A 144179-nucleotide genomic window follows, 5' to 3' on the forward strand; every position below is an offset into this window, starting at 1 on the left:
TGTGATGCTGGGCGAGCTAACGAGGCACTGACAGGAAACTCACTTGGCTGGAGAGCCACTTACAGTCTCTTCCTCCTGGACTTTGCTTCCGAGAGGCTCAATCAGAGCAGCGGAGAGCTCGGTACAATTCGATCTACCCCAGAGGCTATGCATTTCCTCCCTCTTCAGGTAGCTGCCTGTCGTTAGACAGACTTCCCCAGTAATGAGGAGAGAAAGCATCTGCTCTGGGCTTCTGTGCGAAAACGCACATGGAGGACGGAAAGAACACATGTGATAAAGGATCATGCAGAGCATATGTAGTCCAGCAAGCATCAAACCGTTGTATGCATCACATTACCCATGCATAAGCTACTGCTGTGTACACAGAAACATGTGTCTTCACTAGGAATAAAAGTGTGTTTTTAACCTGTTAACAAAGCTGTCTTCAAATCCTAGCGAAGGCAAGGCAGGTGTAGTTTTAACCCATGTTAACTGGTCAAGGTGAACCCTAGAGGGGAGGGTGCATAGGAGTTATCAAGATAGACCAGAGAGTGTATTTGAAAGCAGTGTCCCAGACGACTAAGAAGAACTGAATTGCTAGAGTGGAGCTTCCAATGTATCTCACAACCTTAGGGAGGTACGTGGCACCTATCACCAGAGCATTTAAGAACTATACAGTCTTTAATGTATTTAAATCCCCATTTTACAGATGGAAAACTGAGGCACAGAGAGACTAAGGCCCAGATCCTCAGAAGTATTTAAGTGCCTAATTCCCATTGATTTCAAAGGGAGTTAGGTACCTAGATGCCTGTGGGAATCTGAGCCTACATGACTTGCCCAAGGTGTCACAGGGGTAGAATAGGGACTTGAACCCAGGTCTTCCAGTGCATCACCCTAACCACTATGCCATGCTGCCTACTCTGTTTCTGACAATAAGCTGTCACTCTCTGATTAGCAGAACTAAGTGAATAATTATCTCAGAGAAATGTCACTGCTTTTTCAAATCACCAACATAGGATTTGCTCGCATTTGTTACTGGAAATGATTCCCAGAACAGCAGTATTTCTTGGTCTGCAGCTCAAATAGTGAGAATCCAAAACTCCAGCTGCATTGGGTGGTTTTCCAGAGGCATGAAGGGCTTATGGTAAGAACATAACATAAGAACATAAGAATGGCCCTACTGGGTCACACCAAAGGTCCATCTAGCCCAGTATCCTGTCTTTCGACAGTGGCCAATGCCAGGTGCCCCAGAGGGAATGAACAGAACAGGGAATCATCAAGTGATCCATCCCCTGTCGCCCATTCCCAGCTTCTGGCAAACAGAGGCTAGGGACACCATCCCTGCCCATCCTGGCTAATAGCCATTGATGGACCTATCCTACATGAATTTATCTAGTTCTTTTTTGAACCCTGTTATGGTCTTGGCCTTCACAACATCCTCTGGCAAGGAGTTCCACAGGTTGGCTGTGTGTTGTGTGAAGAAATACTTCCTTACTTGTTTTAAACCTGCTGCCTATTAATTTCATTTGTTGACCCCTAGTTATGAGAAGTAGTAAACAACTCTTCCTTATCTGCTTTCTCTACACTAGTCATGATTTTATAGACCTCCCCTTAGCCATCTCTTTTCCAAGCTGAAAAGTCCCAGTTTTATTAATCTCTTCTCATACGGAACCCGTTCCATACCCCGAATCAGTTTTGTTGCCCTTTTCTGAACCTTTTCCAATTCCAGTATATCTTTTTTGAGATGGGGCGACCACATCTGCACCCAGTATTCAAGATGTGGGAGTACCGTGGATTTATATAGAGGCAACATGATATTTTCTGCCCTATTATCTATCCCTTTCTTAATTATTCCCAGCATTCTGTTTGTTTTTTTGACTGCCGCTGCACACTGAGTGAATGTTTTCAGAGAACTATCCACAGAGACTCCAAGATCTCTTTCTCAAGTGGTAACAGCTAATTTAGACCCCATCATTTTATATGTATAGTTGGGATTATGTTTTCCAATGTGCATTACTTTGCATTTATCAACATTAAATTTCATCTGCCATTTTGTTGCCCAGTCACCCAGTTTTGAGAGATCCTTTTGTAGCGCTTCACAGTCTGCCTGGATCTTAACTATCTTTAGTAATTTTGTATCATCTGCAAATTTTGCCACCTCGCTATTACCTCTTTTTCCAGATCATTTCTGAATATGTTGAATAGGACTGGTCCCAAAACAGACCCCTGGGGGACATACTATTGACCTCTCTCCATTCTGAAAACGGACCATTTATACCTACCCTTTGTTTCCTGTCTTTTAACCAGTTACCAATCCATGAGAGACCTTTCCTCTTATTCCCTGGCAGCTTACTTTGCATAAGAGCCTTTAGTGAGGGACCTTGTCGAAGGCTTTCTGAAAATTTAAGTACACTATATCAACTGGATCCCCTTGGTCCACATGCTTGTTGACCCCCCTCAAAGAATTCTAGTAAATTGGTGAGGCATGATTTCCCTTTACTAAAACCATGTAGACTCTTCCTCAACAAATTATGTGCATCTATATGTCTGACAATATTGTTCTTTATTATAGTTTCAACCAGTTGGCCGGTACTGAAGTCAGGCTTATAGGCCTGTAATTGCCGGGATCACCTCTGGAGCCCTTTTTAAAAATTGGCATCCCATTAGCTATCCTCCAGTCATCTGGTACAGAAGCTGATTTAAATGATGGGTTACATACCACAGTTAGTAGTTCTGCAATTTTACATTTGAGTTCCTTCAGAACTCTTGGGCGAATCCCATCTGGTCCTGGTGACTTATTGTTGTTTAATTTATCAATTTGTTCCAAAACCTCCTCTAATGACACCTCAATCTGGGACAGCTCCTCAGATCTGTCACCTAAAAAGAATGGCTCAGGTTTGGGAATCTCCCTCACATCCTCAGCCGTGAAGACCAATGCAAAGAATTAATTTAGTTTCTCCGCAATGGCCATATAGTCCTTGAGTTCTTCTTTAGCACCTCGATCGTCCAGTGGCCCCACTGGTTGTTTAGCAAGCTTCCTGCTTCTGATGAACTTAAAAATAAATTGGCTATTACTTTTTGAGTCTTTGGCTAACTGTTCCTCAAATTCTTTTTTGGCCTTCCTAACTGTATTTTTACACTTCATTTGCCAGTATTTATGCTCCTTTCTATTTTCCTCACTAGGATTTAACTTCCACCATTTAAAGGATGCCTTTTTGTCTCTCACTGCTTCTTTTACTTAGTTGTTTAGCTACAGTGGCTCTTTTTTGGTTTTCTTACTATGTTTTTTAATTTGGGGTATAGATTTAAGTTGAGCCTCTATTATGGTATCATTAAAAAGTTTCCATGCAGCTTACAGAGTATTCACTTTTGGCACTTTTCCCTCTCATTTCAGTTTAACTAACCTCCTCATCTTGTGTACTTCCCCTTTCTGAAATTAAATGCTACAGTACCGCTCCGATTGGACACCATGGACAGGGTAATTCTTAGAATCAGGCTTCTGGGACGGGGGAGGACAACTTATGTCTAGGAAGTCCAAATTCCCCATTTCCACGGTTCTTTTTCGAAATTCACTTAGCAGTGCTGCATATATGAACATTCATGCCTGGAGACTCATTTGCCGGAGCATCTGTGGGAATCTAACACAACACATCAAGAAGGCTCTTTGAACACCCTTTACCGCATCCCTGGACCTTCAGAGCCCATGCCCCACGCTCTTCTCCCATCACCCCCTGTGACCCCAGGCAGTGTCACTGAACACTCTGCCAGGAGATGCCCCTTTGCACAGCACCACGCACCACACTGACCCATGTGCCTAGGAGAGAATTCAGGAGCTCTGCCTAACCTCTGCCTCGGGATGGCGTGCTGGGTTGCCTGGAGTTATGCTGCAAAAAGCAGCTCTGCGAGGTGGGTGGAGCTGGTCATTGACAAGGAAGGGGGACGTGGGCCAGGCTTTGGCGTGGTTTTCTGAAGGGCAGAGGAAGCGCAGTGCTGAGCCTGGGCCATTTGCCAGAAGGGCTCCTGCTCTTTTTGGTACATAGCGAAAAGCGCGGACACTCTTTCGTGCCCGGCCAAGATGTGTTTGCAAACTATCCAGTGGGTCCTGGTAGGCTGGGGCCTGCATCTCTGAGCTGCAATGGAGCTGGGAGAGCTGCCCTGATGCCGGCCCCGAGTTTTACCGTACAGCCTGGGGCCCGCTCCTGTCGTCTCCGCTCTGCCAGCGGAGTCCAACCCAGGGCCGTTTGGCCTGCGTAAAGACCAAGAGGAAACTGAGCAAGAGCTTTGAGCAATAAACCGGCCCACGTTGGGCTCGCTCCAATTCCCAGGGAACCCCACTGGCTTCACTGACAGCAGACTTTGTCCTGTTACCGCTTAGGGCTCATGGGAAGGGCGGGAGATGCTAACCCCTGCAGTTTCTGCTGCTGGTCCCTGAAGCAGGCTGATAAAGAAGGGATGTCCCTCTAGTGGCGGAACAGAGAAAGTGCTTCTAGTCCCTAACAGATGACACAGACCGGGGATGAATCCTCCCCAGCCGGGTACGGGGAAGGAGGTAGGAAAGACACCCCAGGATCAATACAGTCACTCCCACCAAGGAGTTCCACTTCCTGAGAAAAGCAGGGAAAGGGTTCTTTAGCAGAGAGCTCAAACCTCTCCCAAGGTCCGACCGTACCAAAGAAGGGGGTTGCCAACTGCTAATGCCTGGACTATTTCGTGTGTCTAGGATGCCTCGTGCACCCAGGCATTCGGAGATCAGGGCAGCCGGCATTGCTGCAGTGTGCCCTGATAGCACCCTGGTGGGGTGTCAGGGCCTTTCTGCTCAGGAGCCTCAAGCCTGCCTCTCCCTGAACAGAAATCACAAACCCAGGGCACGGCTGGAACACACGTTAGTATCATTTTCTCTTTCTTTTCATGCTGGCACCAGACTGGCAGCATTGGAGAGAGAAGCTCCCCAGTCACAGGAGAGCAAGGGGCAAGGTCCTCTCTGCTTGCTGACCCTCCCCGGGCACCTCAAGAGATGAGCGTGCCTCCAAGGCCTCTGTTGAGACCATCCACTAAGGGCCATCTGGTGCAATGTCAGGGTTTCCAGTGTGGACACCTGTAACCTGGATCCTGACGCAGGGAAGAAAGGTAAGCAGCAGGATACGGACCCTGGACTCCAGGAAAGCAGACTTCGACTCCCTCAGGGAACGGATGGCCAGGATCCCCTGGGGGACGAACTTGAAGGGGAAAGGAGTCCAGGAGAGCTGGCTGTATTTCAAGGAATCCCTGTAGAGGTTACAGGGACAAACCATCCCAATGAGTCGAAAGAATAGTAAATATGGCATGCGACCAGCTTGGCTTAATGGTGAAATCCTAGCGGATCTTAAACATAAAAAAGAAGCTTACAAGAAGTGGAAGGTTGGACATATGACCAGGGAAGAGTATAAAAATATTGCTCGGGCATGTAGGAATGTTATCAGGAGGGCCAAATCGCACCTGGAGCTGCAGCTAGCAAGAGATGTCAAGAGTAACAAGAAGGGTTTCTTCAGGTATGTTGCAACAAGAAGAAAGCCAAGGAATGTGTGGGCTCCTTACTGAATGAGGGAGGCAACCTAGTGACAGAGGATGTGGAAAAAGCTAATGTACTCAATGCTTTTTTTGCCTCTGTTTTCACTAACAAGGTCAGCTCCCAGACTGCTGCGCTGGGCATCACAAAATGGGGAAGAGATGGCCAGCCCTCTGTGGAGATAGAGGTGGTTAGGGACTATTTAGAAAAGCTGGACGTGCACAAGTCCATGGGGCCGGACGAGTTGCATCCGAGAGTGCTGAAGGAATTGGCGGCTGTGATTGCAGAGCCATTGACCATTACCTTTGAAAACTCGTGGCAAACCGGGGAAGTCCCGGATGACTGGAAAAAGGCTAATGTAGTGCCAATCTTTAAAAAAGGGAAGAAGGAGGATCCTGGGAACTACAGGCCAGTCAGCCTCACTTCAGTCCCTGGAAAAATCATGGAGCAGGTCCTCAAAGAATCAATCCTGAAGCACTTGCATGAGAGGAAAGTGATCAGGAACAGCCAGCATGGATTCACCAAGGGAAGGTCATGCCTGACTAATCTAATCGCCTTCTATGATGAGATTACTGGTTCTGTGGATGAAGGGAAAGCAGTGGATGTATTGTTTCTTGACTTTAGCAAAGCTTTTGACACGGTCTCCCACAGTATTCTTGTCAGCAAGTTAAGGAAGAATGGGCTGGATGAATGCACTACAAGGTGGGTAGAAAGCTGGCTAGATTGTTGGGCTCAACGGGTAGTGATCAATGGCTCCATATCTAGTTGGCAGCCGGTATCAAGTGGAGTACCCCAAGGGTCGGTCCTGGGGCCGGTTTTGTTCAATATCTTCATAAATGATCTGGAGGATGGTGTGGATTGCACTCTCAGCAAATTTGTGGATGATACTAAACTGGGAGGAGTGGTAGATACGCTGGAGGGCAGGGATAGGGAACAGAAAGACCTAGACAAATTGGAGGATTGGGCCAAAAGAAATCTGATGAGGTTCAATAAGGATAAGTGCAGGGTCCTGCACTTAGGACGGAAGAACCCAATGCACCGCTACAGACTAGGGACCGAATGGCTAGGCAGCAGTTCTGCGGAAAAGGACCTAGGCATTACAGTGGACGAGAAGCTGGATATGAGTCAGCAGTGTGCCCTTGTTGCCAAGAAGGCCAATGGCATTTTGGGATGTATAAGTAGGGGCATAGCGAGCAGATCGAGGGACGTGATCGTTCCCCTCTATTCGACATTGGTGAGGCCTCATCTGGAGTACTGTGTCCAGTTTTGGGCCCCACACTTCAAGAAGGATGTGGATAAATTGGAGAGAGTCCAGCGAAGGGCAACAAAAATTATTAGGGGACTGGAACACATGACTTATGAGGAGAGGCTGAGGGAGCTGGGATTGTTTAGCCTGCAGAAGAGAAGAATGAGGGGGGATTTGATAGCTGCTTTCAACTACCTGAAAGGGGGTTCCAAAGAGGATGGCTCTAGACTGTTCTCAATGGTAGCAGCTATCGAGGAGTAATGGTCTCAAGAACGAGAACGAGGAGTAATGGTCTCAAGTTGCAGTGGGGGAGGTTTAGGTTGGATATTAGGAAAAACTTTTTCACTAAGAGGGTGGTGAAACACTGGAATGCGTTACCTAGGGAGGTGGTAGAATCTCCTTCCTTAGAGGTTTTTAAGGTCAGGCTTGACAAAGCCCTGGCTGGGATGATTTAACTGGGAATTGGTCCTGCTTTGAGCAGGGTGTTGGACTAGATGACCTTCTGGGGTCCCTTCCAACCCTGATATTCTATGATTCTATGAACCTAGAAGCTGGACTGAGACCCACCCAACTCATTCCAACTGGCTGGATGCAAACTGACAGTCTATCCATCAAGGAGGCCCCAAAGCCCACTGCAAGTCCTCAGAGGTCTCCAGCTCCTTCCCAGCCCAAGGTGAAGTCCTGGCCCCATGGAATTTTTGCCATGGCCTTCAGCGAGGCCTGGATTTCAGCCACAGTTGGGACAGGAAGGAATAGTTAGCCAGCCACATGTTCACAGGGTGGTTCTGAATATAAATCTTTTCTGCTACGTCCGCACTGGCATTTCAAAAAGTCCCCTCCTGAATTGTGTCCCCGGAATGACAAGTCCTGTCCCCTGTCAAATCCCACTGCCTTGCTTTTCTGAGAACTGGGATTTCCCAGTCATTCACTCCGATCGCCCAACAAATAGTCATCGGTACAGACGAATGACAAAGCCCTGATGTGACGAACGTTCCCCCACCTCACCGCCCCGCTCCCCCCAGAAGCAGCAGAGACAGGATCTTGCGCACACAGGGCTCCCGAATGCTAACCTTCCCACTGATTCAGCGCTCCGTCAAACAACCAAGCTGAGCTCCAGCTGTTTGCAATTTGGAGACAGAGGAGACATGAATGAGAGCGCTCCTTGTGCAAGGCCGGGCGGCTTGTGACAGACGGAGGGGAATGTGATGCCAGGATCAGTCCTCAAAGCAGTTTGTCAGCTGGCAAGAAGATGTGCTCGAGGACAAACGTATAGCCAGCCCTCCCCTCCCCCCCGTACTCCCCCCTCACGCACACATATGCAGGGCATCACTGCTCCAGCTTCTTACGAGACAACGAGGGAAAGGGGAAAACTGAGGCCCTGGCCCACCACAGCCATTAAAGACCCCAAGGCAGATCCCCCCCCCCACCCTCCAAGATGAGAGGTGGTGGTGTTCCCAGTGCCCTAGCCAAACTAGAGGCAGAAAGGTCTGATAGGGAATTGGACTAGAACTCAGGGGCTTGAGTTGTATCCATAGCTCTCGTGAAGGTATTTATCTAGCCCCATGGCCATCCTATCTGGGCACTTCACTCTCTGTAATGCATTTATCCTCACCCACTGATTTCAGTGGGAGTTGGCAACCTAACTATTATTGCGGACAGGGGCACAAATGACTTTACCAAGGTGTCACAAAGTCTGTGGCAGAGCAGAGCATTGAACCCAGGTCTCTGATGTCTTATGTTAATGCCCTAACCACTAGGCCATCCTTCCTCTCAGTCACCGGCACTCATCCCCACTCTGCCACTTGTTCCCAGCACATTTAGCTGTCTCTAGAAAAGAGACAACTCAGGGGAGAGATGATAGAGATTGAAAACATTCTGAATGGTGTGGGGAAAGTGAACAGAGAATACACACAGCACAGAAACCAGGGGTCACCTCATGAAATTAATAGGCAGCAGGTTTGAGACAAACCAGAGGAAGTACTTCTTCATACAATGCACAGCTAACCTGTGGAACTCATTGTGATGGGATGGTGTAATGGCCAAAAAAGAACTGGATAATTTCATGCAGGATAGGCCTATCAATTGTTCTTAGCCAAGATAGTCAGGGATGCAACCCCAGGCTTGCCGGGACGGTGGGTCACTCCATACTTGTCATGTCCTGTACACCCCCCCGGTGCTCTGGAATGGGCCATTGCTAGAGATAGCAGATCCCATTGCAGCCACTCGTTGCTCCCGAATGGAGAGTGCTCAGGCCTGGGGCCCTGTGCCTCACCCGCAGAGCGGGGACAATACACGAAAACATCCCTCACCCCACTGCCCTGCCTCGCTCTGGGCTGAAGTTCATCTACCACTTGAATGTCAGACTAGAACATCTGAGGAGGATGTATATAGGCCTCAGTGCAACTTAGCCAGAATGACACTGCCCCGGCTTTCCTCCTGGCCTCTCCTAAGGAGAGGCAGCAGCCCCACCTGTCACATGGCTAGTATGTGGGCAATCAGGCCAAGTGGTTACAGCAGGAGTTGGTAGCCAGGAATCGGAGCCCAGGGTCAGAACCAGGTTTAACTGGCATGGGTGAAGGCTAGGAACAAACAGATGCAGCAGGTATCGCAGCTGTGGGTGAGTGCTTTGAGCAGCCACTGAACTGATGCTGCTGGGTTTAAGACCCAGTCTGCTGGCTCGTCTCAACAACCAGGCAGTGGAGCCAATCAGGGACCTGACTAGAAGTCAGCTGAGCTCATTAGGTCGCCCAGACACTGGCTCTGCTGCTGGCCCTGATTCCTGATACCACCAGCCTCTGCCATGGATGCTTCTGCCACTGCACTGCCTAATCTAGGTATTTACACTACCCATGGTGGCAGGTATCTGAATGGGCTTCTGATCTATTGCAGACTGCGGCATAACCTGGCCCTTTGTTAGCACAGAGCCTAACTGCCTTCAGCAATGGATCAGGGAGCTGAGGCTTGAGTGAGAAATAAATACACATACAAAGAGAAGGAAGTAAATGTTTGGGGAGTGCTCATGGTCACAGCTTGTCATTGACATAACTGAGACAATGTGGCAGCTGTTCAGCCCCCAGTATGCTTGTGCTGAGATGGGGTAAGAAGAATGGTAGAAAATTGATAAGGGACACAAGGAGAAATCTATGGCCAGTAGCGATAAGGACAATAAGGAGTTTTAAAGTATATTAGGGAAAAAAAGACTCATAAAAATGGTATTGTCCATTACTAGATGAACATGGTACAATAATAATGCAGAAAAGGCAGAAGTGTTCAAAAATATTTCTGTTCTGTATTTGAGCTAGAACCCTTTGTGTACTCATATCATACAACATTCCATTCCACGAGTATCCAGGGAGGATGTTAAAGAGCAGCTCTAAAAGATAGAAATTTTTCAGTTAGCAACTCCAGATAACTTACCTCCAAGAGTTTTAAAAGTGGAGGAACTCACTGCACCATTACTGCTGATGTACAATAAAAGTCTTGGAACACTGGGGAAGTTCTAGGAAACTGGAAGAAAGTTAATGTTATGCCAATATTTTAAAAGGGTAAATGGGATGACCCCGGCAATTATAGGCCTGCCAGCTTGATATTGATTCTGGGCAACATAATGGAGCAGCTGATAAAGAATTAATGATGGGGATATAATTAATGTCAATCAACATGGGATTATGGAAAATAGATCCTGTCTAACTTGATCTCTTTTTCTATGAGATTATACTTTTGGTTGCTAAAGGTAATAGTGCTGATGTAATGTACTTTCACTTCTGTAAGGCATTTGACTTTGTACTACACAGCCGTTTAATTAAAAACCAGAACAATATGAAATTAACATGGTACATATTAAATGGATGAAAAGCTGGTGAACTGAGAACTCAAAAACATAACAGTAAATTGTGTTTCCAGTGGAATTCCACAGGGATCTGTTCTTGGCTCTATGCTATTTTAATATTTTTATCAATGACGGAAGAATAAAGTCACTGATAGAGTGTACAGACAAAAATGTAGGGAATGGTAAATGAAGACAACAGGTCACTGATACAGAGTGATCTGGATCACTTGGTAAGATGGGTGCAAGAAAACAAGTGCATTTTTATATGGCTAACTGTAAGCATCTATGCACCTAACAGCTTTCTTTGACAGGATAACAAACCTTGTGGTATATCTTTAGTAAGGCTTTTGATACTGTGTTGCATGAATCTCTCAAACAAGCTAGGGGAATACAGCCTAAATGGAGCTACTATAAGATGAGTGTGACGGGTCCCCCTCGGGGTGCCATCTGGAACTGGGGTACAGCGAGCCCTCTGACTCACCAGCCTGGGCTCCCTCTCACACTGTGCTGTTGTTAAAAGCTGCAGACTGCTCCCAGTCCTACACTCCCATCATCATTCACACAGCGAGGGACACACCCAGCTGTAGTTACATGGAGGCTCTGACCAGCCACTGCATGAAACAATAGAGAGGCTACAGGCAAAAAACACACCCAGCTCTCCAGCCTAGGACCCCAGAACTGTACCATCCTGCCCTGGTCAAAAACCTGACCAGTATAAATTACCATTACCCAGTTCACCCCCCCTCGATGTGAAGAGGTATATGCATAGAACCTTTGTTAACTGAGCTGAGATTTTTCCCTCAAACACTTCACTCAAAAACACACTAGTTAAGATAAAACATAAAATAAGTTTATTAACTACAGAAAGATAGATTAAGTCACAACAGACAGATCAAAGCAGGTTACCTAGTACACAGGATTTGAATTAAACAGTGTCTCACCCTGTTAGATAGCACAAGCAGTTCACCAAGCTTCCATACACAGGCTAGAAATCCTGTTAGCCTGGGACCAGCACTTTCCCCCAGTTCAGTCTTTGTTCCTCAGGCGTTTCCAGGTGCTCTCATGTGTGGGGAGTGAGGCCAAGAAATGAGGTCACTCCCCATCTTTTATTGCCTTTCCATATGGCGGGAATTCCTTTGTTCTAAGCTAAATTCCCAACCCAGATTGTGGAAAAATACAGGTTCCAAAATGGAGTGTAGTATCATGTGATCTGGTCACATGACCTTGCATGCGCCTGATGAGTCATAGCAGCAATTCTGTATAGGCCATCTGAAGCATTCCCAGGTATGGACAAACCTTTTCCACGGCCACTGTCTTTGATGATGGGTCATTAGCACTGTCTAGCTTTTTCACTGTTGTACCTGAAAGGCTAGTTGTGGGTGTTATCCAGAGCAAGCACATTTGAAATACAGATACATAGTCAATATTTATGACTTCAGATACAAAAATGATACATGCACACAAATAGGATGATTGTATTCAGCAAACAATTTTTCCATGGACACCTCATGACACATTTTATACAATTTGCTTCATAATTCTATCATAATCATAATATCACTGTGATGAATATGGGGTGCAGTGTCACAATGGGTGTACAACTGGTTGGAAAACTGTTCCCAGAGAGTAGTTATCAGTGGTTCACAGTCAAGAAGGAAGGGCACATTGAGTGGGGTCCTGCAGGGATTGGTCCTGGGTCAAATTCTGTTCAATATCTTGAGAAGTGATTTAGATAATGGCATAGAGAGTACACTTATAAAGTTCGCAGAGGATACCAAGCTGGGGATGGGTTGCAAGTGCTTTGAAGGATAGGATTAAAATTCAAAATGATCTGGACAAACTGGAGAAACGGTATGAAGTAAATAGGATGAAATTCAATAAGGACAAATGCATAGTACTCTGCTTAGGAAGGATCAATCAATTACACACATACAAAATGGCAAATGACTACCTAGGAAGGAGTACTGTGGAAAGGGATTTAGGGGTCATAGTGGATCACAAGCTAACTATGAGTCAACAGTGTAACACTGTACAAAAAAAAGAAAAGAAAAAAGCTAACATCATTCTGGGATGTAATAGCAGAAGTGTTGTAAGGAAGACACAAGTAGTAATTTTTCTGCTTTACTCCAAGCTGATCAGGCCTCAGCTGGAGGATTGTGTCCAATTCTTGGCCCCACATTTCAGAAAAGATGTGGACAAATTGGAGAAAGTCCAGAGGAGAGCAACAAAAATGATTAAAGGTCTAGAAAACATGACCTGTGAGGGAAGATTGAAAAAACTGGGTTTGTTTAGTCTGGAGAAGAGAAGACTCAGAGGGGACATTATGACAGGTTTAAAGTATTTAAAATGTTGTTACAAGGATGAGGGTGAAAAATGTTGTCCTATCCTCAGAGGTTAATGAGAAGACGCAATGGGCTTAAATTGCAGCAAGGGTGGTTTTTTTGTTGGACAGTAGGAAAAACTTCTTAACTTGTCAGAGTGGTTGAGCACTGGAATAAATTGCCTAGGGAGGTTGTGGAATCTCCATCACTGGAGGTTTTTAAGAGCAGGTTAGACAGACACCTGTCAGGGATGGTCTAGATAATCCTTAGTCCTGCCATGAGTGCAGGGGACTGGACTAGATGACCTCTGAGGTCCTTTCCAGTCCCACACTTCTATAGTTCTATGAACAAAGAATGCAGGCCCTAGTTACAGGATGGGGTATTCTATCCTGGGAAGCAGAGAGTCTGAAAAATGTTTACCGGCTACTCCCTGATACTTGAAAAATGTTTGGGGATCATGGTGGATAATCCGCTGAACATGAGTTCCCTGATTGACGCTGTGGTCAAAGGAGATAATGCTGTCCTTGGATGCATAAATGGATATCTCAAGTAGAAATAGAGAGTTTATTTTAGCTCTGTATTTGGCACCAGTGTGATTGCTGCTGGAATAGTGTGTCCAGTTGTCATGTCCACGATTCAAGAAGGATGTTCATAAACTGGAGAGAACTCAAAGAAGAGCGAGGAGAATGATTAATGGGTTAGAAAGCATGCCTGATAGTGAGAGACTCAAGAAGCTCAATCTATTTACTTTAACAAAGAAAAGGTGACGGAGTGACTTGATCACAGTGGGTACCTACATGGGGAACAAATACTTGATAATGGGCTCTTCCATCTAGCAGAGAAAGGTCTAACATGATCCAATGCCTGGAAGTTGAAGCTAGACAAATTCAGACTGGAAATAAGGAGTAAATTTTTAACAGTGACAGTTAATGGACTTATCTCCATTAAAGGATGCTTAGACTGCTGATTGTCCACATGGCCACTGGAGCAAGGGGACAGCAGCACAATAGAGATCCAAGAGCCCAGACCTAAGTTTCCTCTAAGCTGCGCAGACACACAGCAGCCTACTAAGGGCCACGCAGACAAGGAGAGGTGCCTCTCCCCTGGCCCCAGCCCAGGGAGAGAGGGCCTGGGGGAGTCCTCTCTCCCTGCTGCAGTCCCGGGGCAACCTACACCCCAAACCCCTCATCCCGGGCCCCACCCCAGAGCCCTCACCCCCCTCAACATCCCAACCCTCTGCCCCAGCCCCAAGTCCCCTCCTGCACCCCAAACTCCTTGGCCCCACCCCTGCCACACATCACCTTCATATTGGTGCACATAACAAAATTCATTCCGCACAGGGATGGGAAAAATTAGAGGGAACACTGACCCTCTGAGAGGTGTCCGATTCACGACCTACCTCCTGCTCTCCACAACCTCACCAAATCAAAACACCGCATCTGCCCCAAAGAGTTTCATCTGAGGGTAGCAGTCAAGAGGCACCAGGTGGATATGCAGAGGGACATCCAAGGAAACACTGAGCCAATTCCCCTTCTACCTGTTGTCTGGTTAGATTGTAAATTCTTTGGAGCCAGGACTTGCCCTCGCCATGGGAGTGTATTGCATGCAGCACACTGGGGCCCTGATCTTGGTTTGGTTCCACTGTAATACAAATACATAACCATAACAGAGTAGTTTGAGTTTCAAGAAAGAGGACAAATCCCTAGTGGCTGAGAGAGACATTTCCCGTCTGAGCACAAAGACGATAGACATGGCTGGGCATGCCCATGCAGCTGGGGGTGACAAGTGGTACATAAAAACTCCCATGGCCTGCAGAGAAGTTTACCACAGAACCATGGGGTTAGACAGGACAGCAAGGGTCATCTAGGCCAACCCCCTGCCAAGATGCAGGACTGCTTGTGTCAAAATCATCCAAGCTTGTAACTGTGTGAATCTGAGCCTGGGAACCACTCTCCAAAGTTTCCCCTCACTCACATCCTTTGGTATATTATAACCGAGGAAATGTGTTCACCCCCAAAAATCCCTCTGCTGCAAAAAAAATCCCAGGCAGTGGTGACCTTACCATCCCAACTGCTGAGTGATCTACAGTTGATAAGATGACTCACAGGCTTCCTCTAAATGCAAAGAAAGGCAATGACACAATATTGAGGTCAAAAGGACACCGATTCTCTCTGAGAGCAGGACTTGGAGTAGTTATAAAACCTCTCATTTCCTTCCACAGCCTTAGAGATCACACTGGATTGTGCAAGACCAAGCTTAAGTCATGTTTGGGCATTTTTTTTTGCCCATTGAGTGAATTAAAACCACATTCACTGCACCCAGAATACTTCTGCCTACTGATTCTGCCTCCTATAGGTGCTGAGAGACAAGATAATGTCTTTTATTGGACTTGCTTCTGTTGGTGAAAGAGACAAGCTTCGGAGATTAGGCAGAGCTCTTCAGGCCTGTGTAAACTCAAAAGCAGGTCTCTTTCACCTCCCCCACACCTTGTCTCTCTAATAGACTGGGACCAACACAGCTACAACACTGCCAACAACAATGGATGCTGAGGACAGAGTAGTTACAAACATGATGTCATGGTGAAGACTCAAATGGCGCCACATTCTGATACCTGCCCTGCAACAAAGGTGGATTGAAATATCCTTTACAGAAAACGCTTATGATAAGCATTACCCCTGGCCGACCAATCCTGATGGTTTTCAAGCACATTCGTTATTCGCAAGCACTTGTCAAATAGTTTGGCTGAGGCACTGCCCAGCTTATGGCGCGTCCCTTAAGGGCTCACGTTGACTACACACTCACTAGTCATTGTCTGTGTTTTGTGATTGGTTGCCTGAGTCACATGGATTGTTTCTGTTCCCCTACTGGAGGACTGAAATTTATGAAAGAGGGATATAATGAAGGACCATTAATATGGCCATTAAAGTGTGTTCAGCTTTTGGGATGGGTGAACTTTTTCATGGCATGGTTACGTGAATGCTCTCAGACAACTAATCGCTGCTCACGCAGAACACCACTGAGTTCAGGGCCCTTACTCTAGACTTATGCTGTGTAAGTGCAAGGAGGGTCAAACTCCTTGGGCCTGGTTCTCATTGGCACTGAAACGCCTTTTCACCACTTTGGCAGTGTAAACCATTTACATCCCCTTTAAGGACTATACTACCAGAGCGGTGAAAAGGGGCCTCAGTGTAACAGATTTCAGGCCAGACTCCCTAAATCATCCCTAGTGGAAGGATGTCAAGTGATCTCCACAAAATCCCTTTGCCACTGTTTCCATTGCCCTCAATTCCTTACAGCATTTGTTCTTATACTAATTTATCCCTCCTTCCCTCCCTGCTTCTATCTGTGACTCACCTGCAGACAAAAGTTGTACGGCTTTAGCTACACCTGTATAGTTAAATGTATACAATCCCCCCGCATGTGGAAGAAGTTATACTGATAATAAAGGGGCTTATAGCAGTATAGCTATTCCCATATGGGAACATGCTGACTATATCAAGGATTCTTATGGCACATCTCCCCCAGCCAGTCTTCACCACGTTTCAAAGGGTAATACCAATAAATCAACCTATTGAGTTGGCAACAGCTGTCCTAATTCGATCTAGTGTTCTAGTCAGTTCCACTCTGCCAGAAGCTGCAAGAGATGTTTGATCTGTTCTTATTTAATATCTTTATTAAGGATTTAAAGCAAGAGAGGGAACTCTCATCAATGAAATTCATGGACAATTGGGCCAATAGCAATGAGGGAAGAAAAATGAGGTCTAAAATCAAAAACATAGGCAGGAAATAGAATCATAGAATCATAGAATATCAGGGTTGGAAGGGACCCCAGAAGGTCATCTAGTCCAACCCCCTGCTCAAAGCAGGACCAATAATAATAAATAAAAAAAATAACTCAATGATATCTTCCACTTGGAAAATGAAAGCTAACGCACCTGAAGAATTATCGGAAACAGCTATTCAGCACAGAACAGTAACCTGGAAAGCAATTCTGAAATTGCTTTAGGAATGGTAGTTGACAGCAGATTAGACAGGAGTTTGCAATGCAACATGTCATCCAAAAAAACCCCAATGCATCTTCAGCGGCACCACAGTATAGAAGAGGGTGATAATAATTAGGGTGGGTTTCCTTCCATTTGGACAGAAATGGATTTCCAACAAAAATAATATTTTTTGCAAAAAGCATCCACTTGCCCCAGAAAATATCGAGCTTTCATCAAAAAAGCCAAAAACTCACAACCCATTTTTTCCCCATAAATTCTAGATTTTAAAGATGGAAGAGGCAATTAGATCATCTCGTCTGACCTCTTCTATAACAGGCTGTAGAACATCAGCCATTTACCCCGGTATCGACCCCAGTAACTTCTGTTCGGCAAAATCCCCTTCCAGAAAGGGATCCAATCTTGATCTGAAGATGTCAAGAGATGGAGAATCCACCGCTCCCTTGGTTATTTGTTCCAATGAAAGAAAAGAACTTTTGGGCGTTTGGATGAAGGTTTTAATTTTTTGATTAAAAGTTGATATTTTCTGCAATAAACATTGCTGAAAAATTTTTTTTGGGGGGGGGGGGGGGGGTTTGACATTTTTTCTTTTTTACTTCTACCAATAATTTCTCCTTAGACAGCTCGGGTACAACAGCTTCTGGAACACTGCATTCCCTCTTCTAGCCAGACTTTGCCCAAGAGTAGACTTTTACGTCCCCACATTAGCATTCTGTTATTATTGATGCTAGTAGCTGTATCATCCGGTGCTGGCCACTGTCCTGTGTCCTTATATTGTAAAGGGAGATTGAGATATTAATTAAATCGTTCATTCATTGCTGGCCACCTAGGCTGTGAGTTGCTGGTTTAGATCTTCAGCCCATACTCTGCAGAAGTGAAGCATACAGCTGCTATGGCCAAAGTGATCTGCTGTCAATTTTAGAGCACTTAAAAAAAAAACCCATCACCTGTGAAACAGCAAACCAGTCTTCACCTTAATCATAGTTGTGCTATCATCCCATTACCATAGATGGATAAACAGTCTGTTTAAGAGTTATGTAGCAAGAGAAACTGTATTCTCCATTGACAGGTTTCAGAGTAACAGCCGTGTTAGTCTGTATTCGCAAAAAGAAAAGGAGGACTTGTGGCACTTTAGAGACTATCCAATTTATTTGAGCATGAGCTTTCTCCATTGCAATGCATTGGTTTTGTACTGGCTACGGTGACAGATAGAAAGACAGACATTATAGAGAAAGTGTGGTGGTGCAAAGATCATCGTCAGAGGCTGCCAATGATGCAAGAATCACTGAAATTCTCCGGCCTGTGCTATGGTCCCTCCTGGCCTCACACGCTATGAATCATTCTTCAAGTAAGAAAAACTCCATGTTGGATCAATTATATAATTATTATTACTTGTTTTACAGCGGTGCCTGAAGACCTCAACCAATATCAGAGCCCACTTGTGCTGCGTGCTGTGCACACAGAATATGAGACTGCTCCAGTCTCAAAGAGTTCACAATCCAAATAAACGAAAACAGGCCAAGGAAGTATTATGATCCCCATTTTACAGATAGGGAACTGAGGCAGAGACATTAAGTGAATAAATTTATCGATTCCAAGGCTAGAAGGGAACTATTCTGCCCAGCTCCACTCTGTCAGGGCCCTTAAAAAGACTTTTTTAGGGGGAGGTGCACTCAAACCAACTGAGGGATTCCTGGAAGAGGGGAAAGGGCATCAGGCCCCTGCTCTGCTCGAGGGACTTCATCCTTCGATGTGGATCCCAAAAGTCATTGCATCATGACGTGCAGTCCTCAGCACATCGGCAGGGACACCTGACCATCACCGCCCACATCAGCCGAGACTGCACCAGACACACGCAAGAGCCTGCTCTGTTTCCCCTGCCTTATGTGTTCCTTTCTGCCCGTCTTCCACACACCCATTTTTCCTCCTATCCTCTCTCTCTCAGCTTTTCATTTGAGCCTGAGGTCATCTGTACAATGACACAAGATGGCTCCTCCAGTGCCTCCGTGAGAGAGACCAGTAAAGGAGAGGGACCAGATCAAGTTGATCCCAGACCCCAGATCGAGAGATGAGCTACAGGCCAGGGGAACTGCTGACGTGACTGACCTGCCAACCCTAAGCACCTGGAACTGACCTGAGAATGTCAACCAAAGCTGCATTTCCCACACCTTTATGATCCCGTCCCTTCTCCCCCTTGCATCTGTCTGTCAAGAGCAGGCAAAGTGACCATCCTTCACATCTCAGACCTGAGCAACAAAACTAACCTCCTGCCCACCAAGAAGAGTTGTCCAACAAATAAGAAACTTGAACGGATATCCTTCCTCTCTTTCAAAGGGGAGTTTGACTGGGTTTGGATAGGATCATTTAACACCCATTTTAAATTGCTGTATAACTTGTTTTAGCTCTTGCATATCCTTAACCAATAAATTTCCAAACTTTGGCATGAATTTGCTCATGTTTGCCATGGAATTCAGCAAACCAATGTCTCTGTATACCGAACCTTGACCCATGTTTAAAGCAGTTTAATGTTGGACAGTGACAGGTCTTTGATTCTTTCGAATCATATAGTCCACTTAATTAATACAACACCAGCCTTAGGACTTCCTGGAATTAATTCCTGATTGAACTAGAGCATATCCTTTTATTAATAAACCCAACCTTGATTTTTTAAAAAAATATGTTGTTATTTGAGCAGTTCTTTGGCAAAGCCAAGACTGAACTCAGGTGTTCTGAGCCTAGAGTTTTTGTTTTTATTTGTTAAAACTTTTGATTATATATACACACACGCGCGCACCTTTGTGACTACAATGAAAAAATTCCACTTTTACTGAAAAGGTTCTGTTTTCAGTAGAAAACCGGAGTTCTGGTTTAAAAAAAAAAAAAAAAAAGTGGGATTCGGTTCAGTTTTTCAGTACCACTTTTCAAGTTTTGAATTTCAAAAAACCAAATTTTGACTGAAAACAAACCAAAAAAATTGCACTAAAATTTGTTTTCAAATACTGAACATTTTGGAGTTTTGACTTTGCTTTTTTCCATTAAAAAAGGAGTAAAAATCAGGGGAAATTAAAAAAAATTCAACTAAAGACAGCAAATTCTTGCTAAAATATCGGGTATTATCCAACCGACTTCACCTGAGTCTCAATCCAGTGCTTGAAGCCCCAAACCACCTAAGACCTTACGTGAATAAGAATGAAGAGCTCCCCCCCACACACACACGATATGCCACCTTTGGCTGTATCCTGCATGCAGTGCAGCCTTTGGAATAAAGCAGAGGAGTGCAAATCCGCCCCTTTCCTGCGCGTCTCTGATCCCAACCCCCACTCCAGGCACGCAGAAGGAAAGTAAATAAAGTTAGCTCTCTGGCTGCTGCCAAAAAATTCCAGTTTCTGAGTCGTTGCAACTGTATTCGTCAGGCAAAAAAAATGCCTTGGAAAGTGCACTTGGATGGTGATGGGCAGGGAGGAGGGAGGGTTGGGGAGCGGGTGGGGAAGTGTGTGCATATGTGCGGTCAAGGCCAGGGCAGAAGTTCATGCAGTTGGTTTGCAAAAAAATGTGTTTTGTTTGTTCTGGATTAGGCTGTGGAGTCTTAAAAGAAAACATGTTTTAGTAAGCTAATTTCAAATCAGGAGGGGAAAGAGCAAGGTCACGGGCAGAGCAAATTCGCATCTGGATGTCAGCGCAATGAAAGGTGGATTCAGCAGAGGGTGAAAGCGGGCAGGGGAAAGTCGAACCGGGTGCAGTGTGCCCCAGCAATAAATAAATACAAAATCAATCCATCAAGCCCAGCGGCTCAGGCCAAGCACCGCCATTAGCAACAGCTACTGGGCGGAAGTGCAAGTGTGGGTTGGTTTGAAATAAGCCGGCTCCCTCGGTGGAAGCTGGCTGGGATGCTGACAGGGCTGTCGTTAGGAATCAATCAGTTCACACTTGGGCTATCGATTAACACATCACAGAGGACGCAGGTAGTGGCTGCTGGTACTTTGGACGCAGTTGCTTGGGGAACCAAGGCCCCTTTCCAGTCAGACAGGCTTGCCTCAGATGTGGAGACAGATGCGGGCTGGATGGAACAGCATCAGCTGAAGTCAAATGCCTGGTTCCCTTTCATTTTGTTCATTGTGGTTCCTGAGAAGAGGAGGGTGGAAATTATTGCTGGTCCGAATGCATCTGAACACATCAAAAAGCACAAATGTAACATGCACATGGTATGGGACGCCCCTGGTCTCCCTGTGGATGGAAATGTGGCCCTGGTTCAAAGCCTGCTGCTTCCCTTCGAGAGGCTGAAACAGCTCAGCTGTGGATGAAACGAGAAGAGCTGTTTGTGTTCAGAACCCTGGCTGGAATTGCACCGAGTGCTCAGCAGCCAAGGCCTGGCTTGGAGGAGGAGGAGGATCGATTTGAAGTTGATTTCTTAGAGACAGATACTGTCCTTGGTGATGGACAAGCCAAACACCTTGGAGGAGCTAAGCGCTGAAGGGATCAATCCTGCCTGGGAGTTTAGCCACAGTCTGTAAAAGGAGCACATTCAGCTGCTTCTTGTGCATTCTGGTCCGGATTCTCTGCTGCACCCATGAGCCAGTGCAGAAGAGCTGGCTGCAGTTCCCTTATTCACCAGTCCCAGCACAGTTGTAGTTTAGAACAGGGTGCTGGTATCGGTCCTTAGGGTCCGGCCATCAGCTGAGAGTAGCTAGAGTGAAGTAACGTTCTGGCTTTGCCCTCAGATGCCTTTTCCTACTCTGGCTCTAGGTGAGGGAGGAGAGGGGCAGCATGGGAACTACACCAGCAGAAGACTCCTCCATGCCACAGAGGAGATCCAGCCCATTTTCGGTCTCTTTATACCCGCTAAGTGGCACAAAGTTAGCCGAGATTAATAGAGGATTATTATTAATTTATATAGCCTTATCACCTAGGGGCTCCAGTCATGGGTCCCACTGTGCTAAGCGTAACACAACCTCAGTACAACTGGTCGGTGGTGTTCCTCTTGGGTATTTCATGCTCCTGTTCCCAGATTTTTGATGATTTTTTCCAAAATGAACCATTTCCAGAGAACTGCAGGCAGATAAATACATTTGGCTTGTGGCAAAAACGCATGAAACCGTATCAAGGGAAACTGATTTTTTAAAAAGTGAACTGGTCACAAAACCAGCAAAAAACCAGACCCACTGTTTTTTTTTGCTGCAAAGGAAAAGTTAGTGCAACTTCCATCGGTGATGGGGAACATGGTTCAATTTCCGTTCAAGACCTTGTGGGACCTTCCTGATGCCAATTCACCTCAGCTGTAGATCTGTATATTCAATGAATTTCGGAACATGGGAACTGCCAGACTGGATCAGATCCAAGGCCCATCTAGCCTGGTGTCCTGGCTCCAACGGTGGCTGGCACTAGCAGCTTCAGAGGAAGGTGCAAGAAACCCTGCAGTTACAGAATAGCCTGCCTACAGGCTATGTTTCTTCCTGATCCCCATTAAGTAGCCATCAGCTTCTGCCCTCAGGAGGGTTTATAATGCAGCTGAAATGCTGGACTATTTTTTTTTTTTTAATTCTTCACTTGGTACATTCCTGATTGATCCAAATGGCCGATACCAAGGGGAAAATTAACTATGTTGTGACCACCTGACACTGTTAGAGTGATGTGAGATACAAATCAGGAATCCTTTCCCTGTCACCGACACTGAAATTTCTCATCCACTCTGCTCCTCTAACCCCTCCATTTTCCCCATCCCATCTTCCAGTCTCCCGCACCTCCACTCTCATTCCCCTCCCTTAACCTTCTCCTGAAGTGGTCACTCTTGCTTTTCACAATACAAGCATTCTTCAGCCTCTGCCATCTTAACAAAACTCACCCCCCAGGCCCCACTTGCCTTTTCAAGTACTGCCCCACCTCCCTTCCACCTCTAAGGTCATTGCATGCACTGTTTGGGATTGCTGTCTGGAGTTCCTCTCCTCCAATTCTATTCCAGACCCTTTCCAGTCTGTCTTCTGTCCCTGGCATACAACTGACAGCTCTCAGAGTCACTAGTGACCAATTACCTAGCCAAAGATTAGAACCAGCACTCCATGCGTATCATCCTTGGACTTGTCAGCCACCTTCAACTCTTTCAGCCAGGCTCTTCTCCTCCTGCCTTTCTAATCACTCCCTCAGCATGTCCTTGGCAGGATCCATCCTCATTTAGTTGGGGATTGGTCCTGCTTTGAGCACGGGGTTGAACTAGATGACCTCCTGAGGTCCCTTCCAACCCTGATATTCTAGGATTCCCCCTCCAATTTTCTGTGGTGATTCTACAGGGTTGTCCTTGGTCCTCTTCTCTTCCCCCTCTACACTTTCTTTCTGGGTCATTTCATCCACACACACAAATTCAACTAACATCTCTAGGCTGAGGACTCACCGATCTACCTCTCTACTGCAACCGTGTTTCTGAATTCCGTCTCAACTAAAATCTCAGCCTGTCTCTGACATCTCCTCCTGGATGTCTAGTCATCAGTTCAAGCTCGACACAGCTAAAACAGAGCTCTCAGTCTTCCCCTCCCACTCAAAGCCCTCCCTGCTACCTCCTTCCTCAACCACTGGAGGACACCACCACCATCCGATCTGTCACTCAGGCCCATAACCCGGGTGCCATCTTCAACTTGGACCCCTCTCTAGTCCTCACATCCAGCTTATGTCTAAATCTTGCAGATTCCGTCTACATAATGCCTCTAAGATACGGCCTTTCTGATCCAGCCACACAGTTAAAACGCTTGTACAGGTGGTGGTCTTGCATCTCGATCACCAGTGACTCCTTTTCACAGACTTTCACCCAGGCCAGCTCCTGAAAGTCCTGCTCACATCCAATGGTTAGAGCGCTCGTGTGCAGAGACCACAGCCTATCATGCTGGTCTGATTATCTCCTTGCATTCCCCGCCTGTCTGTTTCCACCTAGTGCCTTGTCTTATGCTCAGCTTGTAAGCACTTTGGAGCAGGGACTGTCTGTTGTGTCTGTACAGTGCCCAGAGCAGTGGGGGCCTGCTTCATGATGGAGGCTACTAGATACTCCAGCAACACAAATAACATAAGGTGACTGTAATACTGCATCAAGCCATGGAGGCCATTTTGCAATGACAGTGCAATGGTCATGTGTATGGAGGGCAATGAAGTAACCTTCAGTAACTGGTGGCCCCCGCTGCAGAACCTGCCGTGGCTGCTTCTGTGCCAATTCTTGCTTCTTCGCTTTCTTTTGTCCCTTGGGGCTGGCTCCTCTGTGGAATTTCCTTCTTCCTCAAGGCCACAGATTTGGAGTGGGGAGGATGCTGGATGGTTTCTAGGGCTCCTGGAGGTGCGGAGGTATCATCCCTGGATCCGTGAGTGGCTAGAGGGAGAGGTGCCCCATGTGTCCTATCTTTCCCCTCACCTTCACTCTTGCCGTTCCTGAAATGATGATGTCAGCCTCACGTCAATGCCAATCTATGGTGACCATACTGTGCATCTAGTTCCTCCTACACCCTCAGGACAGGAATAGCTTTCCATTCCCCACCAGAGGCAGAAAATGCAGAGGTGCACTGGAGAATGCAGGGACAGATCTTCAGTGTGTGTAAGTCAGCATAACTCCAGTGAGGTCAACATCAGGATGATGGTGGACTCCAGCTGGGGATCTGGCCCATTGACTCCCATTGGGCTATGCTGATTTACTCCTGCTGGAAACCAGGGCTGAACATTTTAAAAGGATTTGAATTTTCAGTCTTGGTTGACTCAAAGCAGGCTAACGGTTCAATTCAGGTTGAGTTTGGGGCAAAGGCTCAAATCTCTTATTTTATTGGAACCTGTTTGTCCCTGCATGTGCTAAAGGCTCAGTTCACACAGTGAATCCTATCTGTGAACCCAAATCTACCTATTATTCCTGTCTTGTCAGTATGCCAGGTGCTTCCCAGGCCAAAAAAGTTTACCCACCCCAGGACCAGATTCTGGCCCCCTACTCTGGATGAGTAGTACCCCACATCCAAAGTAATGGCATCTAGCTCTCATACAGAGGTTTGCATCAGGAGATCTCAGGAGGCTTTATAAAGGTGGTCAGTATTATCCCTATTTTACAGATGGGGAAACTGAGGCACAGTGTGGCAAAGTGGCTTGCCTAAGGTCACTCAGTTGGCCACTAGCAGGAACAGAACCCACAGTGCTTAATACCCCAGGTCACTGCCCTATCAGCTAGGCTACACTGCTTCCCAGAGACACCAGAAGGCACTATCTGCAGAGTCAGACACTACTCAGCATGAGTGAAAGGGGAAAAAATCTGGCTCTAAAGAGCCAACATATAAACAAGGGGCCAGACAGTGAACCTATTACTCCTGCCGATGAGCAGTTATTCATGTGAGTCAGGATGATGCCAGTAGCTGCTCACCAAGAAGAGTCAGAGATTCAGAATCTGGCCAAAGGAAGGGAAAATTAAAACTTCAAAAGCAATATGGTGGAATGGAGGAGAAGTTAAGCCTTGGGTCTTGTTATTGCCTCTGAGCCGGAGTTTCCTTCTGTGGCCATGAGCACCAATGCAAACTGAGTGGAAAATTCTACCCTTCTGATGGATAGCAAGTAACATCTACTTTGCACGGGTCTTGAAGACAGGTCAGGCTACTCTCGCTACCGTAAGTAACAGTAGACTGTTACTTGCAACTGTTGACCAGAGTGACACCTGGCTCCCTCTGGAAAGTCTTCTCTGGTGAAGAAGGCAGTCAAGCAGATAGGCTTATCTCCCTGGCTGTGAAGGTGGATGTTAAGAGCTGTGTGGACAGCCTAGGAAATCAGTTCAGGAGCAGTAGGACCTGTTGGCCTTCCGCTGCACCCATACCTGTCTCCAGACACCTTGACGTCTTCAGGCTACTGGATTCAGACAGGCCTGGGTGAGAGAGCACGAGAGAGACTCTGCACAACTTTCCCTCACTTAAATCCAATTCCCGCGCTAGTCATGATATCAAGTAGCCTGTCCGCTGTTAACCATCGCGGCAGCTCTTGTTCAGGATGCCACAGACAGTTCAAAGCTCCAATTGGCCTGATCTGCCACTCACGTGTTCACCGAAACCAAACCCATCAGTGATGTCGTGGTCATCTTCGAACTCTAAGGATGAACACCACACAACACACGCTTTGCACAGGGACCAATGACAGCACAAGGAGCAGGGAAATGGAGAATTGGGTCCAGAATCTTTAAATACATTAATTCACATCTTTCCAGTAGGCGAAAAGGTCGGGGGGGGGGAGAGAGCACACCCTAGGTTTTATTGGCAGGAAAAAATAACCCCGTTTTCCCTACAGGTTAAAATGAACTGATACGCTCTCTGAATCTCTGAAAGCTGTGCAGGAGAGAGCTACTCTGGAAACAAAATAAACTATCCATGAACATGGTGACTCTAGTTCTGGGTCATTACCCTGACAGCTGGGAGCCCCTCACTCTTTGGCTTTTGAAGGAACTTCCACAAAGGCCAGGGAGAATCAAATGACAGTCGCCAGGACTTGAGACCTGCCTAAACAAGAGTGGATTAGGAATGGCTATCAGCCGTTCCCACCATCAACCCAGTGGGAGAGAAGTCACAGGAGCAACAGAACCTATTTAGGGAGGCTGTCCAAGGTGGGAAGGGAAGGATTTAGAAGTGATTGTGATTTGACAATGAAAGGAACAGAATGAAAACCTAAAGAGGCTGAATATTTTTTGTTGGGGAGAAAGCGGGGGGCGGAACCCAAAACCAGCCAGAATTCAACTATTCTGAAGGGTGCTAACAGCGAGGAGCTGAACTTACCATGGATGAATTTCAGCCATGAATTCTTTTCCAGAAGTTTCCCAGGGTCAGTAGACCTGGGCCAAGCCTCGGAGCACTTGACATTTGGCTATAAATCTATGCGTCAGCAGCCTGGGAGCAAAAAGGAAAAGGGAAAATAAACCGTGTAATGAAAGAGGGATGAGCTCCATGCCCGGCGGAGAAGAGTTTGGAGCTGGAGCAATGAAGCAGGGGAGGGGGAACTGTGGTTGCCGGCGTCGAGAACAACCAGACTGGAGAGCACAGAGCACACGGTGGGCGAGCTGGCAGGATGATCAATGGGTGTCAAGCGGTAATGGTGCCGTCTGGAAGGAACTGGATGGTTAGTCCCATTGAGGGAGTGGTCCATAGGTCATACTGACTTGGACGCTTGCCACATGCATGTTACGAGACTGAGCATGTCTCCTGACTGAACTCGCAGGATCTTGGGTTTGGGGCTTTTTTTTTTTTTAAATACAACAGAATCTCTGTTCGTGCAGAGGGGGGTTAATGGATGAGCTCTCCAGCTGCAGTTATGGACACTGTTTGGATTCAGGGGGTGTTTTCTTGGGGAATGATTGATGGCGCCTTTCAAGACACTGGGAAACCTAAACCCCTTGTGAAAGAGGCTGCACAAATCCAGGGGCTGTTAAGCAGGCAGGATCGAATCTAACCCCGCACAGGTGCGGGTTACAAATGTTGAGAGCCAGTAAAAAAAAAAAAATCCCACCACTTTTGCTCATGCTGTCCTTCACTGAGTAGGGACTTTCATGTCTTAGCAGCCAATGTGGTTTAGATCAGGGCTGATGGGGCTTTTAAAGAGACAGTTTTGTCTTGCTTTAAGCACTTAGATACTTGTCCTGAGGTTCCTCTGGATAAGCAAAAATCAGGCTGCAGGAGCTTTCACATGGAACATGTCCAAGAAACAGCTGGGTGCCGCAGGAAGCTGTATGGGGGATCCAGCATGCAGCGCTCTTCCCTTTGGATCAATGCACACTCAAGTGTCTCCAAGTGCTATTTTGGAAATGCTGACCAGCTTGAAGAAGCGATGCAACACTGATGCCCCTTATTAAAGATGGTGTGGCGCTTTTCACAAGCACATTGCCATTTGTCCCACTGTCCCTTGAGGCATTTTAGTTGGCCCCCCTAAAATTTCCCCCTGATATTTGAGTTGGAGACCGTACAATTCATTTCACAGCTCCTTGCTGCTGTGCGGTTTTGGAATGCACTGTTAGACAGCTGCTGATTTCCACCCCAGAGGTGGCTGCAACTCCATGGTGCATGAGCCCAAATGCATTTTTGTCTTTTCATGAGACTGTCTTGCCTCAGAGCCACTTATGGAACAGAAACAATGCGAGGTCTGGTCTGCATGAGGTATTTCCACCATCCATGAACTGCCACAAAGACTGGACTGCAAGTTAGTTTGATCCCATAATTCGGTCCCAGAAGCATTAAAAAAATCTCATGGTAAGTGTAAAGGCAAATAATGCCACACTCCCCCCTCATTGGGCTTTGTTATCAGTTAAGGACCCCAGAACAGATTCAGGATTCATTTGGAGATTTGGGCAAAGGTGTGTTTTGGTTCTTATTTTTCACACCTTGACTCCCTGCATAACAAGCGTCACCCACTTGTTCTTCAGAGACTAGTGAGAGGGGCAAAGTGGGCCAGTGGGTAGATCACTGCCAGGCATTCAAAGGACTCAGGTTCTAGTCCTGTCTGTGCTTCTTGCCTTGCCTTCCCATGGGTTGCCTGTTTCGACTACAAGCTCTTCAGGGCAGGGAGTGTGTCTTACTAGTTGAGCGTACAGCGCCTGGCACAATGGACCCTGATTTCCATTGGAGCCTCTAGGGGTTAATGTTAATTTTTATTCCTCTTTGGAACCCCCCTTCAGGTAGTTGATAACAGCCTTCAAATTCCCCCTCACTCATCTGCAGACTAAACAAGTCCAGTTCCCTCAGCCTCTCCTCGTAAGTCGTGTGTCCCAGCCCCCTGATCATTTTTGTTGCCCTCCACTAGACTCTCTCCAATTTGTCACCATCCCTTCTGTAGTGGGGGGGCCAAAACTGGACGCAGTACTCCAGGTGTGGCCTCACCAGTGCTGAATAGAGGGGAATAATCACTTCCCTCAATCTGCTGGGGGAAATTCGGGAAACTGAGGCACAAGACAAGCAACAACTTGCCTAAGGTCACCCAGCAGGCCAATATCAGAGCTGGGAATAGAAGCTGGGTTTCCTGAAGCCCACTCCAGTGCTCTAACCACTAAGCCACACTTCAGCCCCCAATCATGGGATGTTGTCTTGCCTCTTTTGGCTTTACTTTGTGGTTTCCTTCCCTGTGCTGCTTGCAAGAGGGACACTAGGCCCTCTCCGTGCTAAGGATAAGAGACTGTCAAAACCTTTTGTTCTCAGCCTTCTCCCCTACAACCTTTAGTGGGTCTCCTACTGAAAACGAGTAAGTACCCGTGTCCACCCACCCCTGATTCTCTGAGGCCGAGACTCTTTCAAGGCCAAATCATGTATTGTTTGAACTCAAGGACACAGTGCCCCTGCTTCCCATCCACTGCATCACAAGACAACGTCAGTGTTAGGGTAACAGGGTCTGCTCCCCAAGCCCATTACTACCCATGAGATTGCTGTGGGGCAAACAAGAGCAGAACTTGGCCCTTCAGCTCATTTGGGTCAAGCCCCGGTTACATCCAAGACCAAGCTTTAACTCTGAGCCCTTCAGTGACAGCTGCACACCTGTGAGACAATGAAGACTGCAAAGCCCTGAACGGAACCAGGCAGCAAAGAGCCCCCTCTCGAGCAGATCAGGCAAACCCGGAATCTGACCCACTTTAAGAAACACAGCAAAGCCTTCCCCTTTGAGAGAGCCCTCCCACCACAAGTCACGCTCACCATACAGACACGCTCTGCTGTTCTCAGACTTCCTGCCACTCTCCTCCCCCAAAATACCTACCCACCCTCTACATCTCCCCCCAGAAAACCCTACCCAAGCAAAGTTTTGGCCCTGAAGCAGGAGATGGGCCAGAGACTTCCTGAAGCCCACCACGCTCTTGCTGTTGATTTTACATGGAAGGTACACAGATCCTGTGATGAGCAGCAAGATAAACCCTAACCTTGATATTTACCATTGCTCGCTTTCAACGCATCATGCTACAGATCGCGCTGGCTTCTTCCATGCACCTGGCCCAGGGAGAGCTCCATTCGGTCGGTTATGAGACACGAAAATTCAGTCAAACTATGTACAACGACACACCCAGTGTGACCTGTGAACACAACTTTGCAGGCTGTTGAGTTTGTCCAGGGCCTCTGCCGGTGATGTACACATAGACAAACAGAACAGCACTTCACCCCCACATCAACTTTCACTTTATATTTCAAGTAGAAGTGAAATAAATCACAATCCATCCAAGTGTAACACCAACAGACCCCGGTCGTCGGCAGGTGGGATCAAACCTGGGACCTCTGAAGCTTAGTGCGTGAGCCTCCACCGCATGAGCTAAAAGCCAACTGCCCGTTAGCTCAGGCAGTAAAGCAGACTCATTTGATCTCTCTCTCTAAGTGGTCTCGGTGCCACTAGATGGGACAGACACCACACCCAAGAGGTGTGTGGGTTACACTAGCAAACAGGAGACTTCTCGCTGTCTACTGGAAGTGTAGACTTCCTCTGACTGGCAGACAGTCACGGGCTGACCGGCAGCTGCACCGCAGGAGAAACTAAACACATGACCCAGTGGCGAGCATGGGAAATTAAGCACCATTGGATGATGTGTCACTTACACAGCCCGAAATCGCTCCTCTCCCAGGCACTGTACAAAGTAGTGTCACGGGCAGACTTGCAAACAGCTAAGCAAGGCAAGAGAGAAAGGATGGTCTTGTGTGAGAGGCATAGGGCTACAACCCACGAGTGCTTGATTCAATTCCTGCATCTAGTCCGGACTCCCTTTTTGACCATGGTCAACTAACTTAATGGCTATATGCCTCGGTTTCCCCATCAGTGTTATACGGGTGATAACCGCTTCTACCTCCTGTCTATTGAGATGGTAAGCTCTCTGGGGACTGCTTTTTACTACATCTTTGTACAGCTCCTAGCACAATGAGGTCCTGATCTCCATTGGTGCTTCCAGGCACTCCTATACTATAAATAATCGTAAAAATAACACCTGGATCTACTCCTAATGAAGTCAAGGGGGAGTCTTGTTTTGCCTGCGTTGGGTGTTGGACCAGACCCTTAATAAGGGATAGCTCAGGAAATGTGCCTGGAATCATTTCAGAGGCAGATCGCCTGCTGTACCACAGTGCAGGCCTGTTAGTGCGTGATGGCATCTGTGAACTGAGTGGACGTATTAGCTGTACAGAGCCTTTTGCTCAGAGGCCACAAGTGAGTACCCTTGACAGAAGGTTACGGTCAGTATTAACAATCAACAGGAAAACATGGCAGTCCTGAGCAAAATATTGGCCTGCAAGCAGACGAGGAGAAAGAACAGCGAACGTGGGAAAATGAATTGAGAGGCAGCGCAGCCTAGTGGCTAGGGCACAGAGCTGGCACCCCAGAGGCTGGGGGGAGAGGGGAGGGAAGGTGTGTGTCTGTTTTCAGCTTTGCTGCTCAGTTGTGTTACCTTGGTCACATCTTAATGCCTCTGGTTGTGTCTTGTCTGTCTAGACTGTACGTTTTTCAAAGCAGTCACTGTCTCTTACTCAGTTTATGGCCGGTGCCCCACATAATGGGGGTCCCAATCTTGTGTGGGGGTATCTAATTATGGTAATACAAAGAATAGCAGCACACTGCCCTTTTGTAGAGTCTCCTCTAAGCATCTCAAAGTGCTTTCCAAACACTAACCCTCATCCCATCCCCCTGAGGCAGGTAACCAATGTAACAATGTGTGACCTCAAAAAGAAAAGGAGGACTTGTGGCACCTTAGAGACTAACCAATTTATCTGAGCATGAGCTTTCGTGAGCTACAGCTCACTTCATCGGATGCATACCGTGGAAACTGCAGAAGACATTATATACACACAGAGACCATGAAACAATACCTCCTCCCACCCCACTGTCCTGCTGGTAATAGCTTATCTAAAGTGATCATCAAGTTGGGCCATTTCCAGCACAAATCCAGGTTTTCTCACCCTCCGCCCCACCACACAAACTCACTCTTCTGCTGGTGATAGCCCATCCAAAGTGACAACTCTCTTCACAATGTGTATGATAATCAAGGTGGGTCATTTCCAGCACAAATCCAGGTTCTCTCACTCCCTCACCCCCCTCCAAAAACCACACACACAAACTCACCCTCCTGCTGGTAATAGCTTATCCAAAGTGATCATTAAGTTGGGCCATTTCCAGCACAAATGTGTGACCTCACAGCTGTTGCTAGGCTGCTCCTAAATCCAGCGGATTTAAGAGGGATGCGTCCGCTCTGGGTTTAGTGCACAGGGGTCTTTCAGATGCATTGGGAGCAGTGAAATACAGCGAGGGAGGAAATGTGGCATAACTCCCACTGAGGCCTCTCAGCCCTGCGGTGTCACTTGTGTTTCATCAGCAGTGGGCGCAGGGGCCGGCCAGCAGCGTTGGAGGAGGGAGATCTTTACTGAGCCCGCTGAGAGGCCCGTGTTACTACGGTTTGCACAGCAATAGCCTGGCCTTGCCTTCCAGACCCCCCCCCAGTCACAGCGAACTAAGTCCTTCCTGTACCCTGATGCGCCTTCTCCATTGCCTCCCTTCCTACCACAGCTTGTGCTAACAGGGCATTGGGGGGGCGAGGGGGGACGGTGCACATCTTACACACCAAGAGGGGCAGAGAGGGGTCTAGCAAGAGAAGCAGCTCAGAGGAGGCTGTAGGTAGATTCCCCTCACCCCGACTTTAATTTGCGCTGGCATTATTCCCCAGTCTTGGAGCCAAATGCAACCCTGGTGCAAATGGACACAACCCCCACTGGCTCACTTTGCATGGCCACTGCATGCCAAAAAGGCTCGATTTACTCTTCTTTGCCACCGACACCCATTTCCTGTCCAATTACACGCTGTGGGTAACTCACACCACCATTTACATCCCCACTGCATTTGGCCCACATAGCCCAGGTGGATGGGGATCTGTGCCGGGAACACCTACCCGGATCGCTCAGCCTGGAGACAGTCTTCACCCCACGGAGCTCGCATCTGTGTTTCTCTTCGGTTGGTTCCCATGTTGGACCCAGGTTCGAGGCAAGTGGATACCGCAAGGAGGGAAGATCATGGTTACATTTTTAACTTACTAACAATTCCTCTTTCGGCGCACTCTGAGACAGCAGCAGCCTCTGCAGAGCGCGGGGCATTTACTTAGTAGCAGGAAGCCGGACACCTGTTGCTGCCTCCAGGAAAATCGTTAACTACATTCTAACAATGGCCTTTGTTTACAGGCATAAATCATTCGACTCCCACTTTTCTCTAGTGAGGCAACAGTGAATGCGGCAAAATTTGACTCCCGAGCCCGATTCAGTTCTCAGGTGCAATTACTCCACATCTACACCAGTGTAACTAGGAGCAGATTCTGGCCTTCTTTGATACCCTCCGGCCAGTTAGAAAACACAGAGACATACACTGAACAAAAATACAATGCTAGCACAAAAACAAATGGGGATAAACTGGCCAGGAGTCAACTGAAGCTAGAAATTAGAAGGTGTCTAACCATCAGAGGAGAGAGGGTCGGGAACAGCCTCTGCATAGCAGCAGTGGAAGCAAACAACCGGACTAGTTTGAAGATGAAGCTTGCTAAGTTTCTGGGTTGCCTGCAATAGCAGGGACTGGACGCAAGGACCCAGGAGGGGCCTCACTGGCCTGTATTCCTAGTGAGCTGTTTAATAAAGATGCCCAACACCTTGGTAGCTAAACACCAAACAAAATTATTATGCTAGAAGACAGAAATGCAGGGAAAAAGGGTGGTTTTCCTTGTCACATTCGCTGTTATTTAGGAGACTGGTCCAGATCTGGGAAATTTATTTAGGTTCATAACTTCCACTGATTTCAGTTAGTGCAGCCTTGTGGGTCCCAGGATATGAGAGAGACAAGGTGGGGGAGAGAATATCTTTTATTGGACTAACTGCTGCTGGTGAGAGACAAGAGCTTTCGAGCTACCCAGGCCCTGAAGAAGAGTTTGTCTCGCTTGAAAGCGTCTCTCCCACCGAGAGAAGTTAGTCCAATAGTTAATCCTCACTCAGCTTTGTCCCACTGATTTCAGTGGGACTTTGGAGCCTAAATACCTTTGAGGGTCTGGGCCTGCGAGTCTGGAGTACAATCACCTGAAACTCCCATCAGGAGAACGGGCAGAGGCTGAGCACAAGACGCGTGGTGGTTTGAAAACGGCTCAGCACAGCCTTCCGACTCTGCGCAGCAGGAAGCCAGGACTAGAGCAACTGGCTGCTGGTGAAGGCAGAGGAGGGGAGTAAGTAGATCTGTGCGTGTGCGCAGAGCTGCAGGGGGGAGAGAAGAGGGGTAGTCCTAGATCAGAACTAAGGTGCATTAACAGAGCTGCCTAGATCTGGTATGAAGGGGGTTGGGGCCCACGCCGTGACAGAGGGGCAGCAGCAAGGTTGTGCGGGTAGCCCAGGGCTGGAAGACAGGATGTAGGTCAGGATTGAGGCAGGGGCACTCGTACAGCTGCGTGTGGGCAGCCCGGGAGGGAAATAGGGCTGGGGAGCGGGTTGCAGGCTGAGACTGCAATGCACTGGCAGAGCCCAGCACTGGAACGGCAGGTCAGGACCCAGGTGCATTGGCCCAGCAGCGTGCAGGTTCAGGACTGCACAAGCGGGGCATGCTGGAGGACAGAGTCACAGGGCGCTGGTAAGCCTGGTTAAGGCCTCCTGGCTGGAGCAGCGAGGTGCCGCAAGTCAGCATGTATTGGCAGGGTGGAAAGGGCCGGAGGGGCTGCAAACACACACACCTCTCAGCAGAGTTAAAGGAGATGCCCCCAACAAAGAGCCAAGCACAGCTGCCCGCTGGCTTGTTCGCTGCACCCTCAAAACGGCTGCAGAGGCCAGTCATCAGGCACCGGCTCTCACACCTGGTGACCCCGAACTAACATGCAGGGAAATAAACTAAACGGGACAGTGGACAGCAGCTGCTAAAGGGGAGACCAACAAACCAACACATCCCCGTTCAGAAGCCCCCCCAAACCAGCCAGCAGAGTGCAGTTTCCTTAACATTCGAGGTGACAGGCAGGCTTTTCCCCGTTCCCCCAGGGTGTCAGGTCGGTGGGGTGGGGGTGGGAATCCATTTAACCCACTAAAGGCTCTTAGTTCAGAGCAACCAGACTTACAGTCGGAACAGCTAAGTCTCTAAGGCCCACGGCAGGCTGCTGACCTGGTGCCTGCAACAGCCAGCTCAGCTTCCAATCCCTTCCCCCTGCTCATCTGTCTTTCCTTGTTATACAGCCAAGCCCCAGGGCGGGGTAGGGCTCCTACATAGCCCAGCCAAGGGTGTTGAATAGGTAATTACACCCCTCCCCTGGGGTGGGGGGAAAGAGACTTCACAGAGTCATACACTGTAATGCTATGAAGGCTAATGGTGATCATTTATTAGGTGCCCTCCTGCATAACAGAGGCCAGAGAACTGCACCCAGCAACTCCTGCATTCAGCCCATACCTCGTGGTTGAGCTAGAGCATATTTGCCCTCTGATAAACAGTGTAACGGTGCTGGGGCAGTCCTAGAAATCCCAGCACCACAGGATTTGATGTGTCGCAGCCAGACCCTGACCCCAAATCCGATGCTGTTTGGGTCTTGGATGGCATTTGGACGGCTTCCATTGCAGCTCCCCGGGAGCGGCCTTCAAGCTCAGAGCTGGAAGCAATGTAGCAAAAACGCTGGGCTCGCTCGGCTCATGGTGATCTCTTCTGCAGCCCTGGGACCGTGTTTCAGGGCTGTCTGCTGGAGTTCTTTGGCTGCAGAAGGTGAATGCTGCAAACCTCGGAAACCGGCGTATGGTGCAAAACGGTACTGGCTCATGTACAAGGGCTAAATTCACCTTGTCCCTCTGAGCTTTCAGTGGGACCAACACGTGCTAGGGGTGAATGTCACAGAGACTGAAAAAGAAAAGGAAATAGGGACAGATGGCTACTTGGGCATGATTAGGGCACTAGGCTGGGACTCAAGCACCTGGATTTGATTCCCTGCACTGACACAGACTGTCAGTGGTGACCTGGGGCAAGTCTCTTTGTGCCTCAGTTTCCCATCTGTACATTAGGGATAACAGCACTGCCTTACCTCACAGGGGTGCTGGGAGGATACATACGTACAGTTGAGACTATGAGATTAACAGAATGCACATCTCATTTTGGTAAGCAGAGTGCTTAGATAAGAAGGAAGCTGGAAATCAGGGCTCCTGGGTTCTATTTTTTGCTCAGCCTGATGGTCTCACCATAGGTAACTCATGTGTTAACCTCCCACGTGCCTCAATTTCCCCACTTATAAACTAGGGTTTATACCTCACAGGCGGCGGGTGCAAGCTTAACCAATGTTTGTAAATAATTAGTGGTCCCTTAATGAAAAATGCAAAAGATCACCAGGCCCACAGGATTTATCATATTGTAGCAAATCATTGGCCGTCTACGACATCACTGTTCTGTAACTATAGCTATCCATAGCAGCAGCATAGATAAAAAGCTCAGCACCCCTAGCACCTGAGCTAACAGAGAATTGCGAGCGGCTGTGCAGGGCTTGTTACACACAGTTAAGCAGTTTCAGTTCCATCCAGCAGACAGTCGCAGCTCACATACAAACCATGACAAAAACAAGTTATACCCTTTCCTTCTTAGAACCTGAAATTATGCTAGGAGTCACCTGGGACTAAACTCTAGTTATCTAACAAGGGGAGGTCAATTAATATCCCTGTTACTGATCCTGGCCCGCCAGCCCCAACCAGCAGTAAATTCACTTTACAGGAGACTAGATGCAATTCACAAATATGCTCTCGAAATGAGGGGTGGAATGCAAAAACCACCAATGTCCTCGCTGGGAAAAAGAAACCAATTACAGGATGCAAAGGTGATTAGGGGATGGATCCAGAGTTCGGTGTGTCCTCAGCCAGCTAGGGTGTTTCTCTGATGGTAACGCCATCCATGTACACAGCACAGTGATTGGTTTCCTTGCCTAGTGTGTGTCCTCCCACAGGAGGGGCAGGGTATTTGTAACCATCTCTCCTGCCTTCTTGGGAAAAGGCCCCTTGACAAAGGTGTAGGTTCTTTTTCCCCCCTCCCCTATAAGGAGGGCCATACTGAATCAGAGCAATGGTCCATCTAGCCCATTATCCTGTTTTCTGACAGTGGCCAATGCTAGGTGCTTCAAAGGGAATAAACAGAACAGGGCCATTTACTAAGTGATCCACCCCCTGCCATCCAGTCCCAGTTTTCTGGCAGTTGGCGGTTAGGGACACCCAGAGCATGGGATTGCGTCCCTGACCATCTTTGCTAATTCACTATCCTACGATGGTTGCATCCCTGACCATTCTAGACAAATTGGAGGATTGGGCCAAAAGAAATCTGATGAGGTTCAACAAGGACAAGTGCAGAGTCCTGCACTTAGGAAGGAAGAATCCCAGGCACCGCTACAGGCTGGGGACCGACTGGCTAAGCAGCAGTTGTGCAGAAAAGGGCCTGGGGATTACAGTGGACGAGAAGCTGGATATGAGTCAGCAGTGTGCCCTTGTTGCCAAGAAGGCTAACGGCATATTGGGCTGCATTAGTAGGAGCATTGCCAGCAGATCGAGGGAAGTGATTATTCCCCTCTATTCGGCACTGCTGAGTCCACATCTGGAGTATTGCGTCCAGTTTAGGTCCCCCCACTACAGAAGGGATGTGGACAAATTGGAGCGAGTCCAGCGGAGGGCAACAAAAATGATTAGGGGTCTGGGGCACATGACTTACGAGGAGAGACTGAGGGAAACTCGTCTTATTTAGTCTGCAGAAGAGAAGAGTGAGTGGGGATTTGATAGCAGCCTTCAACTACCTGAAGGGGGATCCCAAAGAGGATGGAGCTCGGCTGTTCTCAGTGGTGGCAGATGACAGAACAAGGAGCAATGGTCTCAAGTTGCAGTGGGGGAGGTCTAGGTTGGATATTAGGAAAAACATTTTCACTAGGAGGGTGCTGAAGCAGTGGAATGGGTTACCTAGGGAGGTGGTGGAATCTCCATCCTTAGAGGTTTTTAAGGCCCTTCTTGACAAAGCCCTGGCTGGGAGGATTTAGTTGATGTAGGTGCTGCTTTGAGCAGGGGGTTGGACTAGATGACCTCGTGAGGTCTCTTCCAACCCTCATCTTCTATGAGGACTGGTGTCAGAGAGCTGGATGGGAGCAGTCAGGACTAGTGGGGAGAGCAGAAGTTAGTCACCAGGAATCAGAACCAGGGGTCAAAACCAGAGTCAGAAAACAGAGCCAAGGGTCAAAGCCGGGTTACCTGGAGCGAGGCAGGGCTTCACCAACGCAGGCACAGGAGTAATCACAGCAAAGGCTTTGAGAAGCCACTGAATTGCTCCTGCAGGGCTTAAGAGCAGGCCTGCTGACCCTGCCCACCAATCAGGCAGCGTAGCCAATCAGGCCAGCTGCGCTTGCTCGTTAGGCCACTCAGAGCCTGGATCTGCTGCTGGCCCTGATTCCTGACAGCCAGAGAGTAAATGATCAAGTACCATGCAGCGCTATTCACGAGAGCTGACAAGGACAGGACATGGGGCGGGGGATGAGGTGGGATTTCCGTACTGAGGAATGTGCCTGGACATAGCCTCTCACCTGCTTAGAGGCCCCATTGACTGGGTACTGTCCAAATACAGAGCAAGAGGCAATCCTGGCCCTGAAGAGACAAAGCTTCACGAGGCACAGGTAGTTACAAATTAGCTGCTGTGTAATTTCTATGCACATTCTGTGAGCGCTTCAGATCTGAATGCACCTGAGATCCAAACTTCACCCTATCCCCAAATCCACTGTGTATAGATGCAGTGTTTTGCTTTGAGCCCATCTGTATCTAAACACCTTATTCTGGAAATTTCCCATCTGGGGTTGGTGGCTCTTTGAACACAGCTGTTTGTCACGGTTCTTTGGGCTGGCTAGCAGCCGTGTCTGGGGCTGTAGGACTGTTACATTGGTGTGTTTGTCCTTCAGGGCTGCATCTGAAATCTTTTCTCTGTCCTCCAAACACTCAGGACACTTTGTGGTCGAATCTGACAGCAGAAAAGATCAAAGAGGGACATTTTCCAAAACGGGGCGAAGGGGAGATGAGAAAGCAGGCTTCAAAGAGGCAGCATGGCCTAGTGGGTAGGACACCAGACTGCACCTCAGCAGACCTGCCTGCCACTGGCCTCCTGTGTGAGCTTGAGTGAGTCACTTTCCCACTCTGTGCCTCAGTTTCCCCTCCCACTCTTTATCGAGCTGTCCATGTGTGACAGCTGCTATCTTAGGCCGCTCTGTGAACTGAGCTGGGGAACTTCTAGAGCTAAAGGCGTAAGTCACCACTAAAGAGCCAGGCTCCACGGCTATGAGCTATAGCCGACTCACACCCTCTATGGTTTTGGCACACACAACACACGCTGGCCACCTGGTCACACAGGCTGTATCCGTCCTGTGGATAAACAGCGCTTGGTTCCCCGGGGTTGTCAACCCAGAACCTTTCAGCAGCACTAAATTCCCTTCAAATAAACAGACAGCGGTTTTGGAAAGGAGCGATCCCTTATCTTGCCACACTCTGAAAGGCAGCATTGTTGCGCCGTGTAGTTTTATTCCCAATTCTGCAAAGCAGGGCTTATTTTCAAAAGTGAACGGCCAGGCACCCCGGGCGTCTCCTCCAGCCTGCGCCTGCCTCGGAATCCAGCCAGCTGAACAGACATCACCACTCACCTATTTTGCCGAGTGGACAGACCCTGGCTCTGCACCGCTGCGGTTTTTGGATTCACTCCCTAACCCCCTGTCTCCGCTGGCCGATTAGGAACAGGCCTGCAGAAGTGAGCTGCACTTCTCGGAGCACTTCAGAGACTCTGCCAATCCCCAGCGACCCCATGACCCGGAGGTAACATCCAGGCAAAGCTGTTTTTAAGACAAGCAGAAGGAAATACTTAGGTGTAAAGTTACTTGGCAAAAGACGACCCGTTTCCCTTTTGACAGGGGCAAAATAAATACAATAATTGCCTGAAAAATGCAGCCACCCACTTAGAGAAGAGAGGGCAGCATCTTCTCTTCAGATGCAGCGCTGTGACCCTGACAATCGGAGAGGTATCACAGGACTAAACTTGCTCCCACCTCAGGGCACAATGAACAAGATGGGGAGTTGGTAGCGGACCCAGTTCCACGCGGCTTCCCCCGCACCCGGCTCCCAACAAGGACCTGCTTTGTCTGAGTATAAATGGATTCTCTCCAAGGGCTAGGTTGAAGGCATGTGCGAAGGGGCTGGCAACCCAAGGAAAAGGGCAGGACCACTGCTTGGCCTCTCTCTGCTTCGTCCTGGAGGCTCCCTTTGAGGGAGCTTTTGGGAAACTCTCGGTAGTTTCTTCCCAAATGAAGGTAATGGGCAAAGCAGAAGAGGCCTATTTCAGTGGGATGAGCTGTCTGGGTGGCGCAGGGTGATGTATACCCCTCTTGGAGAGGAGCTAGCAAACGGGGGAGTTTTGCGAGGGAGCGCAAGGGGCATTAGATACACCTAATAACCATTCTCTAAACTTAGGCCAGTAACTCCCCTCCAAAAAAAAGACAAAACAAATAAACAAAAAAGGCTCTGCACAAGTGAAAAATAACGCCAGCAGAAGTTGAGCGGCGGGGTGGGGGCTAGCGAGTTTATTGCACTGAATGCAGCCTGTACGGCTACTTGTGAGCAGGTGGCATACGTGTACATTCAGTGCAAGCAACTTATGGCCTGTAGAGACCGACTCTGGAGACCAGAGTAGCTGAACTGGAGGAACTAAAGGAGACGGAGGGCTGCACAGAGGAGACTTTCAGGGACACGGCAGAGCGGCCCCTCCCCCAGTCTGACCGCCGCTGGGCTGTGGAGGAGGAGGAAAGTCTCGGGGAAGCAGAACATCAAGCTGGAACGGAGGGAAATGATCCCACAGTTGCGACCTTCCTTCCAGATGATGTCATGGTGTCCTCGCACTGAGGGAAGGGGGGGACCCCAGTTAATAGGAAGAGACAGGCAATAGTCATGGGGAATTCAAATTGCTTTCAGGGTGCAAAGGTTGTGGACATCTCAAGACAGCTAGACAGACTTGTGAGCAGTGCTGGAGAGGAGCTGGGTGTCAAGGTACATATAGGTACCAATGACCTAGGGAAAGGTAGGAGAGAGGTCCTGAAGGCCAAATTTAGGCTTCTAGATAAGATATTAAAGTCCAGGACCTCCAGGGTAGTAATCAGTGAGATGCTTCCAGTTCTACGTGCAAGATTAGTTAGAGAGGCAGAACTGCACAGTCTCATTGGGTGGATGAGGTTGGGAAGGTGGGATTTAGGTTTATAAGGAACTGGGGAACCTTTTGGGAAAGGGGGACCCTACACAGGAAGGATGGGATCCACCTAAACCAAAACAGAAACAGGTTGCTGGCATGTAAAATTAAAAAGCTCATAAAGGAGTTTTTAAATTAAAGGCTGGAGCAAAGCCGACAAAGTTTGGACAAAGGTATCCCTGAGGAGACGATTTGCTAAAGGGGATACTCTTTACGCTAGTAAAGAGGGGAGGATGGAAGTGGATAAAGTATGGATAGGAGCTAAAGAGAGACAGTCAAATGAAACAGAGCCCCAGTGAGTTACATCACATGAAGGCAGACAAGTAAATATTGACAAATTTTATGTGTGTTTGTATGCAAGTGCTAGAAGTCTAAATATTAAGATGGGTGAATTTGAGTGCCTGGTTTTAAATGAGGATATTGATATAACAGGCATCACAGAAACTTGATGGAATGATGATAGTCAATGGGACACGGTAATACCAGGGTACAAAATATATCGGAAGGACAGAGTAGGTCATGCTGGTGGGGGAGTAGCACTGTATGTAAAAGTATAGAGTCAAATATAGTAATCATCTTAACTGAACCAAACCATACCACAGAATCTCTATGGATAGAAATGTCATCTTGGAACAAAAAGAGCATAACAGTACGGTTATTGTACCGACCATCTGACCAGGATGGTGATGGTGATTGTGAAATGCTCATAGAGATTAGAGAGGCAGCTAAAAGAGAAAACCCAATAATACTGAGGGATTTCGACCATCCCCATATTGACTGGGAACATGTCACCTCAGGACAGGATGCACCAGTAGAATTTCTAGACACCATTAATGGCGGCTTCTTGGAGCAGCTATTCCTGGAACCCGCAAGGGGAGAGGCAATTCTTGATTTAGTCCTAAGTGGAGCCCAGGATCTGGTCCAAGAGGTGATTATAGCTGAACTACTTGGTAATCACGACCATAAAGTAATTACATTTTAACATCCTTGTAGGGGGAAAAATACCAAAGAAACCCACCGTAGTAGCTTTTAACACAAAAATGAGGAAGTTAGTTCACTGGAAATTACAAGGAACAGTCACAAGAGTGAAATGCTGCAAGTTGCATGGAAACTATTTTAAAACACCATCATAGAGGCTCAAACTAAATGTATATTCCTAATTAAAAAAAAAAAAAAAGTCAGAGGACCAAAAAAATGCTACCGTGGCTAAACAGCAGAGTAAAAAAGGGAATGAACAGACCAGAACAAGACAGGAGACTGGGTTAGATGGACCATTGGTCTGATCGAGTATGGCCGTTCTGATGGTATGCTATTGGTTTGTCTGACAACCTCCATCTTGGTAGACACAACAGGGATTGAACCGGGTACTTCTAGAGCTAAAAGCTTGAGTCACAAGTGGCCTCGCTGGGCCTCCAGCAGACCACACCCTCTCCTGACAAGACCCAGTGAGGCACAACCACCACACACTGACCAGGGGGTTACAGAAACATTTCAGGTTCAAACCCTGATATGCGTGGAAATGACTAAGGACCTGATTTTGCTCCTTCCCAGAAGATGCCATACCCTCATTCTCCAAGCAGCCCATGGGGCGTGCTAAGCCTGGGTACAAGGGGAGGGAGATTCAGCTCCCAAGGAGAGTCAGATGTGCAGTGAGGAAACAAGCAGCATCCAGTTGGTGAACAATAGATCTATCCCTCTGTTTGGCTTGTTACTCATCCCCCTCTGAGCCTGATCCATTGTGGGCATGAGCCTGGACACCTTTGCTCAAGCAGATGCTTTCAGCTGCTGCTTCAGTCCCTCATGGAAGAAGTCACCCAACTTCTTTTTCTAAATATCCTTGCTCCTGAATAGCCCGGGGCAGGGGTGGGTGGTGGTAATAACCCAGGATGGGCATATCCTAATATATGGCTCACACCCTGATGGTGTCTCTGTAGTTCTCTGGTCCCGACCTATGGTCTTGACACACCAGTTGAAATGAGGTCTGGTTGTGCATGGCCTTTATGCAGGTGCATAATGGTGGGCGAGGGCAGGACACAAGAAGTCTAATGATCCCCTCTGGTTATGAAATCTATGGATCTGCGTAAGCAGGGTCTGAATGAGCTCTCCTCTGACATCTAGTGCTGAGCTGGGGGAAAAGACTTCAGGAGCAGACCATATTTACATAGACACGCCTACTCTGCCGTAGGTGTGCAGCTGATGCTGATGGAGCTGCTTTGCCAAAATGATCCATTTTGCCTGGTTTGGGGTGATAAATCACTCTAGGGTTTGGATGCAGGAGTAACGAAGTGTTGCTATCCTTATTGTACAAGTAAAGGGCAGCAGAACAGTGCTTAGCATGCTCTGATTGAGGGGGTCACCCTAACCGAATGTCACTTGCTAAGCAGGTAGGGATGCCGAATCCCAGTTGAGATGAGAGTGGGTGGGGAGTTTTTCTAAAAAGTGCTGGATACCATTTGACCTGCTCATCTTTAGCAGTTGATGGCAGAGCTGATTAGACTAACTTGAGAGTCTTTGGTGTCTAGAGCTTGATAGTGCTCTGGAGTTGTTATAGGAGCTAAGCCTCAGACCTTGTGTGCGGACAATGAAAGGTGACTGCTATTATCCTGGCTGGGAGGTTCTGTTTGCTGAAATCACTCAGTGCTGAGTTGTGTGCTGGAACCTGAGAACGTCCTGGTCTGGGAGCAGTAAGTAGCAGTGGGTAATGGCAGCAGAGAGATAGCGGCCAGCCGTGGAGAAACAGCAGCAGATGCATTGCTCAGCAACCCCCACCCGGGGTGGGAGGTGAGCCCTATGAATGCACCTCTGAACTCTGAGTCTTCACTAACCAACACCAGCAACTGTGAGTGGGGTGCAGTGGAGGGAGAGGGGAGTGATGTGTTAAAGGGATGTTGGTTTGTCGGACTCTCCCACCACAAGGTGGGAAACTGAGGCAAAGGACGCTGCCCACTGCGCTGTGGGGTCAGGTTTGCTTATGGTCGCACACTTTTGAATGCGGTTGTGGTGTTTTCCCAAATTAATGCTGGGTTCCCTTTGCTTTATAATGACTTTCTCCTTTGTTATACACAGACTCAGTGCTTGCAAAAGGGGAAGTGTTGCCTCGGGGAGGCACCCAGAGGCGGTGTTAAATTTTCCCAGATTATCGGGTGGAGGCTCAAGACAGTTTGTTTATCTCTTGTTAAGAGGAACCCTGAGATATTGAACCTGGCCCTTGTTGCTGCCGACACCACTTGGCAAAAGGGTAACATAGATAAGTACCACCCTGTTAATTTCAAGGGAGTTATACCGGTGGGCAATTGGAGTAAGGCAGGCCTGGATACTTTTTAAAAAGTCCGTATCTGTGTTGCTCACAACAGCATGAATTAAAGACTTTTAGGGTGAAATCCTCATCTTATTCAAGTCAAGGGGGGGCGTTGGCACTGAATTCAGCGGCAATAGGATTTCACGCTTATAATCTAGTTAATTTGCACTCCCTCCAACTTTTCAGTTTACTTTTGGCACCTTAAATCCACTTGAGCGATGGAGACAAATTACTCACTTTCCTTTTTGTTCATCGATCATTTCTAATCAATTTAGCTTTCAGCTGCTATTGGAGTTCAATGCTGAAATGTTTGGGCTGCCAAAATAATACACTGGTAAAGACTATGTCATGGCTCCATTCTAGCGGCAGCTCTGTGGACCTAAATTGCAGCTGACTACTGCTGGTACCTGATGGAGGTAGCTCTTTGCTCTGTGTTTTGGTGCTGGGTTCAGTACCTGATGACAACGAGCATTTGCCAGTGCTACTAAAACCTTATTAAAACCAAACAAGATTGCTTAAAATTAAGGAATTTTCACCACCTAGGTGTTTTGTTTAGCATATTTACTTTGTTCAGCTTGGACACTGATATTAGCTTTTAGTCAATTTCACTAATAATAATGACAAATTGTAATAATTATCATGGTGCCTAGAGGCCCCGATGGATTTTGTGGATTTTACACAAGCATGCAGTCGGAGAGACAGTCCCTCACGCAAAGAGTCTTGGATAATGCAAGAGGTGAATAAGACTAAAACCAGGGGGTTGGGGATGCGTGAACAAGGTAAGAATAACATGGGAGTATTTTCACACTGGGCTTGTTTATATATTTTTTATACTGATTTAACTATTTCAGTGAGGGGCATGATTTTTACAGGAATAAGCAACATTGGTATGAGCACCTTTATACTGGTATAACTGTGTTCACCCTAGGGATAGTACTGATCAGAATAAAAAAAAAATCACACCCTGGGCCAAAATAGTCACATTTGTACAAAAACTGTGTAGAGCAGGCTGTAACTAGCTGTAGGAGATTTCCTGTCCTTTCTTCATATCCCTTCCCTGCTCTTCTGGCCACTGGGTTTTTTTTATTTTGGGTGTTTCCAACACTGGAGGAAAATGTTGACTTGAAAAGAAAATCCTGTTTTCTGTCCAATTTTTTAAAAAAGTAAAAAAATATGAAAATATTTTCAATTAATCTTTCATACTTTACATTGTTTTAGTTTAAAACCCCCAAGCACACAACAGCATACAAAGATGCGGTGGTTGGAAGTTGAAAAGAGCAAAGTTCAAACTTGGAACAAAGATGTCCATTTTGACAGTGAGGGTTATTAACCGTTGGAACAGATTCCCAAGGGATGCAGTGGAATTCTCCATCACTTGAAGTCTTTAAATCAACACTTGGTGTCTTTCTAAAAGGTCTGCTGTAGTTCAACCAGTTGAGCTTGATGCAGGAATCGCCGGATCAAATCTATGGCTTGTGTAATATAGGTCAAACTAGATGATCAGAATGTTTATCAATCTAGGTCCATCAATGGCTATTAGCCAGGATGGGCAGGGATGGTGTCCCTAGCCTCTGTTTGCCAGAAGCTGGAAATGGGCGACAGGGGTGGATCACTTAGAATCATAGAAGGATAGAATATCAGGGTTGGAAGGGACCTAATCCCCAACTAAATCATCCCAGCCAGGACTTTGTCAAGCCTGACCTAAAAAACCACTTGATCATTCCATGTTCTGTTCATTTCCTCTGGGACACCTGGCATTGGCCACTGTTGGGACACAAGATACTGGGCTACATGGACCTTTGGTCTGACCCAGTATGGCTGTTCTTATGTTCTCTTCTAGCCTTAAAATATAGGAAACCACTTTGTTCAATGCAATGCCTGATTTGGAGCCTAGAGTTCCCCTTAATATAGCAGTGGCTCCAGAAACTAAGGTCTGGTATTGCAGCTTCTAATTTTGTCTGGGTTGTCTCAAAGTCACCAGTTTTGTCCCTCCTGCTCCAGAACTTGCTGCAGTTCCCTCTACTTGAGACTGACCCAGAAGAGCACATGGAAGCTCTTGTGGGTCCATGTGCAGTGGGGAGGAGAGGCAAAGGGCAGCCTGTGACACTGGTGCTCTGCACTGGGTCCCTCTCCAGCTCTAGTCATGGTTCTCGCTGTATAGCTCTCCGTGCTGCATGGCCTAGCTCTTTCAGAAGATGCTTCTCTCTCAGCAGACTTGTTGTAGGCAGCCTTCCTCAGGGTGGCTAAGGAGTGAGTTCTGGTTGTAGGCTATGGAATTCCCTACCAATGGATCTCCGGGTGGACCTCCAATGTGGGCCTAATGTGAGCTCCTTGAGCTCTATATGCGTTTGCCCTAGTATGTCCTGCCCATTGGCAGCCACCTGTAAGGCTCTGTGTAAGATCTATCTCAGAGTAGCCCAGGGGGGGGGGAGGGGGGGGGGGGGGAGAGAGAGAGAGGGAGAGAGAGAGAGAGAGAGAGAGAGAGAGAGAGAGAGAGAGAGAGAGAGAGAGACACTGTGTGTCTGTGTGAGGAACCAGGGGAAATGGTAACCACCTTTCTGTATACAGTGCTATAAAATCCCTCCTGGCCAGAGGCAAAATCCTTTCACCTGTAAACGGTTAAGAAGCTAAGGTAACCTCGCTGGCACCTGACCCAAAATGACCAATGAGGGAACAAAATACTTTCAAATCTGGAGGGGGGGAAAAAAGGCTTTTGTCTGTCTCTCTGTGTAATACCTTTGCCGGGAACAGATCAAGCATGCAAGCCCTTCAACTCCTGTAAAGTTAGTAAGTAATCTAGCTAGACAATGCATTAGGTTTTCTTTGTTTGTTTGGCTTGTAAATTCGTTGTGCTGGAGGAAATGTGTATTCCTGTTTTTGTGTCTTTTCGTAACTTAAGGTTTTGCCTAGAGGGATTTTCTATGTTTTGAATCTGACTGCCTGTAAGATTATCTTCCATTCTGATCTTACAGAGTTGTTCTCTTATCTTTTTGTTGTTGTTGTTCTAATAAAGTTCTGATTTTTAAGAATCTGATTGGGTTTTTTGGTTCTTAGAAATCCAAGGGTTTTGTGCTCATCTTATTTATTCTCAAGCCTCCCCAGGAAAAGGGGTGTAAGAGCTTGGGGGGGGATATTTTGGGGAAATAGGAACTCCAAGTGGTCCTTTCCCTGTTCTTTGTCTAAAACACTTGGTGGTGGCAGCGTTTTACCTAATCCAAGGACAAAGACTTTGTGCCTTGGGGAAGTTTTTAACCTAAGCTGGTAGAAATAAGCTTAGAGGGTCTTTCATGCGGGTCCCCACATCTGTACCCTAGAGTTCAGAGTGGGGAAGGAACCTTGACAGGGGGGCTAGGCAAGAGAGAGCTGGATGGTGAGAAGAAGGGAACTGAGAATATAAAAGCAGGGACAATGATAGAAAGAAGGAAAGGGGGAGAATGAAACTGGGGGATGGATGAAAACCCAGAGAGAGGGAGAAATGAAACTAGCAGGAACAGATCCATACAGCTTTAAGGCAAATACCTGGTGCCTTTGGATCATCTCCTGACTGACCGGGAATAACAGCTGACTCCATGACGAGCACGGGACACTCATGGACCGAGCTGCTTCTCAGCATGAGCGCTGGCTCTTTGCTGCTTTGTCTCGACATTTCACTTTCCATATGACCCCGATGGAGGGCTAGAGAGGAGAGATCGGGGTGCTGTCATATGGATGGGGGTAGGAGACAGAAAGATGTTGCTTTATGGGAGGGGTTGGGAGATAGAGAGTTGCCCTGAATATTGTTTTTGCCTGTACAGCCTTAATTCAACCTCCTTGTGCAAATGCAGTCTGATACAGTCTGTAATTACATGTTCACAGAACCCTTGCCACATTCAGTGTACAGGACGGACAGCACTTACTGAATGAGCAGCTCTTTGGCCTTTTGTTTCATCCTCCTTGTTCAATGCATGGCCTGTTGTGTTGATCTCAAGGGCCAAACGAATTAAAGGTGTCGTTAACTCTTTTACAGTCCAACAGTAAAACAGTGACAGGGAGGTTTGGAGCTTTTTCTGCTTGACTTGGCTGCTTGGCTTGTGCCCAAAAGCATTCATTCTCAAGTGGAAAGTTGATATCATCAATCACATGAAGTAACAAGAAATCCAAACAAGCATTTCTATTGAAACTGAAATTGAGCGATTATGCAAAACCAACTTAATCACAACCTATTAAAGTCTCTCTCCTGTGGAGTCAGAATGTCTGAGTCGCTTAGTTTCATTAACAACCTTTGATGAAAATGAAACGGTTAATTTTCCTCTCAGTCCTGAGGTGTCAAGGGTATTCCCTTGTCCTGTTTTTAACAAACAGACAGATACCAGGGGGAGGAGAGACAGGATAGGGAAGGGGGGGGGTATAACTTTTGTTGATGTTCTTGGATCATTGGGCAGCCAGTGAGTCACAGATAGATGCTTTAAGCTAGCAGGTTGGTCACAACACCTGTTGCTTGGACTCGGGCTCATGTTCTGGTCAAGTTGGTTGGGTCCTTTCTCCTCAGCCAGGGCTGGATGGGCCATCTTACCTCACTGTGCTGACGCAGTGCAGTTAATTTCAGGATCTGGTGACAAGCCACAAGACACTGATCTAGTATAAGAAGAAACAAATAGTGGGACAGAAGTAAACACAACAGAGAAGGAAAACAGGACAGGGTCTTGTGCACCTCTGCAGTGCAGACAATTGGGTATCTCCGCTGATGGGCTGAGGACTGGATGTCATGATGACCTGATGAATTTCAGGACTCACAGGTGAAAACAAAGTGTCTTAAACACTAGCAAGGCCTGATGGCCTTCCTCTCAGGAAGAAAATCCTTCAGTCTGGTCTGTTCTCTCTGTCTTGCTATCGGGAGTGGTGAGATGAGATGACTCAAGATGAGATGGGACCTTCAAAGTCTCTTTTAGAGAACCCCAAACAGGGGGAAAGTGCACCACTTAGACCTAATATCCAAACGACCAATTTTTGTTCATTAATTTCAGTTTCACATCTTCAGGATTTCAACCTAGTCCTTGAACCATATGAGTAGGACCTATTTGTTTGTAATTTAGTCTCTGTCTGGTTTTCTTGCATCTGTTTACAACTTTCATTACTGAAAACAACCTGACTTATTTTCCACCCACATTGGTACAGACAGATTAAGGTCAAAAGTGCCCACTAATTTTAGGTAGCCAATTTGAGAGGCCTAGGACCTGCTTTTTCACAGTACTTAGCACTGTGTAGCACCTTTTATATTGGAAGCACCACTCCCATTGACTTCAGTTGCACCTGTGAGAGCTCAGCACTTCTGCAAATCAGATCCCAGGGTCTAAAGCCGAGGAGCCAGAAAATGGGGAACCCACCGTTAGTGACCATCTGTGAAAAATTTGGCTTAAATGACTTGCCCAGCATTTCATAGGAACTCTGTGGCAGAGGCGGGGATAGACTCCAGTTCTCCAGGGCATTATTAAACTGCCTTCACCATGAGATCCTCCTTTCTCTCTGTGAAATAATCTGCCTCGCTCACTGCACACCTTCCAACTGCTGCAACAAATGAGGAAGGGGTCCTACACCCATCAGTTGTAGTAAAGTAGTCATGATAGAGTTAACTGGATTACCCAGAGTATTACAGGATGGAGCCACCTCCCTTGCTTTCTGATTTGTAAGTGAGACTTCTCCCCCACTCAATTCTGTTGTGATGCAGTTAAATAAAGCAGCAGATACCCAGCCTGCAGTCATAGAATCATAGAACTGGAAGGGATCTCGATAGGTCATCTAGGCCAGTCCCCTATATCAAGGCAGGACTAATTATTATCTAGTCCCCCCCTGACAGGTGTTTGTCTAACCTGCTCTTAAAAATCCCCAGGGATGGAGATTCCACAACCCCCCTAGGCAATTTATTCCAGTGTTTAACCACCCTGCAGTTAGGAAGTTTTTCCTAATGTCCAACCTAAACCTCCCTTGCTGCAATTTAAGCCCATTGCTCTTGTCCTACCCTCAGAGGTTAAGAAGAACCATTTTTCTCCCTCCATCTTGTAACAACCTTTTATGCACTTGAAAACTGTTATCCTGTCCCTGTGACATTACACTGCATATTCTTTGTGAAAATATCCTTATGATATAGATATGACATAACAGATGTACTTTATGCAAGATGGCTCATGTAAGGTATCATTGGAAAGGTTATGGTTTACTAAATGTGATTATCAAATCTGTATGCCTGTATCATTTCTGTATCTGAAGTTAGGAATATTTACTATGTATCAGTATTTCAAATGGGTTACTTTGAGTGTCACCCCTGACTTGCTCTTCAGCTACAACAGTGAAAAACCCAGACAGTGCTAATGGCCCATTAGCAAAGACAATGGTCTGTAAAAGAGCTTAGTCTTCCTGTGGAGGCTCGAGACAGCCTACGAGTAATAAATTTGTTAGTCTCTAAGGTGCCACAAGTACTCCTTTTCTTCCTACGAGTAATGGCTGCCACAAGCCTGCAGAGACATGGGTCCGAGTCACCTGATACTGGACACCCCACCTCCCCTTTTGGAATGCCAGTGTTTTTTCACTGGAAGACATAGGGTTCCTGCCTTACACAAGACCTATGTAAGGCAGTAGAAACGTCATCAAGGTTCTCTGCCTCCCTACCCAAAGAGACACTGTGAACACTTGGAAACAAGGACTGAACTGGGGGGAGAAAGGTTGAACCCAAGCTGGAAAGGCGTCTAGCTTGTGAGTAATAATACCTGAGGTCTCAAGCTGGAGACCAGTGCAGCTGCCTTTCAAGACTTTCTGCAATCTGCCTGCAACAATATCTAGGGTGATAAATTACTATTTGTAACCAACTTCTTTAGTGAAACAAGCTTAGTTTGTGTGTTTTGTTTTATTGATTTAGCAATCTGCTTTTTTTTCTGTTTCCTGTCTCTTTAATCACTTAAATTCAACTTTTCTAGTTAATAAACTGATTTCTTATTTATAATATAACCCCGTTTGTGCAATTCATAATTGGGGGGTGGGGCGGTAAGAGGCTGTGCATACCTTCCTCCACATTGAGGGAGGAAGCGGATTTCATACCTTTGGGTCTACACTCTAAGGGCAGTGGACACCTGAGTGCTAGGACAAGTCCCTTAAGCTGAGTCTTCCCAGAACTGATCTCAGTGTCTGTTGTTCTGCAGTTGAGTGTGGCCCTGCCTGTGTGTGTGTGCTGGAGGAGGCTTAATAGCCTGGCTCAGCAAGACAGGTAAAAAGGGTGCCCAGGCTGGCATAACAGGCAGGCTCAGTGGTATCTCAGCACATCAGGTAGCATCCTAAGGGGAGCAACCCATCACAGTCCCCACTCAGTCATCTCTTCTCCAGACTAAACAAACCCTGTTTTTTCAATCTTCCCTCATAGGTCATGTCTTCTAGACTTTTAATCATTTGTGTTGCTCTTTTCTGGACTTTGACCAGTTGGTCCACATCTTTCATGAAATGTGGCGCCCAGAACTGGACAGAATACTCTAGTTGAGGCCTAATAAGTCCTGTGAGTAGATTTATTTTTGTTGCATTGAGTGGTCTCTTGACAAAATTTCCACTGATGAGGAAAAATATCAGAATGGCAATGGAAGTGTTTAATGTAGAAGATAAGGAAAGGCAGCAATATATGAAAAGATTGGGCCATGTTTTCTTGCAAATAAGATTATTGATAAGGTTGGACAGGAAGCAATTTTCATCATTGTCTGTGGCAGTAAAACCTGCCGCTTCTTCAGTAGTTTGTTACAACCTTAGAAGCCAGGAGATAAACATTCTGAAGACCTGCAAAATCTCTTTCCAAAGGACTACACCCCAGAGCCAAACATTCTTGTAGAATGTTTCCAGTTTCATCTTGCCATCTCATCCTGCTGTGAAAGTGAAGCTATGTATGTAAGCCAAAAAGAACCACTGAATATTGCTTATTTGTGCGTGTCCCTGTGAAATATGAAAGCCAAACAGAGAAAAACTGACCACTCCTACTGATCCGGGGTTAAAGGCAAAATTAGTTAGGCAGAGATTGGTTGCAAGAATGAAAAACAGATTGGATGGAAACTTTCAAATTAGACCCCAGCAAAAAAGACAGCCCTCCAGGAAGTCCTGGGGACACACCCAGTCCTTTTTAAAGCAAGGTTAGAGACACTGGGTGGCGTAAATTGGTGAAGTTCCTGCAGTGGTGGATACTGTATTTGTAAATTGCTCATAGGTGAGACGGGGCTAGGTTCTGCCACCCATCTCCATGCTGAGTAATACCTTACCGCAAGAAATGTCCCATGTGTGACATGCTGGCACTCCAATATTCACCACTGTCATGTAATTAGGATATGTTTTGTACAAAGTATGCCTTGTAAGATATCATTCTAAAAATCTTGATCTGCTAGACATTAATATCTCGTTGGATTAATATCTCGTTGCTATCGTTGTATATGAAGTTATGAAGTTTGGCTCTGTATGTGTTACTGGAATGTGTTGTGAGGTTGAAAACTCCCACAAGCAGCCTTTCAGGTACAACCATAAAAAGGCCAAACAATGTTAATGGCTCATTGAGGAAATGCACACAAGCACAAGGATTACCCCAGAAACTGTGTACAACAGAAACCTCTCAGAGATAGCGCTATACAATGGGAACTGTTTGACCCAGGTCCCAGCAAAAGAGCTTTCCAGCAAGTGGGGAGAAGATATAAAAAGGGGACAATGACATCATGAGGGTGCCTCACTCTCCCTATAACAATGTGCCTGGAAACAACTGAGGAACAAGGACTAAACTGTGGGAAGTGATAGTCCCAGGCTAGAGGGATGTGTAGCCTGTGTATGAAAACCTGGGAAACCCAAGCTGCAGAGAGAAACGCAGCTTGTGCTTTAAGAATCTGCCAGCCTATTTATCGCTCACAGTGAGAATTTGCTAATTCATATCCTACCTATCTAGTGTGTTAAGCTCAGTTTGTGGTTTTGTTTATTTGCTAGGTAATCTGCTTTGATCTGTTTGCTATCACTTATAATCACTTAAAATCTATCCTTTTGTAGTTAATAAACTTATTTTAAGTTTTAATCCAAACCAGTGTGCGTTTGACTAAAGTGTCTGGGAAAAATCCCAGCTTGGTTACCATAAGTGTGCATGGTCCTCTTCACATTGAGGATGACTATTAGGGACTATTTAGAAAAGCTGGACGTGCACAAATCCATGGGGCCAGACGAGTTGCATCTGAGAGTGCTAAAGGAATTGGCGGCTGTGATTGCAGAGCCATTGGCCATTATCTTTGAAAACTCATGGCGAACGGGGGAAGTCCCAGATGACTGGAAAAAGGCTAATGTAGTGCCAATCTTTAAAAAAGGGAAGGAGGAGGATCCTGGGAACTACAGGCCAGTCAGCCTCACCTCAGTCCCTGGAAAAATCATGGAGCAGGTCCTCAAGGAATCAATGCTGAAGCACTTACATGAGAGGAAAGTGATCAGGAACAGTCAGCATGGATTCACCAAGGGAAGGTCATGCCTGACTAATCTAATCGCCTTCTATGATGAGATTACTGGTTCTGTGGATGAAGGGAAAGCAGTGGATGTATTGTTTCTTGACTTTAGCAAAGCTTTTGACATGGTCTCCTACAGTATTCTTGTCAGCAAGTTAAAGAAGTATAGGCTGGATGAATGCACTATAAGGCGGGTAGAAAGTTGGCTAGATTGTCGGGCTCAACGGGTAGTGATCAATGGCTCCATGTCTAGTTGGCAGCCGGTGTCAAGTGGAGTGCCCCAGGGGTCAGTCCTGGGGCCGGTTTTGTTCAATATCTTCATAAATGATCTGGAGGATGGTGTGGATTGCACTCTCAGCAAATTTGCGGATGATACTAAACTGGGAGGAGTGGTTGATACACTGGAGGGCAGGGATAGGATACAGAGGGACCTAGACAAATTGGAGGGTTGGGCCAAAAGAAATCTGATGAGGTTCAATAAGGATAAGTGCAGGGTCCTGCACTTAGGACGGAAGAACCCAATGTACAGCTACAGACTAGGGACCGAATGGCTAGGCAGCAGTTCTGCGGAAAAGGACCTAGGCATTACAGTGGACAAGAAGCTGGATATGAGTCAGCAGTGTGCCCTTGTTGCCAAGAAGGCCAATGGCATTTTGGGATGTATAAGTAGGGGCATAGCGAGCAGATCGAGGGACGTGATCGTTCCCTTCTATTTGACATTGGTGAGGCCTCATCTGGAGTACTGTGTCCAGTTTTGGGCCCCACACTACAAGAAGGATGTGGATAAATTGGAGAGAGTCCAGCGAAGGGCAACAAAAATGATTAGGGGTCTGGAACACATGACTTATGAGGAGAGGCTGAGGAAACTGGGATTGTTTAGTCTGCAGAAGAGAAGAATGAGAGGGGATTTGATAGCTGCTTTCAACTACCTGAGAAGTGGTTCCAGAGAGGATGGTTCTAGACTATTCTCAGTGGTAGAAGAGGACAGGACAAGGAGTAATGGTCTCAAGTTGCAGTGGGGGAGGTTTAGGTTGGATATTAGGAAAAACTTCTTCACTAGGAGGGTGGTGAAACACTGGAATGCATTACCTAGGGAGGTGGTGGAATCTCCTTCCTTAGAAGTTTTTAAGGTCAGGCTTGACAAAGCCCTGGCTGGGATGATTTAATTGGGGATTGGTCCTGCTTTGAGCAGGGGGTTGGTCTAGATGACCTCCTGAGGTCCCTTCCAACCCTGATATTCTATGATTCTATGATGAGGTGGACCAGGTGTTAAGACTTGACTGGGGCAGGACGGTACTGCTCTGTGGTCCTAGGCTAGGAAGCTGGGTGTGTCCCTACCTGTGTGAATGCTGGTGAAAGTGCAACCTTGGTGGGCTTTGCAACTTGTCACAGCAGTACAGTGTGAGAGGGAGCCCAGGCTGGTGGGTCAGAGGGCTCAGTGGTACTCCAGTTCTAGGTGGAACCCTAGGGGGAACCTATCACACCATGAATGCATTGTTTCCCTTCAAAACTCCCCAGGAAAGTTGGGGTGTATTATCCCCATTATCCCCATGCATAGGAATGTGTTGTGCAAAGGTGTGTGTACCATTATTTTACACACTCCCTGACTGGGCAAAGCCCCTCCAGGTGTATTTGAGCTTCACAGTCACAGAATGAAACTCAGGACACAAATTAGATGAAAGTCCCACCCCGTGCAGAAGTCCAGCACAAAGCCTCTGCAACACCTAAACCCTCAGAATAGGCCCTCTGCATCAGGATGAATGTCCCCAAGGAGGTTTTACGATATCCCTGATAAACGTAAACCAGTCCCTGGTGTCTGACACTCAGCGAGGAAGGAAATGCCCAGTTAGTCTTTCCTGAAACATAGCAGGAATTCTCCCTAACACAAAACTTCTCAGACAGCCTCACAGGAAATGTTTCTAGCTGGAAGATGTGAGGTGTGACTGGAACAGCTCAGGGAGGTTTCGCGGTCTAATCAGATCCGGCTTGCCTGCCTGGCACGTTGACTGTATAAGTGGAGACAGGAGGGGTTAGGTTAGCATTTTTGTTTCATTATGGCAGCAGGTCTCTTGGAAGCCTCGGATTGTGTAATAAGCACCATGCAGTGCCCAGGACCGCGTGAGCATAAATGCCAGAGAGCTGGTCCTCGGGAGGAAGTGAGTTCACCGTTTCCTTATACTTTATTCCCAGGGACATATTCTATATGCAGGCTTGGAAGGATTTGACTTTTACCAGTAAATACCAGTAAACATCGATTTCACCACGTGCACACAAGCCGACAAAACATATTTCCATTGGTGATGATTGAAATTTACAGAGGGGGCCAAATAAAAAAAAAAATTTCTGCTGCTTGAGAACTTATTAGAGTTTGTTTTGAGGTGATTTACTTTGTGCATTTTGACCTGTGGTGTGGACAATTTGTGTTTCTAATGGTTAGGTAGCTTCATGGTTTTGAATCTCAAAATCTACTGTCATTAAGGGGTGACTGTCTGATCCCCCTCATTTCCCACAGCTGCCAATTTCAACTGAAATAAACATTGGAAAAAATGCTTAAAAATAAACCTCGATATTTTCCATCATAATTATATATGAAAGTAAAATAAAATTCCAGCTTTGCCAAGCCTGTCGATATGCTTTGCATTGAAGCCAGCCGTCCGAGAGCAAGGACCTAGCCTGGCCTTCACAGGTGAAAAGGAGAGAGTGTGTGAGAGAGAAGACAATGCAGGTTAGAAACGGTCAGTGATGTGCAACCAATATATTGTATCCAGCCGCATCCACCCTGTAACTGCTATTGGGAAGTGCTGGGTAGGGACCTTGGTTAGACTATCTGGGCTCCAGAGCTCACTCTGCCACTGACTTGCTGTGTTATCTTGGGTAAGTCATTTCCACTCTGTTTCCCTTTGTGTCTTTAGACTGTAAGCTGCTGGGGGCAGGGACTGTCTATGCAGAGCCCAGCACAATGGAGCCCTGGTCTCCTCTAGGTGCTTCCATAATACAAATAATAAATAACAATAACAACATATGCTGGGGCGGGGGAGGGTTGGGGGGAGGAAAGAACTGTGTGAACTGAGCCAGGGCTATCCAAAGCATTTCCTGTGCTGACAAGATCTAATAGGACTTTTCCGTCACTAATGTCAATGATTATGAATGAGATTATATGGTGGGCGTTGCGTGTAGTAGCAGGACAGTGAACCTGATGATCCAGGAGCTCCCTCCCTGTGGTTTTATGATTGTAGCAGGAATCCTGTGTTCAGCAGGCCGTATTCTGCCCTCGGTTCCACTCAAGCCACCCCAGCAAACTTAGAGTGGGTTCCATGCGTGTAACTGAACGCAGAAGTTGGCTCAGCGGTATTGTGCTCTTAAGAGCAGCAGGGCTTTCCATCATGGGAATGCCGTTCCCAGCTCTGGCACCATCTTCGCCCAGTAAACCCCAACCAAGCAACCAACAGAAAGAAAGAAATGAATCCAATCTAAAAACATCAGAACCCAAATCCCTCCCCCAAGCTGATTTGCCCTAGAAAGGGAGAGAGCCAGAGCCTTCATGTCCCCACCAGGGACTTCGCTATTGCTCTTGGTTTTGTGTGGAAGGTAGTAGATTGACGGGGGTGTCTGGGGATAGAAAGAAGAGTTCAGACTTGAGAGCAAACTTTCTTTCTGGTGCATTAATAATCTCAGCCCAGCTGCTAGGGGACAGGTATCCCAGCACAAAAGTCACATGCATAGCTGGCCAGCTGGGTATCAGTCCCAGCGAGAAGACCGACTTGGGCAGGGCCGTGTGGTTTGGGCTGTAGACGAGGAATCTACTGTGTGTGCAGTGTCCTGGCACCACAGGGACGCAGGCCGTTGAAGTGCCTAGATGGATGGAGCCTCTTATCCCTCTGAGGGAGAGTCCGGGCACATGTACTGTGGGAGTGTAGGGCTGAGGGGAGCTGCAGGACTTTTCCTCCAGCCCCTTTCCCCAGCATGAGGGTTCAGGCTTGGCTCTCCAGAGCAGCCTGCGGGCAGAAGAGTTTGGCACTCGGCTCCCATTGAACCTGGACACCTCACTTCCTTAGGCTCCCAGCATTAGATTTAAAAAACAAAACCCACGTCTTCTGGGACGCCCAAGAGTTTCCCCTGGAGCCTCCACTCCTCTTGGGGGGGGGGAGGGAAGTCTGCTCAGACGCTACCAGGAACCATGGCTCCAGCCAACAGGCAAACTCCTCTACTGCTGTGTTTTTTCCCCTCGCTATGACTCCATCCCGCTGACCTTTAAGCAGAGTAACACGCCTTTGAGAACACTTCCAAGTGGAGCGCTTTTCCCACTGCCTTACCCACCTTCTCTCCCTCTATCTATCAGAACCAATCAGTTTAAGCCTTAAGCACCAGTCCCACCGGCATCTGCCAGGACAGATTTCCAAGTTTTTTTTATGGGTTTCATAAAGTTGGGATCGTGGGGATTTTTCCACAGGACTTGAATAGAAAAAAAAAAAAAAAGAGGTGAAGAAAGTCTTTCATTTGGGAAACGAACTCAATCTGGGAATAAAAATAACCCCTTGATTGGTGTATTTCTTCCTTACATTTCCTTCAGACAGAGCCGGACTTGTCAGTGGTTCTAATAAAGGGTTTTTTATTCCCTCTCTCTCTAATGCTGTACGGCTGTAATTTTATCCAGATGCCTCCGCTAATAATATCCTGCAACTTCTTGTTTTTGTATTTAAAACACACTTCTGCCAGGCCCTCTTTCTGCCTGTCTCTTGCCATCCTCAGGCCCCCTCTTTAAGGCCCTACCTATAGGATCTTTGCCACCTTTTCCCTACTCTCATGGGGGGGGGTATAATTTTGGCTTGCCTATTGCAAGTGCCTCCTCTTTTATTTGTCTAGCCCGTTTGGAAGGTGCCTGCTGATAGGCACCTTCGCGCCCCAGAATAAAACCAGAGCAAACATTGACAGGAAGAACCAGCCAGCCCAAAAAGAAGGCCAAGCCAAACCACAGAAACCTGGCAGAAGGCCTGCCCCCATTACCCTCCAGCAGAAGCGCTCCACTCCCAATTAACAGAAAGAAAACGCTGAGACAAGTACGAGGAAAGAGAAAGGGGAGGGATAAACTTGCCAAACTGCATTACACCCCCAAGAACAGGTGATGAGGGATTCTGATGGACCTCCTTTTGGAGGGGGGACCTCCAACCCAGGAAGTCTTGTTCACACCCTGCTCCTCACTGTAAGTTCTTTGTGGCAGGGACTGTCTTTTTGTTCTGTGGTTGTACGGTGTCTGGCTCAATGGGATCTTGGTCCATGGTTGGGCCTTCTGAGAAGTACAGGAATACAAGAGATACTAGTAATAACTTGGGGCCCAAGAACAATCCAGCCTGGGGAAGTAGTTGTATCTGATCAGAGAGCAGGGTTGGCCTTGTGGTTGAGATGCGAGCCTAGGGTTTGTTTCCGATTGCTGCCCCAGACTCCCTGAGTGACCTGTGAGAGTCAACTGCTCTGTGCCCCATCTGCAAAGCAAGGGCTATTTCCCCTGTCTGATTGGACGAGAGCTGTCTGGAGTGTGGGCTGTTGCATACAGAAAGCAGTTAGCACAATGGGGCCTCGATCTTGCTTGGGTCAGGTATTTGCATTGTACAGGTCTGTCTTTGGCGCTAAATCCTTACGCTAGAGGCCATTAGAGTGGAGCTCACAATAAGATAGAAACCCAAACCCAGCCCCTTTTCATCCCATCGCCTCCATGCGAACCTCAACTCATCATGGCCATGTTCGCCCAAGGGCAGCCTGGTGCAGGAGATGAAGAGCGTCACCTGCCTGGCTTAGTGCTGGCTCCTCTCTGTAAATGGCTGTCCCATCTTAGCTATCCACTTCCCCACGCAGCCAGCCTGCTAGCTGCCCCGTTCCTCTGGAGATGGGTAGATAGGGAGCATCTACCACCGGGAGCGGGGGCCCTGGTCTTGTTTGGAGCCTCTAGGTGCTAATGCAGTGGGATTTACAAACTTCATACTGAGCATCGGCAGAAGGGAGAGGAGATTCCCAGCTAATGGTCAATCAGGAGGATTACACCCTTGTGCAGCTGCCAGAACTGCCCATTGGGGAGACATGCACCCCAATATGACATGCAATAAAAAAAACAAGCTCAGCTAGAAAGGAAGGAGAACAGAGAGGAAAAGGGAGGCAGGAAGGCCTGGGCTAGCAGAGGGGCAATAGGCTGCCTCTGAGAAACCGACAAGGAGACAAAAGGATGACTGGAAGCCCGAGAGGGCTGATAGGCTCAGTTTAGGTTACGAATTTATGGACTGGTCCAACTGAAGGGGACCGATTAGAAGGGGCTATATTGCCATGATTAGCAAGTACGCTGTATTCAGGGGACCCAGATGTAGGGATCCAGATGCAGTGCCATAGCTGCCCCCCCACAAACACACACACACGCCAGCTGAACCCCCACTGAAGACAGTGTGCTATAGTGAGGGCTCACGGAAGGCAAGCCTGGTGATTTAACAAGCTGGGCAGTGTGACTACTGATGACTTCTACACCCTGACTCTGGGTGTCACGATAAAGGACCAGATGCTGAGATGTGTCTAAGGCCATGCTTACACTAAAAACATAGGTCAACCCAGCTATGTTGCTGGGGGGGGGGGTGAAAAATCCACCCCCCCGGAGCAGCGTCGTTAAGCCGACCTAACCCCCAGTGTAGACAGCACTAGGTCAGCGGAAAAATTCTTCCTCCAACCTTGCTAGCGCCTTTCAGGGAGGTGGGTTATCTACAGTGAAGGGAGAACCCCTCCTGTCTACACAAGTGCTCCTCCTGTCTACACAGAGCGGGCGTCTACACAAGTGCTACAGAAGCCGTTCTAGTGGAGACATGGCCTCACTCAGTCTAGAGGGAGTCTGACCTTCCTCGAGACCCAGCCCCATGCACATTGCAGACCCTCTGTGGACTCACTTAGATTCCCGCTCACTTGCCACTGTGTGACTTACAATCCCCTTCGTATATGCCGTGTAGTGGTAACTGTCGGTCCCAGGATATCAAAGACAAGGTGGGTTAAGTAATATCTTCTATGGGACCTGAAGAAGAGCTCGGAGGGGCTCGAAAGCTTGTCTCTCTCACCAACAGAAGTTGGTCCAATAAAAGAGATTGCCTCACCCCTTGTCTCTCCAGCCCCCTTCTGATGCAGCTGGCCCAGTGAGTCTGAGCATCAGAAAATTTAAATTGGTGCCACTCACATGGGGACGGAGAGGGTGGCCATGTGGTTAAGGCACTGGCTCTAGGATTCAGGAAAGTGGCATTCACTCCCTTGCTCTGCCATAGATTCTTTATATGATCCTGGGCAAGTCACTTAATGGCTGTGTCTCTCAGTAAAAGGGGATAAGAACACTTGCATTCTCCAGCTCTTTGTCCATCTTGTCTACTTAGATTATAAAATCTTTAGGGTACAATAGAGACCTGTTCCTGGTTCTGGCCTCCATGTTCTACTGTAATGCAGAGAATAAAAAAAAATACCAAAACTATCCCCAGGAATTAAGAGAGGGTAAAATAAAGCTTACTGATTTGTCTGAGTTCTTGGTGTATATTTTATCTCAGTGTAGACCTACCCTTACCCATCATCTGAGTGGCTATAAGCAGACCAAATTTACACTTCTGGGCACATCACCAGTGAATGTAGCCGTGAGATTGTCTTCATCTATCTAGGCAATAAACGGTCATCAAATTGTATGGATTTGAAACACGGACATTGCTTAAACAAGACACCAGGAGGCTGGTGGTATGTCATATGCATTGCCAGAGCCAACTACTGGGTATAAGGGGGTTTGATTTATCAGTAGTAGGGACGTGTCATTGAAATGGGAGACAGTTGGGAGTTGCTAGTTAATCTCTGCACCTGCTTCTAATATTGAGCAAATCAAGCGAAAGATGCTACAGCACTGGAGAAAGGAACCACAGGGTAGGAGAACAGACAACAAGAGGATAGACAGTGCTAATACCAGTGACAGTAACAGCCAGGAAGGCAATGCTGTGGTAAAATGATTGTGTCTAATCAGGCGAGGAATCCGAGCAAAGCCAAGAAGAAACAACTCAGATGTCTGTATAGCAATGCAAGGAGCCTGGGTGACAATGTGCAGGAGCTAGAATTCCTGGCGTAAGATGAGAAACCAGATACTACAGGGATAGTAAAAAGAAAAGGAGTACTTGTGGCACCTTAGAGACTAACCAATTTATTTGAGCATGAGCTTTCGTGAGCTACAGCTCACTTCATCGGATGCATACCATGGAAACTGCAGCAGACTTTATATATACACAGAGATCATGAAACAATACCTCCTCCCACCCCACTGTCCTGCTGGTAATAGCTTATAAGTGGGGTGGGAGGAGGTATTGTTTCATGATCTCTGTGTGTATATAAAGTCTGCTGCAGTTTCCATGGTGTGCGTCCGATGAAGTGAGCTGTAGCTCACGAAAGCTCATGCTCAAATAAATTGGTTAGTCGCTAAGGTGCCACAAGTACTCCTTTTCTTTTTGCGAATACAGACTAACACGGCTGTTACTCTGAAACCTGTCATTATACAGGGATAGTGGAATAGCAGTCATGGCTGGAATTCAGGTACTGAAGGGTATATGCTGTTCAGCAAAGACAGCAGTAAAGGTGGAGCAGTCACACTGTATATTAATGGTGAGGTAGACTGTAAAGACATTAGAAGTGATGGAACGGATACAATGGAATCTGTTTGGATCAAAATTGTTTTGAAGAATGGTAACAGAGACTCCACAGGGATAGTGCTTGGGGTCTGCTACAGAACCCCACCATCCAATTCGGCTATGAGTCGAGACCTTCAATATGGTTAATGAAATAAACACTACTGAGAATTGTATGGTTAGGGCAGACTTTAATCCCAGATATCGATTGGAGGACAAGTGCTACTAATAATAGTAGGGCCCAGATATTCCTGGAGAGCCAACCGATTTCTTCACCAAATAGTCACTGAACCAACAAAACCATTTTAGATTTTGTATTGGGAAATAGCCAGGATCCCACTGAAGAACTGCTTGTAGAGGACAATCTTGGTTTGACTGATCATGAGTTAATTCAGTTTAAACTAAATGGAAGAATAAACAAAAATAGGTCTGCAACTAGGGTCCTTGATTTCAAAAGGGCAAACTTTACAAAATTAAGGGAATTAGCTAGTGGACTGGACTGATGAACTCATGGATCTGAATGTGGAGGAGGCTTGGAATTTCTGCAACTTTGATTTAAAGTAATTATCTGAAGCCTGCATCCCAAGCAAGAGAAAAATGTGTGTAGGGAAGGGTTGCAAACCAAACTGGATGAGGTTATTAAGAGAGCCTACAAGGAATGGAAGAAGGGTTGGATCAGCAACGAAAGCTATCTCTTGGAGGTCAGAAAGTGTAGGGGGAAAAGTGAGAACTGCCAGAAGCCAAGCAGAGCTGGACCTTGAAAAGGAAATTAAAACCAACAGTAAAAGTTTCTATAGCCATATAAATAATAAGAAAACAAGGAAAGAAGAAATGAGACCACTAAACACTGAAGATGGGGTGGAGATTAAAGATAATCTAGGCATGGCCCAACACCTAAACAAATACTTTGCCTCTGTTTTTAATACAGGTAATTAGGAGTTTAGGGGTAGTGGCAGGTTGCCTAATGGGAATGAGGATATGGCAGTAGAAATGATCACATCTGAGGCGGAAGTCAAACGCAAAAGGCTTAATGGGACCAAATTGCAGGGCCGAATAATCTCCATCCAAGAATATTAAAAGGAACTGGCACATGAAATTTGCAAGCCCAAGAGCAAGGATTGTTAATGAATCCATAAACTCAGGGGTTGTATCCTGTGACTGGAGAATTGCAAATATAGCACCTATATTTAAGAGAGGGGGGAAAAAGTGATCCAGGAAACTACAGGCCTACTAGTTTGACCTCAGTTGTATGCCAGGTTTTAGACATTTTTTTGAAAGAGGAAGTAGTTAAGGACCTAGAGGTAAACAGTAACTGAGGTAAAATACTACATGGTTTTACAGAAGATAGAGCATGCCAGACAAACTTGATCTCTTTCTTCAAGATGATAACTGATTTTCTAGACAAAGGAAATGTAGTAGATCTAATCTACATGGATTTCAGTAAGGCATCTGATACAGTTCCACATGAGAAATTATTAGTTAAATTGGATAAAATGGGGATTAATATGAGAATCGGTTGGTAATGAACTGGTTAAAGGAGAGACTACAACAGGTCATACTGAAAGGTGAACTATCAGGCTGGAGGGAGGTTACTAGTGGAGTTCCTCAAGGATCGGTCTTGGGAACAATCTTATTTAACATCCTCATTAATGACCTAGGCACAAAAAATGGGAGCGTGCCAGTAAAATTTGCAGATGACACAAAGTTGGGCGGTATTGCCAATATGGAGGACGACCAGAATATCCTACGAGTAGGTCTGGTTGACCTTGAAAAACTGGAGTAATAGAAATGGGGTGAACTTTAATAGTGCAACGTGCAAGGTCATGCATTTAGGGACTAACAACAAGAATTTTTGCTTTCAACTGGATACAGAGGAGGAGAAAGATGTGGGTGTATTGGTTGACCACAGGATGCCAATGTGATGCGGCCATGAAAAAGGCGAATGCAATTTTAGGATGCCTCAGGTGAGGTATTTCCAGCAGAGACAGGGAAGTGTTAGTACCATTATATAAGGCACTGGTGAGACCTCATCTGGAATATTGTGTGCAGTTCTGGTCTCCCATGTTTAAGAAAGATTAATTCAAACTGGAACAGGTGCAGAGAAGGGCTATTAGGAGATCAGAGGAATGGAAAACTTGCCTTATGAGAGGATATTTAAGGAGCTTGGCTAGTTTAGCCTAACCAAACGAAGGCTCGGGGGAGATATGACTGCTCTTATAAATACATCCAAGGGATAAACATCAGGGAGGGAGAGGAGTTGTTTCAGCTAAGAGCCAATTTGGCACAAGAACAAATGGACATAAACTGGCCATCAATAAATTTAGGCTTGAACTTAGACAAAGATTTCTAACTATCAGAGGAGTGGAGGTCCTGAATGGAGGGGATGGTATGATGAGATTACCTACAGTGGCATATGGCCCATCCATGACTGCTTTTAGCCAATATCTACAATGGTTGGAGATGGGACAGTAGATGTGGAGGGCTCTGAGTTACTACATAAAATTCTTACCCAGATGTCTGGCTGGTGAAACTCAGACACCTGGCTCAGGGTGTAACTGATCACCCTACATAGGGATGGGAAGGAATTTTTCCCCAGCTCAGATAGAATCATAGAATCATAGAATATCAGGGTTGGAAGGGACCCCAGAAGGTCATCTAGTCCAACCCCCTGCTCAAAGCAGGACCAATTCCCAGTTAAATCATCCCAGCCAGGGCTTTCTCAAGCCTGACCTTAAAAACCTCTAAGGAAGGAGATTCTACCACCTCCCTAGGTAACGCATTCCAGTGTTTCACCACCCTCTTAGTGAAAAAGTTTTTCCTAATATCCAATCTAAACCTCCCCCACTGCAACTTGAGACCATTACTCCTCATTCTGTCATCTGCTACCATTGAGAACAGTCTAGAGCCATCCTCTTTGGAACCCCCTTTCAGGTAGTTGAAAGCAGCTATCAAATCCCCCCTCATTCTTCTCTTCTGCAGGCTAAACAATCCCAGCTCCCTCAGCCTCTCCTCATAACTCATGTGTTCCAGTCCCCTAATCATTTTTGTTGCCCTTCGCTGGACTCTCTCCAATTTATCCACATCCTTCTTGAAGTGTGGGGCCCAAAACTGGACACAGTACTCCAGATGAGGCCTCACCAATGTCGAATAGAGGGGAACGATCACGTCCCTCGATCTGCTCGCTATGCCCCTACTTATACATCCCAAAATGCCATTGGCCTTCTTGGCAACAAGGGCACACTGCTGACTCATATCCAGCTTCTCGTCCACTGTCACCCCTAGGTCCTTTTCCGCAGAACTGCTGCCTAGCCATTCGGTCCCTAGTCTGTAGCTGTGCATTGGGTTCTTCCATCCTAAGTGCAGGACCCTGCACTTATCCTTATTGAACCTCATCAGATTCCTTTTGGCCCAATCTTCCAATTGGTCTAGGTCCTTCTGTATCCTATCCCTCCCCTCCAGCGTATCTACCACTCCTCCCAGTTTAGTATCATCCGCAAATTTGCTGAGAGTGCAATCCACACCATCCTCCAGATCATTTATGAAGATATTGAATAAAACCGGCCCCAGGACCGACCCTTGGGGCACTCCACTTGATACCGGCTGCCAACTAGACATGGAGCCATTGATCACTACCCATTGAGCCCGACAATCTAGCCAGCTTTCTACCCACCTTATAGTGCATTCATCCAGCCCATACTTCTTTAACTTGCTGACAAGAATGCTGTGGGAGACCGTGTCAAAAGCTTTGCTAAAGTCAAGAAACAATACATCCACTGCTTTCCCTTCATCCACAGAACCAGTAATCTCATCATAAAAGGCAATTAGATTAGTCAGGCATGACCTTCCCTTGGTGAATCCATGCTGGCTGTTCCTGATCACTTTCCTCTCATGCAAGTGCTTCAGGATTGATTCTTTGAGGACCTGCTCCATGATTTTTCCAGGGACTGAGGTGAGGCTGACTGGCCTGTAGTTCCCAGGATCTTCCTTCTTCCCTTTTTTAAAGATTGGCACTACATTAGTCTTTTTCCAGTCATCCGGGACTTCCCCGGTTCGCCACGAGTTTTCAAAGATAATGGCCAGTGGCTCTGCAATCACAGCCGCCAATTCCTTCAGCACTCTCGGATGCAACTCGTCCGGCCCCATGGACTTGTGCACGTCCAGCTTTTCTAAATAGTCCCTAACCGCCTCTATCTCCACAGAGGGCTGGCCATCTCTTCCGCATTTTGTGATGCCCAGCGCAGCAGTCTGGGAGCTGACCTTGTTAGTGAAAACAGAGGCAAAAAATAGGCAGAGACCCCAGGGCATTTTTACCTTCTTCTGCAGTGTGGAACATGGGTCACTGGCTGGTTTAAAGTAGAGTAAATGGTGGATTCTCTGTAACTTGAATTCTTTATATCCAGATTTAAGGACTCCAGTAACTCAGCCAGAGGTTAAGGGCAAATTACAGGAGTGGGTGGGTGAGGTTCTGTGGTCTGCAGCGCATAGTAGGTCAGACTAGATGATCATGGTGGTCCCTTCTGGCCTTAAAGCCTATGAGAACTGGCCTCAAGAGAACTGAAGTCACCACTGGCCGGCCTTTTGGTCATGTTGCCCTCCTCGGAGACAAAGTCCCCACACACTGAGCTCTGAAGATCGGACATGAGGTCAGAAGGGGACCCTCCGCAGTCACAGACTGGCGGTGTCCACACAGTCGCCCGTGATTAACCTGGCTGCACAGGATCAGTAGTGACCCCGTGGAGCTCTTAGACACGGACACTCGACACTACAGACCTCCACTGTCTAAACATATTGTTGTTGTTGTTGATTTCAGGCCAGGTTGTGGCAGGTTCTGAGCAGAATCTAAGGGTGAGGGGAGGCAAAAGGGGCTTCCCTACTCCCATCATGCACCTTCCCAAAGGGCAGCTGCAATCCTGGTACTGAGTGCAAGGAAAAGGGGATACGCAGTGGGGCTGGTGGTATTAGCTACCCTGGAGACTGGGCTGTCTTCTGCTCCTGCTGGCCGACTGCAGCCAGTGCACTGAGGAGTGCATGCTGCAACCTCGAAATCCTCACCTGTGTGCCCTGCAAGCAAAAGGCCTCTGCTGGTGGGCGGCACTGGTGCATGGATCAGACCTCACAGCAGGCGTCCCTGGCGTCTCTCTCTTGTGGGACAGGAATGCGCCCCCACTAACTGGTCGCGCCATGTACTAGAAGTACAGTGTGTTTCATGCACATGAGCCTGGGTAGGTGGAACAGCACGTGGACTAATGGTGTATGAGTCCTGTGGTTAGGATGCTAGTCTGGGATGGGTGCGGTCTGGAATCTCTCTCTATCCCCAACTGAAAGCATCCATCCATCTTTTTATCCCCTTATGTACCCATCTCTCCCTCTATTCCCATATCTATCTATTCCTTACCACCCCAGGATTTGAGCATCTGCCTGTCAGAGACTGGGATGTGGGCAGTCAAGCTGAGTGGTTAGAGCAGCCATTGGTGGCCAGGAATAGGGGCCCAGGGCTGGAGCCGGGGTCAGAGGCCAGATGCCAGAGCTAATGATCACAGCCGGAGTCAGGAATCAGAGCCGAGGGTCAGAGCCGGGCTACCTGGAGTGATGGCAGGCAAGAACAGGGTTGGGAACAAGGCTGGAGCTATTGCAGCTGTGGGCAAATGATTTGTGCAGCTGCTGAAATGCTGCTGTAGCTGGCCGTGAGTGGGCTGACCCTTCCCACCAGTCAGGCGGGGTAGCCAAGCAGGCAGCCGACTACAGGCCAGCTGCACTTGTTAGGTTGCCCAGAGACTGGCTCTTCTGCAGGCCCTGATTGCTAACTCTTCCTGCATTACTTAAGATAACAGTGGTTCTTTTTCTCTTCCTTCCTTTTCTGGGCACAGGCAAACCATGTGTGTTTTAATATGGCTAAACGTGAAGGTATACTTCTAGGAATAAAGAATGCAGGCCATGCTAACAGGATTGGTGGGGGGGGGGGGCTCTATCCTGGGAAGTAGTGACTCTGAAAAAGATTTGGGGGTCATGGTCGGTAATCAGCAGCTCCCAGATTGATGCTGTGGCTGAACGGGCTCATGCAGTCTTGGAACGTATAAACAGGGGAATCTCGAGTAGGAGCAGAGGGGTATTTTATATTGGTATTTGGCACTGGTGTGACCTCTGCTGTAATCTTGTGTCTAGGTCTGGTGCCCGCAATTCAAGAAGGATATTGATAAATTGGAGAGGGTCCCGAGAAGAGCCCTAACAAGAAGGATTAAAGGATTAGAAAACCTGTGTTATAGAGATAAGCTGAAGAGATGGAGCTCCTTGAGTCTAACAAAGAGAAGGTAAAGGGGTGATTTTATCACAATCTATAATTACCTAAAAGAGGACAAATATTTAACAATGGGGTTCTCGACCTAGCAGAGAAAGGTCTAACACAGGCCCGTGGCTGGAACCTGTGGCTAGACAAATTCAGATTGGAAATAAGGCCTTCGTTTTTAACAGTGCGAGTAATTTTAACCACTGGAACAATTTAGGCAAGAGTCGTGGTAGATTCTCCCTCACTGACCATGTTTAAATCAAGATGAGATGTTTCTCTAAAAGCTCTGCTTTAGGAATTACTTTGGGGAAGTTCTCTGGCCTGTGTGATACAGGGGGTCAGATGATCACACTGTTCCCTTCTGGCCTTGGAAGCTAGGAAATCTATGAATGTAGGGAAGTTTCTCTTTTAAAGGAGCAATGTGCTGAAGTCTGCAGTGCAGACACACAGCACCTGACGGATGGGGTGGGAGGGCTTGGCACACTGGATAAGCGTTCTATGGTGTCTGTGGCCATAAATTGGCAGCTCCATAAAGCAAACTGATGCTGCTATCTGGCTGGTGGATATGAGTTCAAGCACAATGTGTCAAACCCCGGCTGACTGTAGGAGAACGCCTGGCGTGGGGAGGAGATAGATGCTTGCAAAACAAGTAAGCCTGGCTCTCCTCTGCTGTGTGGCAATAACAGGAGCGTGCCAAGGTCAAGGAGAGAGTGAGCATTGGGTACAGAGAAATCCTGCCAGAATCCTGTGTGGCAGAAAGCTCTTTGCACAGCTGAGGTGTTACTTGTACAGCCTGCCATTTATGAAGCAGGCAGAGTGACGTTTGCTAGCTAACCCTGCAGCCTTGCAAGGGACCAGTATTTCTGGGCAGCCAAAACGGGGCTGGTTCTCAAATTTAGCAGCACATCCCGTCTCTGCTAAACCGATGCATTCCTTAAAAGAGCTGGGCCATTCATACAGCATATTTTTGGTTCACCACATGGCTTCTTGAGGCAATAGCCAATGAGTAATCTGCCAAGGCTTCCATTTCAATCCTTTTTAATATTGCACTTTAGTCATTTGGACTTAGACATGAAGCATCCCAGCCCTATTAAATCTGCCAGTCAACCCTCCCGCTAAGTAAATGTCAACAACAATACAAAGTGCCTGGGATTCATTCTGCCATTGAATCATGCTGAATCAGTGGCAGGTTTTCAGCTGGAAAAGCAGTGGCTTCCCTTGCGCCCTTTCCTAGCCCCCCGGCCTGAGTCACTGTTCCCGTCCTTCCTGACCTTTCCTACGCTTCACCTCTGAGGCGCTCCAAGTGCCACCAACCAACAAACACGCCTGAGACCCCCGGGGACTCATCCTTACGGAGAATGGGCGATGCTGCTAAAGAAGATGTGCAAAGCATCCTTTCAGGCACAAAACCTCATTCACATTTAATAGTTCTGTTCCCAGGGACATAACTCCACAGGTACAGTGGAAAAGCTGAGAAGTTTTCCTTGATTTTTTTCCTGATGTTCGTGGGCCCTTGTTCTTGATTCACCCATATTAAAAAAGGCGACAATATGCTGTTCTGGTGTTGGCTGCTGCCTGTGATACTAGCCGTAACTGGGGTCGCTGGTCTAACTGGGTATGATGGCGCCTATGAAAATAACAGCGCTTTGTACTTTGATAGCACCCTTCCAGCAAAGGTTCATAGATTAAAAAGTCATTACGATTGTCGAGTCTGATCTCCTACATAACGCAGGCCAAAGAATCCCATCCCGTGATTCTTACCACAGGCACCGACTTTGTCCTTTCCCGGGGACAGGGGTACTTGACCCCTGCTCCACCCCAGGGCCTGCCCCCGCTCCACCTCTTCCCACCCGTCCTCTTCCCGCTCCCCTCCCACCCTGCTTCTTCCCTCCCCATTCCACCCCCTCCCCCGAACACGCCCCATCCTCGCTCCTCCCTCTTCTCCCCAGAGTCTCCTGCATGCCACTAAACAGCTGATCCACGGCGGGTGGGAGGCGCTGATCAGCAGGGCAGCTGGCGGGCGGGAGGGCTGAAGGGGAGGAGCTGTTAGAGGGTGCTCAGTACCCACCATGGAATCGGCGCCTATGATTCCTACATTAAACCCTATAATTGACACTTGAACAAATGCATATCATCTAGAAAGGCATCCAGTTCTGATGCACAGGTGTCCAGTGATGGGCAATCTACTGGGTTCTCTCAGGAAGCCGTTTCAATCGCTAGTTACCCTCCCTGTTAAAAATGTGCACCTCATTTCCGGTCTGAATTTGTGTAACCTCATCTTCCAGCCACTGGATTTCCTTTGGCTTTCAAAGTGCTTTGAAAATAACCAGGAATGCAGCTTCACAATCTCCATCAGTGAGCTAGGAGATTATCGTCATTACCATTCAGAGAAACTGAGGCAAAGACATTTTGAGTTGCCCCTGAGCAGACAGAGGACCCCAAATCTCCTAACTCCCAATCTTGTGCCCCCAATCATATGCTACCCATTCCCTTCTGTCCCATCACAGGACAGCAAAGCCATCATAAAAAAACAGCATAATGTAGAGTGCTGAGGACAATAAAATATGACTTTCTTTTGTCTAGCATCTTTCGTGAAAGCTGCATCCAATGCTGAGTTAAATAGGGCAACAGCTGAGCTAAATAATTTCAGAAAGGGAAAGCTATTCAGAGGCCTAGTCCGAGGGGAAGATGAAAAGCCGTGCTCTGCCACCAGCAGAGGATGATGAGGCAGTGAGGCTATCCCATATGGCAGAAACAGCGGCGGGGATGGCTCACGCCAGCAGCAAATGGAGAAGGAGAAAGCAGGTGCTAAATGAGTGAAGACATAAGTGAATACTGCTCAGGGAATGAGCAGATGGCTCAAGTGGGCCATGGAAACCTTCACCTCTAGCTCATGTCCTGACCCCTCTCCCCCAACACACACCATGCTGAGAACACCCAAAGTTCACTGCTGCTTGAAGGCACCTTTGTCAAATGAGTTGGTCATCTACCACCATGGCGTTTGAGTGATTAAGAGACCAAATTCCTCTCTCAGCCCTAGAGCTGGCCTTTCCAGGGCTGCTGGGCAGCGAGTGGGGAAGGCAAGGAAGCTGCGACCAAAGGATCAAACTGCAATCTTCTCTATTATTGCCCTGACACATTGCAGCTAGAGGCCCCAACACTCAGAGACAGACAGCCCCACAGAGCAGATAAGCAAGGAAATACCATTATCCCCATTTTACAGAGGTACCAAGAGATTAAACAGCCTGTGCTAAAGTCATGCAGGGAGTTTGTAGCACAGCAAGGACTTGAACCCTGGTTTTCACAAGGCCAAGCCAGTTCCTTAACTGCAAGACCATCCTTCCCCACAGTGAATCAACCTTAAAAACCTGGACTTTATTTGATCACAGCTGTGTCCCATTCAGCCGGGGCTTGGAGTGAACATGTCTGGGTCAGCTTTTTTCCTCCCTGTCATTTCCTGCCTTCTGCATAACCACGACCAGTTTTGAGTCTGGTGTGGGTCACTGCACCTTCTGCTGGAACAAAGTCCTCTCCCCTCATCCACCCATACAGCCAAGGCTCGGGTCACAAGCTATTCCCCCAGCTGACCCACTCCCATTGCTGTCCAGTGTCCCTCCCCTGCTGCCTCCCAGGGCTTGCTGCGGTTACACACATTCTCTTGCACTGACTACTGCGAGTGAAGCAATGTGAGAAGCATCGAACAATAGCCATTGTAGAGGAGCCAGGAATCCCAAAAATAAGGAGATTGTGCCCTCGCATGGTCAAACGAGTGTGGTTCCTTTCTAAATAGACAGAGGCTTTTAGGTCAAGAGTGCGGCTCGTGCTAGTGTTCTGAGTTGCCCTTGGGAGCGGCCTTCAGCTCGCCCTAAATTCATTTTCCTGCCTCATCCCCAGGATTTAAAGTTTCTTTTGTTGGTTCTAAGCACTTCTAGAGGCAAGTCAAAAAACCAGCAACCCCCAAACAAACAGTACTCTAAAGTGATGAGATTACTGCAAGCAGAGGAGATCGGATCAGGCCTGCTGCTTCGCTGTGCTCCCCCCCAACCCAACCCAACCCTTGATCCTGCAAGTTAAGTGGCGTGGGTGGGTTCTGTATTCGGATGGGAGACCACCAACTAACACACAGGGGGCTACGAGGGGCTTTGGTACTATGGATGGTGGCTTAGTACCATGGTTGATGACTTTCTCCCTCAGTCAACTCCAGCATGGTTTTATACAGTAATGTTGAAACATACGATAAAACAGAGAGGCCTAACAAGTTGTGGTTGTTGAAGAAAGGTCCCACAGGGTTTTTTATAAGATTAAGGGGATTAACCCCTAGTGTCTAGTCAAACCTAGTATTCTTCTTCACTTCCTGTCCTAAATTTTTGAATGGTGTTTCTGCATGGCTATTAAACAGCTGCTGTCTTAATCCCCAGCAGTGGCTGCATTTCATTGTTGGGCAAAGTGATTCCTGGATATAAGTCTAGAAAGGGGATGTGTGGGAGACATGAAACATGCTATAAAATAGAAACTGTTATTATGCATTGAGGTATCCGGCACAGGCTTGGCAACTGGCAGGCCAGCATCACTTTGCTTCTGTTTGGCAGCAGGAGGCAATTCCCCGTCCAATGGCAATTGCTCTGGAGGGGGGAGGTGAATCTTCATGGCCAAACACCCCCTCCCAGCAACTGACAATCTGACCCTTTCTCGACCAGTTTGAGGCCCCGCACGCCCAGGGTCAGCCCTGAAACCTCAGTGCCTTCGACTTGGGGCTGTTGCAGACTGTTGTTCAGAACTGAATTAGGTCATGAGTAGAGCTGGGGGAAAACAGTCCCCATAGTTTCTGGGGGTTAAAACATAAAACAGCCACGCGGGGCTGAGACTCCTGCAGACACAGTCCAATAGAGCTTGCAGAAGAACTACCATCGTGACCACTCCAAGCACTGCCCAGAGCTGGTTGAATTTCAGTGGTGGGCGCAGTGTTCCCTGTATATCTCCATATGCTACAGAGGTGAGGGCTCTGTGGCTGGCAGTTACCTAATACCCTGATACTCAGACTGGCTTGTGGAGCTCTGTCCGGGGCCTGGTCACGTGGCACTGATTCCTCCCCCTGCCTTCCATCTGCTAATTGACATTTACCAGACACTAAAAAACACACAATCCATTCCTGATGTTATTTGGCCATGGAAGCAATATCTGGAGTGGCCCGTGCCACAGGGTTGCGTTAAGACTGTGAATCAGTGGACGGGGTTTGTGTAGTCATGAGTGGGAAGGGCGGGTGATGGGGAATGGGTAGGGATGGAAGAGTCGTGTGAAGGGGAACAGGAGGGGAGGCAAGGATGGAAGATGTGGGGACTGGAGGGGAGGCAAGGATGGGTGATGTGGGGACTGGAGGGGAGGCAAGGATGGGTGATGTGGGGACTGGAGGGGAGGCAAGGATGGGTGATGTGGGGACTGGAGGGGATGTGGGACCAAACCAGGTGGGGGAGGCAGGGGACAGGCAAGGTGGGGATGGGAAGGAAGGTACAACCAGTCAACGTGGGAGAAACAGGAGATGGGAGGGGTCAACAAGACAATCTTTTTATTAAGAGATGGTCCCGACTCTGGAAAAGTTTGATAGCCCTCAAAGGATCCATTGATCTATCCATCTATTGAAGTATAAATGATCAGAACCTCAACGGTGGTTCCTTGGCATATTTTCACTGATGTCCTCCGGTGGTGTCACTCAGCTTAGCTCCATGAACATGTCCCAAGGCACAGGAGCCTGGCCAGTCCCTATCACCTTCCTGTCACTTTTCCCTGTCACGTGACTGATATTTTGGAGATTGAGGAATCTTCTTCGTGAGTTAAACAGTGGTGGGGGAGAAACTGCTTTGGATACGCAAAATCTACAGATGATCTTGAACGAAAACATGCCAGGCTGCACGTGACAAATGTCTTTAATAAAGGCCAAGTAAGCTCCCAAGTTTCTAAAGAGCTTTCTTGGCAGGGCTAGGGCTGCCATTAAAGCTGGACGAGAGGGGTTTTGTGAATGGGAATTGTACCGCATCCCTTTGGCACAAACCTTCTGGAGGCAGAGAAGAGAGAGAAATCTTCAGGAATGATCTACAGATGGAATAATATTAAGAGTAGCACCATAAAAACTGTGGCAATAAAGCTTTCAGATTCCTCTCTACTACTGTTAAATAGTTTAAAGGTCAACAGGATGGCAAATGATCAAAATAGGCCTAAACCATATGGGATCTGTCAGGGTGAACTCAAGATGCTTTGCCACTAAGCCGTGAGTGTTTGGAAATACGGTGACTCAGGAACTGAAAACGCTACATGGTGTGTGCTTTTCTCTGCAAGTGACGCTGGGTGTGCTGTGTGGGTGTGTGTGCTGTGGCTTTGTTTTGTGTGTGTGTGTTATCTCTGCATGGTTTTCTGTGGGATTGTGTACATGAGCTTGACTAGCATGTGTGTTTTCAGGGGTGTGAGTGTGTATGAGCGTGCTGGAGAGCTGCCACCCAAGAGCCTCTGGGTTTTATTTCAGGGTGGGTTACTTTTCTTTGGAATGGAGTAGCACTCTGCGAGCAGCTGTGGAGTCCAAATCCTCTGTGCATTCATAGAGCAATGGGAACGGCACGGGGAGCAGCTACACCCGCCCCATTTTCATTGCAGCTGGGAATTTTGAAGGAGGTTAAGGATGTTGGGCACCCAACTGCCATTGAAATTCAACTCAATGGACTTCTTTGAGCTCCTCTGCAAAGTCCAGGGCAAATACATTTGTAGGCATCCTCTAAACAGAGCATCCAGCCAACTGGGTGGCAGTGGGTGAGAATGGGCAAAAATCCCCCTTATTCCTGCTAGCGTGGTCACCTGTGATTGGTCAATTGACAGAGAAGGTCAGCAGAAGCTGGCTGAGGGGGACGGGATTGATCAGAACTTTCCCAACCAGCCAAGTACATTTTGGGGAATCATCTCAGTATTGATGGGAACTGACATTGCCTTGCCAAGGGCTTAATCCAAAGCACATGGAGATCAACGGGACCCATGTGCTGGCTCCATATTCATTCTGGATGGAAAGCATAAAGCTGGGCAAACCTAGCTGGTCGGAACCAATTCCAAATCCAAAGAGTGGCAGAAAGGTCAACAAGTTGATTCTGGGGGTTTGGACACAATTACCCCTATCTATTGTGCTTCCCTAGCCCCCATCACCATAATATCTGAGCAGCTCACAGTCAGAGCTGGGCCAGAAAAAAATCTTTGTTAACATTCCGTTTTCTAACCAAAAACTGTTTCAACAAAACTGACTCTTTTTCAAAATTATATTGATTTTAAAGCAATTTTGCTCCTGGAAAAAAAAACAGGAATTTTTTTTAAATGTCAAAATGTCCCATTTTTGGAATGAAAAGGTTTTGGTTTTTCATTTTGAAACAACTTTTCATTTTGAAATTTACTTTTTTTTTTTTAATATGAATTAGAAAAAAATAGCTGAAATTGAAATGAAATGCTTTGACTGATCCCAAATGATTTTTTCCTTCGGAATTTTGTTCTGTGAAAAATTTCACCTTTATCCTGACTTGAGAGGATTTTTTTAAATCTTGAAATCTTTCACAGGATAGAAAATCCATCTGCTGAGTGTAAGTACAGCCGATCAATGTGTTTATCCTCTCAACACCCCTCCATCACTAAGGCAGAGAGACTAAGTGACTTGACCAAGGTTGCATAGTATTCTGTGGCAAAGCACAGAATTGAATCCATTTCTCAAGTTCCAAGCTAGTGACCTAACCACTGGTCCTTCCTTCCTCTCTTTCACCTTCTTGTTCCTGGCCCAAACAGACTCACAGGACCCTTCCAGGTCAGCTACAGGTGGGATGTTTTATTGCTTTGGCTCATACACTATGGTCATCTCGTTGTGTGGTCCCTGTCATCTATTACTCCTCTCTCAAAGCCAACCATTTTTAAGCTAATTTTGAACCCAGTCAGACATCACAGCTTCCTAAACCAGGCTTCGTTGTTATTGGGCCTGTGTCCCACAGAGACTGTGAGGAAACAGGAGTGGAAAAGTAGAGAGGCAGGACAAAAAAAATCCAGTGTGAAAACAGAAAGAAAAAGGAAGGGGTGCAGCAAGACATCAGCACTCAAAGTCCTGGTGGAACTGGACACTGAGACAGGCAAATGAGGGCTCCCCTGAGTTCCTGTTTGAATAGCCCCCCATCCCTAGCACAAACTCAGTTCAAACCAAGTCGGCCGGTAACTTCACCCACTCAAAAGCTTATTTATTTCCATTTGTTATGATTGCCTCTTATTTGGGGGGGCCAGAATCAGAAAGTCAAGATATCACAAAAAAAATCTCCTCCACGCTGGTAATTCAGGTGCAGCTGGAAGAGGGCACTCAGACTACCGTATCAGACAGCTAGACAGAGCAATCCATACATAGATAGCACTGGAAAGCTCACAAGAATAGTTTTTGCTAAGATTTCTGGCCAGATTTAGGAGGCCCAAGAACTACAGATAAACTGGAACCTTTGGTTCTTTATCTGGACTGAACTTCTGAACCTTTTCAGATAGTGATGCCCCCCAAAATGATCCAGAGCTGGACTTTGGAGGTGATTGAAGCTCAAATCCAGATACACCCTAGAATTTAGTACATGTCCTCTATCTTGATAATGAGCTTCACCAAAACTCCAGATCTCTAACACTGCCAGATTTTGGGGTGCTCGTATATAGATTTTCTAACTCTAACTTGGAGGTTCATTCTCTGTATCAAGAGTTTTCAGAGAGTTCCCCCAGCTTTGTTCATCATAACACAGGATCAGCTGGTGCATGGTATACAACGAGCAGTAGCACCTTGATTACAGGCTTGTAGAAGGGTTGAAGTCACTAGACCCGCTGAGGGTTTCATGGGAGAATTTCAACTGGTTTGGAGAATCATTTGAGGCAAGCTGGCCAAAGCGTGGATGCTTTTCCAGAGCTTATTTGAGCCACTCTGGGCATTTGTGAAAGTTGGTGGAATGACAGAAATCAAGGGGACAACTGGGGTATCTGTTAGTAATATCACACTTGCATTGACTTGGGGAATGGCCAGCACCGGCCAGACCAGCCCGGCTTCCTGCCACCAGCTACACAAGCAGCAGAGCAGCCAAGCCAGTCTCCCCTTAAGAAGAAGGAGTTAAATGATGCCATCACACAGCATCAGTGACCTAGTGATGTGACCCAATGAGGCCCCGGGGTGCTGCACACTGAAGTGATGCTGTGAAGCAGTTGCAGTCCAGGAACATATCCACAAACCCTACCATGTCTCTGGAATCCTCTCCCCAGTTCTGGCTGATGTTAGTTTTGCCAGCAGCCTTTCGTTACCACAAAAGCTGGGAAGTCTTGAGTTCATTCGCTTTCTCTTTAAAAAAAAAAAAAAATCTAATGTTCATATCATCCAGGGCACGAACCCATCACGCATTCCTCCAGTGTGTGGTTGTCAGGCAGCAGAGCTCTTTGGGAGCCAGGCACAGGCTTTCGTTCCTCACCCGCCCCTCAAAGCTAAGCTTCTGCTCTGGCAGCTCTTAGTCATGGAAAGACAGCCTGCTTTGTGGACCTCTGCAGTGGGCATTTGTGGATCAGCTGTGGGTGAGAAATGCAGCAATGCAGCTGTGGCTTCGTAGGTAGCCTGGAGGTTTGGGAGCATGCCACAGTCAAAGCCACTCTCCTTCCTGTCCGGCTTCTCATTTATCAGTAATAACCATATCATAGCTGTGCTGGACATATAGAATGGGGCCTGGAATCAGAAGGAGGGTCTTGTGATTCAGGCCCTGGACTGGGCCCAGTAGGTCTTGGTTCCATTCCCAGCTCTGCCCCAGACTCCCTGTGGGTATGTCTACACAGCCTGCGGGATTGCAGCTCAGGTCAGACAGGTGAAAAATAGCCGTGTAGACAGCCTTTGAAGTTGCAGCTTGGGTTCAGAAGCCCACCCCTACCCCTCGCTAGGCTTCAGAGCCCAAGCTGCTACGTCTATCCAGCTAGATTGTAAGGTGAGCCTTGCAAGCCCCAGTTTGTCAGCTTGGAGTGGGAGGATTCACTACCATGGGCTGTGCAGATCCTGCATCTTGCCAGGGGGTTTTAGACTAGATGATCCTTGCAGTCCCTTCTAAACCTATTGTTCTATGATTCTATTGTGTAGAGGTACCCTCAGTCCAACCCTCGGTCAAGTCACTTAATGTCTCTGTACCTCCATTCTCCATCTGTAATATGGGGGATGATAGTTCTTCCTTTCTCCTATCCTTTGTCCATCTAGACTGCAAACTGCAGGGCTGTCTCTTACTCTGTGTCTGTGAAGTGCCCAGCACAATGGGGCCCGGATCTCTAAGTACTGCTGTAATATAAATCATCATGCATAAGTAGCCTAGTTGTGGGGTTTCCATACAAAACCAAGCTTGAACCAGGGTCAGCAACACTAGAGTCAGGCAAGCCACAGGGCAACATTTGGTTTGGGGTGAAATTCGCTCACTCTGACTGGATTTTGACCAGCAACCAAGCACAGCTGGGTGGTTCTGGCTTTGAATCTTTGCGCTATTACACCCTGCAACCAGCGTGAAACTCAAGGGCAGCAGGAAGCGAACCCCCATGAATTGATACTAGAGTCAAGGTTCCTTGGACCTGCTGAGCACTGAACCCACCCTGTCTGGCACAGGCTGCCCTTGTAAAAGCCTCCTGACGCTGCAGTGTTCACATCGTCATATCGCACCAGGACCTGACAACGTAACGCCGTCGTGCGGCGAGGCAAAATCATCATGGTAGGAAGATGCAACGTCAGCATTTGTTTACTTATTTAGATATAAATTAAAAAGCAGGTGCCTATCCAAGGCTCCAGACACCTTAATAATACAACAAAAATCCTAGCTGCATTAAAATGATCATTCGACACCCAGGTTTCAGAGGAGCAGCCGTGTTAGTCTGTATCCGCAAAAAGAAAAGGAGGACTTGTGGCACCTTAGAGACTAACAAATTTATTTGAGTAGTCCGACAAAGTGAGCTGTAGTTCACGAAAGCTTATGCTCAAATAAATGTTAGTCTCTAAGGTGACCAGGAGTACTTGTGGCTTCATTCAACACCCAGACGCCTACAGAAAACTCCCTGCCACCCCTTGATCCTGTTTGGGGCAGCACGCCCTCCACCTTGTCCAAAAATGCTCTCCAACAGGTGACTTTAGCAGCAGGCCCCGAAGGTCGCCAGATGTGGGTTATTTGGAACTTGCTCCCCTTCTAGGTCCAAGAGTTCCGGCTGTGGCAGCGTGACACAGTGGGGTACCCCTACAATGCCTCTGTTTTCCCCTCCTTAAACAAACTCCACACAGTCTCTCTCATCCAGTCCCAGACTGTAGCAAGGAGGGACTCACCAGCACCTCTTATTTGGGGGGCCAGAATCAGATCAGAATCAGGCGCCTCCCACTGGTCATCCAGGGAATTAGCTTTTCCAGCCTTCAGCACGCCCTCTGTAGGCCAATGTCCCACTTGCCCCGTGTCCCTCCCAGACCCCAGTGCCCCTTTACCTTGGGTGCTGCCCCCAAGCAGTTCCCCCACAGATCTGGGTCTCCCCTCCCCAGGGAACCCTCAACCCTCTATCCCCACCTTGCCTCCGTCTGTGGCTACTGCCAGTCACCACCTAGCCCCTGCTCACTGGGGCAGACTGCAGCATACAAGCCATTCATTACTGGCAAAGTGGGGTTTGGACCTGCTGCCTCTGCCTAACCCCAGTACCTGGTTTGGCCTTGCACAGGGCCTGCAGCCTGGGGAGTTGCCAGGCGGGAGCTCCCCAGCTCCTTTCCCCGGTTCGGTTGCCTGCTTCCAAGCAGCCAGGTCCTTCTCCCTCTAAAGCTGGAGGGAGAGTATGTCTAGCACCTGGCTCATAGCCCTTTTATCAGGGCCAGCTGAGGTCTGAATGGGGCATGGCCCAGCTGTGGCTTCTTCCCCAATCAGCCTAGCTTTTAGCCCGCAGCTCCAGCCCTCCCAGGGCTGGCTGTAACCCTTTCCAGACCAGGGAGTGGGTGACCACCCCGCTACACAGACCTTCTTGGGGTCTGCTTTTGTGTTAACACAAAGTTCCAAACACCAAACAAATCTTCCACTCAGCCCCAAGCTGGCCACAGCCTGTCCCCCCCCGAGGTACTGCCCTTCCCTGCTGTCTGAGCAGCCGGAGCAGAGCCAACGCCTGGCCTGCCTTCTTTGCCTTCCCCCAAAGGAAAAACAAAACCATCCGTTGGCTCGTCTCACCCAGCCCCAGCTCCCTTCCTCAGGGACCACTGCAGGATCCCCGCATGCCGCAGCTTCACTCTGCAGTTCCCCTTCCAGCGCTGCCCTCACTGAAACCCCCTCTGACCCTTTATAGCCCAGATGCTGCCCTGTCTGCTCTGGCTCAGGGGCGCTGGACCGACTCTAATCATGGGCCCAGCCAGGCAGTGTTAAATATCAGCATCATGGAGTGATGCTTCCTCAGGTTGTGAGGCCTGAAAGGACTGGGGACGCTGGGAGTGCCCTTCAGATGGGGCTCACAAGAGGCGAGATGGAGCTGGGAACACAGACCTGTGATGCTGACAGAACTCGAGCAATTGACAGTGGCTAGGCAAGTAGCAACCTACCTTGTGTAAGCAGCGAGTTTGCCTGAAAATGCGTTCATACCATTGTTCCCTCATCCGCCCTTCCCAACCCCCCTCACTTCTTGGTTTGCTTCAAGTGCCTGTTGCATCTTGTCAGAAACCTAATTTGTATGTAATTAAAGGTGGAGACTGTCTTTTTATTCCATATTTATTCATTGCCTAACAGAACAGGGGGCACCAGTGACTGGGGTCCTTAGGCGTGCTACCACAATACAAACAACAATAAATAATAAAACTGGGATTTCCTATCAGTGCTGGGGAGAGGCTAGTGCTGATCCAGAGAGATGCAACTGGTGCTTTATCTACATCCTGGACACAAAGGGAAGGTTACATAGTGTTTGCTCAGGTTTAAACCCAGGTGTTAATAATAATTTGGAAAGCTCGTGGGACTTGCCCTGAGCTGTTATTGGGTTCAAATTCTCCAGGGACGTTCTCTGACCTGCGCTCCACAGGAGGTCAAACCAGATGTTCACAGTGGTCCCTTCTTGACTATAGAATCTATGACTCTAGGAGTGGCTGTAAAAAATATGAAGGAGCAGGAGAGAGGAAAAGTCTAAATTCTATCAAGGGGCGTGATGCATTCTTTCAGCTGCGACTGGGTGACTTTCTAAAAGATACACACTAATTCTGCCACCAGTTATTGGACTCAATAGTGTCACTTATTTATTAGGGTGGAGTAATTCTCTCCACTGCATGGATGAAATTCTCTAACCTGCTATTCATAGATTCCAAGGCCAGAAGGGACCGCTGTCACCATGTAGTTTGACCTGCTGTGTCACACAGGCCAGAGAACTTCCCCCAAATAATTCCTAGAGTGGAGCTTTTAGAAAAACATCCAATCTTGTTTTAAAAATTGTCAGTGATGGAGAATCCGTCACAACCCCCGGTGAGCTGTTCCAATGGACAATTACCCTCATTTTTAAAAATTTACACCTTATTTCCAGTCTGAATTTGTCTAGCTTCAACTTCCAGCCATTGGATCGCATTATACTTTGTTAGATTAAAAAGATCATTATCAAATATTTGTTCCCCACGTAGGTACTTATAGACTGTGATCAAGTCTTCTGTTTGTTAAGCTAAATAGATTGAGCTCCTCGAATCTCACTAAAAGACAGGTTTTCTAATCCTTTAATCAGTCTCATGGCTCTTGTCTGAACCCTCTCCAATTTATTAACCTCTTTCTTCAATTGTGAGCACCAGAACCGGACACAGGATTCCATCAGCAGTTGCCAAATACAGAGGTAAAATAATTTCTCTACTCCTACCCTGTTATGCACCCAAGGATCGCATTAGCCCTTTTGGCCACAGCATCACATGGGAGCTCATGTTCAGCTGATTATCCACCAAGACCCCCAAATCTTTTTCAGAGTCACTGCTTCCCAGGATGGAGTCCACCATCCTGTACGTATGGCCTGCACTCTTTGTTCCTCGATGTATACATTTAACCATATTAGGCATATATTATTGGCTTGCACCCAGCTAACCAAGCAACCCAGATTGCTTTTTATTCGTGTCCTGTCCTCTTCATTATTTACCATGCCTCCAATTTTTGTGTCTTCTGAAAACTTTTATCGGTGATTTTATGTTTTCTTCCATGTCATAGAAACCACACACTTGATTATTATATTGATTGATTCAGGAAAAAAACTGATTGTGAAATCCTTAACAAACATCACATCCACCACTGCTGAGAGGACAGCTATACAGCCCCTGGAATCAAAACTATCAAACAGAGATCAAACCAGAAAATCAAGGGGGTGCCATCTGAGTCCTCAACCATGATGACTACACCAACGAGGTCAACTGACAACTCTTGATACCACCTACTATAAAGAACTCAAAGAGGACTCCACGCCACAATACATGTAGGAATTTGAAGATATCAAATCTACCCCCTACAACTCCACAAGAAACTCTTCAACTTCATCCTCCATGAACCCACCCAAGGAACCTTCTACATGCTTCCCAAAATACACAGACAAGAGAATCCAGGCAGACCCATCATATCTGGCCATGCACTCTTCCTGAGGGAATATCAGAACTCATAGAAACCATCAAACCACTCACCACACAAAGGACAAGTTTCTTCGAGTACACAACCAGCTTCCTCCAGAAATCCCACATCAATAACCTCCCCCAGAACACCTTCCTTGCCATCATGGATGTCACTTCCCTATACATCACCATCCCTCACCATGACTGCATTGCTGCCTGCCTCAAATATCTACAAGACAATGCACAACACTGAGATGTCCACCCCAAACACATCATAAGAATGGCCCGACTAGGTCAGATCAAAGGTCCATCTAGCCCAGTATCCTCTCTTCTGACAGTGGCCAGTGCCAGGTGCCCCAGAGGGAATGAACAGAACAGAAAATCATCATGACCCGTCCCCTGTCACTCATTTCCAGCTTCTGGCAAAATTAATCCATTTCATCCTCACCCACAACAACTTTACATTCAACAGCAAACACTTTGTGCAAACCATGGGAGCAACCCTGGGTACTAGGATGGTTCCAGGGCTTAATTTGTGCCAGGGATTGCCAGGACTGAGCCCTGGCACCTCTAGGCTTGGCAATTCATAGCCCTGGTACCTCTGGGCTTGCCACATCAGTTATGAAAGTAAAACAATTGCTTGAGCCCCAGCACCTCTTTCATCACAAATTAAGTTCTGGATGTTCCCCCAATATGCCAACCTCTTCATGGGTCACCTTTCTGCATTTCTGGAAAAATGCAGCACACAATCAATGATATACCTGAAACACTTCAATGATGTTTTCATCCTCTGGACAGACAACCTAAACTCCCTCATAGATTTCCAACACAACTTCAGCAGCCACCTCCCATCCATCAAAGTCTCTCTAGAACACTCCCACATCAGCGTCAACTTCCCAGACACCACAATCAGCTTTAACCATGGAAACCTAAAGACAACTATATATAAAAAAATCCACAGATTGCCACACTTACCTCCACAGATCCAGCAGCAACCCCAAACACACCAGGCACTCAGATACCACAGAATACGTTTAGACCTTATGCAATGCCTGTCAGTTGCTGCATGCATTAATCTCACCTATATCTTTATCATATGTCATAAGGTAATATTTAAGTTTTTGCTTTTTAACTGTAAAACATGGTCGCTCTGCAATGGCTAACCCCATCACGAGGGCTCGTCTCCTGCCCATCAAGAAGGGCTATCAAAACTAAATGGGCCATTGTGGGACGTCACAATACAAATACTTTGTTAATTGACCCCTCACACCATGAAAAGGCTACATGCAAAAGGGCTCCTCCCATCAGCTTGAATTCTGGAAGAAAGAAATAAAAATAGCTGACAAGGACGTTTTTCATCTTGTTTACTGTTTGGACTCTCAGAGGGCTGGATCTATCAACCAGAAGCAGAGATTCCCAAGGGCAACATGGGTTAACCCTAAAAGACATTCAGAGCTGACAGATTACTACAGCTCTGTCACCTTTTGGAAACCATAGCCTGTAACTCATTTGCGTGTATATGTTTGCATGCTTTAACCTTGTGATAACTCTCTCATTTCTTTTCTTAGTTAATAAATCCTTAGATCATTTACTACAGGATTGGCTACAAGAGGTATCTTTGCTGTGAGATCTAAGGTACAAGTTGATCTGGGGTAAGTGACTGGTCTCTCGGGACTGGAAGCAACCTGAATATTTTGTAATCTTTGCTGTATAGCAACCAATGATCACTAAGTCCAGCTTGCCTGGGTGGAAAGATAGACTGGAATGCCCCAGGGGACTGTCTGGGGCTGCATGGTAAGACTGGAGTTCACTGATTTAGGAGTTCACACTTCTTACCAGTTTGGTGAAATCTAAAAAATTATAGAACATACAAGCAGTTTGGGGTGTCTGCCCTGCTTCTTGACAGTCTGCCCTGAGGTTGGCACTCACAGTCATGAGCCCCTCCAGACAGCGTGACATAGATCACATCATGGAATGGGCCACCCTAATTCTCTGAGAGAACCTGCTCCAGTACAGAAAAAAATCCCTTCCTACCACACACACCTAGTTGTCACCTACCATCCCACACTGGAATCTATACAAGGTATCATCAAACAGTTACAACCCATACTCAGTGGGGACCCTATCCCAAAATAAATCTTTCCCAAACCCCCTGTTCTGGCCTTCAAACACCCCCCCACCCCCAAACTCACTAAGCTCATCATCAGAAAAAAGCTCCCCACAGACCAGGACACACCAATTCAAAGCGGTACCAGACCTGGCCAGACAAACAGATGTAATCCTGCAGACATATCTCCACTGTTCTGGTGATCAACACCCCCCACAACACACCTTTCAAGATCCATGGGTCTTACGCATGCCTATCACAACATGTGGGTACCTCATCCAGTGCGCTAAATGCCCCAATAACAACCATGCGGGTGAAACCAGGCGATCCCTATGCTCTTGAGTGAACTCACACAGGTTGTTTTTGTCTTTTATCATTTTTGTATCACCCATGGGTGAACAATTTTCACAAAATGATCACTCCACTTCTGACCTCCCAGTCCTTGTCCTCAAAAGAAATCTGCATAACACCTTCAAAAGATGAGCCTGGGAGCTTAAATTCATAGCCCTGCTGGTTTCAGAAGCCCAGTATTGAACCGTGGCCTGCCAGAGCCTTAGGTGGCAACCTTAGCTGCTACTCCATGGCAATGGAGCTAACTGGTACCCCTGACCAACAACCTTGGTGCCAAAGGCCTATAGCAGCCATGCCTCTGGCCCCTGATTGAATGGAAAGGCAGCATGCTCACTGGGGACCTGGTCTATATAAAGGCCCCAACAGGAAGCAGAAGCTGTCTGAGCAATAGACTATTGCCTGCTGGTTGCTCCCCAGACTGCCTTGCCCTCCTGCCTTGCCCAACCCAACCTTGCTGCCTCATCTCCCCAACTCACTAATTCGGCCCCTTGGATTGGATCGTCTCATTACTGACCCCTGCAAGAGCTGTGACCATTGCCCTGGACTGCCTCCGATACAGACCAACCTGCTGGCTACCCAGCCTTTCATGCACACTTGACTAATGCTCTGGACTGCCCCCTAGTCCTCCTCAACCATTGGGCATTATAATTAAACACCAGTAATCATGGACTCAATAGATACACTGGACTTATGTCCCCTTACAACAATCTGTAACTGACTAACTCTCCTTTGTCCTATGACTGCAGAGGTGTGAACTGCCCACTTCACTTTGAATGGTTTTTTTGGAACGTGTGGTAACTCCTTATGCTTAACACTCTGCTCCACCTTATATTTAGCTGTGTCGCTCTGAATATCTTTTCCCAGACCTGAAGAACTGTGTGTAAGCAGAAAGCTTGTCTCTTTCACTGACAGAAGTTGGGCCAAATAAAGATATTTCCTCACTTACCTTGTCTCTCTTTTAAAGAGTGTAGGGCCAAGAACCGATTCCTGTGGGAGGTTAGGCTGAATGGTTATAGTGGTGCCTTCTGACCTTTAAAATAGAAAGGCTAGATCTTTAGCTTGGGTAAATCAGTGCAGCTCCTTTGACTTAAATGTGCTATGCCAACTTGTAAGCGGTCGAAGATCTAGCCCTATGAGGCTATACTGCAAAAAGAAATATTGTACGTGGCCCAAATATTACTCTCCACTTGCACTCGCTGAGTGGGCTGAGGGCTCTTCCATCCCTAGTTCTCTTTAGCTGGGATTCTTTTGTGTTTGTTTATTTGACTCACCCTCGGGGAATAGAAGCACTCAGGGTTCAAATTACAGGAACAAAGGGCTGGCAAACTTGATCAGGATTTGGGAAGCCCACAAGACAAAATTCAATTAGTTGGCAAAATGTCAGACTCTGTGAGGTTCCCCCAGTCATATTCTCCATACTATGCACAGGCACAGCCCTCAGTGAAATTCCTGGAACCGGAGCATGTTTCCAGGGTAAAGCAGCCTTCTCAGTGACAGACGAATGTCTGGCTGGGCCGTCAGTATTTCCTTCTCTATGGGTCTGGAGAGCACAACACCCTCTGGTTTCACTTTGGGGCCTAGTCCTGATTTTATGTGACTTTCTTTGGAAACCCTTCTCTCATTTTCAGGGTAAAACCACAGCAAACCTGAGCCAAACTAGTGTGGAATCAATAAGGTGTCAGTTACCAAAAGTTTAGCAATGTCATAAGGACATAAGAACAGTCAGACTGGGTCAGACCAAAGGTCCATCTAGCCCAGTGTCCTGTCTTCTGACAGTGGCCAATGCCAGGTGCCCCAGAGGGAATGAACAGAACAGGGAATCATCAAGTGATCCATCCCCTGTCACCCATTCCCAGCTTCTCGCAAACACAGGCTAGGGACAGTATCCCTGCCCATCCTGGCTAATAGACATTGATGGATTTATCCTCCATGAATATATCTAGTTCTTTTTTGAACCCTGTTATAGTCTTGGCCTTCACAACATCCTCTGGCAAGGAGTTCCACAGGTTGACTATGTGTTGTGTGAAAAAAATACTTCCTTTTGTTTGTTTTAAACCTGCTGCCTACTAATTTCATATGGTAGCCCCTAGTTCTTGTGTTATGAGAAGGAGTAAATAACACTTCCTTATTTACTTTCTCCACACCAGTCATGATTTTATAGACCTGCACATTGAGTGGATGTTTTCAGAGAACTATCCACAATGACTCCAAGATCTCTTTCTCGTGTGGTAACAGCTAATTTAGACTCCATCGTTTTATATGTATAATTGGGATTATGTTTTCCAATGTGCATTACTTTGCATTTATCAACATTGAATTTCATCTGCCATTTTGTTGTCCAGTCACCCAGTTTTGAGAGATCCTTTTGTAGCTCTTTCTAGTCTGCCTGGGACTTAACTATCTTGAGTAGTTTTGTATCATCTGCAGATTTTGCCACCTCACTATTTACCCCTTTTTCCAGATCATTTATGAATATGTTGAATAGGACTGGTCCCAGAACAGAAGACCCCTGGTGGACACCACTATTTACCTCTCTCCATTCTGAAAACTGACCATTTATTCCTACCCTTTGTTTCCTGTCTTTTAACCAGTTACAAATCCATAAGAGAACTTCCCTCTTATCTCATGACTGCTTACTTTGCTTAAGAGCCTTTGGTGAGGGACCTTGTCAAAGGCTTTCTGAAAATCTAAATACATTATACCCACTGGATCCCTCTTGTCCATATGCTTGTTGACCCCCTCAAAGAATTCTAGTAGATTGGTGAGGCATGATTTCCCTTTACAAAAACCATGTTGGCTATTCTTCAACAAATTATGTTCATCTATGTGTCTGACAATTTTGTTCTTTACTATAGTTTCAACCAATTTGTCTGGTACTGAAGTCAGGCTTACCAGCCTGTAATTGCCGGGGTCACCTCTGGAGCCCTTTTTAAAAGTTGGCATCACATTATCTATCTTCCAGTCATTTGGTACAGTTAGTAGTCCTGCAATTTCACATTTGAGTTCCTTTAGAACTCTTGGGTGAATACCATCTGGTCCTGGTGATTTACTGTTGTTTAATTTATCAATTTGTTCCAAAACCTCCCCTAATGACACCTCAATCCGGGACAGCTCCTCAGGTCTGTCACCTAAAAAGAATGGCTCAGGTTTGGGAATCTCCCTCACATCCTCAACCGTGAAGATCGATGCAAAGAATTCATTTAGTTTCTCCGCAATGGCCTTATCGTCCTTGAGTTCTTCTTTAGAATCATAGAATCATAGAATATCAGGGTTGGAAGGGACCTCAGGCGGTCATCTAGTCCAACCCCCTGCTCAAAGCAGGACCAATCCCCAATTAAATCATCCCAGCCAGGGCTTTGTCAAGCCTGACCTTAAAAACTTCTAAGGAAGGAGATTCCACCACCTCCCTAGGTAACGCATTCCAGTGTTTCACCACCCTCCTAGTGAAAAAGATTTTCCTAATATCCAACCTAAACCTCCCCCACTGCAACTTGAGACCATTACTCCTTGTCCTGTCCTCTTCTACCACTGAGAATAGTCTAGAACCATCCTCTCTGGAACCACCTCTCAGGTAGTTGAAAGCAGCTATCAAATCCCCCCTCATTCTTCTCTTCTGCAGACTAAACAATCCCAGTTCCCTCAGCCTCTCCTCATAAGTCATGTGTTCCAGACCCCTAATCATTTTTGTTGCCCTTCGCTGGACTCTCTCCAATTTATCCACATCCTTCTTGTAGTGTGGGGCCCAAAACTGGACACAGTACTCCAGATGAGGCCTCACCAATGTCGAATAGAGGGGGACGATCACGTCCCTCGATCTGCTCGCTATGCCCCTACTTATACATCCCAAAATGCCATTGGCCTTCTTGGCAACAAGGGCACACTGCTGACTCATATCCAGCTTCTCGTCCACTGTCATCCCTAGGTCCTTTTCCGCAGAACTGCTGCCTAGCCATTCGGTCCCTAGTCTGTAGTGGTGCATTGGGTTCTTCCGTCTTAAGTGCAGGACTCTGCACTTATCCTTATTGAACCTCATCAGATTTCTTTTGACCCAATCCTCCAATTTGTCTAGGTCCCTCTGTATCCTATCCCTGCCCTCCAGCATATCTACCACTCCTCCTAGTTTTGTATCATCCGCAAATTTGCTGAGAGTGCAATCCACACCATCCTCCAGATCATTTATGAAGATATTGAACAAAACCAGCCCCAGGACCGACCCCTGTGGCACTCCACTTGACACCGGCTGCCAGCTAGCATCTCGATCGTCCAGTGGCCCCACTGGTTGTTTAGCAGGCTTCCTACTTCTGATTTACTTTAAAAAAAAAATTTGCTATTACTTTTTGAGTCTTTGGAGAACTGTACTTCAAATTTTTTTTTGACCTTCCTAATTATATTTTTACACTTCATTTGCCAGAGTTTATGCTTCTTTCTATTTTCCTCGCTAGGATTTAACTTCCACTTTTTAAAGGATGCCTTTTTGTCTCTCACTGCTTCTTTTATTGCTTGTTTAGACACAGTGGCTCTTTTTTGGTTCTGTTGCTAATTTGGGGTATACATTTAATATTGGTGTCTTTAAAAAGTTTCCATGCAGCTTGTAGGTATTTTACTTTTGGCACTGTACCTTTAAGATTCTGTTTAACTGACATCTTCATTTTTGTGTAGTTCCCCTTTCTGAAATTAAATGCTACAGTGTTGGGCCGCTGGGGTGTTTTCCCCACCCCAGGGATGTTAAATTTAATTATATTATGGTCACTATTACCACACTGTCCAGCTATAGTCACCTCTTGGACCGCATCCTGTGCTCCCTTAGGACTAAATCAAGAATTGCCTCTCCTCTTGTGAGTTCCAGGACCAGCTGCTCCAAGAAGCCGGCATTTAAGGTGTCAAGAAAACTCACTCTCTCATTAGACTGTTTGTGAGACGTTGGCCCTGGACTGGGAAAGTTACTGATAGGAAGTGGTCCAGGGAGGCAGCTTTGATGCACGCCCAGGTGCTCGGTACCCCTGCCATTCGCAGGGCCTTGGGTTGGAGCCCCATGGAGAGGGAGGGCCTGGACTCCCCTACCAGCCACCTGTGAGGGTGGTGTAAATCCCCTTCCTTCTTCTCAAGGTAACGGCGGTCAGTAGTGGCGGAAGCGCCCTAAAAGCGGGGGGCCCACAGGCATCTGAACTGTGGCCCTGCCCCCTGTGCCATACACCTGAGGCCCTGCCCCCAGACTGCCCCTTCTCCCTGAGCCTCTGCCCTCAAGCGGCCCCTTCCCCAGCACCACCTCTTCCCCCAAGGCCTCGCCCCCATGCCACGTCTCCCCTCCAAGACCCTGACCCCCACTCACTCCTCTCCTCCCCACATTGCTCGCCCTTACAGCTGGTAAAAAATGGAAGGGCATAGTCCTCCCACTTTTAAAAGTGTGGGGGGGAGGCATAGCCCCTTGGCCCCCCCTGTTCTACTGCCGCTGATGGGAGTATGTCTAGAAGCCTAGTACTGATGGCTGTTTGAAGGCCTATGTGGCAATAAATTGATCTCACTCCATTTCCCAGTGGGCAGGTCTCCACGTCACAAAAGGCACCATCTTAAACTGCTCCCTTGTTGTCAGTTTCAGCAAAGGAGCTAAGCATGGCATGGGGGACAGGAACTTCCCTTCATCTCTGGAGGAGATGCCTCCAAGTCAGGGTCAAGGCACATGGGTGGTTACGCCTTCTGGAGAATGACGCACAGCTGCTGCCCATGCTATGCTTGTTCTGTGGATAACTAGGAGATGTCAATGTGGGATTCATAGATTCCAAGGCCAGAAGGGACCATTGGGATCATCTAATCCGACCTCCTGTCTAACACAGGCTGGAGAACTGCCCCCAGATAATTCCTAGAGAATAGTTTAATAATTCCCCGCCTAGGATTAGGCATTGTAGCAAGGCGAAGACTCACCGGTGCAGCACCTCCTGCTGGTCATCTGGGAATTAGCTCTTTTCCAGCATACAGCGCGCCCTCTGCAGGCCAGTGTCTTGCCTGCGGCTGGTCCTATGTCCCTCCCAGACTCCGGTGCCCTTTATCTCAGGGTTCTGCCCCAGTGGACTCCCACGCTCTGGGTCTCCCCTCCCAGGGGAACCCCCAACCCTCTATGCTAATCTCACCTCAGTGGCTACTGCCAGTCGTCATCTAGTCCCCGCTCACTGGGGCAGACTGCAGTCTGTAATGGCCACTCATCGTTGGCAAGGGGGTTGGACCAGCTGCCTTTGCCTATTCCCAGGCTGCATCTCTGCAGCCCCAGTACCTCGGTAGGCCTTCAACAAGGCCTCAACCTGGGGTTTTACCAGGCTGGAGCTCCCGAGCTCCCTTTGCCTTGCCTTGCCTTGCCTTGCCCTGCCCTGCCCTGCCCTGCCCTGCCCTGCCCTGCCCTGCCCTGCGGCAGCCAGGCCCTTCCCACTCCAGGGCTAGAGTGAGACTCCACCTTGCCTTCCGGCCCTGCAGCTCTTTTATAGGGCCAGCTAGGTCCTGATTGAGCTGGCCACAGCTGTGGCTGCTCCTCCAGTCAGCCTAGCTTGGCTGCTTTTCCCCTGTTCTCCAGGAGTGGGGCATCTGCCCCACTACAGGTATCTATATAGCACAGTGTGCAGGGCCATCAAACTTGTACCCTGAACCAGCGCAAAATTAAGTTGAACAATAAACAGTGACATCAGAAGAAAGAATGAGCCATGATAGCCAGAGACTGCTAAGCCATAACCAGACATGACCCACGTTGACTCTCCGTTCCTGGAGCTTCATGGTTAATAATCTATCATTTCCTCCTTCCTAACTGATGTCAAACTGGGTCACCAGGGAGCAAGTGCCTTTGCAGGGGTCCCCACTGTGTTACCTAGGGATGGCTACACAACGTGCATCTCTGTTTCTGATTATGCTGGGGGCCCCACACCAAAGCTCCTCAAACCACGGGCCTCTGTGACAGGTGTGGAGCTGGCCAGAGGGTACTTTACTTCTCTACATGCCACAGCGGTGCCAGCACAACGGGAATAGGATTCAGGGTCAGGGTCAGGTCTTTCTTATTAGAGATCTGATTAGGCAGCTCCCCAGCGTGAGTCCCAATTTAACTCTCTCTGGTGGAAAGGGCTCAAGCTGGGGCGATTTTTAAGTTAAATAAGCGCTGGCCCGTAAATTGTTTCCATCCTGAAATATGGTTTTTGGATAGCCGCAGGAGTGCAGCTCATTAGAGGGCTACCTGTCAAGCTAAATCATTCTCTGGATGTACAAATCACCACACAGGCATATTCCCTGTTGCATCTGGACTGAGATGCCACCATTCTGTTGCATATTTTTCCTTTTAAAGTTGAAATTATTCCCTTTGGTGGAAGGTGCTTGGATACTGCAGTCTTCTACCTGATTGCTAAGCCATAGGTAGCTCGGAGAGCTAGGATGCAAGCTCCTCCACAAGGATCAGGAGAGAGCAGGGAGTTCAGCCCGGTGATGGGCTGGGCTTTACCGGTGCCACTGTTTCGTGGTTAGGTTCCTGGGTAACAGCTCTCTAGCATCCCCAGCCAGTGCCGCGGCAGTTCTTCTGGTAGATAGCATCTCGGACCTCCAGCCAGGTAATCGTTGGAGTCCACCTCTTTACTCAGCAATAGAGTCCAAAATGTATGAGTCCAATGCCTTCCCACCCAAAAGAGTTTCCAGGCCAGCTCTGAGCTCCTGGAGGCCTCACACCCCTGCCTCAGGGCTTACAGTGTCCTTGTCCCTTGTGACCCCTGGTTCTTGTGTTATCTGAAGGAGTAAATAACATTTCTTACTCCACTTACTCCACACCCATCATGATTTTATAGACCTCGATCATATCCCCCCTTTGTCGTCTCTTTCCCAAGCTGAGCAGTCCCTAGCTTCGTAATCTCTCCTCATGTGGAAGCCATTCCAGACCCCTCATCGTTTTTGTCTTAGGCTATGTCCACAGAGCAGACCTTACAGAGGCACAGCGGCAGCTATGCCACTGTAAGTTCTCCCATGTAGCTGCTCTAGGCTGATGGCAGAGAGCTCTCCCGTCGGTATAATTAAACCACCCCCAACAAGCAGCGGTAGCTATGTCGGCAGGAGAGCATCTCCCACTGACATAGTGCTGTCCACATCAGCACTTTTGTTGGTGAAACTTATGTCAGTCAGAGGTGTCTTTTTTCATACCCCTGACCGACAAAAGTTTTACCGGCAAAAGTGCCAGTGTAGACATAGCCGTAGACTGGGAGGCTCTGTGAACACAAGAAGAACAAGGACAGTGATCATAAACACAGTTACAAGTAAAAAATCTTGTCTATATTATAAGTTATATGTTACACTCACATACCCATATATAAAACCTGAGAAAGTCCATGCACTCGCCAATGCTATACCCATACTCACATACCCAAAGGTCTCAGAAAGTCGGGTGGATCTCACAACAGATGGTCATTGATAGAGGGGTGGTTCTTGCTGGGATCTTCCCTTGATGTGTCTTCCCACTTTTGCTCAACCAAGGGACCTCTTTTTATGACCACACCTAACATTTTATGCAAATGCAAGAGGGTTTCAACCCTCCTTTCCTTATCTGTACTTCCACACCCCATGAATGTTGGGGTGCCCCGTTTTTCACAGGTTGTTCTCTTAGTTACCCTTATTCTCACTAGCATCTATGCACCACATGTGTCCACGGTAACCTGTGGTCAAATCAGGACATCTCAAGATGTTACAATCAAGTGTTTTGTGGTCTAGACAGGTACCTTACAACATATTTCCGGAACATCATCTATTGGCACATTCTTTCCAGTAATCTTATGACCTTACTGGCATAGGTCACCCACTTATGTCAAGCATCCTTAAACCTGAGGCCTAGTGTGACTAAGCCAAAATCTTTCAGGCCCCAGCCTTAGATTACAGCCATACTTTACTTATATACCTAATACATACTCATCTCTCCTAAATACTTGTCAATCTTATACTTCTATAATCCTACATTAACAAACATTGGTTACAAATGAAATAGCATATGCGTTGACCATAACACTAAATAACACAATGATAAATGGATGAGAGAGTGAACTAATTGGCCACAGGATTATGTTTTCCAATATGCATAACTTTACATTTATCAGAGTAACAGCCGTGTTAGTCTGTATTCGCAAAAAGAAAAGGAGTACTTGTGGCACCTTAGAGACTAACCAATTTATTTGAGCATGAGCTTTCAGCTCACGAAAGCTCATGCTCAAATAAATTGGTTAGTCTCTAAGGTGCCACAAGTACTCCTTTTCTTTTTACATTTATCCACATTGAATTTCGTCTGCTATTTTATTGCCCAGTCACCCAGTTTGGGGAGATCCCTTTGTGACTCCTCACTGTCTGCTTTGGACTTAACTGTCTTGAGTAATTTTGTATCATTTGCACATTTTGCCACCTCACTGTTTACCCCTTTTTCCAGATCATTTAGGAATATGTTGAACAGCACAGGTCCCAGCACAGATCCTTGGGGTTCCCCACCATTTATCTCTCTCCATTCTGAAAACTGGCCATTTATTCCTATCCTTTTCCCCCTGATTTTTACCAGTCATTGATCCATGAGAGGACCTTCCCTCATAGCCCATGATTCCTTACTTTGCCTAAGAGCCTTTGGTGAGGGACCTTGTCAGACTTTCTGAAAGTCCAAGTACACTATATCCACTGGATTATCCTTGTCACACGTGTGTCAACCCTCTCAAAGAATTAGAATAGATTGGTGAGGCATGGTGTCCCTTTACAAAAGCCACGAGACTGCTGGAAGGAAGGCTGGGCTGGGGATAGGGGCTCTGCAATGACGGCTAGACCCCAGAACCCCTCTAGGGCAGGTGGGCCTTGCACAGGACCTTTACCTATGCTATGTTCTTCCAGGTAACCAGTCCACTCTCCTTTTGGGATCTGTCAAGGAGTGAATCCAGGAAGGGGCTGGGGAAAGGCCTAGAAAAAAGGAAGCAGTAGCCGGGGGGGGAGCAGTGGGCTGGAATAGACAGAGCTCAGCTGCTTGTTACAGGGTCCGTGGGCTGAAACCCAGAGTAGAGGGCAGGTCTGTGAGGCAAAGCTGCAGCTGGACCAGAGCTGCTCACCCCACCGTACTAACTCATCCCTCCTGCAATGGCTCAGCCCTTAGGCATGCTGCAGCAGCCTACCCCTAGGCAGGACCCAGGGCCGATGACCCCCAGGAACAGGTATTTCACTCTCAGCGCCAGAGCCACAAGTTAGTCTGTGTGACAGCACCATTCAGTCAGGAACCCTCCCGCTGCCTCACTGTGTCACAGACTCCCGAGGCTTCCAGTCTGCCCTTGATCCGGTCCCTGTGTCTGCCCCAGCCTTGTCACTGTCTTGTTCCAGCCTGCTTCAGCCTTCTGCGTGCCCTATTCTATCCCAGCTCCAGCCCTGTTCTTGAGCCGGTCCAGTCCTGCACCTGCCTCCTGACGCCCAAGCCCTTGGACTGACTCCAACCTGGCTTTGACCTGCGGCCTGCTTCAGGCCTCTGACTACAGTCGTGCTTTGTCTTGTCCACAGAGGGACCCATGACCAGTCTCTGCACCCCGCTTTCAGCGCTGCCCATGGCACAGTCTCAACTCTACCTCCCACTTCGACCCTTGGTACCTGTTCTTGACCACCGATCCAACCACCAGGCCTGACTGCCTTGAACCCAGAGCCTGGCACGGCCTGCGTTCCCCAACAGGCCCACTGAGGATGGTGGTATGGAGACATGGGCTGGGAGGCCAATAAAGCCTGAAGTGGGGCTGAAGACCCGGGCTGAAGCTGCCAAAGTATTGTCGTGATGGACTCAATTTACCCTGGGTGGTGCAGGACTATACATGACCTGGCCAGAGGGCCGAATCAAAAGAAGAAACAGACCACCACATGATGGAGTGGCTGTCAGCAGGGAGCGCTAGAGGAGAAGGGTATGCTATGTCATGCCCAGGCACGAGGCAGTGTGCCAGCTGTGAGTTACCCTTCTAACAATGTACATTGGTACCTGAAGCTATTGGTCCTCCATGAGAAACCATCAGAGACAAGGAGAAGCCAGCAGAAGGTACAGGAGGGTTTTACTAAAATCATCTAAAATTTACTCAGGGGTAAGTAATAAATTTTCTCTTGTAATGCAATAGCCAAACCAGGCAAACTATTAACTCTTTGCAAAGTGCTGCAAAGCTGTAAAACAGCGAGCGCAAAGCTCTCAGGCTTTCCCCGTAACTTGTAAGTCTCCAGACATCCACACAACCCATTGCAGGCCATGAACATTTTTGTCATTAACACAAATTCCATGCGGGTCCATAAAAACAAAAGACGGGGAGAAAAACATGACATGTCCCGAATGAAGGCAGGACTGTGCTGTTTTACCGGCACAGATTAAAGGACAGTGAAGATTCTAAGGGGAGGAAATTCACTAGCATTGACTTCATGCCAGGCAGTTCAGGACCTCTTTGTCCACCTCATTGGATTATCCATAGGGAGTCTTCTGACTCATTAACCCCATTTGGGAGGTCACCTAGGATTTTGTGACCTTCACCTCCACTCAGCAAGGGGTTATGGGCTGCAGAGATCTGCTGAAGTACAACAGCGCCTGAAAAGTCATCAAGGAAAACGTCCACCCGCCTTAGTGTTTATTCAGTCTTGCGAGTGGTAGAAAATTCCAAGGCCAGAAGGGACCATTGTGATCATCTAGTCTGACCTCCTGTATAGCACTGGCCAGAGACCTATCTCACAATAATCCCTAGAGCAGTTCTTTTAGAAAATATCCAATCTTGATTTTAAAATTGTCAGTGATGGAGAATGCACCATGATCCTTGGTAAATTGTTCCACTTGTTAATTACTCTCACCATTAAAAACGTATCTAGCTATCTAGCTTCAACTTCCAGCCATTGGATCTTGCTAGACCTTTGTTGGCAAGACTGAAGAGCCCGTTATTAAATAATTGTTCCCTATGTAGGTGCTTATAGACTGGGATCAAGTCACCCCTTAACCTTCTCTTTGATAAGCTAAATAGATTGAGCTCCTTGAGTCTATCACTATAAAGCAGGTTTTCTCAGCCTTTAATAATTCTCATGGCTCTTCTCTGAACCCTCTCCAATTTATCAACCTCCTTCTTGAATTGTGGGCACCAGAACTGGACCCAGGATTCCAGCAATGGCTGCACCAGTGCCAAAGATAGAGGTAAAATAACTTCTCTTCTCCTACTGGAGATTTCCCCTGTTCATTTGCCCTTTTGCCACAGCATCTCACTGGGAGTTCACGTTCAGCTGATTATCCACCCACAAATCTTTTTGCACAGTCCCTGCTTCCCAGATTAGAGACCCCCCAACCTGTAAGTATGGCCTAGGATCTTTGTCCCTAGATGTATACATTTACATTTAGCCATATTAAAACCTACATTGCTTGCTTGCAACCAGCTTATCAAGAGACCCAGTTCACGCTGTAGTAGCGACCTGTCTATTCATTATTCACCACACTCCCAACTTTTGTGTCGTCTGCAAACTTTACCAGTGATGACTATTTTCTTCCAGGTCATTGATATAAATGTTAACTAGCGTAGGGCCAAGAAACAATCCCTGAAGGACCCCACTAGTAACACACCCACTTGATAATGATTAACAGCTCACCAGTGGGGGCAAGGGTTCACAACCTGGCCCCATGATTTCAAGCACAGATTGCATCAGGATTCCCAGGAGGAGAAAAGGGCACTGGAAACTGGATCATTGTCCATTTAAATGACTTAGGAATGCCTATCAATAAACATGTCATTAATTAAGTTACCTACATACACTGCTGCTTTCTACTAGCTGGAATCAGAGCTATTCAGTTCTGGGTCATAGGCCTTGTCCCACTAACCAATTGCAGCAATTTTCCTTCAGCTCCCAAAGCAGGAGGCTGTGTGATTGGAGCAGGAGGATCTGAGATTTAGCCCTTCTGTGGTCCCCCAGATCTGAAGGGGAATGAAGTGCAGCATAGTGACACCTGTGATGTTGTAAGTGTTGGTGATTTGTCCTGTGCTCCTAGATGGTCTGGTTTGCATTCCCTCCTTAGGGCTGATTATATCCTTACCACGTAGACCCCTAAACTATCTGGTCTGGTTCTATTAGTATTTAGATGCCGTGATGCCACACTCCAGAAGATCTAAACACCTCCACACCTTGAAAACACAGTAGGGTGTGCGCTTCATGGCTGGTTTCTATCGTGGGGAGGATTCTCCTTGCTAGGAGTTAATTGCAAACTACCCCCCTGCCCCACCCACCCACACTTTGGGGTAGAGACGCCTCCTACAGCCATGGGGAGGCAGGAAGTCACCCAGAAACCACTCTGGCACTTGTATTGGTAAACAATCAGCTTTGTTAGGAACCTTAATCTGCAAACACACAGCCCCAGTATCCCTTAGTCATTGGATCAGGGGCCTCCTTCTCTCTGGTCTCTGGCCAGGCCTTGTGTGCACATAACCGCCATGAACACAGGGACATCCCTGGGGCCTGTCCCCCAGCTCAGACTCTCAGTCTGCTGTGTCACTCCAGCAAGCCCACGCCCTCTCGAGGGTTGCCAACTTGGTAATACGGTATTTAAAAATCGGACACTCCAGCAGGAGTGCCGGAATCTCCCCTGCCCAGCCTCTTCCCCCCGAGGCCCCATCCTTGCCCCACTTATTCCCCCCAAAGCCCACCCCTGCCCCCACCTCTTTCCCCGAGCCCCCCACCCCGCCCCGCCTTTTCCCCTGAGGCCCCGCCCCTGTCCACTCCTCTTCCCCCTTCCCCCCTCCCCGTCACTCGCTGCTTTTTCCCTCCCACACCACCCCGGCCTGGGACAAGGGGCACTAGGGTTGCCAGGCGTCCAGTTTTCGACTGGAACACCCGGTCGAAAAGGGACCCCGGTGGCTCCAGTCAGCACCACGGACCGGGCCGTTAGAAGTCCAGTCGGCAGTGCTGCAGGGCTAAGGCAGGCTAGTCCCTACCTGTCCTGGCACCGTGCTGCACCCCGGAAACAGCCAGCAGATCTGGCTCCTAGGCGGGGGGGGGACATGGGGCTCCGCATGCTGCCCGCGCCCTGAGCACCGGCTCCGCACTGCTGTTGGCTGGGAACCGCAGCCAACGGGTGCAGGGGGGTGGTGCCTGCGGGTGAGAGCAGCACACGGAGTCTCCTGGCCCCCCATGCCTAGGAGCCGGACCTGTTGGTCACTTCTGGGGCGCAGCACGGAGCAAACACAGGCAGGGAGCCTGCCTTAGCCCTGCAGCGCCACTGACCGGGAAACACCTGAGGTAAGCCCATGCCCCGACCCCGAGCCCCAACCCCTTGCCCTAGCCCTGAGCCCCCGCAAATCCAGAGCCCCCTCCTGCACCCCAAACCCCTCATCCCCAGCCCTACCCCAGAGCCCACACCCCCAGCCGGAAACCTCACCCTCTCCCAACCTCAACTCCCTGCCACAGCCCAGAGCTCCCTCCCACACCCTGAACCCCTCATTTCTGGCCACATCCCAGAGCCCACACCCTGAATTAGAGCCCTCACCTCCTCCCACACCCCAACCCCTTGCCCCAGCCCAGTGAAAGTGAGTGCGGGTGGGAGAGAGCTAGCCACCGAGGGAGGGGGAATATAGTGAGCGGGGGCGGGGCCTCAGGGAAGGGGGTGGGGCCTCAGGAAAGGGGCAGGGCTAGGGTTTCTGGTTTTGTGCGATTAGAAAGTTGGCAACCGTAAGAGGGACTTGCCTGCAGAGCCGGGGCTGGGAGCTGCAGCTGCCTGACGAGGGTAGGAGGTGGCCCTGGCTGAGTAGGGGCTGGAACAGGTGATGACCCGGGGCCTCCCCGCCTACCTCAGAGTGGGAAACTGGGCACCTGGGCACCCTAGCCCTGTCCTGCATTCGGCACTATCCCTTCTTGAAAGTCCTCCCCCTCCTCTGATCAGATATGAGCAGGAAGTAAGGGCCGGACTTCCAGCCAGCCCTCTGGCCAGCCTAGGGCCTTTCATGCTGCTGGTCCTTTCATGCTGGTCCTTTCATGCTGCTGATATGTGCATTTGGGGCTCCACACAATGATGAGCCAAAGTAAGATGCGGGATGCAAAACACCCGCCAAACTCTGAAAAAGCTGCGATCAAATCTGGGCCAGTTCCAGCCTGTGTCTTAACAGTGCTCATTGGAAGCCGGCTGTTTTTTTTTGCTCCAGGCAATAAAAGGCGTGTCAGTGTTTGCATCCGAAACCGGGAAAATCTGTGGCTGGATCTCCAATAGAGGGACAAAAATGTTGCAGATAGAGAGCCGATGTCAACTGCCATCCGCCTTTAGTAAAACTCAAGACAATGCCTCCGAATTAGGCCGAGCCTGAAAGACAGCTTGGTACTATGAGCTTTCGGGTCCTGGCTCCCGAGGCTGGAGGGCCAGTCATTGTCTGTAAAGTGAGGTCGCTTTTGTTAGCCTGTCACCACTCATCCACCCACACCGTTTGGGCCTGTATTCCTTGCAGGCCAAAAAAACACCGCCCGGCATCAGAAGGCCGGTTAATGAAGAAGAGAAAGGCCAGGAGGCGGGAGAGAGAGAGAAAGAAACCCCACTTGAATGCTTTCATCAGATAAGGCCTGTTGAAATAGGCCCTTCTTTCTCCCCAGCTCCCTCTCTGAGTGGCAGCAATGGGAGGAAATAGACAATTAGGAGTCCTTTGAAAACAGCCCCACTGTTGTTGCAAGGGACGGGAAGGTGCGCCAACATGACCAGAGAAATCGTAAATGGTGCAGACCTTTATCTCCCTCTAATGACTCTCGCTGAAAAGGGTTTTCACAGAGCTGGGCTCATCCTCCTTGCTTGGGAAGATTCTATTCTCAAGGCCCAGAGAACAAGTCCTCTTGTCCGGCTACGCACTGTGGATAAATGGACAGCACTGTTGTGGGAGGCAGGCGCAAATGTGGCCTTTGCCAGTAATGAAAGAGCAGACTCTAGAAGATTTGGCCTCAGTTGATTCCCTCCCCCATCCTTCTCGAGATTTCTATGCGGTTCTCTCCCCTTTGCTGTCTGGCGGCCATCAGGAACGGGTTCCCAGACCTCTCGTCCCAAGGCACAGGGTGTGGCAGGTGGGAACCCCCCACTGTGCAAGCACCCAGAATGGAGATGACTCTGGGTGCTGCTCCTGAGCCTGGTATATCTGACCAAAGGGGGCTGCAAAGTTCCTGTCCTAGGCTAGGGCTTGGTTGTGTCAATGCTACACCTACCATGAAGGCCCTCTGGACCACAGCTATTCCCCAGTTGTAGGGTCTTACAGCTGCTTTGCTGCCACAGAGCGAGGGTGAATCCCCCTTCCTGTGCCTGGAGGGAGAGTGATCCAGTGGTCAGAGCGCGAGCCTGGGCATTGGGAATGTTAGTGTCTCTGCTACTGACTCACTGTCTGACCCTGGGCAAGGCATTTAACCTTTCCATTCCTCCATTTCCCCAGCTGTTAAAGGGAGTGATACATTTTTCCTACTTCCCAGAGATGTTTTGAGATCCTGTGGTAAAAGCTGCAAACTCTTGGTCATCTGCCCTTTGAGAGTGTAATCTTGCAGGATGGGATGGGCTATATTTGCTGACTGGGGAACCAGTGTTGCTTTCCAGATGCTAAGCTGGAGTTCCTTTCCTCCACCAGCCACGCACTGTGTGTGGGTTCCACGCCACCCTTATTTATATCACAGTAGCATCTGGGGGCTCCAACCGAGATCAGCACCCGATTGTGCTGTGTGCTGTACAAACGCAGTAAGGGACAGTCTCTGCCCCAGAGAGTGTACAATCGAAACAGATAGGGAAACACGGGAGAAATAACTTACCCCAAGTCACACAGGGAGAACCAGGAACAGAGCCAGGTCTCCTAAGTCCCAGTTTAAGGCCATAGCCCCTGTACCGCAGCACTGTAAATGACTTTTGCTATAGGAAGATGTAAGAGAGAGGAGACAGAGGCTGCAATGAAAGAGGGAGGGGAAGCCACATTGATTTTGCAAATAGCCTTTGAGGGGAGGGCAGGGCAGTGATGAAGTGAATGAAGGAGAGAGCTGTCTCAGGCTGTAATGAATGTAAAGAAGACAGTTCATTTGGGCTAAGGCAGATCCTTTGACTGAATGGAGACAGTTTTTATCTGCCCTTTCCAGCTTTGTGTCTCTATTCTTTCCTTTGGTATCTAGTTACCTATTTAACACATAACACGCAAACCTGGATCTCGCAGACCAAAGAGAGGCGAGTCTGATTTGGGCAACAGCTGTCTGGCCATTCGGCTTATTACAGGGGCTGCTCTCAGGATTCAATGGCTTTCTGAGTTCTGCGGAAAGCACACATGCCCCACACTCCACCTCTTTGATGGGCTAAATCAGCTTCTGGAAACAAGTGGGGGGGTGAAATCCTATTTCAATATTTCCTCCAAGTGTCTTAGCTGGTTCTGGGTCTGTGTGTATGGGGGGCTGCTTCTGTGCATACAGTCTATCTGTGAGCTTATGTGTCTGTTTGCACATGTCTGTGTTCAGAAGCGACAGTGACGGGTGGCAGTATAAAATCCTAGCTCTGTTCTTAAATCTGTTCCTGGCTCTGCTACGGACCTGCTGTGTGACCTTGGGCAAATCACATCCCCAGTCCGTGCCTCAAGGCAGGTTAGCCCGGGGCTTCACTCATCATTTCCTTTTCTCGCAGATTACAGCTCCTCCCTCCTCGGAGCTACCAGACGTGAGAATGGGGGTCAATTAAAGCCTGATGCATTATGACTGATGCAGATTGTGGACCCAATCCTCTTTACAGGGTAACCATTTCCTCCCTCAGCTGCTTGACAAACACCCAATAGAGAGAGAGAGCACCTGACAGGTGTCTGCACCGAACACCAGGCCACCAAAAGCCAGAGGTGTCCCGCCCCATTCTCTCTGGATTAACCATCATAATCATCTGAAGCATGAGGCCAGGGCAGTTTGGGAGTTGCAGTGGATCATGGGGAAAGAGAGGGGAAAGTCTCTCGCAAAGTTTGGGTTGTGATTGCACCAGATTATGTTCACCTCTGGACATCTCACTATTGACAAAGTTGATGGAGAGGAAAGAGGGAGAAAAATGATTGGGGGAAAAAAGGGCAGAGGGGGTGGGAAGAATAGAGGAGAGAGAGCAGAAGAGTTAAATAGCGTGGGCTAAATTGTGACACTGAGCTATGGCCAGTGCTAGGCAGCGGTGCAAAGGGATGCTGCTCCCCAGCTGAAGACCCCATGTACCGTATTGATGTGTCTTGTGCACCATGCTCGCTTCTAAGCAGAGACGATTATTCCTATCTGTATTGCAGCAGTGCCCAGGAGCCCTAGTCTCCGAGCAGAACCCCACAGTGCAAGGTGCTGTACAAACACCGAATGAAAAGCTGATCCCTGCCCTGACGAGCTTACCGTCTACACTGACTGGATAGGGGGTGGAAAGGGGTTGAACACAGCAGCAGAGTGAACAATGGGATGGCAGCAAACATCATGTTTGAGCTGTGTGGTGTTTGGGGTTTTCCCGTGGTTTTAGTTCAGAGGGGAGCAGCTAACAGGAAGTGTAATTATTGGGGTTACTCTGCGTACCAAAACCCTCGGGTGCCAGAGCTTGCCAGGTGCGCCCTGGCTCAGAGGCAAGCATGGCGGGCGTTCAGCAGCTAGGCCTTGCAGAGGCTTGCGTGGGGGGTGTCCCCAGAGCTGCTCAGTCACATGGCTAAGGGAAGGGGAAGGCTCCAAGTACCCCAGGTACAGAGGCTTAAACAGGTACAGCTCAAGGTAAGTAATAGAGGTTCTGGTTTGGTTTGGGTCCCTGGGGCAGCCCAATCGAGAGTCAGGGCTCATTAGTCTCCAGCCCAGTCCAGTCTCTATTCCAGCAACTAGGCACTTGTGGGTTTCCAAGCCAGGCTCAGTTTGTGTCTCTCATTCGGGGCCCCTCTGCACTGGCTCCCAGCCAGCCTCTGCTGCTCTCCCATAAGCCCCACCCAGAGATGCACCCACCTGTGATGGCCAGCAGTCACAGCCTGTTCCTCACATGGCTCTGTCTACAGCTCCTGGGGCTTCTCTCTAGCTCCCCCCCGCCCCGCCATGCGGCGCTCACTCCCGAACAGAGCCCGGCCACTCCTGGTTCAGGACCTTACCTTGCCAGGGGAAGGGGATGTAACGGGGAGAGGCTGATGGAAAAAACAGTCTCCTGCTTTGCAAATCACAACAGCAAGAGGGAACATCGAAGGGAAGTAAGGGGATGGGGCCCAGTAGAGGAGAAGAGGTTAAGAGGAGTTAGGCTACGGTGAAGTGACTGACAGAGGGAAAGGGTTGGAGCAAGCATCCAAGCAGCACAGGACAAAGAAAATTTTCCACTGAATGCATCCGATGAAGTGAGCTGTAGCTCACAAAAGCTTATGCTCAAATAAATTGGTTAGTCTCTAAGGTGCCACAAGTCCTCCTGTTCTTTTTGCGGATACAGACTAACACGGCTGCTACTCTGAAACCAGTTAAAGCTAGAAAGTTCTCCAAAGATCTCTGCATTGGCTACTTCTGCCCCTATATCCTCTGACTGGTCCCTCTCTTTGCACTTTCTCTCAAGCCTGGCTGGGCCGGGTGGAAAAGCTGGCAATGTCATGCATTTGTCCGGGGGACATACAGAGACCTGGCTAATGAGTCTGCAGCAATGGCATTACAATATTCTAGCTTTGTTGTGCATTAAATACGTGAGAGCAATTGGGCTTAGCACGGCTGGTTGCAAATTTTCCATCAAAACTGTCATTCAGTGGATCATTGGGTTTTCAGCTAAATGAAATGCTCATGGAAAGTGTCTGCTTTCTGTGGAAAATCTGGATATTTCATCCAGAAAAATGCCCAAAAGGCAAAAGATTTCATCCAAAATGTTTTGTTTTCAATACTTTGCAGAAAAGTTGCAATTTTCCTCAGAAGAAGGTTTGATGAAGATGAAAAAAAGTCATTTTTGTTGGCATTTTCTTTGGAAATTCCCCCACCCCCAACCCCAAACAAAGTGTTTGACCAGCTCTAGTGATTAGTTTACAAGTTAAAAAAATATTTTTTAAATTGTCAGTGCAACTCTGCTTGTGCATAGAGTCAGGCTGGGCTTTTTCCTTCCCACGTATCACCTGTAATTCTGCCCTCACTGATGCCTTGACCATCCCAGTGTCTACGAATTCTGCCCTCTGACACTTGGACAGCCCCATTGCCTTCAGCTGACTGCAACTCAGTACACAAGTCTCTGGATGATGCACAAGAAGGAACAGCATCTAGCTGCCGCTTTGTTATTTATGGTACCTCTGTACAGTGAGGTAATTTCCAGCTTGGGTAGACGTACGTGCACTAGCTTTGATTGAGCTAGTGTGCTAAACATAGACGTGTGACCACAGCAGGATGGGGTAGATCACCCGAGTAGGTATCTAGTGTTGCACCAGGATCATATTGAAGGCGGCTAGTCCCTCCCGCTGCTCATACGACCGCGGGTACATGTCTGTCTTGAGCACATTCGCTTGATCAGAGCTACTGTATGTATGTCTGCCTGAGTTGGAAATTACACCTTCCATTCAAAGTGTAAGTCTATTCTGCCGGACTTACACGTGTCTAAAGCAGCACGGACTTATTTTCATCAGTAAAGCAAGCAGATCCGACTCTGAACACACAAGGGCAACAGGTCATTTGAGTAAAGAGGTGTCATTTTTACATACGGGGTAGAGCTAGCCGTCACCCTATCACCTCCCAGAGAAACATCCCGATATGTCTCAATGGGTGCGTTGATCTCAAAAACCAAATGCAAACAGTCAAATATCAAGATTAACTATTTCACGGCTGATTATTTTAGCCCGTTGCTCTGAATGCGGGGGGCGGGGAGGTGTTAGAATTGTAGGCAGGGCCTGAGCCACTGCTTTTGTCCCATCCTCTCAACTGGATCCAAGAAAGAGTGATGGAAGGGGTTAAACAAATACTAGGGAGATTGATGGGGGCTTTCAGAGCAGAGCGAGGCAAAGAAGATTCGCTGGAGGTTATAGATGAGCTTGGACCATGAGAAGTCACCAGCCAATTAGAGAAGAGTTTATATAGCCCACAAGTTGCTTAATGTTTGCTATGTAAATAATCCAAATGCCATGGAACTCTTTATTTTGCGACGGCTGTTTGTGAGTTTGGGGGAAAAAATCCCTATAGGCAGCATTCTCCAAGTCCTAATAGCTTTGGTACTGTCTATTCCTCACTGCAGTCACCAGTATTAGCATTTTAACTAAGAAACTATTCATAAGAATATAAGAATGGCCATACTGGGTCAGACCAAAGGTCCATCTAGCCCAGTATCCTGTCTTCCGACAGTGGCCAGTGCCAGGTGCCCCAGAGGGAATGAACAGAACAGGGAATCATCAAGTGATCCATCCCCTGTCGCCCATTCCCAGCTTCTGGCAGAGGCTAGAGACACCATCCCTGCCCATCCTGGCTAGTAGCCATCAATGGACCTATCCTCCATGATTTTATCTAGTTCTTTTCTGAACCCTGTTATAGCCTTGTCCTTCACAATATCCCATGGCAATGAGTTCCATAGGTTGACTGTGTGTTTTGTGAAGAAATACTTCCTTTTATTTGTTTTAAACCTGCTGCCTATTAATTTCACTTGCTGACCCCGAGTTCTTTTGTTTTGAGAAGGAGTAAATAACACTTTCCTATTTACTCTCTCCACACCAGGCATGATTTTATAGACCTCGATCATCTCCCCCCTTAGTCGTCTCTTTACCAAGCTGAACAGTCCCAGTCTGATGTTGCAGAACAGGCATGCACAGAGAGCTGAGCTGCACTGGAGTGGTTTCAGATTGACCAGCCAGGGCCCTTGTGTTCTGGCGAAGGTGAGAGCTAAGCCTCTCTGCCTGAAAAGTAACATTATCAGATCTGTTCTCAGGGAAACCTCATTGTCCCTGAATAGAGCCCTAGCAGCGAAAGGTCCAAGCAAAGGAGGGATCGTGTTGCCTTTTTGAGGCTTAACAAAAGGCTGCCGGGACTTGAGCAGGAAACCTGAGCAGAAGGGAGACAGGGCTGAGGTCTCAACGGAGCTGGGCCGCTCTCCCCCCGCCATCCTTGGGGCATTTTTGGAGCAGGTGGGAGCTGATATGGGAGTTAGTATGTCACTGTCTAATAAAGGGATCATTCATCATGGATGGGGAGCATAGGGAGAGGTGCTTTATAGATTGGACTCGGTCCATGCCCATGGACTGACTCGCAGTTGCTCCGAATCCTGCCCCATTCACTCAGCCCATTGTGTTGGGAAAACATTAGCGAGGTCAGCAGAACCCCTGTCAATGGAGACTTTTCACTGCAGGCACAATGGCAGAGCAAAGGTGGGGGGTGAGACGCATCCTGACGGCTCTCCGGCATGGCGTATGGGGTGAATGCCATGGGGCCCTCCTCAGCAAGGGGGAGCAGGGAGGGATGGGTTATCTAGCACATCCCCTCCAGAGATCCCCAAGCACTCTGCAAAGGAGGGGAGGCATCATTTTTAGCATGTCACAGAAGGGAAAAGTGAGCCACAGAGAGGGGCACAAAGTCACCCAGCAAGTCAGAGGCAGAGGTGGCCTGTTGGCTGGATCACCCTGGTGCTGGGGAGGCAATGACGATGCCATTGACACAGGTCTGAGACTTCAGGAGATGAATGAGAACAGATGAGTGCAGAAGCCCTGAAGGCCCCATCTCTATCCAGATCTCCTTGGTAATAAATAAATAATAAACAGGATGAAGAATTCAGGAAGCATATGACAAGGCAGCAGAATTGCCTGTAGAGATAGATAGTGGTTTGTGTCAAGACTTTCCAGGAGATGTTGGTAGCACTTTATTGCAACAGGTCAAGTCAGATGACACACGCAAAGGCCAAATGAGTTTCTTTCCAGCCCTTTTGGAGCATTTTCCATTGGGCAGGATGCAGCCCTGGCATCAACAGCCAATTTTGTACATTACGCCCCACTGCCCATATAAAGCGCCTGGAATGCATTGGCAGCGCAATGGGTGCATGCCGTGCCACGGAGCCTCATTAATGCCGGTCTTCAAGAATTTATTTTGCACATGTGGCAAGACAAATCCGGCTTTGTTTCTTTTTTGAAATGCCTGTTTGTCATTAATTAAACAGCTATGGAAAACATTTCCTTAGCACGGACTGTGCGGCTTTGGTCTGATCATTAGGCTATAACTGTATCCTGAAATTAACATTATCCCCTACATCTCCTGGCCTGGCAGTCCCCAGATTTAATTTGTTCCACCACGGAGTGGCTGCCACCAGTCCATAGTTAATGAGACAGCTGAGCTGACGTTACAAACCTGATTTTGTTCACCTCCCAAGAAATCTGCAAACAAAGTAATATCGGCCACAAACTTGGTAGGTCTTGAGGCTGCGGTAGAATTTTTATGCTGAATTAGAATAGTTTGTGAGTGTCAGATCTCCTAGACTTTCTGCACAGCCTTCTTGGGTAGCAGCTATAATGACCCTGCCGTTGCTCTGTATGATATGAGCAAGACAAGGAAGCCAAAACCCTAATTCTTGTGAATAAATTAAATGAATGCAAGTGGCCCCCACTTTGCTTTTATGTCTTATGTGAAAGGTAGCCTCTCCAGCAGCACAGTTCCCTTAATGCCATCTCTAACGAGTCGTCTCTGGGCCGGATAAGTGCTGCTGAGCCCGGATGAGTCGTCCTTCTGCCTGATTACCTTCATGCCAATCAGCCCAGGCTCCGCTAATCAACAGGTGTAGGTCTAACCAGGTGACCTCACGGCCCAAGGATATGGGCTCCCAATGAGAGCAGCCACTGCCCTTGGCTCAGTGTCATTACCTCGCCAGGAGTCTCCCCTACCGCTTGGTGGTTCTGACAGATGGCTCCAGCCTCAGCCTGTGCCCAGCCTTCTTCCTGCTCCAGCCTTCTTCCAGTTCCAGCCTTCTCCCAGCCCTGCTCTTGGTTCCTGGCTCAACCACTAGACCTGACTGCCACTGCTTCAACGACTAGGCAAGACCATCCCACTTCTCAGGTTCTGACACCATCAGAGACATTGGTTGAGGGCTGTCTCGCAGTGAAGGGCCCTCATCTACTGAACAATCAACCCGCACTTTCACCAGCACTCTGTTGTCTTGGAGGTCTCGCATCCAAGGCTTGTTGGAGCACATGCCTGCTTAGTATGGGCGAGCTGGCGGGATGGCGCCGGAGGGGTAAAACACCTGGGGTTTGGTAAAGCCATGTTCTCAGATGTCCAGAGCTTTCATTGAGCCCGGCAGCGCAGAAGTGAGATTTGCTTTCACGCTTAATTTGAAAGATGGCTTCTCTTTCCTTCACGTAGGCTGGATCCGGGGGTTGTTCCATTCCCTTGGGCATATGGACCATCCATAACCACTTGTGCAAGACTAGACCTCAGCTGCAGGATTCACTGCATGCGGGTTACATGAACCAGGCCTGCTCTATCTAGATGTCTAAGGTACTTATCTGACCCTCATCAACATAATATCTGAACACCTCCCTCTTGTTTTAATATATTTACCCTCCTCACCCCAGGCTGTTTTCGCCATTGTGCCGATGGGGGAACTGAAGCACAGAGAGACAAAGTGACTGGCCCAAGCCAAAAATCTACAATCTGCAGAGTGACCGAAATATGATAATCTCTCTTTGTAATGTTGGGGTTTGATTGCTCCAAGGAAACTGCACGAGTGGTGCACGCAGAGTGGCGAGACACAGCATCCCCATAAATCAGGAGCACAGCGTTCTCCACCAGCAGAGCAGAAGCGCTTGTAACAGGAGCCTGGATAAGATCCTATCTTTTACTGAAATCACCGTATCCTCTTCCTGCTTGGAAAGTGGCTTGAGTAGGGAAAAATATTTCCCCCCACTGCTGGAAAAGGTGAGGTTCTCTGGCCTGTGCTATGGAGCAAGTCAGAGCAGGTGATCAGAATGTTTCCTTCTGGTCTTTATGAAATCTTTGGACCAGGTGGGAGTCGAAACAACAGCTGCTGCTTCTTCTAAAATTAGAAGGCACCATTGGATCATCTGGTTGGATCGGCACAGCACAGCCCATATAAAGTCATCCACTTAGCCCTGCACTGAGCCCAATAACTTGTGTTTGAATAAAACATCTTCCAGACAGACATCCAGCCTTGAGCTGAAGACATCAAGAGATGGAGCCTCCAGCACTTCCCTCGGTAGCGTGTTCCAATGGTTAATCACCCTCCCTGTTAAAAACTTCTTATTTCTAATCTGAATTTGGCTTTAGCTTCCAGTCATAGGATCTTTCACAACTAAATTGAAGAGTCCTTTAGTATCTAGTATTTTCTGCTGGTGACGGTACTTACGCATTGCACTCAAGTCTCCTTTTTGATAAGCAAAACAGATTAAGCTCTTGAAGTCTCTCACCATAAGGCATTTTCTCCAGCCCTCACATCATTCTGATACTGCTTTTCTGCACCCTCTACAATTTTTCAACGTCCCTATTAAAAATGTGGACACCAGAGCTGGACACAGTGTTCTGATATCCCTCTCACCAATGCTGCGTCGAGAGGTAAAATCACCTCTCTACCCCTACTCCCCATTTATACATCCAGGGATCACATTTCCCTTTTTTCCACAATATGGCATTGGGAGCTCATGCTGAGTGGCTAGCCCATTATGACCCCTAAACCCTGTTCAGAGTCACTGCTTTCAAGTGCCCTGTTCTGCAGGTCTGGCCTTCATTACTTGTTCCTGGATGTATAACTTTGATGATGACCTGTTCTGTTCATTCCCTCTGGGGCACCTGGCATTAGCCACTGTTGGAAGACAGGATACTGGGCTGGATGGACCTTTGGTCTGACCCAGTCTGGCCGTTCTTATGTTCTTATGTTCATTTGTCTCTATGTACAACTTTACTTTTTCAGGCCCTGTCCTCATCATTTACCATTCCACCAACCTTTGTATCATCCACAATTTTTATCAGCAGTGATTTTATATTTACTTCTAGGTCATTGATAAAAATGTTGAATGGTGGCGTGCCTCTTTCTAATCCATGGGGAACCCACTGGAAACTCTTCCACTTAATGATGATTGACCATTGACAACTACTTTTTGAGATATGTCCGTTATCCTGCTTTTAGTCCATTTAACATGTGCTTCACTGATATTGTGCAGTATTCATTTTTAATCAGAAGAACATGTGACACTAATTCAAATGCCTCACAAAAGTTTAAGCACATTACCACAGCTATGTTGTTACATTATCAACCAAATTTGTAATCTCAAAGAATGAAATCACATTTGTTTGACAAGACCCTATTTTCCATAAGACATGTTGACTGGCCTTAATTATGTTCCTGTCCTTTAATTCTTTATTGATTGAATCCCGTATCATTTATTTCACCTGAGATTGTTGTCAGGCTAACTGGCTTATAGTTACCCAGATCATCCTGCTTGCCCTCACTGAATATTGGTGTGGCATTAGCATACTGCCAGGCTTCTGGGACTTCTTTGCTCTTCCAAGAGTTATTAAAAATTAATATCAGCAGGCCAAAGATCTACACAAACAAGTCTTTTAGAACTCTGGGTGCAAGTTACAGGGGCCTACAAAAGTTTATCCCTAGCAGATGCTAGTCTAGCTATGGTAAAAGATGCCAGGTTGACAGCCCTGCAAAACAAGTTCTCTACCCACAGAGCAAGTACAGTACAGCCAATGGCCATATAACCGGGTGCCAATAATGGCTATCTCACAGACGTCAGAGGGAGGGGTTCTCATTCCCCAGGTCTATTCCCCCTTCCCATTGTGACTCCCAATGAAAGAGACCAGCTACTATACCCGTTCTGAGATGTGGGCACCTTTTTTGTAGGAAGAGTTTTATAAGAAAGACAGCTCCTTCCCATCCTTTGACACAGTACACATTTTGCTCATTTTCTTAGATTGCAAGAGGCATGGGGCAAGGATCCCCTCTTCCAATCAGTTTGTACAGAATCTGACAAAATGGGGCTTGGACTCTGACCAGGGCCTCTGGCCACAATACGTCAGTCCTGAAATGGGAAGGTCAAACAGCATGCAGAGCAATCCCTTCTTCCAGGAATCCCAGCCCAATATCAACAAAACTGGCTCCTATGGAAAACTCTGCCCAGAGAATTTACTCTAATCAGAGCCCAAGTCAGACAGCGAACTCTCCTGTTGCTCATCCAGCTCCCCCTCCAGAAGCTCCCTCTACACAGTACCTTGTATAAACCGGAACTACCAGCTTGTCTTTCCAAGTGTCAAAACTTGCTCGCACACTATGAAAAAATGGAAGACTATAACAGCACCACCTGGTGATGAGTGCCGTGAGAATCATAACATCTCCCGCACTACTGCGTGGCGCAGAGGGTAGACAAATACATTACATAAGAACATAAGAATGGCCAGACTGGGTCAGATCAAAGATCCATCCAGCCCAGTATCCTGTCTTCTGGCAGTGGCCAATGCCAGGTGCTCCAGAGGGAGTGAACCTAACAGGTAATGATCAAGTGATCTCTCTCCTGCCATCCATCTCCACCCTCTGACAGACAGAGGCTAGGGACACTATTCCTTACCCATCTTGGCTAATAGCCATTAATGTGCTTAACCTCCATGAATTTATCTAGTTCTCTTTTAAACCTTGTTATAGTCCTAGCCTTCACAACCTCCTCTGGCAAGGAGTTCCACAGGTTGACTGTGCGCTGAGTGAAGAAGAACTTCCTTTTATTTGTTTTAAACCTGCTGCCCATTAATTTCATTGGGTGGCCCCTAGTTCTTATATTATGGGAACAAGTAAATAACTTTTCCTTATTCACTTTCTCCATACCACTCATGATTTTATTTACCTCTATCATTAAAAACTAGGTGGGGGAGAGAAGAAAGGCTTGCAGAAATGTGGGTATGCGTACCATTGTGCCTGTCTCCGGACATGTATACAGCTATGCACAGCCTGTCTATGGCAGTTCAATTAGGTCAATCAATTTGCTACACTTAGGTCTATAATTCACAGATTCCAAGAGCAGAAGGAGCCATTGTGGTTATCTAGTCTGACCTCCTGGAGAACTTCTCCAAAATAATTCCTAAAGCATCCATTGGCTTTAGGATGCACCAGTGCCAAATGCAAAGCCAAAATAACCTCTCTACTCTTACTTGAGATCCCCCTGTTTATGTATCCAAGGATTGCATCAGCCTTTTCAGCCACAGCATTGCACTGGGAGGTCACGTTCAGCTGAGTATCCACCATCACAACCAAATCTCTTTCAGAGTCCCTGCTTCCTAGGATAGAGTCCCCCATCCTGTAAGTATGGCCTACATGCTTTGTACCTAGATATAGACATTTGCATTGAGCCATCTTAAAACACTTATTGTTTGCTTGCACTCAGTTTACGAAATAATCTAAATCGCTCTGAATCTGTGACCTGTCGTCTTCATTATTTACCATTACCCCGGTTTTTGTGTCATCTGCAAACTTTATCAGTGGTGATATTATGTTTTCTTCATGGTCATTGATAAAAATGTTAGATAGTGTAGGGCCAAGAGCCAGTCCCTTCAGGACCCCACTAGAAACACACCCTCTCAGTGATGATTCCCCTTTTACAATTAAGTTTTGAGAACAGTCAGTTACAGAAGTCTAAGTATATTACATCAATAATTTATCACCCAAAAAGATCTCATCACAAAAAGATATCCAGTTAATTTGACAGGATCTATTTTGTATAAACCCATGTTGATTGGCCTTGATTACGTTACCCTCCTTCAATTCTTTATTCATCATGTCCCTTATTAGCCACTCCATTAAATTGCCTGGGATTATAGAATTATAGAATCATAGGACTGGAAGGGATCTTGAGAGGGCATCTACTCCAGTCCCCTGCATTCCCGGCAGGACTAAGTATCATCTAGACCATCCCTGACAGGTGTTTGTCCAACCTGCTCTTAAAAATCTCCAATGATGGAGATTCCACAACCTCCCTGGGCCATTTATTCTAGTGCTTAACCACCCTGATGTCAGACTGAGGAGCCTGTAAGTACCTGTGTCATCCCATTTACCCTTTTAAAATATTGGCACAGCATTAGCTTTCTTCCACTCTTCTGAAACTTCCTCAGTGTTCCAAGACTTATTGAAAATCAATATTAATGGTCCAGAGAGCTCCTCAGCCAGCTCTTTTAAAATGCTTAAATGCAAATTACCTGGACTGCTGATTTTAAAAGTCTAACTTTAGTAGCATCCTCCTGAGATCCTAGTGTTATCATCATTGTCTGATGAGACTAAATCATCTATGTTTTTCCCAAATACAGAGCTGAACTATTTATTGAACACTGCAGCCCTTTTTGCATTATTATTGATAAATTGTCCTTAACCCTGCTGGCCATAGATTTTTTCTTGTGTCCTTTGGCTTCCCTTATCAATTTTGTACAATACCAAGTATATCTCTAGCTTCCGGTTTATACATTCATTATTACTGACTTCCCCTTTCTTCCGTTTGTTTTATATATATATATATATATATATATATATATATATATATATATATATATATATATATATATATAATTTTTTACAGTTGCCTTCACTTCCCTTCTAAACCAGGTCAGTTTTTTAACTAATGGCCTTCTTTCCTTGATTGTGGCTTTTAGGGAATCTAGTAAAGCGTTCTTAAGCAATTCCCAATTATCATTCACATTTCTCTGGTTAAATCCTTCCTCCCAGCTGATTTGGCTCGTAACTGTTTTCAGCTTTGTGAAACTGGTCATTTTTTATAGCGCCAAGTATATATCTATATACCACTGGTCTGGACTTTACTCTGTTTGCAGATTATAAGTATGATCACTAGTACCTAAGATACTATTTATTTTTAGTTCTGTGACCAGTTCCTCTTTATCTGTCAAGACAAGGTCTAATACAGAATTCCCCTGGGTTAGGTGGAACACTCTTTGAGTTAGGGAATTGGAATCTATAATGGTTAGAAATTCCAAGGATGTTTTAGTCCTGGCAGCTTGAGCCCTCCAGCGTATGTCACTCAGATTGATGTCTCCCGTGAACATGCAGGTTTTTTGCCTAAATATCGTAGACAGGTGCATAAGGAGCCAGTCATCCTGTTCCCTAGTATTTGGTGGTCTGCAGCAGACACCACCTGAAACCCTGTCTTGTGCTTTATCTGTGAGGGCAGTGATTCATAAGACTTGCTTCTGAGTTATCAGTGACTCAGAAACAGGTAATGCTGTTTTTGACGTAGAGCGCCCCTCGCCCTTCCCTTTTGCCCACTTGAGCCTTCCTAAATCGGTTATAACCTTGATTTTAACATTCCAATCATGGGGATTATCCCACCCAGTGTCAGTTATATCAAGTTTATGTTCATAATAAATGAGCAATACTCATTCTTCTTGTTTGTTACCCAGGCTCCTAGCTTTGGTGTACAGGCAATTCAAGAATTTCTTTTCTTCATGTCCTCTGGTGTCTTGATTCATTTTGTTCTCAACATCTTCATTTGGTGCTAAATGAGTGCTCATATCTTCCCTCTTTTCACCTTCCCAATCAATCCTGCCTAATGTCCATTCACTTCCCTGTAGGATGTTAACCACCAGAGTAGAGTTTCTGATTTGAGGCTTTAACCGATAAACACTGATAAACCACCACTGCTACTGAAAAGAAAAGAAAAGAAAAGAAAAGAAAAGAAAAGAAAAGAAAAGAAAAGAAAAGAATATCAGTGTGTGATGGGGTGTCCACACCACACAAGACCTGAAAGGGTTAAGGTGGCCAGGTGGGCCAATTAACTCCCCAGACTTCACCTGGCAGAGGAAGCAGGTGGGCAGGAACAGGAGGGGCTTGTCTAAAGCCCAGGAACTGAGAGCAGAAGGGGGCTGTGGGGGAAGGAGTCTGCAATCACTCCATGGGAGAAGGGAGATGTTTCAGGGCCTAGATGTGTAGGTAGCCTACAGTTACTCCCTGGGAGGAGGGAGATTGGGCTGGCTAACCCAGAGATGGGGGAGAGCTAGGAAAGGCTCAGGGGAAAAGCAGGAAGGGATGGGGTTGGGCTGACCTTGGCTGCTGAAGTGACGGTCCCTGAGCTGGAACCCAAAGTACAGCGGGGGCCCTACCAGCCACTGGGGAAGTGGCACAGACCAGACAGCAGACTGCCTGGGATAGTTTTGCACTGAAAGACTTTGATACCCAGAAAGGGGAGGACTATAATGACTTGTCCAGAGGGCCAAGTCATGAACAGGAAGCTGGAACGAGAGAGGCTGTAGGGTGTGAGAAGAAGATGGGTGGAGAGACCACCAGAGGAGGGCTCAGCACCTGGAAAGAGCTAATCCCCAGAGTGGCCAAGAGGAGGCACCCTAGCGGTGAGTGGAGCCCGTGACACGGTTTGAATTGGTTACGCACCTCATGATGATTTCACTCCTTTCCCAGTACACTCCGTTTATCTAGGTGATGTTCCCACTCCCTGGCTCCTACCTAAGGCCTTGTCTACACAAGCAGTAATGTAGATGACAGGGCAGACTAATGTGCACTAACGTGTTGTGTATTAATTGGTCCGTGTGCACACCAAAGGTTCCCTAGTGCATTGGAACATGGTGCTGTGTGAAATAGTACTATGTTTAAATGCACGAAGGAACAAACGCACTAAACACTAAACCAGGGCTCAGTAACAAGGATACAAAGCTTCAGCTAACCTGTACGTCATTTTCATATGCAAAATACAAATTAAAGTAGGTCCTATTTAGATAAGAAATTTGGGAAGCACCTGAGAAAATCTTCTCATGCAGTATCCGAGATGAAGCCCCAAACCCTAGTTTTTTGACATCACCAGAGGACTCAAAAATTGCTTACAAACAAGCCCCCAAAATGAATGTAATAAACCCTGGAAACGGAAAGCCCTCCATCAGAGTCACAGCCCTGCGAAAAGCCAGCATGGGCCTGTTAGCTCTAGGTGGCTTAAGGATTTTTTTTGTCTTTACGACAACATTAACGATTTTAATGGTGTTATGGAAATGCATTTAATTTTTATGTCTTGCAAATGTCGTATCCTTTCTCTGCCGCGCGATGCCACCAGCCAAGTGGGGCTGAGAGGAACTAAGGGGGAAATTAACGAGCTACTAACTGACCCATAAAGACAACTTCCGGACAAGAATGCTCAAGTGGCAATTCCTTCCACCTCGTTTGCTCCACTGTAATTAAGCTCATAAAAGGGAAAGGGGCTTCCAGACAGAGTGGTTGCTGTCTAGGAGCCTGTGAATGTGCCTTCCTCCGCACCCTCTAGTCACACGATGAGAGTTCGATGAGAGTTGAGGGTGCTCCGTGCCTGGTGAGGATCAGTGTATGCACCTCCTTAGACTGGCGCAGCGGAGCTGAGTGTGCACCTCATGCTGCTGTCTCAGAGATGGCTAAAACAGGACACCTTGTGTAGCTGCGGGAACACTGCACGGTGCTAGGGGAAGGGACATTTCTGTCGCTTTGCCGGCTTCACTCAGGGGATGATACCCCTCTGCAGCAGTGAAATTCTACAGGGACTGGGTGATAGATCCCCACAGAGAGGGATCCTTTCACAGTGGAAGTAATAATACACCGTACTTGCAGCATTCCTAAAAAGGGAGAAATAACATTCCATTGTATCTAAACTACACACATTGCACTGGGCCTTATTACCTGCGGGCCTGATTCTGCAGCCATCGGAGGGTTTGAGGGCAGGATGGGGCCCTGAGGTGTTGATCCTAGTAACACTGAGCAAAAACTAAAGATTCTGTTCAGATGGAAATCTACTGTGAAACACAGCAGGGGTGAAGGGAAGGATCCTCAGCCCCAACATGTGCTTAGGATCAGGTCCTCTGCATAACCACCTCCTGTGGGTGGCTGGGGATGAGAGGAAGCAGTGACCAATGGGCCTCTTGTTTTCCTGTTGCATGAATTCTGGGTACAGGAAACTTTTCCCATCCTGGCAAAATAGTCAAAGTTTAAAAAAAATTCTCCATCCTGAAGCAGTATGAAAGGTCAAATGTCGCCATGACCCAACAAACTCAAAACCTTTGATTTGTGTCAAACAAGAACATTTCATTGCAATTTCAACCCTTTTTATTCTTTTTTTTTTACAATAGTTAGCTAAAATTTCTAAATGAAAAGTCATTTCGAACCAGAAAACTGACATTTTCTTTTATTTTGAAAATGTGGGAACGGAACATTTTGATGATTTGGAAACTTTTTGCAACATGCTTTCAAGTCAAGAAACTTTTCAAACCCAACCTGTTCCCACGAACAGTTTCCGTTTTGATGAAGCCACCTTTTGATGGGAAAATGTCTCATCGAAAAATTCCCAACTAGCTCTTGTCTCGGGTGATGTGGAGCTGTGTGCTGTACAACACGATCACTTCTCCTGTGCTGCATTTTGCAGCAAAGACCCTTGGTAGCCCTCAAGGTTGTGTGACTGCATGTGGGCACACGCAGACATGTTTGTGTATCACATGGCCGCTGTGTGTAGATCAACACAGGGCCTGCTTCTGGCTGTTGTGTCTAACCGAGCTGCTGTGTCTGTGTATGAGCCGTGTTTACATGCTGCCTGTGTGCACAGGAAGAGATCTCTGAGCAATGCTGGCTCTCTCAGGGAGTGAGCTTATTCAGAGAGATTGTGGTTAATGCCACAGCCCTGGACGTCAGGAGATCTGGGTTATTCTCCTGGTTGTGCTATAGATTTCCTCTTTGATCTTGGCCATGTCACATAGCTTCTTGGCTCCCCCCACTCCCAGGACATTGTAAGGACTGACTTGTTGTTTTTCAAAATGCTTTGAAATGTTCCTATGGAAGACACTGTGCAAGAGGGGTGGGGATTTGCAAATGCTCCCAGCATCGCCAAAACTCACCAAAGGCAATGGTCAAATTCTTGTTGACTTCACTGGGAGCAGAGTTAGGCTGATGCTGAGCCCGAGAACTCCAGCTGTGCAGCGGAACTGCTGCCCCCCGCCTCCGATCACTGTGTCTGCCCCAGTTTGGATGAGCCACGAAAGTCCGTTCTGGTGAGTCCAAAAACTTTGCCTCTCCCGAGGCATGATGGGGTGGGGGTGGGGGTGGGAGGGAACTCTTCAAACTCAGTGTCACTGGCTTTGGTTTTTACAAAAGGGTGAATTTCAATGAGGTGACCCAGAATCTTAACCAAGCAGCAGCTGCTATAAATCCACGCTCCAACTGTCACCGCCATAAACTATTTTGATGCAATGCCATGAAAGAAATAATATTTCTTGGGATGATTTGTTGATTCTGAATATCCGAACACTCCAGCGCGCAGTAAAGCTCAGGGGATGTGGGGATTTATTGCTCTCTTGCTGGGATCGGTAATGCATTTCAGAACACTCGATAAGAACGTGCTAGGGGACTGGATGACTCCAGAGACAGGGAGCCTTTTGCTTCTGAAAGCAACAAAGGGGCATCGTTGCATCTATCAGAGTAGTTTATATACTAGCTTCAAAGAGCCAATATGCCACCACCATGAGCATTGTAGTCCAAGGGCCCCTCCACAGGTTAGCACTCACTATGTCTCATGGTGTTTCTTATCAACTGGAGTCTGGGGATTTCAAGCAAACAGCCTTGATGTAACAGACCACATTGCATGCATACAGGCACAGCAGGCATCCCCAGGGCAAGAACACAGGGACTTTTAGTGCCCCAAGCACTTGCTCCTGTCACTTGAGCTAATGGAAATCTCAATTTAGAATCGTAGGACTGGAAGGGCCCTCGAGAGGTCATCTAGTCCCGTCCCCTGCACTCAAGGCAGGACCAAGTGTTATCTAACATCCCTGACAGGTGTTTGTCCAACCTTCTCTTAAAAATGATGGCGATTCTACAACCTCCCTAGGCAATTTATTCCAGTGCTTAACCATCCTGAAAGGAAATTATTCCTAATGTCCAACCTAAATCGCCCTTGCTGCAATTTAAGCCCATTGCTCTTGTCCTATCTTCAGAGGTTAAGAAGAACAATTTTTCTCCCTCCTCCTTGTAACAACCTTTTATGTACTTGAAAACTGTTATCATGTCCCCTCTCTGTCTTCTCTTTTCCAGACTAAATAAACCTACTTTTTTCTATCTTCCCTCATAGCTCATGTTTTCTAGACCTTTAATCATTTTTGTTGCTCTTCTCTGGACTTTCTCCAATTTGTCCACATCTTTCCTGTAATGTGGCACCCTGAACTGGACACAGTACTCCAGCTGAGGCCTAATCAGCACAGAGTAGAGCGGAAGAATTACTTCTCGTGTCTTGCTTACAAGATTCCTGCTAATACATCCCAGAATTATCTCTTTTTTTTTGCAACGGCGTTACACTGTTAACTCATATTTAGCTTGTGACCCCCAGATCCCTGTCTGCCATACTCCTTCCTAGGCAGTCATTTTCCATTTTCTGTGTGTGCAATTGATAGTTCACTTGTTGTGAGCATGTCTCAGGTTGTTATACTCTCTGGGCCCAGCCACTAGAGGATGACATAGTTGCACACATGAAGCCAGTGCATTACATTTACATGGAAAGGAACTTATTCCATTGTCTAGGCTGTTCCCATCTCTGGCCAATGCAGGGTTTTCTCTGCCTTAGTTTCTTTGGTGCTTTGTCCAAGTCCAGTTTTAAATGACCCAAATGCTTCCATGGTTATTCCATGGACTGATAAACTTCCATGGCAAACTAGACACAGGGATTGTCAGATTGCCTCAGATTCATGGTCCATCTAGTTCAGTGTCCTGTCTCCAACAGTAGCCAGCACCAGGTGTTTCAGAGGAAGGGGGAAGAACCCAGCATTAGGCAGTATGGGATAATCTGGGCCAGTGAGAGTCTTATTCTATCTTATATAGGTTATTATAGCACCCTCATTGCCCTAGTATGTACCTATGTTATGGTTTTGTCCCGCTGCCCATCATCATAATATCCAAGTACCTTCCATGTAAAAATCAATAGCAACAGCTATTTCATGGAGTTGTTGGCTTTTCTCCTTTTATGGGGCCAAAACGCGCTGCTTTTTTTTGCGGGGGGGGGGAGCGTTGGAAGGGGTTTGGGAATAATGTAGAAAGGCTCCCGCAAACAGGAAGGCCTTGCAACTTTTCCTAAAATTGGTCAGACTCTGGATTTGCCTGATCTTCTCTGGACCATTGTCCCATATCCGGATTCTCTCAGAGAATGCTTTGTCCCCAGCTGTCCGATGCTCCATTCAGAGCTGTGTGCTCGGCCCTGTCCCAGGGGAGCACAGCTGTCATGAGACTTCATAGATCGCAATTCAGTCTTTGGTGTCGCTGGGGCTTGATCTATTAATTGCTTTGAAAATTAGGACCAAGGCCTTAATCCGGCATTGGAAGCTGACGGGGAGCCAGTGGAGGGACTTGAGCACCAGCCTGATGTGCACATGGTGGCCTGAGCCATGAAGAAGGAGTGCAGCTGCATTTGGTACCAGCTGGAGCCTGGGCCTCATCAGCTTCAGACAAAGGGAGTTAAAATAATGCAGCCTTGAGGTCCTGGGGCCCGGCACTGGTGCAGGAGGAAGGGGCGGCATTTCCTAGTGAGCTGGAGGTGAAAGAAGGCATTGTTGGCAACGGATGCTCCCTGGTCATCTGGGTTTAGCAAGGAGTCAAACAGAGCCCTGAGGGTTTGCACCTCTCTGACCAATGGGGGCTGTGAGCCCCAGTGGAAGGCGGAGACAACACTTCATCCTATTCATAGCATTTCTCCTTTCCAACCAGCATCGCTTGGGTCTTGCCTGGGTTCAGCTGGAGCCGGCTGCTCTTCATCCAAGAGCTCATTTCCTGTCGGCACTGTGACTCATTAGCCCTGGTGGTGCTGCAGCCACCACCACTGCTAACGAATCACAGTGCCGTGCATCTCACTCCCCCCCCATGGTCTCGTGTAGACCCTGAAGAGAAGCGGGGATCATATGGATCCAGGAATAAGAGGAAAAATTGGAGGGATCTTCAGGATTGAGTGTTGGCCTCTTGCAACTTGGGCGAACGATTGCATTTTCCAAGGGGTTGGGCAGGTGTGCTTCTCTGAACAAGCTATTCCCATTAGTTGGGAGCAAAGCTCTTCTTTACTGGCCCTCACCTGCCCAGAGAGCCAGGGATCCATTTCACAGGCTGTGTTTCTGGGGGTTTTTTTCTTTCAGGGCTTCTTGAGCTTCAGCATGTGTGCTGGAGCCAAACTCATTTAGGGCGGAGGGGCTGGGTAATGCAGTCTGGTGAGGGTTGGAATCCTCTTTCCCAGTTCGCTCCATACAGGTTCTGTTCTGATCAGTGAAAAGTGCTGACAGCTCCTCATAAAGACTGGTGTCTGGGCTGATGAGCCGCTTCGCTATGCAGCATCGCTCTTTTGGCTGGGGATGCTGCTGCGTGAATGGTGGAGAAGAGGAAAGCTCACATTTCCTTTCCTGCAGACTCTGAGCATAGTCACTGCCTTAAGTGCCATAACTGACATCTGTCACACATGGTTCATTCTCTCCCCAGGGGCAAAACTGTGCATGTATTGGGATGTTGAATTGTGGTCAGGATTTTTTTCTTTTGCTTTGTTTTTGCAATGCCCACACTGCTGTGTTTTTGTTAGCGAAGGCCTCTCGCACTTGGAGCAGAGGTGTTGTCCATAGCTCCTAGGAGAGTTCATTTCACAGTCTCAAACTGCCCTGGAGAAGGTTCTGTCTCCTACCCAGACAGGCCTTACCCATGTAGTAGAGAATTCCACTGGGCCACAGGAGCGAAGTTCTCAACAGTCTTCACCCTGCAGTTTTAGGTTCTTCTAGATACCCAGGCTTTTCAGCCTCTTTCCATATGAGAGTTTTCCCAGGCCCCCAGTCCTTCCTGTTGCCCTTCTCTGAACCCCTGGTAATTCTGCAATATCCTTCTGAGACAGACTGACCAGTACTGCACACCATATGAAGGCAAACCATTGATTCATATACAGTATTATAATATTTTCCATATTCTCCATCCCATTTGACAAAGTGGGTAGTCACCCACAAAAGCTCATGCTCCAATACATCTGTTAGTCTATAAGGTGCCACAGGACTCTTTGCTGATTTTCTACAGAGAATTTTTTCCCCCAGCCAGCTCTAGTTGAAATCACTGTGGGGTTTTGTGAGAGGGGATGTCAGAACATTTACGGGAAAGGGTTCCCAAAACTTTTTTTCCCAATTGTATTGTGAGCTCATGGGATGGGAAAATTTGAGAATCGCTGTTAGATCCATTCTGGGGAACATCTGCCTTGGAAGACTTCTTGTTCTTGCAAACAGAATATTCGGAACAAACTGTTTTCTAGGATTTCAAAGATGCCCTTATTCATTCTTAATTACATGACGCTATTAATAACAGCACCATGCAGCTGAACAGATCCTTCATTCCAGGAATTTTTAACCAACGAGCACAGTAATCCAAAATCACATCATTATAGCAACACATAAGAATGCTAGAACATCATGTAGCTATTGTGAACTCCCAGGGCTACTCCTATGATCACAGTCTTTATATTTAATTATTTGTGTTGCTCTAGCAACTAGAGGCACTGAGATCAGTGCCCCATTGTGCTGGGCCCTGCACAGATTCATATGAAGAGCATCTCTGTTCTAAGCATTCATGCTGCCCCATCACTTTATGGAGCAGTTAGGCAAGAACTCACCTGGACTATTGTGAAGGGTTAATGTCTAGCTATTCCACCTGGAAGCAGGCGGGGCACACCCTGACTGTTTCCTAGAAGCAATGCACACATTGCTCTATCCAAGGACAAGGGCTAGATATGAACCCTGAGAACTTGATTGTTTGGACAGCAACTGTGGGAGGTTTCTTTAGCCTGGGCTCAAGGCCTGAGAACCAGGATTGTAGTAGATAGAGGATGGTAACTAAGCATATGAATCAACGTCATACATTCCTTTGTGTAGCAGTGTGTAATGCTTAGGGGGAGAAATATAATAAAAGGAGAAGGTGGAAGGCAGGGGGGGCAGAACAGCCCATCTCCGCTGACCAGCCTGTTTGCTTGCATAAAGCTGTGTTCTGTCTCATCACTGAACCGCAACACTATTGCACTCGACTCTGGATATCTTGGTACCAGAAAGATACTGATAAACGGGGGATGGGGGAGCGCAGTGAAGAGGAATAAAGATGAGTATGGGGTGGATGAGGAGAGATTCATAAAGAATAAAAATAGCTATACATGTATGTGCAGTGGGGCTTAGCTCAGCAATGATTATGGGGAGAAAATGAGAGAACAACCTGTGGGTATTTGAATTATTTAGGATTGAGCATTTTCTTTAAAGCCATATAATTAGGAGCAATGGGATGAAACTAATAAATGGAAAACTTAGGCTGGATATCAGGGAAAAATGATAGAAGAGGCATGGAAAACCAGGATGGATTGTCAGATCCCAGGACAAGCCGCCTTTGGGTAAATTGGAATGCGGATCCAGCACAGATGTTACAAATGGTTCCCACTTGGGTTGGATGCTAACTACATTAAATAACAATGTGAAGTTATACATCTAGGAACAAAGACTGGAGGCCATACTTACAGGACGGGGCACTCTATCCTGGCAAGCAGGGACTCTAAAAAAAGATGTGAGCGTCCTGGAGAATTATGAGCTGAACATAGCTCCCTGTGCGACATTGTGGCCAAAAGAGCTAATCCTGGGATGCATAAACAAGGGAATCTCAAGTAGGAGGGGAGAGGTTATTTTACCTCTGTGTGACCACTGGAACACTGTGTCCAGTTTTAGTTCCACAATTCAGGAAGGATATTGATACATTGCAGAAGGTTCAGAGAAGAATCCAATCCACCGCTACAGACTAGGGGCCGAATGGCTAGGCAGCAGTTCTGTGGAAAAGGACCTAGGGGTGACAGTGGACGAGAAGCTGGATATGAGTCAGCAGTGTGCCCTTGTTGCCAAGAAGGCCAATGGCATTTTGGGATGTATAAGTAGGAGTATAGCGAGCAGATCGAGGGACGTGATCGTTCCCCTCTATTCGACATTGGTGAGGCCTCATCTGGAGTACTGTGTCCAGTTTTGGGCCCCACACTACAAGAAGGATGTGGATAAATTGGAGAGAGTCCAGCGAAGGGCAACAAAAATGATTAGGGGTCTAGAACACATGACTTATGAGGAGAGGCTGAGGGAGCTGGGATTGTTTAGCCTGCAGAAGAGAAGAATGAGGGGGGATTTGATAGCTGCTTTCAACTACCTGAAAGGGGGTTCCAAAGAGGATGGCTCTAGACTGTTCTCAATGGTAGCAGATGACAGAACGAGGAGTAATGCTCTCAAGTTGCAGTGGGGGAGGTTTAGATTGGATATTAGGAAAAACTTTTTCACTATGAGGGTGGTGAAACACTGGAATGCGTTACCTAGGGAGGTGGTAGAATCTCCTTCCTTAGAGGTTTTTAAGGTCAGGCTTGACAAAGCCCTGGCTGGGATGATTTAACTGGGAATTGGTCCTGCTTCGAACAGGGGACTAGATGACCTTCTGGGGTCCCTTCCAACCCTGATATTCTATGATTCTAAGAGCCCCAAGATTGATTAAAGGATTAGAAAACCTGCCTGATACTGAGAAACACAAGGAGCTCCATCTAGTTAGCTTAACACTGAGACGGTTCAGGGGTGACTTTATCACAGTCTATAAGTACCTATATGAGGAACAAATATTTAATAATGGGCTCTTCAGTCAGCAAAGCCAGGTCAACATGCTCCAAGGGCTGGAAGTTGAAGCTAGAAAAATTCAGACTGGAAAAAAGGTGTAAGTTGTTTTTTTTTTTAAAACAGGGAAGGTAATTAATCAATGGAACAATTTGCCAAGGGTTGTGGTGGATTCTCCATCACTGCCAATTTTTAACCAAGATGGGATGTTTTTCTTAGAGCAGATCTTTAATTCAAACAGGAATGACTGCTGGGAAGTTCTGTGGCCTGTGTTCTACAGTAAGTCTGACTAGATAACAGGGGGATAGGTGCTGGAACTAGGAGTGCGGGGGGTGCGGGAGCACCCCCTGGCTTGAAGTGATTTCCATCATATACAGGATTTACAGTTTGGTTCAATGGCTCTCAGCACCCCCACTATTCACATCATTGAAGGGACCCATGTGCAGGGGTCCCTTCTGGCCTTGTCTAGGAATTTACTGGCAAAAGCAAGATTTTTCTCTTCTTGTCTCTGTGGAGGAAGCCTGTCTCTGGGGGAAGGAACCAGGATCTATCCCCACTAGCAGCCCAGCTCTGGGAGAGGGAGCTGGGAACTCTTCTCTCCAGCGCTAGGGTGGGAGAATGAGGCTCGTGGCCCTGTGGCTCACACGGTCCCTGCTCAGTGCAGCTCTGACCACACAACACTGTGTTGCTGGTGGGACGGGAAGGGGCAGGAAGGACCCAGCTGGCCAGGCTGACGGCATGGCCCTGGATGGCGGAAGCACCGGCTTGAGCTGTGCACGTTGAACAGATCTACTGGGAAAGTTGCTCAGGGAGGATAAATGCGCCTGGCAACACTGCCATTTTTACAGACTTGCTTTTCAGCCCCTAACAGCACTTTAATGGAAAATGTCCTCGGCTGGGCTATCAATCATTGTTCATCACTCCAGAGGCATCTGCTGTCACTGAGCTAATGCACCGGGTGCTACAGTGTTGATCTACGATTGTCTCTTCCCCACCCTCCGCCCTGTTAACTATGCTGCTCTCTCGAGCGTCAGGAATGAAATACTTCTGGGTGCGGGGTTGGGGGTAGCTAAGGTTTGGGGACTGTCCATTAGCCAGGTCGCAGCAAGGCGCCCGGGGTTCAGCTTGATTTTCAGGAAGGTAGTTTCCGATGGCTTGATGCGTCTCTCTCTGCCAGAATCCTAATGACACACAAACAATAAATAAAGGGCTGTTGGTTGGGCTCCTTGAGATTTTATTTTATGAGCTTGGCAGCAGCTTCTCATAAACGGTAATGCTCACTAATAGGTCTGGATACAGTCTCCAGACAGTGATGCATTAGGGACAATTTATAACAATACCTCACTCCAGCACTTTTTAGCTATTTGTCAGAGGCACTTATCCGGCCCCCAAAGCCAGAGTAGCTGAGCTCCTCACACTCTTTAATGTATTTATCCTCACACACCCCTCTGTGGCAGGACAGTGCTATTATTCCCCATTGTATAGATGGAAACTGAGGCACGCAGCCACTAAGTGACTTGCCCAAGGTTCCACAGGAAGTCTGTAGCGGAGCAAGGAATTTATTCCATTTCTCTTGTGATGCAGGCCAGCTCGCTAACCAATGAACCATCCTTCCTCTCCTCTACATGAGGGTTTCAAAGTTACTTACAGCCATGAATGAATGAACCCTCGCAGCATCCTTGTGAAGTAGGTTGATATCATTATTCTCATTTTACAAATGGGGAAACTGAGGCATAGAGCAGCGACATGTCTTGCCCAAGGCCACCCAGAGGCACGCATATACTGTGGTGATAAAGGCCACATAAGCACCTAGCTGGGCAGAACCTGGAATAGTTCCAAGATCCCCTTACTCTTGCACTTGTGTGTTAACCATGGGGCCATGCCCCTCTGAAGGGAAACCAGGAGTATCTTGGGGGGTATGAGTGCAACTAGATCTTTCATGCAACAATAAAAATAAGTGTTGCATTTCTGTAAGGTCTCTTGACCAAGAGGTTTCCTAACCTTAATGACTGCAGTTTCACAGCACCCTGGGGCAATGGGTATAGTAGCATTAAGCCAGTTTTTACAGATGGGGTAGTGGGCTGCCCCAGGTCCTTAATACAGGTGGAAAAAGAACCCACCTGTCTTCTGAATGCAAGCCCTGATCTGCCAGCCCATCCTTCTCCATTCCTCCTGTCTTAGTCACATGGGTCCTGAGCCCGCAGAACACTGGAACATCTGTTTAGCATTCGTCCCTGAGGGTGCCCCAGTAGAGGGGCAGAGTGGTCTAGTGGTGAGCTTGGACCTCAGGAGACCTGACTTCTATTCCTGGTTCTAACCTTTTGCAGGGGTGTCCCTGCTGCTCTCTGTGGGTCTGTTTGCCCTCTCACCCTTGGTCTGGCTTTCTGAGGCATGGCCCATCTCTTACTCTGTCTGTGCAGTGCCTGGTGCATTAGAGCTTCTAGGTGCTACGGTACTAAAACACGAATAAGGGCTTTGTGGGATTGATCTGCGGCCAGTATGGGGTGACGCTAACTGCCAGAGCCGGGTGTTTTCTATCTCTGCTGATGATCCTATAAACTGCCAAAGCTGCTGCACAAAGAGCTGGCTTTGCACTAGCCACAGCAGTGGGTGGCCTTCCATCCAGAGCAGAAACAATCTGCTGAAAGTGGGAAGCAAAGTGTCAGAGGGAGGCGGGGGAGTCGGGTCCTTCGCTCCAGCCTTATGTTCCTTACTGGGTGCAGAGGGGCAGGTGTAGTTAAGGGCAGAACTTTGGGACTTTTCTCTTTTGAGGTTCCACTGATGCCTCCAGTGAACCTCATCAGAACAATTCCACTTCCATTCATTCCAGGCAAAGCTCCAAAGGGGGCAAATTTCACTTCAACCCTGCAACTGTTCAAACAGGAATTATTGTGGGGCAGGTCTCTGGCCTGTGCTATGCAGGAGGTCAGGCTAGATGCTTTAAGATCCAGCTATCCCAGGTTCAGTTCTCGCTGCTGACAACCCACCCAGGGGAGTGGTATTACATGGCTAGGAGCTAGGATCATCTGATGGCTGTTTGACTGCCTGGCATCTCCCAGTCCTGTTATCCCTAGACAGGTACTTACGTCACAGAAGTGCCCTTTGTGGTCCCAAGGGAGGGAGCCTTTGGACTGTAGCAGTCATGGAAACTCAGCTCCCCCTTTTGCCTGTAGAGGTGGTCCAGTCAGGCTGGCATTAGGGAAGCTTGCGTTGCTGCTGCCCATGTCCTGCAGAATGCACAGGAGACTTAAGCTTTCGGGGCTGTCTGTCAAATGCCTTTTAAAATCACTAAATTTGCACATAAAACGCTCAGCGCGTTTTGGAAGAGAGATGTAATGTGTGCAATTGACATTTTATACCTGTAATTATGATAAAAGCTCACAGTGGAAATCTACTAGTGTTTCCAGAGAATAAATCATTTTAGCCTCTTGCTATTAAGAATTCAAGGATCAGCCCTGAGCTGTAAACTAGGAACAAGTGGTAACAGTTCTGCTCACAGCTGCCACCTCATGCCTCTGAGATGAAACACACTGTGGAGAAAGAGGGATTGTGCCCAAAAGCCTCCCCTCATTTCTTTGTTGCAACAGTCACCATTGCTTTTAAGACTGTCTAGTATCCAGCCTTGTTGCTGTAACCTGTCTGTCTATATAGTATTTGTAAAGGCCAGTCACCATCGTTGTCATAGTAAGGGTGGGCAGGTAGATTTTGTGCCCAGACTTCTACATTTTTGTGGCAATTTGTCAAAGTTAATAACATTGACATTTGCATGTTTATCATTAGGCTTCAGAGTCAACACGCTATTGAGATGAACAGAAAGATTTTACATCTCTTAGAGCTATGGGATCTAAGCCAAAGGTGAGTTATATGCATCCTAGAATGGACACCCATACTAATTGTGTAGTCTGATAGTTCAGAGGTGATATAGTCAGTGGGAGTAAGCACACAGCATGGTCAGAAAAGGTTCCAAAATGGGATCATGCAGAAAATCGGGTAGATGGAGTAATTATCTTAGCATATACAATCTTTGTTTTCTTTAAACTTTAGTTCAATATTGTCACTACTCGGCCAAGCAGTACAAGATATTGGAGTTTCCTGTTGGAGTTGATCCTGGGATGCATAAACAGGAGAATCTTGAGTAGGAATAGCAAGGTCATATTACCTCCATATTTGGCACTGATGGAACCACTGCTGGAACTCTTTGTCCAGTTCTGGTGCCCATAAGTCAAGAAGGATGTTGATAATTTGGAGAGGGTTCAGAGAAGACCCATGAGAATGATTAAAGGATTAGAAAATCTGCCTTATAGCGATAGACTCACGGAGCTTAATCTATTTGGCTTAACAAAGAGAGGGTTAAAGGGTGACTTGGTCACAGTCTATAAGTATCTACACAAAGAACAAACATCTAATAATGGGATCTTCAATCTAGCAGAGAAAGGTCTAACATGATCCAATGGCTGGAAGTTGAAGCTAGACAAATTCAGACTGGAAATAAGGTGTAAATTTTTAATGGTGAGGGTAATTAACCCTTGGAACGATTTACCAAGGGTCATGGTGGATTCTTCATCACTCACCATTTTTCAATCAAGATGGGATGTTTTTCTAAAAGCTCGGCTCTAGGAATTATTGTGGTTGCAAGTCTCTGGCATGTGCTATACAGGAGGCCAGTCTAGATGATCACAACGGTCCCTTCTGTCCTTGGAATCTATGAATTAATGAGGAGTTTGGGCATTTTCTTGGTGTAATTTATTTTATTTCCACTATCTACACCAGTCCGTGAACTTTGGTATTTTTGGAGGGGGGTGCAGGGGAGAAATTAATCCCAGTGTCCTTCTCACCAAATTCTGGTGTTGGCGTTCTATTTTGCCTCTCTATTTTCTCCCTGCAGTTGGAATTGGAGAAATTCCCTTTTTCTGTCCTACACCCTCAGGTAGTATTGCTGGGTTCTGCTAAACAGCTGCCATGCTTCCCCCCAGAGGTGGCTGCACTTTGGTGCTGGACAAAGGGATGCCTCTGTAATTTGTACATCAACTTGTAGAGACGTTTAAGAGAGTATAAAGTTTATTATTCAACCAAAAGTTATGGGCCCAAGAGCATTTCTATGTACATAGAATGAATAATTCCCTCAACTGCAGAAATCCCTGGGTCAGATTCCATGGCTCGTGCTATGCAGCAGGTCAGACTAGATGGGCTTAAAATCTATGAAATAATAATTAATAAATCATCCACCAACATCCTCATTCTTATCCTGAATCATTCTGTAAAACTAACCTGCTCTAAATGACAAGCAAAGCAAGGAAACAACAGAATGAAAATGGAGGAGTAGGTAGATGAGAAACTAATGAGCAGAGCACAGAATGAAGACTGCTCGGAAAGAGTATGGAAGAGGCAGAATGGGGAGATATACTTTCCTTGAACCATGAGAGAGCCTCTGAGAACTGAGCTGGGAGGCTTTTATGGAGTGTGCCCCAGCCAAGATAAGCTACTCAGTTATATTTGTTCAGCATATTTCAAGTAATAAGACACCCCAGAGTGTATAATAATGTGTTGGGATAACCCCATGTTTCTTATGCTGGAAGAGAAGATGGAGCAACATCACAGACTGCTTAAATCACAGGGGAAGAGGTCTTCTCCCTGCAGAATGAATGGCCCAGAGTGACTACCGGATTGACTTATTTCAGAAGGATTTCTTTATTTCATGGTGTTCGATTTAGCTGAAGCAACAGATGTCATTCTAAGATAAGGCAACATGTTCTGTATTAGATGTCGAGTGTTGGCCCGGCAGATCACAGGAAAAGTGTGCGCCTAGTTAGTGGAGCAGGAGATGCCCTGCTCTGGAAGAGGAGTGGGGCCTAGGGGTTAGAGTAGCAGAGGGGAATTGGGAGTCAGAATTCCAGGGTTCTCGTCCCCGCTGTGCCATTTGTGCACGGTATCTCCTGGGGCAAATGACTTCACCTCTCTAAGCCTCATTTTAAAAAACGGCAATAGTAATTGTTACAGCGTCCTGCCCCAGAGCAAGTCAGATGTGCAAAGAAGTAAGTCACTGGCCAGTGCCCCCTTGTGGCTGGGCACATGAGTTGCTGGGTCTTCCCCTTGATCACCTCCATCTGGGTCTTCTGTGGCCTAGGCCTCTGGCCAGGTCACTTAAAAATTCAGTCCCCTATCAGGGTATGCCAAGTCCCCAAACTAATACCGTCTTCACCGATAGCCCGAAAGGAACATAAACAACAGGTCTTTTGCCACTTTCTTCTCATTCCTCTCTCAGCACTAACTCCTGAGGTAGAGTTGCCAGGTGTCCGGTTTTCAACCGGAACTCCTGGTCGAAAAGGGACCCTTGTGTCCTGCCAGGCCATTAAAAGTCTGGTCATCAGCACAGCAGAGGCCCGGGGCTAAGGCAGACTCCCTGCCTCCCCTAGCTCTGCACAGCTCCCAGAAGTGGCTGCCAGGTTCCTGTGGCCCCTAGGTGCATGGGCAGCCAGGGAGGCTCCGCGCACTAGAACATAAAAACATAAGAAAGGCCAGACCGGGTCACACCAAAGGTCCATCCAGCCCAGTCTCCTGTCTTCTGACAGTGGCCAATGCCAGGTGCCCCAGAGGGAGTGAACCTAACAGGTATTGATCAAGTGATCTCTCTCCTGCCATCCATCTCCACCCTGTGACAAACAGAGGCTAGGGACACCATTCCTTACCCATCCTGACTAATAGCCATTAATGGACTAAACCGCCATGAATTTATCTAGTTCTCTTTTAAACCTTGTTATAGTCCTAGCCTTCACAACCTCCTCAAGCAAGGAGTTCCACAGGTTGACTGTGTGTGGTGTGAAGAAGAACTTCCTTTTATTTGTTTTAAACCTGCTGCCCAGTAATTTCATTGGGTGGACCCTAGTTCTTATATTATGGGAACAAGTAAATAACTTTTCCTTATTCTCTTTCTCCACACTACTCATGATGTGTTATACCTCGATCATATCCCCACTTAGTCTTCTCTTTTCCAAGCTGAAAAGTCCTAGTCTCTTTAATCTCTCCTCATATGGGACCCATTCCAAACCCCTAATCATTTTAGTTGCACTTCTCTGAACCTTTTCTAATGACAGTATATCTTTTTTGAGATGAGGAGACCATATCTGTACACAGTATTCAAGCTGTGGGTGTACCATGGATTTATATAAGGGCAATAAGATATTCTCCATCTTATGCTCTATCCCTTTTTTAATGATTCCTAACATCCCGTTTGCTTTTTTGACTGCCGCTGCACACTGCGTGGACGTCTTCAGAGAACTATCCACAATGACTCCAAGATCTTTCTCCTGATTTGTTGTAGCTAAATTAGCCCCCATCATATTGTATGTATAGTTGGGGGTATTTTTTCCAATGTGCATCACTGTACATTTATCCACATTAAATGTCATTTGCCATTTTGTTGCCCAATCACTCAGTTTTGTGAGATCTTTTTGAAGTTCTTCACAGTCTGCTTTGGTCTTGACTATCTTGAGCAGTTTAGTATCATCCGCAAACTCTGCCACCTCACTGTTTACCCCTTTCTCCAGATCATTTATGAATGCGTTGAATAGGATCGGTCCTAGGACTGACCCTTGGGGAACACCACTAGTTACCCCTCTCCATTCTGAAAATTTTCCATTTATTCCTACCCTTTGTTCCCTGTCTTTTAACCAGTTCTCAATCCATGAAAGGATTTTCTCTTATCCCATGACAACTTAATTTACGTAAGAGCCTTTGGTGAGGGACCTTGTCAAAGGCTTTCTGGAAATCTAAGTACACTATGTCCACTGGGTCCCCCTTCTCCACATGTTTGACCCCTTCAAAGAACTCTAATCGATCAGTAAGACACAATCTCCCTTTACAGAAACCATGCTGACCTTTGCCCAACAATTTATGTTCTTCTATGTGTCTGACAATTTTATTCTTTTTACTATTGTTTCAACTAATTTGCCCGGTACTGACGTTAGACTTACCGGTCTGTAACTGCTGGGATCGCATCTCGAGCTCTTTTTAAATATTGGTGTTACATTCACTATCTTCCAGTCACTAGGTGCAGTAGCTGATTTAGAGGACAGGTTACAAATCATAGTTAATACTTCCGCAGTTTCACATTTGAGTCCTTTCAGAGCTCTTGGGTGAATGCCACTACCCTTGCCCCTAGTGCCAGCATCACTGCTCCCATTGGCGGGATCTGCCACCAATGGGAGCTGCGGGGGCAGCGCGCAGAACCTCCCTGGCAGCCCATGCTCCTAGGGGCTGCACTGCAGGGACCTAGCGGCCACTTCCTGGGAGCCGTGGTAAGCACCGCTGGGACCCCTAACCCCCTCCAGCACCCCAGCTCCCTTCCCCAGCTCAGAGTCCCTTCCCTCACTCAAACTCCACCCCCTGGAGCTTGCACCCTGCACCCCCCCAATACCCTGCCCCAGCCCAGAGCCCCCTTCCAAACCCCTCATCCCTGGTCCCACCCCAGAGCCCACACCCCGAGCTGGAGCCCACACCCCCTCCCGGACTCTGAACCCCTCATCCCCAGCCTGGAGCCCACTCCTGCACCCCACATCCCTGGCCCCACCCTAGAGCCTGCACACCCAGACGGAGCCCTCCACCCCCTCCACCCCAACCCCCTGCCCCAGTCCAGTGAAAGTGAGTGAGGCTGGGGGAACGTGAGCAACGGAGAGAGGGGGGATGGAATAAGTGGGGGCGGGGCCTCAGGGAAGGGGCAGGGCAGGGGTGTTTGGTTTTGTGCTTTTAGAAAGTTGGCCACGCTACCCTGAGGCTTTCTCCTGGGACCCCAAGTACAACTTAAACCACAGTGGGTTTGGCTTCTCTTCGGTTGCCTGGCCCTCTTGTGGAGCGCCGGCCCCAGACTGCCCCTCTGGAGCCAGATCCAAGGTCCAGGGGCCTGCCACAGAGTTTGCACCTCTTCTGCAGCTCAGCTCGCCAGCCACAATCCAGCTCGACTGCTCTCCCCTGCTGCCAGCTCCCAGCCGCTGGGCCTCCTCCTCCCTTTTTCAGTCCTACCCTCTCCCTCGGCTTCAGAACCTGAGCCCCAGCCCGAGCTGCAACATCTACATGCTATTTTTAGCATAGTAGCGCTAGGATGACCATCTTTTCGAAAGGCGGGACACATGCAGGAGACCCGCCCCTGCCCGTGGCCCCGCCCTCTGCCCCATTCATCCCCGAGACCCCGCCCCCTGGCCAGGCTGGAAGCCACAGCTGGACCATTGTAAGAGCCACCCAAGGCGCCCAGACGGTTGTGGGGAGACTCAGGCCCTCCATCTGCCCTGGGCGGTGTGCCCTGGGGGGAGGACACAGGCCAGGGCTGCTCCTAAATACCTTTGGGGATCTGGGCCGTGCTTCACAGAGGAGTTGTGAGAAGAGTTGCTCAAAAATTAGGGGGAAGGGTTCCCTGTGTATTTTTTTCACAGGAAAATTGTCCTTCTGATTTCTCCCAGGAAATTTTGGAACAAAACTGAATGTTTACTTAAAACAGTAAAAAAAAAAAAAAAAATTAAAAATTTGTTTTGAAAAAGTTAGATTTGTTTCCCTTCCCCTTCCAGTGCTGTAGAGTTGCTTTCAAATTAGCAAAAGTTGGAAGAGCATCACAAAGTGCAGGGCGGTGGGGGGGGACCCACCATTTCAAAATGAAAAATGTTGTGTGGGGGGGGAGAGTTTCTAAACAAAACATTCCAGAACACTGAAGAATTTCTTCAAAACCCACCAAGATTTTTTTCAGTGAAAAATGTCATTTCTGACAAAACCCTATTCTCCAGCGAAAAAATCAGCTTTAGTTGTGATCAAGAGTGTTGAGATCATCAGGCAAAAGGCGCTGGAGAAGTGAGAAGTTTTGTGACCTTCTCTCTCTCTCTTTAGTTTAAGTACCAGGATTTTGAGAGCACTTTGCTTTCCCCTCACAAATGCCTTCTATGGGACACCGCTGACACAAAGAGGGTGAAATTCACCCCATGCAGGGGACCAGCACAATAAAACCTCAGCACCCTTCACATCCTCCTCAGAGAAGTTAGGGACTGTTCTGGGATCGCCCTGTTATAATTAGCTTGAGATGAGGAAGATCATTTGCTAAACACTTCAGTATTTGGGTCCCAAGATTTGAGCCCCAGATACTACAAGATGGGGCCATATAGGTAGATAGATTCAAAAGTATCTTCTTTTTTTATCAATCAATCATCTACTCTGGCTCAGGTTCTAATTCTGGGTGACAGTTAAGGAAAAGGGTTGGTTCTGATATTATCCTGGCTGCTTTGCCTATTGATAATTACAGTGTCTCTGACTCAATCTAATTGAGTTCTCGGTGAATCTTTGCTTCACCGATCTTCATGGGGAATGCCAATGTGGCTGGGTTACAGCGAAGCAACCAGTGCTGTGAAAATTATTCCACTGAATAGTTTATTGGACAAACTTTTCCCTCCTTTTCTGCTTGTGGGTTAGCTGTACTTAGGTCTCGGCTGTCTTCATAGAAAATTGGTATTTGGAATAAATACTAACCTATAAGCATTCCAATTACGGTGTATTAATTAATGTAGAGTCCTTCAAGGACTAGACAGGTAGAGATGGGTTCAGTTTGCTCAGGCATTTAAGGGGAAAGTATTCCAGGATATCTTTGCATTGAGACAAAGTTCAGGATCTGTCAGACCTGTGTCCTACCTGTATTGCTCTATGGGTCAGAAACCTGAACTCTCTTACAGGCAGACTTGGAGCAGATAGATGCGTTGCATAAGCTCTATCAGCACCAAATCCTGAGTGTAAAGTGGTTTGACGCTGAATGCAATGTCACAGTCTTGCAGAGGCCTGGCCTCCCTTGTGGCATTGCATGCTCTTCGGCCATGGCTCCAGGATAGACAAAACACCCCAGCGCACTGTGCTCTCGAACTTTCCACCCACGTGCGAAGAGGTGTAAGACCTGGTGGTGGTCACGTGGCCGCCCCAGAGATTTGTGGATTTGCAGGATTGAGCCAGATCTGGGAACTTCACTACACCATGCCAGGAGCGACGCCATCACCGGTGGTCACTCTGGCAGGCTCAGTGGTTCTTAGGAGATTAAGCATGTTTGATGACAGTATTCTGCCCTAGATTGAGTCCTCTGCAACATTACCTTTTAGTATTCCATCTCTCTGCAAATTATATTTTGTATCCCAGCAAGGCATGGAGGCCCTAATCAGTATCAGGGCCCTGTTGTGCTGGGGCGGTACAAACTCATAGTAAGAGATGATCCCTGCTCCAATCTAAATAGACAAGGGAAGCAAAGGCAGGGTTAATAATGATACCCAATACTGAGCTCTTCATCTATAGATCTCCAAGTGCTTCGCAAAGGAGGACAGTGTCACAATCCCCATTTTGCAGATGCGGAAACTGAGGAACAGAGAGGGGTAGTGACTTTCCCAAGGCCCCCCAGCAGGCCAGAGCCAGGATTAGAACCCACCTCTCCTGAGTCCCAGTCTGGCGCACTATCCATTAGGCAATATTGCTTCTCCCATTAATAGCCCCATTTTCTCTGAGGCACAGAGAGGTTAAAGGCCAGATCCTCAAAGGTCTTTATGATCCTAATCTCCATTGATTTCAATGGAGGAGCTTAAACACCTATGCGAATCTGGGCCTAAGTGACTTGCGCAAGTCTGTAGCAGAGCTGGGAAATGACTCCCACCCCGGTGCCTTAGCTACAAAAACAACTTTCCTCTCTCTTGCTAGTCATTAAGTGCTAGAGTCCAGCTGCTTGATTGCTAGTCAAACCTGCGCAGATCAAGGCATTTTGGAGCTGCGGAGTCTCAGTTCTAACTGGCCGACCCTTTGCGATGAGGCATCTGATGTGAGAGAGAGAGAACGCTGTGTACAGGGAAAGAGTTCAGCTCTGTCTTCAATTCCCAAGTCTAGATGCAATGGCTGGGGGGAGGGGGCGGTCAGACAGGCTGGGAGAAGATGAGGAGAGCAAGCTTGTCTGTCCTCCTCAGCAGCACCGTGGAGAACACTACTACAGAGACTTCAACCAGCCTGGAACCCCATTTCCAGCACAGAGAGATGGGATGAGGGTGTGAGACGGGGTTGGTCCTGTAGCTGCAGCATCCAGAGCCAGGATATCCAGCCCTTTGTCTCTTCTCAGCTCTCGCACAGACCCTCTGTGCAACTTGGCAAATCACTCTCCCTCTCCCTGCCTCGGGATTCTCCATCTGTAAGCGCGGGGAATACTCGCTATCTCATGGGGGCTGGGGATAGGTTATAAGGCTTAATTCATTAACACACTTAGAGATCTTCAGATGAACGGAGCTATAAACAGGCAACACTTGCTTACAGGAGCTGGCATCCTCTGCTATTCGCCTTTTCTCTTGACGATGCAGAGTCTTTGGGGGCTTGAAAAATGCAAACTCCTTGTCTAACAAAATCCTTAGCGTGCTGCCGGTTCCAAGAGCCAGGTGGTGGTCAGCTGCCATCAGAAATAGTTGTTCCCAGGGGAGCTGATAGATCCTGGAACTGATTATGGGCTGCAGATCCTCCCACCTCTCGATTGCCAGCTAGGATAGGGGCTGGCCAGCTGGGGAAGCCAGCACGTCTGGTGCTGCCATGTTCTGCAGTCTCCACACCTGTCTAAATTCTCTAAAAAGGAGCTTTGCCTTAATATCAGTCATCAAATGTCACCCCCGCTACCCCATCTGTCTTACTGGCAGTGTGACCTGATGTTTCTACTTCCAAATACCTTTCATCCTAAAGTGCTTCACGGATTATCTAGTAGATGGTGCATGTACCTTAAATGCTGCAATGCAGCCTTCTGGGTCAGAAGACCACAGCAGCTGTTTGACTGTGAGCAGCATCCAGTTTAAACTACGGGTTCAGTAGGCACAAGATTCACGTGTGGAAACTGAGGTTGAAATTTGGACTAGTCCCTGGGGTTAAAAAGATCATAAATCCAAAGCCTCTGGTGCTGGCTACTATGGGAGATGGGTCAGTGGGCAAGACAGACCCCTGGCCAGGTCCAGTCTGGCAGTTCCTGTGCTTCCACCAGGCTCCAGGGAATCTTGGATACTAAATTTCAATGAAGATCCTTAGCTCTCACCTGTGGATCCCAAAGTGCCTCGCAAAGGTGGGCAAGTATCATTATCGCTATATTACAGGGGAGAAACCGAGGCATGGAGATTGCTGATGCGCCTTGCCCAAGGATACGGAGTAAGTCATCGACAGGGCTGGGAATCGAACCCAGGTCAGTTTTACATCTCATTCCAAATGTCATCTGCTCCGGGAGCAAGATTGCTAGCTCCAGATTGGGGCATCCTCGTACGGCCGCCGCGTATCCCGTGTCCATCAGTGACCATGTGTATATGAAACCCCAGGTCTGCAAGTTCCAGCAGGCGGCAGACTCCACAGGCAGTTACCTTCGGCCATGGATCCACTTCCAATACCTGTCCCGAGCAACGTTTAACCCTGGAAGCGTATCCCACCTGGTAGAGACCTATGTTCAGAGGTCAGCTGAGACAGTGCCAGGGAAATGTACCCTGCTGACACCGTGCTGTGCCTGGAGTCTCACAGAACCATCCTGAGGAACTGGTTTAATGCTCCAAAAGGGAAGTGTCGCCTGCTGACTCACCATCCCCCACTTCTAGTGGCCTCTTCATGTTGTCCCCCCGCCGGGAAGCTCTTTCCAAGTACTGACCCAGCCCCGCTTGTGAGACCCAACGGGGCTGACAGTATGTCTTTCTGCTAGCCCCTTAAATCAAAGGAGATTCCTTTCTCCCCAGGGATTCCTGGCTGGAATTGCTTCAATTAACAGTGCAGTTAAGCAAGTCCTAGCACTGGACGTGCTGTCATCGGGGGGATGATTTTTAATCACACTACCCAAGAGCCAGAGACTACAGTCGTGGCTTTCAGATCCATGAAGTCCTTTACTGTTTGCGGCTAATACAGTCACCACAGGCGTGTCGTGCATAGGTTGATCTTTCATGAAACCTCAGCCCTTGGTAGATGTTATTAGCCAAGGTCTCAGTGACTCTGAACCTTAAACCAAACAGCACAAAAGCATATGACAGTAACAAAGGCCAGGAAGGAATGTGAGAAATTAATCCGGTTTGAGCCCATTTTACACCACGTAAGGGGCAATTCGGTGCAAATGGGGCCATTCGTGGTAGCAAGCACTGTGCTCCATAGGAAGACCAGGTCTTTAGATTATACAAAGGGACCTGCTATTTCACTGGCCAGGAAAACGCCATGAATGCTCCTCTTGCTCTTTGTTTGCCTTAGAATTTTCTCTAGCACCCCTCACCATATGCACTGTAGCACTTGACAGGTAAATTAGTTCAGATGGCACATTCGTCCCTTGTGAGCTTGATGTGTCTTCTGCTGGTCTCTGCTCACAGTAGAGTTGCCACCCGTCCGGTTTTCACCGGGACAGTCCAGGATTCGGCTTGTGTCCGGGTGCCATTTGACAAGCCCTTTTTTTTTCTAATTTGGGGGGCAGGAGAGGCGGAGCAGGGGCGGGTTCTCGGGGGGAAGAGGCGGAGCAGGGGTGGGGCATCGGGGTTCTGGTTACTGGCCATCAGAATGGTGGCTACCCTAGCTCCCACACAGCATAAACTTGACTACAGCATGGCTCTGTATCCTCCTCTAGCGGCCAGCCCCGTGACAGAGAGACTCTGATCCCAGTGGAAATGTCTCTGTCAAAAAGAAGGGTCTTTGCAGCAGGCCCGGAAGGGGGTCAGGCACTGGACTGGGCCCAGCACATCTAGAAGCCCGTTCCTCAGCTGTACCCCTCCCAAGCGGGGCAATTCTTTCCAAGCTCTTGCATGCTTCATGAACTGCCTCTGCCCAGAGGAGCACAGCTGCCTTGAGGGGTCATGGACGGAGATGTGGCTGCTGATGTAGCTAGATCCTGACTTGAAGAGGCTGGCAGCCACATTGCACATGAGCTGGGGCTTCTGCCTTGCAGCCCCCGTTAGGCCCAGATACTCTGAGTTACCATAATCCAGACTGGAGGTGACACATGCTAGGATCAATGTGGCCAGATCCTCATTTAAACAGGGAATGCAGCATTGTGGGGGTGCAGCCCAGCCAGGGTCACCCCCCTCCCTAGTAACCCCTGAACTCAGCACTGTGCAGGGCAGAGACATGTGGCAGCTCCCCTCCCCCGGCCTCGGGGAAGAAAGAAATTCCAAGGAGGAGCCAGCCCCAGAGGCCAAAGAAAGGAGCACAGAAGCATCCTCTGATGGACAGGTCACTAGCCTGGTGCTTAGTGTCCTGGGTTCTATTCCTGGTTCTCATGATCCTCCCGCCACATGGCCTTGAGCAAGTCACCTTATCTCTGCTTCCCCTCCCACGCTTGGTCTGGCTAGACCATGAGCTCTCCAAGGGCAGAGGCTAACACCAAGGAGTCCTCATCTCCGGTGGGGCCGGTGGTGGGGGGGTAGGAAGAGTTCTGGAGCAGCTCGCTTTTCCCTAAGAGCAGGGACCCTTCACCCTAGCTTCTGGAGGATCACTGACGAGGCACTTGACCACACCGTGGACCAGGGAAGCAAGTGGTAGGAAGTGGCCCAGGGAGGCAGCCCCAAAGTGCTGTGGGGTAATTCTTTATTAATAGAGTCCTGTATCAGCTGCTCCATTATCTGGCCCAGGATTGATGTCAGGCTGACAGCCTATTATTATCTGGGTCATCCCTTTTACCCTTTTTAAATACGGGCACAATGTTAGCTTTCATTCAGTCTTCTGCAACTTCCCCAATGTTTCAAGACTTATTGAAAAATCAACATTTAGGGTCCCCTGCCAACCATAAACCTTCCCCCCATGGAGAGGATAGAGATGCTGTAAGCCCTGAGTGCCACTGACAGGGTGGGTAGAAGATCCTTTCTTTTATGGGGACATGGGACTATAGATTTTTGGTTGGAGTAAATTCGACTGGCTACCTGGCCGGAGGGCTGAGTTGCTATTGGCCAAAAGGTGGGCCACCACAGCATTGCAGTGATTGCTGGCAAGGGATGCTGGAGACAGGTGGAGAACCGGGAGCCAGTGACTTAACCACTAGGCTGCACCACCGGTAAGCCCTGCCCCTGTCGCAGGGCTTCTAGGTGTAATACAAATGAGCAGTTACTTGTTATGAATCTAATACAAAGTTGTAGAACTATAGAATTCAAAAGGAGGGGGGAAATGAATGTCTTGACAGAAATGTTTGCTGCAGGTACCAAAGGTAGAGTGAATAATACAGCCTAATTTATAAGGTGTGGAGGGCTCTTGACTCTGAATCAATAATAATTAATAAAATATATCAATATTACAACTAAAGACAAACATGGCAATTTTCCTGGAGGGCTAGATGGTTTGAGAAACAGAGCCTTTCTCTTCTAAGATGATCGTTCCAGTCCACACCTGGCCAGTCATGGCCCAAGCCATAGCTTTCCAGTAGCCGACATGAAATGAGTTTTGTGGGTCTTAGTGCAGTTACTTTGTTTGGACAAAGCCTGGATGAATCTCACTGTCACAAAACCCACCACTGAGGTTCGTCTCAGGCAGAGAGATCACGGAGGTGGGGGGGCCACATTTTTAAGCGCTCCGATTCAGGCCAGATTTCTCCAACAAGCCCAGCTTCCATTTAGGCTCCTCCACAAGAGCCAGATCGGCACCCAGAAGCTGCCAAGAGGCATCCTGTGTGGTGAGATAGGAGGCACGCTGGTTGGGAGGGATGGGAGAGTAACTCACATTGCTTCCTCTGCGGGGAAAAGAACATCAGTGTCAAGGCACCTTCCTACTGCACCCAGCGAGAGAGACAAAAATCTTCCACAGTAAGATCCCTGTGCTGATGCCTTGCTTGGAGACTTCTTTCTTTCTCCCTCCCCTGCTCCTGCCCCAGACATCTGAAGGTGCTGTGCACCTGGCTCTCATTTCTTTTGCTTGACCCACCAGTGCACTTCAAAGATAAGAGGACCTTCAGCAGAGCCAAAATTTACAAGGCTTAACAACTGGCGCGATCATTCCTGAAAGCAAAGAAGCTGTTTTCTTGCTCCTAATCAATGTGAATCTGGCGAACGACCTAACTGAGCATCTGGTGTTTTCCACATGTCAGCTAATACCCATATCCTAGTTTACAATTTGAGGATATTCCCACTGCCTGTACAATAGCCTGGCTCTTCTCTTTGTCACCATTCCAGGCCCCAGACCTGAGCATTCTCCACTTGTTTTGAAAGGTTACTCTGTGAGTTCAGCCCGACAACTTCATTTCAGCATTTTGCAAGGAATCCATGTTCTGCACGGAGGCACAGAAGGCAAGATCCCAGATGGCTCAGGTTTGGAATGAAGTCATTCCGATCCTTGAATAAACCTGGGTGTATCCTAGCACTGCAAAGGACAGTTCCTTTTCACATCAGCAACTAGTTTCGCTGTTGATGTTTATCCACATGCATCCGTTTCTAAAACACAATTCTGGAAGATTCTAAGCCATGCGCTGTACTACCGATGGGGTTTTTTTTTTCATGTACGGTTCTAGCCATGCCATGTTGCCTTATAACATTGTTACCTATTGTAGACTCTGACTGGATAGCTTTTTTCAGGGAAGGACTCCAAAGCTACCTATGGCCCTGATTCAGGGAAGCACTGAAACAAGAGCCTAAATCCACCCCTAGTCAGGAAACCATGTGTGCTGAAGTCCCATTGACTAACACAGGATTCAAGCACATAGAATCGTAGGACTGGAAGGGATCTCGAGGGATCATCTAGACCAGTCCCCTGCACTCAAGGCCAGACCAAGTGTTATCCATGTGTAAATACTTTCT

The sequence above is a fragment of the Lepidochelys kempii genome, chromosome 4 (assembly GCF_965140285.1).
Source record: "Lepidochelys kempii isolate rLepKem1 chromosome 4, rLepKem1.hap1, whole genome shotgun sequence".
In the NCBI taxonomy this organism is placed as follows: Eukaryota; Metazoa; Chordata; order Testudines; family Cheloniidae; genus Lepidochelys; species Lepidochelys kempii.